The sequence below is a fragment of the Pseudoliparis swirei genome, chromosome 5 (assembly GCF_029220125.1).
Source record: "Pseudoliparis swirei isolate HS2019 ecotype Mariana Trench chromosome 5, NWPU_hadal_v1, whole genome shotgun sequence".
NCBI classification, from domain to species: domain Eukaryota; kingdom Metazoa; phylum Chordata; class Actinopteri; order Perciformes; family Liparidae; genus Pseudoliparis; species Pseudoliparis swirei.
The window spans coordinates 22,642,255-22,785,388 of NC_079392.1; the positions used below are offsets into that span (position 1 = coordinate 22,642,255).

Sequence of the window (143,134 nt, forward strand, 5' to 3'; positions counted from 1 at the left end):
TAAATCCTGAGCAATGCCTTGAACTTGCATGCAGCCATTTGAAGGAAATAGGTTCAATACCATAAAAGGTTGGGGAAAAAGCCACTTTCTTTGTGTATTTTAGAGACTGGCTTTCCCTAAAAGTGACCAATGCTGCCCTCAGCTGTATATTCTTTACTATTACAACTAACTCTGAGCTTTGGCTGCTCCATTGCTGAAACAGGACAAATAAAGGATTCGATGAGTAAGAGTGATATCATTCTGTGTAAGAAGCAGAAGGTAAATGGAAAGGTGACTCATGTATTGATTCAAGTCAAGCAGTGTGTCCTGTTGTGTGGAGTTGGCATCATTTACCAGACAGACCGCATTGAAGAGCTGATTACGTCATTATCAAACAAAGAAACAAAAGGGAGAAATAATTGGTTTTAATCTTGACATTTTCATACTTTCTCGAAATGAGAGGGCACAGTTTCTGTAAAATATTAACATACAAATATTGAGATATCGGCAGACGATGAACCCACTAATAATCTGCAAACAACACTGCATTTAAAAACACAATGGTCAACACAATTTGTTGCTTGAAAGAATAAATGTTGTCAATAATTGTACGATGAAAACAAATGTTTGAAATCTTAACATATGAGACACATAGAACATTTGTATTTCTAAAACTCATAAAAGACCAATTATTGATCAGTATTACCAATTAATTATGCTACTTTAATCGTGAACATGTAGTGTCGACCTTGAAAACAGTCAGTCAAAAATAATCTAAGTCCATTTAATATTATGTCCTTGGTGCTTTCAGTCGTACATCATGGTCTTCCTCAGTGGGATGGACAAATGGGAGAGGATGTGGCCCCGCATCGACGTGTAGCGTGGACCTCAAGCTTCGTATTTATCTGTTTACTAACGACAGATATGTACATTTTACACAATTGGACCATACTACCAATACGATATGACATTAAATACATTAAATAAAGTACGAATGGCCACTATAAACACAAGCAGACGTCCAATCTCTGAAGAGAACCGTACACGTAAACGTGAGACGGAACCGTATATTTTTGCGGACACTTGGTTCCGCGTGACGAGGCGACGGACATATTTGGCAGTGACGCACAAAGCTCTCGCGTTTCCGGCCAGCTCAGCGCGTCGGTCCCTGCGGTGTTGTCAGTTTACAGCCCGTCAGACGCTACCTGTAACTTTCGTTGGGCCGCGGAGAAACACACCGAGGGAGATGGTGCTGCTGACGATGATCGCTCGGCTGGCTGACGGCCTGCCGTTAGCCGCCTCAATGCAGGAGGACGAGCAGGTTAAATGATCAGCTTTGTGTGTGGTTGTTGTTGCTAGCTGTGTGTTCGCTGTTGTCGGTGCAGGCTGTTCACGCCTCTAGGTTGACACGTTAGCTTAACGTGGCTGCCGGAGGCCCGTGTGTACCGACACAGCCTTTTAATGTACGTCGAGTGACTCACTCGGAGCAGGTCAGGTTTGAACTCTGACCTTTTTATTCCGATGCAGCTTCTAGGCATTTGAACGTCGCATAACTTCACCTGTAAGTTCTGTGAGGCTTAAAACAGCTCAATTTAGGTCTTAAAAATGTGCTTTCCACAGTCAAACACGATATATGTGTTGTATCAAAAGCAAAAAGGTTTGCCAAAACATGCCTTTTATCAGTTTTGATTGAACAATTATCGTAACACCTGATTTATAGGCACAGGTGAGCATCTTTTCCAGTAGAATGTTTCATATTGCAGGTCAATGGGTATATTTAAGGTTTTAGCTGATCATATACATTTCTGCATGTATGTATGTTGGACCGATAAGAAACCAGAAATAGTTCAAATTATGTTTGAAATAAAGCAAAAACAGTGTTGCTTTTACAGGCTTTGTCCACCAGATGGCGCTGGCATGTTTCTTTTATATCTCAAATGATCTGCTCAGTAGATGCTTACCATTTAACACCAAATTTAAGGAAATTCTTATCAGAATTATAATTTTTTACTTTTTCAAGAATACCGGCTGCAATGCTGTTAAATGTTATAATGTCTCAGTTACCAAGTGGTTCAGATGCAACGTCCAATGTTCGATTGCATCGTGAACCAACAGAAAATAATTCCCGCCTCATAACTCCAAATAGACACAAACATAAACGTAACACATGAGAAATGTTAAAAATGGACCCACATTGTGACATGTTAAGTTGTTGCATTATGTTTGCGCATGACCTACCAGGAGTCTAACGTATTTCCCTTCCACTCTCTTGTTTGCTCTCATAAAGGGAAGTGAAAAGGTTTGTTGTGTCTCTGCTCTGTGCGTCAACATCATACGTGTGTATCTGTGATGCGACAGTGTTGCTGTAAATAATCCGGTCATTTGCTAGAGTCAACCACACCCAGGAAATTGAATACCATCCACATACTGGCCATACATTACCTCAAACAGCTGGGTGTGGCTTTTCGTTCTTTAAAAAAACACACCAGACATTGCCTCTTCAGTCTCAGTTGAGGCGTCACTCGGCTGAGTCTGTCTGCAGTGTTTATTTTAAACACACTTTACAGGGCAAGAAATGCACTCCAATAGAAATAGTGTGAAATCTGGACTGTGGGCCGATTGCTATTTTAGTACAGTTAAAAATCACACTCATATTTATGTCTTTTCTGGTGCTACTGTAGTGACGTTTTCTTGTCAGCGCCGCCTGCAAACAACGCATACAACAGTATATTTCTTGCCCCGAGTAAACGCCATATTTCTTGTGAGAGTTGTGAGTGAGTCGATTTGTTACTGATCATATCTTTTTTTCACCCCCCCCCCCCCATCGGTTCAGTTGGGTCGGGACCTCCAGCAGTATCAGAGTCAAGCGAAGCAGCTCTTCAGGAAACTTAATGATCAGAGTCCCACACGCTGCACTTTAGAGGCTGGCTCCATGTCATTTCAGTGAGTATGAAGAAGCGCGTGAATCCAGTGAAACGCATGATAACACAGTGGCATAGAAGACAAATGCATATAGAATATTTCTGTAATTTATTTCACATTTTGATGTTCTCCTTGCAGCTATTTCATCGAGAAGGGCGTGTGCTATCTCGTGCTGTGCGAAGCCAGCTTTGCCAAGAAGCTGGCCTTCGCTTACCTCGAAGACCTGCAGGCGGAGTTTCACGAGCAGCACGGAAAGAAGGTGCCCACCGTGTCCCGGCCCTACTCCTTCATTGAGTTTGGTAAGAGAGAGCCGGGAGCTTCCGAAGCGCCGCTTCTCCGGGCCGAAAAAGTCCAAATGCATTACCGGGCATTACTAAGTTGCAGTTGTGATGACACATTCCGTGAGGCGGGTGTAGACAAGAATCTGCCTTTTTTTTCTCCCCATATACCCTCCTCTCTTCAATCCCGTGCTCCCATTACATTACATTACATTACATGTCATTTAGCAGACGCTTTTATCCAAAGCGACTTCCAATAAGTGCATTTCAACCTAGAGTATAAACCAAGAACAACAAGAACACAGGAAGCAACACTTCCTTAACTCAGTCGAACCACAAAAGCACCACAATAAGTGCCATCCCAGTGCCACTGAAATGCAAATCTGTGTTTTAATCCAGATATAGTCGGAAAAGGTGTGTTTTCAGTCCCGATTGCATACATTTAGCATTTCGTCACTTCTCATTGTGTCCCTCCTCAGACACCTACATCCAAAAGACCAAGAAGTCGTACATTGACAGCCGAGCGAGGAGGAATCTGGGCAGCATCAACACGGAGCTGCAGGACGTCCAGAGGATCATGGTGGCGAACATCGAGGAGGTGCTGCAGCGAGGAGAGGCCCTCTCTGGTGAGTCCACGCCGACGCAGCGTGTCCTCCTCCCGCCGAAGGATAAACGCCGAGGAGCGGCCCTCCTCATATTCACGCCGTGGAGCTCATCTGTGTGTGTCTCTCTCTCTCGCCTCCCTTTTTTACCCTCTCCTCGTGTGTTTGGATCCTCCTCCTCCTCCTCCTCCTCCGCCTCCCTTCTCTGCAGCGCTGGACTCCAAGGCCAGCAACTTGTCCAGCCTGTCGAAGAAGTACCGGAGCGACGCCAAGTATCTGAACACCCGCTCCACCTATGCCAAGCTGGCGGCCGGTGGTGTGTTTTTCATCATGCTCATTGTCTATGTACGCTTCTGGTGGCTCTGAGAGAGAGAACGAGTGAGAGAAAGAGAGATAGAGAGATAAAAGAGGTGTTGAAGTTTATAATGAGCTGCACAGAGTCTGCAGACGCGCAACAACAACAAAACAGGACGCCTGCTCTTAATAAGACTTTGCAGACATAACACGGCCCATTTTTGTTCTCACCTGTCCCATGGATGTGTGATCCGAATATAAATGATTACATAATGTTATTATTCACAGTTATTCCGCAGTGCACTAGTAGTTGCCCTGGACACAAGTGGGAATCAGTGAATGTGCCTGTGTGGGTCGATTGCTCTGTTTTTGTAGGCGATTAGTTTTTCCAAGTGTGGAAAGAGAATGAAAAAGAAAAGTTCCCGAAGCTCTACTGTACCGTCACGGGACCGATTTCATCTTGCATACCGTCGAATGATAACAAACAAAAACGATTCATCCTGAGCACATCACATGGGTATCTGCTTTCATTCATATTCTAACCACAGTAGCGCTGGCTTGACAGTAAGGACCGCAGCTACATCGCTACATTTGGGGGAAACACGACATGTTTTTTTAGTTGAATCGGCTTGAATAATTTAGGTACGCTGAGTACTTAAAAACATAAACAATTGTATGCAAGTCTTGTAAAATGCAAATTCACCTCCATCAAATATAGCCAATGTTGTCCACCCATAAGGGACTGTCCAGAAACTATTAGGGAGTCAGAAAAAGGGGGAGAAGGATGTATATATTTTTTCTTCTTATTGCCTGAAAGAGGATTGTCCGACTCTTTTTTTTGGGGGGGGGGGAGAGAGCAGGGAGGCTCATTTGAAGGTGCTACATTTGAAATTCAGAGCTTTAATATTGCAGCGAAGAATGATGTAATGGCGCCCAGAGCGGGGAACGAAGTCGCACTCCCTCTTTCTGTGTTTCGTCATCCGAGCTTCTCTGTTCTTTGTTTACGTTGCCAGTCTGGCCCCCGTGTGTGTGTCCATGTGTGTGTGTGTGTGTGTGTGTGTGTGTCCCACTGGCTAGCTAGTAGCCACTGCTCTACCCTCCAGTTAGCAATGCCACCCTCTGGTTCCCCCCCCCCCCTCAGGTAAACAGTCGGCTCTTTCGGCACCGTCGCCGTCGCCATGTTGCCAATTCCTCGATCACAGCTGGGCTCTGAATTTTTAATTGAGCACCTTTTTTAAAAATGTTTGATTCCAGCCCTCAAATCAAATGGTAGCGTACATTGTCGTCGTGTTGGCAGCGGGTTGGAGAGGCGCCCTTTCTCATAGAACAGCAGTCGTCCCTTCTCACAGCAGCTGTTTTGACACGAAGATACTCGACTGAATTAATTGTCAGGGTCAACCCGAATGGAACGACAAGCCCATGATTAATGTTATTCATTAGCCCTGTGTTTACCCTGCTATGTATGACACGTCAACATGGCTGCTGTGATAAATGCCTGTCCTGTCGACTTTATTTTATATGTTTCCCATCACACTCGACTAGCTCATGGGATAAATGATGAGAATCAGAATATGGAAATGTGTGTGTACAATTAATACTGATTACATCTTGTTACCTCCTTCACTCTCGCCTTCATCACAACAAAACATAATGTGCCATATCAAATTGGCCAATATTATTATGACAATTATATAAGTTTAGCCTTCTAATTTGTATGTCTTTATCAAAATAGAGGGTGGCTGGAATATTAATAGGGGAGTGCCCAGAGAAAATCTGAATGATGCTGGTAGAAGCCTTGTTTCTTCAACACCCCCCTTTCTAGATGACCTTCGTACAGTCCCTAACCCGACCTCAGCAGAGTGTTTCCATACTCCTTTTACCCTCTTGCTCCGTGACCGTATGGACCAGCAGCTTTCTGTAACCAGGCATACACACATATAAGATGTCTGGTGTGGGGTCCTTTTGTTTATTCTTTAATTTTGTACAAAGTGTCAACGTGAAGACTCGATTTAAAAGTGAATTCAGGCCGTGAGACACAGGCGCCCTCGGCTGGAAGGGACGCCTTCTCCTTTTCCGTCTACTATCTATGAATAAAATCATTTGCACAAAATGCGTTTCCTGTCTGGTCAGATGTTCTTCATCTGGGAATGTAAATAGAGGTGTTTGTGTTATATAGTTAGGAGATTCTCACTTTTGGCGGAGCCATCAATGCAGAATACACATACAAGACTGCAAAAGTATACACCGGTTTGGATTATTATCCGGATCCCAGGTTATTGAAATGCAAAAAAGTGGGTTTTCTAGGAGGAGCTCAGCACAGGAGTTAAAATGGGACATACAACCTCAGATTTAACCTTTTTTAAGGGGTTTTCCTATAATATACAGTAAGCCAAACACATCTCTCTTTTAGAAAAAATGGGGGGAAATATCAATCAAAAAACCCACGTCTTCTGAGAAGGATTCTCAGAGACTCTCCAGGTATTTTTTCAGAAATATTTTCACTTCACCCGTATGCTATTTCATGGTGTTTGCCACCAGAAACACGGTCTGGTGATACCTCTCTTGACCAGCAGGGAGAGGCCTTTCCTCACTGTCGCACTGATGCAGTTGAAGAAAGAAAGAAAGAAAAGAAAAAAAAGCTCAAAAATCTCCCTGACTTGCAACTTCTGCTTCTGACTGGCCTTCTGCGAGCTGAGCTCCAAATCATAGGTTTTCAAAAGGATGGGAAAATATAGGCTTCAGCTTCTGGGATGGAGGAGAGAAAAAAAAAATGAAAAGCAGACTGTTGCAGATGCACGGTTCTGAAACAGTAAAAAGAAAGAAATACTAGCATTGTAAAAAGCTGACAGAGCAGCCGGCCGACTCTTCAACTTGAGGTAGAACCGGAAATGTCAGAGGAGAAATGAGAAGCAGCAGCGGGTAGCGTGCCAAAAAACAAACCACAGGGCACAGGCTGACCTTTTCACCTCAAGGGAAGTAAGTATTTTTGAGTTTGGCCTCAGTTGCGATCGCTACCTTTCTTTATCATCTAGGAAAACACATTTTTGCAAACCTTATTTTTCATTGACTGCCTCTGTTGGAGATGACTACTTTTTTGTTATAGTGTCTCTGAATACTTCAGCGTGGTCACATGTTCAGCCGTCTCTCTCCTGTCAGTTTCAGTCATACCCTGTATGTGTCACCACTTTCACAGACATTCTCTCCAGACCCTTCTGTTCTATTTATTATAACATGTTGAACAAAATCACTATTTTTAATTTTTTTTAGACAATTTTGGAGAAAAAAAACATTTTCAAGATACGCTGAATTAGAAATCGACAAGTCATAAACAAAAAGGTTTAAAAATATGGATTTCTTGCTATCAGCAAAGTCCCACGTGTTTGAACTTGATAACAGTGGTTTCTTCCTCTGCCACTCATTTTGTATTTGTTAAGGGCATTAAAGTTTCTTCAAATAGCAACATTTTAATTTGTGTCACGGCAGAAACAAGGAAGTACAAATGAACTTGAGTAACAGAGTCAAATCTATGTGTGTGTGTGTGTGTGTGTGTGTGTGTGTGTGTGTGTGTGTGTGTGTGTGTGTGTGTGTGTAAATGTCACAGTGATTAAAGAGAGGACAACATACCTTTCTCTCGCTCCGGCCCTTTCTCCCCTTCCTCTGCAGGTTACCATAGCAGCAGCAGAGTGTGTGACAGTCATGTGAAAAACGAAGCTGATTGGATTAAAATACTTTGTGTGAACAAGGGTCAGGAATACGCCGCACATACTAAACACACACAGTCTGATTTAAACACACGCGCACACACACTCATAATTATAATAAAGCATTCTATTTGTAAGTACTAAGTCACAAACCAAGACAGGTAGAAAGGTTGCAGGGCCTTCTTAACATGTAGCCACACAGACGCTTATTACCCCGTCTTGATTAGATTTCCTGTCAAAAGCGCAGACTCAACCACAAGACCATTCATTCACCTACATTCGAGGTCTTGTGTAACTTTAGTGAAACGGCGCACAAGAGCGATGTGACCTTGGCCGTGACCTTCAGCCACTTCGCCTCTGCTTCACTGGATTAGTCAAGCATGCACATTCAGACAGTTTCAGTCATGTTTCCCGCAACTTCACGTCGAGCTTTCACAACTCGTTCTGCCACTGATTGATCGTGAGGGTTGCCCATACCCACCGAACGCCTGACCTCCGTACGAGGAGGCCACACCTCGTTACCTATTTGTAAAGGGTCCGTCCCACTCTGACAACTTCATCTACTCCCCTGAGACTGACTAGAACTTGATCTCTGACAGGATGGGAGAAAAAAAACGAAGAAAAAAAACACCCTCACACAATTTAATTAGCATGCTAAATCACTGGGTTAAAAACAGGTCGCAGCCTATTTGGATCAGTAAAGCACTGACACAATACTGGGTTAGTTTGACCCAGTTTTACACCTATAAACAGATTGTACATACATGTGCAACACAACAAGCACACGTTTGACCTTAAAACTGTGACGAATGAATCGTCACCGCAAAACTGCAAATAATACACATATTAAGAACAATCAGCAACACATAGGGACATATATACAGGACTGTCTCAGAAAATTAGAATATTGTGATGAAGTTCTTTATTTTCTGTAATGCAATTCAAAAAACAAAAATGTCATGCATTCTGGATTCATTACAAATCAACTGAAATATTGCACGCCTTTTATTCTGATTTATTGCTGATTATGGCTTACAGCTTAAGAAAACTCAAATATCCTATCTCTAAATATTAGAATATCATGAAAAAGTATACTAGTAGGGTATTAAACAAATCACTTGAATTGTCTAATTAACTCGAAACACCTGCAAGGGTTTCCTGAGCCTTGACAAACACTCAGCTGTTATAAATCTTTTTTTTTACTTGGTCTGAGGAAATATTAAAATTTTATGAGATAGGATTTTAGAGTTTTCTTAAGCTGTAAGCCATAATCAGCAATATTAAAAGAATAAAAGGCTTGCAATATTTCAGTTGATTTGTAATGAATCCAGAATGCATGACATTTTTGTTTTTTTAATTGCATTACAGAAAATAAAGAACTTTATCACAATATTCTAATTTTCTGAGACAGTCCTGTAAGTCTAAAAAGCGCCGCAGTAGATTCTAATGCTTCACAACCTATAGTTTAGTTGAATGAACTAAGAGTCTACAGTCTACATTGCTCAGGCCCAGCGGTGCTTTTAGCTACACGCCAACATTAGCACGGTAACTATCTTAGTTTAGCGTGTTAGCATGCTAACATGTGCTAATAAGCTCCAAACACCAAGCTCAGGCAGATGGGAATGTCCTTAGTTTTACGGGTTTTTGGTCAAACTTAAGTATCGGGCAAACAGAAATGTTGACCTGATAATGGCCTCGGGTGAAAGGGTAAGGGGATCCGACTTTTTACAATTCAACCTCAGAGGACTGTGGATGTCTGTGCGACATCTCACAACAATATCTTCGTGAAAAATGTCACAGGATCCCCAAATTATGATGAATCCTCTGGGCACCATCATGTCCTTACACACCTTCACAGCAATACATAATGACATCATTAAATATGTTAGTCTGGATCAAATTGGTGGACCAAGTGAGTGGACAACATTTGATTTTCCCAGAATCACTAAGACCCACCAGTGAGTGCTATAATTAACCAAATTGTGTAACTTTCATCAGAGAGGGACTTCATTAAAGAGGTCTTTGATGATCATTTCCTGTAAATTCACCATGGACAGTTCAAATGAAACACAATCAAAACTCTTTTTTTAAAGAACGGGACTTTCTCTCAACCTCTTAATTTCATATCAAATTGTTGTTCAGTCATTCAAGTAGAAATGATGTATAAAAGGGAAGAAAAATGGGAATTCAGTCTGAATATCAGGCTGGTAGTTTCCCTCGGTACATTTGTAGTGTGGTGGAAAGGTAGATGTGGACCACAACAAGGAAGCCGTGTCCATCTATCATCTGTAATGCTATGATAATAACACAACATTTAAAAAAACGTGTTCCATCCCATATCAAACCTGCTTCCCACCTCATCCCAGCTGCTTCCCCATCACTTCCCTTTCATCCTCTTCCCTCAAACTCCCGTCCGGTCCAATCGGACCACAGGGAAGCTGCGGAGACAGCAGCTGTATGGCAAGTGGAGAGGATCATAAAAGTGCAGAAGGCCGAAAGAGGAAGTCGAGGGACCCGGTGAGTTATTGCCCCCCAAACGCACACACTGGGTCCTGGGAACCGGGAACTTCTCACAGGGGGGGTTCAGTGTGGAGTGTTTTCCACGGGCATGGACCGGCTATGTACTCCGTGTGTCCGTTATCACCTCATCACAGAGCAGTGATGACGCCCCCCCCCCCCCACACACACACATACACACACACCTTACCGTCATAATACTGCATGAGTCTATCTAAAAAAAAGAGCAAACCCTTAACTCTGTAATAAAAAGGATGTAATAAAAGACCCTTTTTTCCCACCTCTACATAGATACCCGCAACTCATATTGAGTAATTTCCCTTTATCAACAACAGAATAAAGAGTGGGAAGAAAGAAATGAGAGTGAAAGTGAGAGAAATGTACGTCACACTGGGAGAGACATATCACCTGGTTGAACACACACCTCTGAAATGTTGAATTATTTTGCCACTCAAGTTCTGTAAAGGACCCCGATTAACATTCTTTACAAACTTTCTCTCATTTCCCAGCGATTCCAATTCATCTCCCAAATTTCTCCAAATAGCAACCTTGGTTTATTAATAGTGTCATGTCTGACACACGCACACACACACACACAATGCGGAGTTGCGGCTGTGAGAAAGTGTGAGGGCTCGAGTGTGAATTCCAGCCATGCCTGTCTTTTAGCAGCTTGTGAATTTATGATGCAATTAACCCTGGAAGATATGCCGAGCACACTCACTTTACACTCTCGAGAACTTTCAGCGTGTGAGTTAAACACACAAAACGTGGAGGAGATGTGATGAATTGAGCGTGGACGTGTGCTGGAAAAAAAGCTCAACCCGGTAAAAGATGTGTCACGCTTCCCATTGTCTACGTTTGATTTGATTTGAATCTGGATTTCTATCATTTTTTAATTTTTTGGTGTATATTTGGGAAAGCCCAAACCAATCATTTGTGCACTTCAACCCACACGCTGTGTTCTAACCCGGGTTATCTTTCAGCCGGACTCCTCCTCTCGATCCGGCTGTTCTCCTCCTGTCAGCGCAGTGAGCATCATGGGCTGCGGCAGATTAGTTTGACCTGCTGCACCCCCTGGGCCTCGGGGAGCGGGGGGGGGGGGGGGGGGGCACGGGGCCCAAATGTGCGCGTCAGTATATTTGTGTGTTTATGTTTAGGCGCATGCACAAGTGTGCATACATTGGTGCGTCTCCTGATGTATTTATGTTGAGACGACCTCGGGTGGGAGTTGGCGGGACTGAATTGGCCCCCACATGAGACCTTTCTCAAAACTAATATCACCAGTAGTGGATTACATGTCAGAGGTCAGGTCCTCCACTATATCAACCTTCACTAAGATCGTTGTTATTCTCCTCATATGTTGTTGTTTTTTCATCATAAGGTCATTAAAAAATAAGTTACTTGGGCTCCAGGCGGCACCACACTGAAGAGATAACTCAAAATGTGATTCTTATCGGCCTTTTGTTTTAAACATTTTTTGTGAGTCGAGAGAAGTGTTATCGATCCTTTCAGTTGCTTGTTTACATGTTTAGATTATTCACAATATTTACACTTTTGTCTTAATTTTAGCTTCAGATGTGCTCCCTGAGGCAGACAGTGGAACTCCTGAAGCACAGCTCTAGATCACCGAGCAATGTTTGCTTTCCTCAAATGAGAGTCGTGCATGCATCAGTGCATTGTGTGTGTTTGTTGTGCATGTGTGTTTTTGTGTATACAAAATCAGTTTTCTAATCATTGCATCAGTGTTCCCAAAAGGCATTAAAAAACATCATGTTGCCTCCAGGTTCTAGCTCGGCGACTTGCTCCAGTTTATCCTGGGGGTTGTTTGTGAGGGAGTTGGGAAGCGTGGCGCTGTATGTATGTGTGTATGTGTGTGTGTGTGTGTGTGGGTGTACAGTATAAACCTTGCAGAATCCAGATGACACTGCCGGGGCCCTTATTTTCCCACAGCGCAATATAAATAGCCTGCTAGTGTGGGGTGACGGTGGGCAGGCAGGGGCGCTCGAGGGAGGAGCCCATCCACACACAACCACACATTCCGGTTCCACCTGGCCCTATAGGTCACTTACAGGATGTGTACACACACACACACACACACATACACACCCACCCACCCTCCTCCACCTCCTCCTCAAACCTTTCCTCTATGACCTGTTTCGAACAAATGAAAGCGCACGTAGTGAGGAATCAAAAACTTTCAAGAGCCCTGGAGCGGGAACAAGTGTGCTTCTCACACACCGGATTGATTTACGGAAACGGGAGTGCACTCTCCCAGGTGGTCTGGTTCCGGGACGACAGACAACGCGTAGTCTCTTCTTCTTGGTTCAGGCTTCAGACGAAATGAATTGTGGACCCTGTGGGAAACAATGTAGGAAATCATGACCTCTGCGGTGACTTTTGGCAGAGGAAGCTTGGTCATGGGAGGAATCGGCAGCGGCTGGAGCAAGCCCATCTTAACTGTTTAACGTCTGACTCCACTTGCCAAAAAGGCTCGATCACCCGGTAGTGGAAGGATGGTCTTGGGCTCTACCGCAAGTGTTTCGATCGAGAAAAGAGACACAGCATGGGTCGGTTTGATTCTCCCGGGCCGAAAGGCAGCTTTTACAGCTAACATTCCTTGTTTCCGTCATAATTTTCGCGCTCTGCCCGTTGTCAACTTCGACAGGTACAGTACTCCTCAATTCCCCTCATGGGCATCCACACCGACCAATAAACTGGCTGGGGATCTGAATGGGGTGAGAGGGCTGAGGAGCTGAATCTAATCTATCTCTGAGAAAGTTGATCCGATCCGGGGGTCCACTTAGGTCCAAGGGAGGAACCTTTTCCTGGAGTCTGGTGGGGCCACTGGATACTGCACTGACTTCGCAGGTCCAAGTTTCTGCAAAACTTAAGGACATATGGTTAACATGAGATTTAGTCGGGAGGGAAATCAAGACCCGTCTTTCTTTCACAAAGAATCCCCGCCCGGGCTGGAGACGGATGAAGGAATTGATCCCTGTTGCGAAAGTTTACACCTGCCCTACAATCCCTCCCCCATTCCCCTTAACTTTCCCAGTCTAGTCTATATGAGGATTGTGGATCTTCTTCCAGAAACCCCAATCCGTATGGGCTCAGTGCAATGGTAACTGTAAACACAAGCGCCGCCTAAGGCACTGGCACTAACAGGATGATGATAGACAGTTTTTTTTTTTTTTTGTTTGTTGACTAGGCCCCAGTCTATAAGGCTTTCCAGCCCTTGAAGCGAGTTGATGACCCGCTGGCGCAGGTAGACAGCAAACCTCCCAGACGCGCGCTGCCCAGAGAAAGCCCATGCTCAGATAAAAAGCTGCTGGGTTGTGTTGAAAATGCATCACACTGTACCCAGAAAGGCTCTGCACAAAGAGTCTCCGGAAAAATCTCCCGAGAGCCGAGCAGGGAGGGAGGAAACAGCCTGACTTGGGTGCTCAGCTGGAGTATTGAGGCAAATTTTTCAGCTGTGGATGACGACACCGAGGAGCAGTCTCTGTTGAGAAAATTATTCATAATTCTTCTGAACCCCGCCTGGCGTCTCTCAGCTCTTTGTATTTCCTGGCTGACTGTCCAGTCTTTTCTGATGAAAAAAATCACGCCCTGTACCGACAGACGAGCGGCGTTCTGGAAGGGCTGGGTCGGTCGGGTCTGTCTGTTGTGTTACGATCTCAGACACTCAGGAACTTAGACACACGCAGGACCCCAACCCGGGGAGCAAATGAAAGCGCCACGAGAGAATCAAAAAAAACTTTTTAAGAGCCCAACATAACCCGACCTGATCATCAAAGACCAGACTGACCTGTTTCCTCACCTCTGTGCAAACTCCCCCTTCTCTCCTCATAGGGGGGGGGGGACCCCTTGGCTGAGGTCTCTACCCGCATCGTGACATCGGGCCCTCGCGCCCTCGCTGACTCTCCACCTTTGACCACGATGGAACGCCATGACGCACACACACACACGCAACCATCTTGATTTCTCACACGAACAACCCCTGGTTTCCTTAACCCTTGTGTTGCCTTCGGGTCATTTTGACCCGATTCAATATTTAACCCTCCTGTCGCCTTCGGGTCAATTTGACCCCATTCAATGTTTAATGTCGGTGTTCTTTCGGGAGTCAACAAACAAACATAAAGTACCTCACACTTAAACTTGGAAAACAATATTAATTCTAATAATTTTCTGGAGATTTTAATAGCTGGGGTCATATTGACCTCAAGGGTAAAATATGTTAGTAAATATAAAGGTAACAGGAGGGTTAAACATTGAATCGGGTCATATTGACCCGAAGGCGACAGGAGGGTGAAACATTGAATCGAGTCAAATTGACCCGAAGGCAACACAAGGGTTAAAGAAGCTGACGTGTGCAAATCGCTTCTTTATAGTGTAACACACACGAAATGTGCAAAAGCTACAGCACATCAACAACCGATGACATTGTCTGCAGCGGGCTGCTGTTGGCTAAGCCACGGGGAGGCGTACAAAGTGATTCATCAGCTCGACAATAAATCAAATGATTACACAGCCTCCGCTGAACGCTAATGTCTGTATTACACAGTAGTTACAGTATAAAATGATTCACGCTATTTTGCAGCAAATTCTGAAAAAAAAAGAAGAAAAAAAAGCCTCGCACAGATATGTTGACTTCCCACATATAAGTAAATGATTCCACTGATTTACTGCCGATCTGTGTGCTTTTATAAAGTGTGCACATTATCGACCCCGGTGTTGACATTTGACTCATATAACCTCAAGTTCACACAAGAACAAAATTATTTGCCGTGATTCAATATTTGGCAACCCTTTAAATCAGCTCTGCATCTCTCTGTCAATTACACACCATGTGGCTTCTCGTCTTGATTACTCGGCTCCAGTGGCCGAGCCCTTCCCCGTCGATGTGTCAAGGAGATCTGGAACTCAGCTGAAGCGATATGCTATATCATATAAGTATTTGTTATCGCGGCCGCCGCCACCGCCGCCTTTTTGCCCCAGCTGACTTCATTTAAAACCTTTTAGCCCATTGCACATGTCACACAAATGTAAAAGCTGTGTATGGTTTATTTTGGACGGCATGTCGGGTGAGAAAAGAGGTGATAATCAACCCTAAATATACCCCCTTTAGCTTCCTGTCCCCCGGATCTGCTTACCCAGTAAAGACGATATTAGACAGCCGATGCTTCCGTCTGAAGGGGGCACAAGGGGAAATAAAAACTTCACACCCAATGCTCCATGCACGTTCATGAATGCTCACATCAGCAAAGCCAGTGCAGAAAGAAAGGCATGCTGGTCCACACTTGGGACCACCTCGTAAACCTGATCTCAGTGCCGCATTAAAGGTTTGCAAAATGCTATGGTGCGGAAAGCTTGATATTTAGTATTAAATGTCTCTGGAGTGCATAGAAGCATCCAGAAGACCGGCCTCGGTTATGTGCGACTGCAAATTAGTTTGCGCAGCTGGGAAAAGTGAATCGGTTCCCTGCCACTACTAATTATAGAAAGGCATCATGTATACACTTGGTACTGCCGCTCCCGCCTGCCAGCTCAGAACGTAAAGGCCGGGTCACTTCTCCTTGAATTACAGGCCCTGATTTGGTTTCCCATGGCTATCAAGTTGGGGGAAGATGGCGTGTTTATGGTTAAGGAGAGTGCACAAGCACACACACACTCCCTCGTGTAATCAGTCATTGCTATCTGCCCTTTACATCCATGCTGTGAACGCTATGTTCTGCACTATAAATCTAGAGGCGGACAGCTGGACTGACTGACGAGCTCAGAATCGGTGTGAGGAGCTCCAACGTTGATGAAAGCGGCTTTCGAAAAACCAGCGGGGCAGAAGCCGACGGCTCAGATCCGTGGCCTCAACCTAAAATACCAAGAAACAGAAAAATGGATAACAAAATTTGCTAAAGTTCTGATCACACACTTATTGATTCCTGGCAGTGTTTACTGCAAACACTTTTTTTTTTTTGTGGTTCGTAAATGTTTTAAGTACAAACAAAACTGTAACTATGTTATCTGCTTTTATTACCTGAGCATCTTGAAAAGATTGAAGTTGTTAATGTATTTATTACAAAGATGGTTCAAAGGGATTTAGAGCATCAGTGAGACGGAGCCTTCCCAACACTTTGTTTATATTTTCCTCCTTGAAACCGTGTCGACGCCTTTCATCAGCCCGATGAAAAGTAGGAACTAATCAGCGTTTTCTGCTCACGAGGCTCATCCGCACCCGTCCTCACCCCATCTTCCCCAAAAGGCCCACATCTGGAGTGACATCATTTGGAAAAACAGTGCTGCAGACATAAAAAGTCGTCCTCTGATGTGATTTATATCACATCATCAGAGGGCTCACATGACAAACTGTTATTTCCCCCGTGAAATAAGAGGAGTATCCAAGTGTATTAAAAAAACACGACACAAATCAAAATTTAAGAAGACGCCTTTTGTGGCAGATTTAAATGTTTTAACAATAAGCAAACACGAGACGTGGCTCATCCACAGAAAACACAGCATCTGACCAAAATGCCTGAACAACGTTTGTTGCGGTGCCAGCACATGACACCCAACCACGCACGGAGAGAAGAAGCATGACATTGGCCGAAGCAACCAAAGCATTGTCAGTCCGGACCCCCGAGGAGATCAATTTGCTCCCCTCCGGTTGCAGGCCTTTCAGCAGGGTTGAGTGGGGGACGGAGGGCCGGTCGCAGCAGCAGGAGGCTCTGCAATGTTTCTCTAGCGAGGTGTAAAGACAAACAAATCACTGGGATGAGACGTGGCCTTGTTATTGTGATGAGCCAGTGATTTACACCTGGATCATTCAGGCTGATAAGGGATAATTAGTTTGGGATTACTTCGGTCACTAACACTTTAGAAAGCCAGTGTGAGTGTATGTCTGCGCACGGGGGAGGGAGCTGAGAGGCCAGTGTTGGCTTTCACCAAAGTCGACCTCGCTCTGTAGAAAATAAGACAGTGACGTGATTAAAAATTGTTTTACTTCTGGTGAGCGACAAGGACAATGTTTCATTGTGAAGGCTACCGACCACCTCGGCATTAAAACTTAGCCTTATTGCTGACAACTGTATTGATTAATTAGATGATTATTTTGACTGCTTATCAAGAAAATAATTAATACAAAATAATAATTGTCATGTACAATATAACATCATTCAATCAATTAACAGTGATATATATGTATATATATATATATATATTTTTAAACAGCTTATTTTCATATTTGACAGTGATATATATGCATATATATATATATATATATATATATTTAAACAGCTTATTTTCATATTTGAGAGGCTGGAACCGAAGAATGTTGTCTTTTTTGGGTGATTTAAATGATCATTCCATTAGTTAAATTGTTGCTATTTCCCTTCAACTAATCAACTAATCAACGAATTGACGAATCAGTCCGGCTAAAAAAGAATTACAAAATGATTGAAAAAGCATTCAGTTCATTTTATGTAGCCCAATATCACACATTACGAGGTAGCCTCAGAGGGCTTTACAATCTGCCAACATGATGTTATGGCAATGTTTATATTTTGGGAAAAAATTATCTATAGATTATTCTTGTATTGTCTATTTGTATCTTATGAAACTTGCATTACACTTCCTTAAGATATATATATTTTTTATTCGAGTATGAGTATTAAAGACCACCCCCCTCAACCAAAATAGACATCTACCTGACCCTAACTACTCCAGAACTTGACCTATCTCTGAACCTGGGGAAGTGGTGACTAACCTGCAACCTGCTCAACACCAGAGAGAGGCGAGATGTATCTCTGATGTCATGGTGTACGGTAACAACATCACGTTAGGTGCATCCTCAACCACATCAAATGGAGTGAATTCAAGAGGACTGGAAGACATTGTTTACCAATCTTTTGGTGTCTACTTTTTCAAAAGTAATGTCATAGTCCGGATTCTCATGTTCAGTTTTTAAGTGAGAACGCTGCAGAAAATGAACCACACGGACTGGCATTAACAGTTGTGATAACGAACAAAAAGAAGTGAAGTGTGGGTGTCCGAAGCATATAGGGAGGGGGAAAACGTGCAGTTCATGGGAGGAGAAAAGAAGAAGAAGAAAAAAAACAACATTGAACGGGTTAAATTTGAGTCATACCAGGCTCAGAGAAGTAGAAAAATGAGAAGAAAAAAATAAATTCCTCCGCCGCGCGGCGACACAGAGAAAGCACACTTCAACTTCTGCTGTGTTTTTAATGTTGTGTTCGTGATAACATGAAAGATTATATAGAGTAAATACGAATTTGCTACAGTGGTGATAAACACTCTTATTTAGATACAAGCGTGTACGTTTGAACAACTTTTTAAACCTGTTGATAGATCCCTTCTGACTTGAGCGGAAGGATATGTGTTTAGGGTTCTTCACTCTCAGTGACTTTAGTGACTGGTGAGCGCAGAGAGGTGGAGGACTGTTTTTTTTTGGTGCCGTGTGTGACTACTACAAGTTAAATTGTGTATTTGTAACGTTTTTTTGTACGTAACGGCTCGTAGTAAAATACACGTACAACAAAAATATCGTAATGTTGTAATGTTTTGGCGCTGCAGGTAGTTTTTTTCTCCCTTTTTTTTCCGTCTTCTCTTTTTAATTGCGCGAGCGTTTCCACCGAGACTCGTTTCCAACTAACCGTCCCGGGGAGACGGCTCAACTTCGGGCTGGCGACCCTATGTGGATTTTACTGAAAACATGGAGCAGATTCCCGGTTTCTCTTCGGGCAAATCACTAGTCTTCGTCTTCTGCTTCATTCGCATCTCTCTGGGTAAGTTGTTGAATATTGAAAAAAAACTAAAAAAGGCTGCGCTGTTTCTAATAATTCAGAACTTGTCATGATCACGTTATTGTCACATCTCAGACACACACACACACACACACACACACACACACACACACTGCTTCCCCACTTTACGTCTGACAAAGGTGAGATGAGTTAGAACAAACAAAAGTTTATTTATTTATTTATTTTTTAACCATACGCCGGCTAACGTGACATTACTTTGACGTTACTTTGACGTTACTCACGCTACGACGTTACGTCCCTCAACAGACGTTGAGGCTCGCATTTCGTAACGTTTATCCCCAGTACTTGTTTTCTCTCTCCATCGCGTGTGTATCTACTATTACATTATTAATATCGTTCACCTAGTTTATGAGGGTGTAATTGATGCGGCACATGTCCACACGCCGACCCGTGTCGCACTCAAAAGGGGTTCCGGTCTGGGTGATGCTCTGACTCACTGCTACTGAGTGCTCGGTCTGAGCCGAGTCCACCGCTGCCCAGATGTTGAGCAGAGAGAAATAATTCAAAATGGACACGTAAACCGTGTTTAGACTGCCCCTCTGAATTAAGAGAGCTGCTGGGGATGAAGGAGAGGACACGAGCTCAAACGCTCCAGTGTGGGCGATACGTTGGAGTCAGTCACGAGGCCAGAAGGTGTCTCCAAATTGGGAAATAATTGTGATATGTATGAAAAAAAATAGATGGAATTGGAAACTATATTAATCACTCAAATCAGGTGTTTATTCGTCATAGAATCGCCAGCAATGTATGCATGCATTTAGCATAGCATATATAGAGTTAACTGGCTTTCTGGGTCTTTAATTAAGGACTAATTAGTTTCCATTCTAGGAGGCCAACAGCTCCTAAAGTGCTCAGGTCTCTGTGGATGAGGAATAACTCCGATGAATGAAAAGTTCTTTTGCATTGAGATTGCAAAAAAATGGGTAAAATCTAGCAAAGCAACGCAGTGGCTCACACCGTGCATGTTTTTTCTTCATATCTCCTGAGTGTAATGCATTTGAGCCTGATATTATTGTAAAGCTGTGCTTCTAATGCAAAGGTGCATAAACATTGAACGATTTTTCGGATTAAGATTAGATAATGTATGCTTATTTTCCTGGGGATTAGTACTTTAGTGAATGCAACATTGACAACTTCATTTGGAGTGTGCCTTACTAATTTGATCACAACTTTATGTTCCTCATCATTCCGAATAATATACAGTGACGTTTTTTTTCTTCTACCAATGTGAATTTCTGTGTTTGCTCTGAGAAATGTGCAATAAGACCTGTAACCCTTTTAAGCCTTTAAGTATGGGTGCCAAGGCAGTAAAACTGACTTCATGCCTTTTTAGCTCAGAGTTGATACACGCAGCCTCGCTTTTCTTTCTCCCATTTTTTTCATGGACTATAGGTGACTAGAGAAGTTACACAAAAGAAGAAAAGACAATGTGAAAGGGCTGCAGGCAGTGCAAGGAGACGCAGTGGAATGTTGTTGGTGTTTGACATTCCTCCCCTCTCTGTTCAACCTCTCTCTCACACACACACACACACACACACACACACACACACACCATGTGCACCGTGATTTTCTTCCCCTCTTCCTTCCCCTCTCCATCTTCATGTATCCTTTGTGCCACTTGGTTTACGCTCGCCGGCGCAAGGTGCCTGCTCCAGAAAACGACGTCATCGCGGCGTTCGCTTTGAGCGCGAAGGCTAACCGAGCATTTTATCAAATGTAATTTGATAAAATGCTTTTTTTTCAGCCAAACAAAAGAGATTTCACCATTTCAATCTTTGTCTCACGACAATACTTTTAATTCGACACTTCTTTCTACACAGGGATTACACAGAGGCGATAGAGCATGTCCATTAATATGAGATATGAGTTCATGCTTATTTACAATTCCTCCTTGTTTAGTTTATGGCATTTTGCCAGTAACATGAAGTGACTCCTCACAGTTTATTCTGTTTGTACAGCCTCTGGCATCTTGTCGAATACGACCACATACAGCACATGAGCATCAGCATGAACATGAGCGTCTTTTGGCGTGCTCCTAGCAGGATGGCGTGCAATAAGGTGTCGTTTACCGTAATGACATGAGGGCGGTTTGAGGTTTACCGATACGGCAAAAATCGCCCGTCGGCTGCAGTGTGCAGCTTCTAATTTTAACCGGTCATTGTTTTTTTTCTTTCACCGTTTCTTGTTTTCAATATTACAGTACAAATTATTCGCCAACAAAACAATGTAAGCACCTCTGTGTCAATATTTATAAAATACTATCAGGAGTTGGCGGTCTGTTGCTCACAGTTGTGACAAATACAACTGCACTTCCTCTTAGTTTTTTCAAAATAAAAGCCGGCCAATTGTTTACCGATTTGAAAGATTTAAATGTGGAGCAGCGGGTTGGCGTTATCCTAACCTGATAGTCTCGGCACATTAGACTGGAACTTAGAAGAGTTGCAAACTTCTGAATATAAATATATATAAATATATATATTTTAGTTTCTTTCTTTCTGACACACCTCAAGCAAATCCATTTAATGCAGATTTGAAAAGGATCAATATGAACTCACTCCTGAGGCTTTATTTATACTCGCGCAGATGGTTCGTTGCATTGTTCTCCGAAATGCCAGAGGGCGTACAAACAAATTGAACTGTGAAGAATCAAAAAGACAATGAAAGTAACCCGGAGTAACCTGCAAAAAAACACATAAATCAACCTCCACAATGGCGAAGGAGGCTTCACTACGGCAAGTACAAACTCAGCTTTAGCAGAGCCACAATTGTGCGGACGACACAACATCATCCCCTGCTGCTCGGCATCAGCGAAAGCATGTTGTTCCTGTGCCAGTGGACATCGAGCCTTTATCGTCCGAAGCGGATGAAAGTGTCAAAGTTACTCAGCTGTGGCTGGAAAAGGTGATTTGTGACACATTCCTAAACTACCAGTCGCAGCATACCAGAGGGTCCATTGGCATTTGCCATTGAGTTCCAGTGGTTTGCTAATCGAGCTGGACACATTGCTAAAGTCTTCCTCTTCAAAAAGACTAAATGCATATTTGCTGTTCAATCATAATTTAAGGCCTGTAAAGGCAAATATAGACCCTACGCGGTGATGCAGGAAAACAGTGAATAATACTGCGGTGCACAGTGTTGTTGTTGTTGATTCTACAGGGGTTCGTACGGTCATGGAAAACCTGGAAAAGTCATGGAATTTTAAAATGGTCATTTCCAGGCCTGGAAAAGTCATGGAAAAAACTTAAATAATAAAAGTTAAAATCACGTGTTCATTTACGCCGAGTTTGAAATAATTAATATATATTTTTAAATAAAGACGCTCAAAATATAAGCCGGCGATAGCTCCCGATACGCAGCATTTTCTACAGTTTTCATGTTTATACCGAGATTTCAGTTTGGTTATGGAAATTTGGTTTAAAGTCATGGAAAAGTCCTGGAAATCCATCGGTCAACATGTGTAAGAACCCTGATTCTATATCTGATCTTGAGGAAGTGCAGTCACCACCTTTTGTGGCACACGACATGGCGCTGCCCCGATGGCGTGGGCATGCGCATCGTTGCATATATTTGCCCAGTGCAAACAGTTGACATGAGTGTGTGTATCTATTTGAGTGTGCGTATCGACATGAAGTGACAAAGGCCCGCGATTGTGCCGCCCGTGGTTTACTCGCATCCCGCCCGAGCCGGAGCCCGGTGTGAAATGTGATTCATCTGCGCCGCGTCGCGTGCTACGAACACAAAGATATTTATTGAGCCGCCCGTACTGCCGCGTTATTTACGGACCACCAGCACCTCCCTCCGCCTCGTGGCTGTTTTATCGATGTGTCTCGAGACGTCTCCTCCGTGACGCTCTCCCGTCGGCGTCTCACCTCTCGCCCGTCAGCTCGCCGTCGTCTCGGTGCGATAGTCGGGGTTCGTACGGTCATGGAAAACCTGGAAAAGTCATGGAATTCTAAAATGGTCATTTCCAGGCCTGGAGAAGTCATGGAAAAAAACTTAAATCATAAAAGTTTTGGAAAAGTCATGGAAATGTGTTAAAATCACGTGTTCATTCACGCCGAGTTTGAAATAATTCATATATTTTTTAAAGAAAGACGCTCAAAACATAAGCCGGCGATAGCTCTCGATACGCAACATTTTCTACAGCTTTCATGTTTATACCGAGATTTCAGTTTGGTCATGGAAATTTGGTTTAAAGTCATGGAAAAGTCATGAAAATCCACTGGTCGAAATGTGTAAGAACCCTGGACAGTGATCTCCCCTCTCTGTTGGTCGTGTAATAAAAGAGCCAGGCCTCCGCATGGGCTCCGAACCCAGTATTTGTTTGTCGTCGTGGGAGTAAGTAGTAAATAACGAGTCAGTGGAGGAATGTCTGTGGTGCCGTGCCACAGATGCACGGGTGCGTCTGCCGCAATTCTATGCAGCCGACACGGCGTAGAGTCGACTTAAAGTTAAACACCGACTGTGATTAAGGCCTCGAAGTTGAAATGCACAGCAGACAACGGTGGAAGTCACGGTCCCGCGTCGGTTCGCCTGCTTGACCAGTTTGCCCGCGGCGACTTTGATCCTCCCACGTTAAATAAATACCAGTCGAAATGCCAACGGAGCTCGGCGGATGAACCTGCCGGCGCCGTTGCCGTCGGAGGCGCCGTTTGACTGTGAAGGTCGAGGGGATTACGGAGCGCCGCGTCCGCGCTGTTGAACAGGTTAGCAAATTAACAGGGAATTACCGCGGACCCGCATTCCTTGGCCGTCACAACGCCGTAATCCCGGAGACGGGCGGGCGGGGTGCACGGAGTAATGAATCGAGCGTCGCCCGTCAGGTGGGAGATGGGAATATAGGTATTAGTTCGGTCCTACGTAAGAACCAGTTCCAATACGTGGCATTTAATAAGTCACATTTAGACTGTTTTGTAAGTTAAAGTTGATTTAAGGGGGAAGGGGGGGGGGGGCAGTGAGTTTGACAGTAAAGATTGTCAAGACATAAAACATTGGCTCTGGCCAGGAAACCCGTTGATAAACCAGTTTTCTTTAAATCTCTGCTCTGATTAACTCTGGAGAGGTTTTACATGTTGCCCAGAAGTCAGAGGAAAGAAACACGAGGGGAGAGAGAGTTGGTTAAACAACCACGTATCTCTATAGATGAGAACATTGTTCCTCATATATCAGATGTCGTTTTTCACCATTCACATTATATGATACTGGTGGTTAAATTCTGATGAATTCTAACATGTTACTGGAATCTGTCGCAGCCTGAGATCTGATACAAACGTTTGACTTCATGGGAAGAGAGACAGTTTGACTTTGGACTGTGTGCTTCTGAATCCAACAACGGGATGGAACTGAACATGTCTGCACAGCAGCCCTGAGCTTTTTCATTTGAATATTTTTTTTTTTTTTGACTGAGCAAGGGAAAGTCCCTCCATTGGCCCTGTTTCTGTCTGTCTGTATCTTACACACACACACACACACACACACACGCACACACAGCACTTTTACATGAAATCCCCCCAACTCTTCCCAGTGATTACAACAGCAGGACGACCTTCTCTTCTCATTTGGGAGGTTGGGAGGGTAATTACTGGGGCTGTCCCACTGGAGATTTTTGTCCTCTTAATTTCACTTTCATCAACTGAGACTACTGGCAGCTTCTTCATTTTTAAAAAAATCTCCTAAACTAGCACGTGGTTAGCTTTTGAATGTCTTCTTTCTAAAATGAGAATAGCTACTTAAAGGTCAGTCAACCCAGAGTTTTCACTGACTTCTGGGGCTAACCCGCTTCACTTTAATCAGCAGGAGGCAAGCAAGACACGTGAGGCTTTGGTCCTGAGGAGTTGTTGTTTACACCCCAACAAAGAGCACAAACACTTCCACACTCGAAGCTATGACGTGACTGCTAACTTCATAATCACGCGTTTGCTCTCTCTCTCTCTCTCTCTCTCTCTCTCTCTTTCGTGACCGCACACTAGCAAACCTTACGCTCACGCGTTTTCCTTCAGGGTTTTCCTTCAGGAGGGTTTAACCCAAATCATGATCATTTTCTAAACCCAACCGAGCAGCTCGTTGCCTCAACCTCGGGAGATTTCTGGCAGAAGCCCTGAAGTCAACTTTCCCGCATGTGCACGCTACACACTCGACCTACACACTTAGAGTTATTCCTCAAGGGAGTTTGCTACTAAGACATTTAAAGTATAAAAAAACATCCTGTGCCTCGGCCCGGCGGCGTGTCATTCGTGACCTTTCTTTTGCCCGCTGGTTTACCCAGATCGCAGCGGGTTGCATCGAACAAAGGATCGGGAATGGAGCCGATTTAATGCAGATACTGTTGCGTTTAAAAATGTCTTGATTTGCCCGGATAAAGATCCAGGAGATTAACTGGAGACCGTCTTTGTCATAATAATAATAATAATAATAATATATAGCACCTTTAAAAACAATGTTTACAAAGTGCTCCACGGATAGTCAAAGCAAAACAATATTACATTTAAAAGTATATATTAAAATAAAAAATAAAATGGAAAATAAAAAATAAATAAATTAAAAACCAAATAAATTTAAAAAAACAGACAACTAAATTAGGGGAACCAAAGTTCTGCATAAAAAGACTAGATCACTTAAAAGCTGTTCTATAAAAATGGGTTTTAAGAAGTGATTTAAAAGAAGTCACTGATTCTGCAATCACTGTAATCACACACCGACGCTGTGTCTGTCGGCACTGAACTCTTTCTGACGCTATTCTACCTGCTTCTTCTAAACTGAAGCAGGCGGAGAATAAAGCCTTAAAAAAACAAACGTCTGGGTCGTCTGCCGTTTGTGTGGGCCCGGTGACGCTCCCCTCGGGGTCGTAGTGTTTAGCTTGAGCATCATCTCCCTCCCTCCGTGCTGAGCTCGGGGTATTTTATTGCGAGTTGCCACGACGACGACTGCTCGGCCCGCTGGATATCGAGGCTCGTGCAGCAATTCCAGGAAACGGGGTTACTTCCTCACTCAGCGCGAACAACTTCCTGCCCTCCGCCGCGTGGATGTGTGCCAGGGCTCAGGAACACCCATTCGTGTGTAGTCTTTGTCCGTAGGTCGGTAATTACTTCCCCGTCTCAATCCTCAGCTATTAGCTCTAAAGCCCATCTATTTCTCTCCGCCCCTCTCCCCTCCTCTATCCACCGCAGTCTTTTTTCTTCTTCTCATGACACGGCTTGACCCCTCCAGGGAGCTCGCTGTGGTGTCGGTGACAAAGCAGTGGCGAGTGCTGAGCGAGGAACCAGCGCAATGCCAGCTGAACACAACAACCTGACTCTCTCTCTCTCTTTCTCTCTTCTTTAAAAAAAAAAAACCTTGGCCCTTATGGGCTGTGATCTCTGCCTTCTCTTTATTTAGACTTTATTCACACGAACGTCTCGGCCGTTTTCAGTTTTAAATGACGAGTAAAAAAAAAAGAGGAGAATGGTTTACACGCATTTTTAAATTAGAATTCATGCATCCAAAAGTTGTTGTGGTTTGCTTGCAGTTCACTACAGTTTATAACACCCGCAGGCATTTTGCAATGGGGACAGCTCAATAAATAAATAAAGCTCGTGATAGAAAGTAAAAAAGTTCAATGAAGAGGAAAAAGCAATGATTATGAACAAGAGTTGTTTAAATAATTATAAAACAACACCTAAAAAAGAGTTTACAGCCTTGCTCACGGCTCTGTGAGGCTCCGTGAGGCTCCGTGAGGCTGGACTCATGATAGTTAAAGTTGATGGATCCAACTTTTGTCACCGACCGCAAACGTCTGTTCCAAATTTCACAGCTGACAAGATGTTGAAATAGAAAGGCCGCATGTCAACCTGCCTGTGGCGCTGGAGGAAGTGACAGCGTAACACCAAATTCATCAAAGTAGGAAACGTGGTCTGAGTCGCCTCAGTTGGAAGAGGCCGTCTGCTTGTAAACCGTGTTGACGTCGATGCGAGACGGCGGCGACGCCCACAACGACGGGTCGCCTTTTCTTCACAGTCGATGAACTCTGTAAAACCTGAAAGTGTCGGCTGAAAAGTTGAACCCCGGGTTAAAGTTACGCCGGGTAAACGTTGGTTGACTGCTTTACAAAGCCAAGTTTTACAATGTCCCAACACCTGTGGTAACTTCTACGACTCGTAGCTTTGGCACGAGAGTGCAAAGACAGGCGAGCCGCTGTTGTCACGTTTTCATTTAGTTTGCTGCAAGGCGTATCGGGGCTTTCCTGCTTCACACCTAAAGACACGTTGACACCACGCCACTTTCAAGGTCATCAGATTGTCCTGGAATACGGAGTCTTCAAGTCCTCGTGGTTTCCTCACTGCATGACTCACCAACCACTCACCAATCGCCCCAGGGGGGGGGGGGTCATACACTAGAGAATCACCGGGGGAGTCAAACACTAGAAGATCTTTTGGCACGAGTCCACGATGAAGGGCCTTCAAACTACTTTTTGTCGCGAGAACATGAAGACGATGGTGTAGATTGTTTCCCGTGTCATCTGTCATGTTTATTCATGCAAACACCCAACGCCCTCGGCACAAAGACAAACATTTCGGGCCATGTTGCAACTGCAACCGGTGGAGCAATGGATCATGAAACTCTAATATCTATTTTTGTTGTTGTGAATCTCTCTTCATCACAAGATTACATGTACATCACGTTGACGTCATAAATGACCTTCGCACAAGACTAATCTTCCCTGAACAGAGCCTGAACGCATCATAATGTAACCAACCAGAACCGTCGCTCTCCTCGTGTCAATCTTAACCCTTGGTTGGTTGTTCACTCTTTATCAGAGATCGCCGACTAGAAAAGCATCAACGCCGATTTCCCGATCGCATATTTGACTGAATATCGGCGGATGACATCCGCTAACTGCAATACATACAGTAAAGTCATGTGTAGCGTGATATAATCACGTGTTCATTTACGCCGAGTTTGAAATAATTAATATATTTTTTAAAGAAAGACGCTCGAAATAATACGCAACATTTTCTACAGTTTTCACGTTTATACCGAGATTTCAGTTTGGTCATGGACATTTGGCTTAAAGTCATGGAAAAGTCCTGGAAATCCATTGGTCAAAATGTGTAAGAACCCTGTATAAAGTTTGAGAAAAGCACTTTGACATCTGTGTGTGTGTGTGTGTGAAGACTCTCATTTTTTCACACTGCGCTCGATGGCATCTTTACAGAAACGCACACGGCTCTCCTCCCAGTCCCACCGGACCGCAGACGTCGTAAATCTCTTGCTTTTGTTCTGCTTTTGTTCTCCACTTAACTCGCCCCCTCCCCAATCACCTTGACACGCACATAAACTAGAACGGGCACTCGGTAGAGCGCATACCTTCGCATATCACACGATTGGGCATTGAATTATGAACATGTTGGCATTAGTTGCATGCCAATTGGATACAAATTGACCGTGCTATGGTAAAAAGAAGATGTTTACCTGTTCATGACCTTTGACCTTGACCTTTGACCCGATCGATCCCAAAATCTAATCAAATGGTCCCCGGATAATAACCAATCATCCCACCAAATTTCATGCGATTCGGTGTAATACTTTTTGACTTATGCGAGTAACACGCATACAAATAAATAAATAAATACACAGCGATCAAAACATAACCTTCCGCATTTTCAATGCGAAGGTAACAAACAGCACCGGCGGGAAGATGAGGCGGTCGTGAGCGACACTTGATCAGGAATGGTCCAAACAACAGCGTGTTTTTTCTCAGCTCACACCATCTGCCTGGAGGTTCACTGTTGACTTTGTCGATTGGGCCTTATCAAGCCTCTCATTCCTGGGAAATTTTCTTGTCCGTGGTTTGTTGATAGTGAAGTGTGAGAACAGCCAGGTAGAGAGGATACAACGCCGATGATGTGAGTCTGGACCGCTGCTCAGTGATTGGGAATGCGTGGGAATCATTGTGCTTGTTTTACTTTGGGAGAGAGAGTGACGGATCGCTTACACCTCTTCCAGAGTTTCAGTCGGAGAATACGTGACCTGTGTGGGGTAATTGGTGTGTGTGTGTGTGTGTGAGTGTGTGTTCTAATCGCCCAACAGCAGACAGAGTGTCCCAAATCTGGAAATATCATTTTGTCTGGCATGACGACAGCGTGCACGGGAAGCTTGTCAAACCGGTCTGGGGGAAGACAGAATCTTTTTCCGGTCTGCGCTGTCTTGCTTCTCTTATTTCTCTCCCTCCTGCCTCATGCGTCGGCCTTCTCAGCACATCCCCCTCCTCCCCCTCCTCCCCCTCAGCATCACTCCTACGTATTTTTTTGTGTGCAGATTCTTTTGCCGTCGTCGATCCGTTGCTAGCGGGCTGGTGTGTGTCCCCCCCCCAGATTTACAGCAATTATATAATGAATGTCCTTTTTTTTGGGTGATTTATTTGGTTTTACATTTTTTAATTTTCCATTTAATTTTTAATTTGAATATATACTTTAAAATGTAATATTGGTTTCTTGCTATTCTACTTGTTTTGCTTTGACTCTCTGTGGAGCACTTTGTAAAACATTGTTTTTAAAGGTGCTATAAAAATAAAGTTATTATTATTATTATTCATGCAAATACAGAGTTAACACGAATTTGAATAGGATTTTTCACAAGTGAAAAGTTTCACTGCGCCACAAATTTTCATATCGGATTTTCTGCTGCCTGCATTTTTGATATTATGCGCGCATGATTTCTCTGTGTTGACTCGTAGCGAGTGTGCGTACTTTCTGCTCTCGACAGAAATAGCCCCGTGTTTTCTGCGGTATCTCGTACTGCAGCGGGAGCTTGATATCAACTCGTGCTTCGTGACACGGGGTGACTGTGCAGTTGTGCGCATAGAGGCACGAGCCTGTGTGCGTGCTTGTTGGAATTATGAATTTCACAGTGGTTTATGTTCGGTATCCCCGTGTCTAATGCACTATGTCTGTCGGCCTGACTCCGAGGCAACGTCCCGCCCTCGCTCTCTCACCGGCTCTCACCGTGTCACTGAAAACACCACAAAATCATGTCAAGTCGGGTTAATAATAGCCGGCGTCTTCGCAAAAGCTCCTCGACTTGAGTGACACCGTGATTAATCCAGACGCAGGAAGTAACACCATCAGTGCACTTCCTGCAACGCAATGACTGCTTTCTGAATATTGTCGCCGTTTCGTTGAAATCAGCTGACTTACCCTCGGCGTTGCACGCAGAACCCTGTACGTGACGCATCGACACGTGAGGCCGCGACTGAAACAAAAGTGTTAATATATGCCAACACTTTTACATTCCGTGCTAAAGATTTACAGCGGTTCTAATTAATCGGACTAAAGGTGCGTTCACACCAAAAGCGAAGCGATTTTTCGCGTCGCCCAAAACGCGTGAGTTTACTCGCTCGACCATTCGCCGTGTTCTCGCCGGTCGGGACGCTCCGTGAGGGGCGGGGCTTAACTCCTTGTCTCGTCTCCGTAAAGACCGTTATCATTTCCTTCATCCACCACGGAATAACTAACCAGTAGTTCTGCTTTATACTTGTGGTGGACGTCCCACACACCGACGCCCTCGTGTTTGGGTTCATGACATCACCCGTAGGCTCACTCAGCTCGGTCCCTTTCACCGATGAAGTCACTGTTACGCCTGAAAGACTTCCGCTTCCAGCGCTACGAGAGCGGAACACGAGAGCCGATTGGCCCGAGTGTTGTGACGCGCCAAAGTTGAAATATTTCAACTCGGGCGAAATTGCGCCGCTGTAAACGCGTCGCCCCAACGCTCGCTCGGGAAAATATCGCGTCTATCGCAGCCACACGCGTCTGTACGTTGACTTTTCATGGGATTCGGTCGCGCGAAAAAATAGTTTCGCTTTTGGTGTGAACGTAAGTCACACAATTAACGAACACTGGCTCCTTATATTTTTGGACCGAGAACATCACACTCCATGTCGGGCCGGCATGGTGTGCCTGAAGACTACCGAGCCATGTGGTTCCGGCGGGCCACACAATAGCGGATGTGTTCGGCAATAAGTGTTTAACTGGCGTGGAGATAGTTGGGCTTTGTTGTCGTCATTGAGGCAAATCTCTGTGTGCCTGCCCATCTGGCCGCCGTGTGACGGCAGGCTGATTTCAGGCTGGTTTATCTCCGTACGAAGGAGGGGAAGGAGGACACAGCCCCGTGTGGTGCAGCATTTCAATACCTTGAACAGGGTTCGTACATACATGGAAAACCTGGAACGGTCATGGAATTTTAAAATGGTCATTTCCAGCCCTGGAAAAGTCATGGAAAAACCTCAAATCATAAAAGTTTTGGAAAAGTCATGGAAATTTGTTAGAATCACGTGTTCATTTACGCCGAGTTTGAAATAATTAATATGTTTTTTAAAGAAAGAAGCTCAAAATAATACGCAACATTTTCTACAGTTTTCATGTTTATACCGAGATTTCAGTTTGGTCATGGAAATTTGGTTTAAAGTCATGGAAAAGTCATGGAAAAGTCATGGAAATCCATTGGTCAAAATGTGTAAGAACCCTGTATAAAGTTTGAGAAAAGCACAGAGTTTGAAATAATTAATATATTTTTTAAAGAAAGACGCTCAAAATGTAAGCCGGCGTACGCTCTCAATACGCAACATTTTCTAAATTGTTCATGTTTGGTCATGGAAATTTGGTTTAAAGTCCTGGAAATCCATTGGTCAGAATGTGTAAGAACCCTGCTTGAAATAACAACACAAAACCTGTATTCATGAATGGTTTAATGCAAAAACGTACGCCTATTTCATTTGTGTTTAGTAGATGAAACGCCCCTCTGATTGTCCGCTCTCTAACTCTCGTCTCTTGTCTCTCGCAGCTCTGCAATGTGTGGACGATAAGGCGCCTTGTGTGAACAATGCTACGTGTCTGACCTTCAGCCACGGCACCGAGTACTGCAGGTAAGATGGACACGCCGGGTCTGTGCCCCGACACGCCGGCTTCTCAGCTGACTTGGCGCTGCCGTCAACACTGGAACAGATAATGTGAACACGGCATTAGAAACACCTCATGTGGGGATTGGATGTGAAAGCCAGTTCATAAATAGGGATACAATTTTAAAAAAAAATCAACCACAGGACCACACAGGCACGGAAGTGGGAATAAAAGGCTGCTCTGTGCAGCAGTACTGGGAACAACACCAATACACACACATTTCCACCTTCACTATGTTATTTTGGGGATTTCGGGGGATTTTGCTACTTTAGAATTGATAGCTCGAGGCGTCGCCAACACATTTCACTGCCCATCGACTTTTGACATTTCTATTACGTGAGAAAGTAGGATATTCAGTCACAATAGATGAGAGGGAGAGAGAAAAACACTCTGAAACTTGATCAGCAAACGTTGGGACCACACATGTTCGTGTTGTTGCGGAAACTTGAAATAACCTGCAAGTGAGATCCGATCATTAAGGGGGAAAAAATTACTGTTGTGTAAAGGAGAGCAGTGGCCCGTTTGATCTATGACTTCCACTTTCTGACAGCTCGGCCTCGTTTTGTAATTAAGACTCTGCTATCTTTACAAATGCGTTGCCACTCCCGAGCCAAATTCTCAACGAAAACACACCGACGCCGGTTCATGAACCCGCTCGCATTTCATCAAATGCGATGTGAATCGCACCGTGTGTCTGTTCCCAGCGCTTTTGGAATTTCAACACTCTACTTCCGTAAAAAGGAAAGCAACATTCCTTAATCGGTGTTCGACATTCCCCCGCCTTAATTGAAGGTCAGATCGACGCTGTGCTGCGGGTGCAAATTGCAAACAATTTCACCGATGATCATTTTCACATTATCCTTATCATTTGCAATGAAACACATATTTAAGTCAGTGGTGGACGCCGTATAAGAGCGGCAGAGAGCGGTGGCCTTGAGGCACCCACATGCACAAACGTGCACTGAAAACACGCCCGTTCAATGACAACACACAGAGGACGAGTGACTTCACTCTCTGCTCAGGTAGACGTACGACACTAATTATTAACAGAGAAAATAGTTTGCTGCCATATGATTGCTCTGAATGTGGTAGGCATGCAGTACCAGTGGAGCACGTTATTATGCCAATGTTTTCTGGCTGAGCTCTATGAAACTATTGTACATTCAAATACTTTGCATCTTACGGTTTGACCGCATTCCTCTCAGGTCATGTAATTTCTATTTCCTTTGTTTGTATTTCATTGCAGTTGTAAATATTGATTTGACATTTAATCTTTTTCATTTTTTTAAAATTAGTTTATTTTTAGTTCTAGGGAACGAGTCATTTATCATTTTGAACAAGTCGGATATCTGCGGTATTTATTTTTTATTTTTTTGTAATTAGATGATGATATTGATAACTAGAACGGGCACTCGGTAGAGCGCATACCTTCGCATATCATAGAATTATGAACATTTTGGCATTAGTTGCATGCCAATTGGATACAAATTGACCGCGCTATGGTAAAAAGAAGATTTTGACCTTTTCATGACCTTCACCTTTGACCCGATCGATCCCAAAATCTAATCAAATGGTCCCCGGATAATAACCAATCATCCCACCAAATCTCATGCGATTCGGTTAAATACTTTTTGAGTTATGCGAGTAACACGCATACAAATAAATAAATAAATACACGGCGATCAAAACATAACCTTCCGCATTTTCAATGCGAAGGTAATAAAACCCGCAGAGGGGCCTTTTGTCCTAAAGAGACACAGAGAGGAGTCTCTCAGTTTCAATCAGCTGACGGGGCGCAGGCTTCCTGTTAGACTGATTAAGTCAGTCCATTTCTTTTCTGTTCACAAGTACACATGAACTACACACACCCACATCTGCACACACTTGCCTCTGTCTGGCCTGTCTGCACCGTGCTGCTGATGAAAAGACTCATTGTGCAAAAATCTAATTATGTATTTATTAGTCTCCTCAGCGTATTAAAGACAGCCGGTTGTAAGTCAACAGTTACTTTGGCCCTTTTTTGGCTTCGACCAGCCGGACTAATTATGTCACATGGGTCACACCTGGGGTCACACTGGGAGCAACTGCATAAATCAAAAAGTTGGTGTGTTTCCACCGAGGCATTCAATTAACCAGCCGGGTTTTAACGCTGGGAGCGGAAAGGAAGAGCGGCATCATAACATCAACTTTTCTCACTTTATGTGGCAACAGGAAAATCATGTTCCTTCATTAATACAGTTAAATTCAATTCAGTTTATTTGTATAGCTCAATTTCACGAATTACAAATTTGTCTCGGAGTGCTTTACAATCTGTACACATAGACATCCCTGACCTTTGACCTCACATCGGACCAGGAAAAACTCCCAAATAACCCTTCAGGTGGAAAAAAGGGAAGAAACCTTCAGGAGAGCAACAGAGGAGGATCCCTCTCCAGGATGGACAGATGCAATAGATGTAATGTGTACAGAAGGACAGATTTAGAGTTTAAATACATTCAATGAATATGACAGAGTGTATGAATAGTTCATTTGTTTGTCAGTTGTTGTTGTTGTTGTGGAACAGATGGGGCCCCTTCTTTTGATTGGCAGCAGGATGAGCTTCTGTCCTGATTCTGCAGAGTTCCCATACATGCTGGAAAATCTGGAAAACATAGAACTCCTCTCGTCATATTCACAGGTCTGTTTTACATCTTTTAGAGAAGGACAAAGAGACCGTAGGGAAGATCCTCCCTTTCAAGACAACGACATCGACGTATGGGAAATTGTATGGAATGAAGCCCAGGTGTCTCAGTTTGGACGCGAAGAAAGTTGTGAGAGAGTAAAGTGGGAGAGGTCGGCGAGCCGACGAGCAGGGCAGGGTGCAGAGAAGCCGTCGAACCGGTGGCGCTGCAAGCCATCGGCCTTGGGTGTGAGAAACAGGTGTGAGAAACAGGTGTGAGAAACAGGTGTGTGTCATCGCGAGTGTGTCTCTGTGTGGATGCACAACACAAGTCTGATTGCTCGGCATTTGTAAGCAACGTGCTTCAGGAACAGTGGTCTTGTTTGTTGGCCAAGGATGCCTCACACTAATGCTGCATTCACACGCAATCCTGTTAGTGGCGGACGAGAGCGGGGAAACAGCGAAAGAATTTGGCCGAGGTCGGCAGGGAATACGGGTAACGGTAAACGGCTTTGACGTCCACAGTTGAGGTTATTTAACGTCTTGTTGGCCTCCACGTTATTTCCAAATGGATGTTAAGTAGCTCCCTCGCACCGAAAAAAAGTTGTTACATTTTCCAGAATATTAAGACGGGGTTCGTACGGTCATGGAAAACCTGGAAAAGTCATGGAATTTTAAAATGGTCATTTCCAGGCCTGGAAAAGTCCTGGGAAAAAACGTAAATCATAAAAGTTTGGGAAAAGTCATGGAAATTTGTTATCATCACATGTTCATTTATGCGGAGTTTAAAATAATTAATATGTTTTTTAAAGAAAGACGCTCACAATATAAGCCGGCGTCCGCTCTCAATACGCAAAATGTTCTAAATTGTTCATGTTTATACCGAGATTTCAGTTTGGTCACGGAAATTTGGTTTAAAGTTCATGGAAAAGTCATGGAAAAGTCATGGAAATCCATTGGTCAAAATGTGTAAGAACCCTGAGAGATCGATGCATTTCATAGCACCGTGTATTACGAATAATCTCATAAAATAGTAGAGGCAAAATAATCTTATTAAACATATTTTATTCCATCACCATCGCAAGGAATCGCATGGAAAACTCCTGGAATTTTAAAATGGTTATTTCCAGCATTGGAAAAGTGCTGGAGGAAAAAAAATCCCCAAAGTAAAAAAAAAGTCATGGAAATTTGTTATATTCATATGTGCATTCAAGCTGAGTTTTAAATAATGAATATGCTTTTAAAAGAATGACGCTAAAAAAAAAAGCCGGCATTCGCTCTCAACCTCGCGAATCTTTGCGCGCTGCAAGTGAACGCACCTTAACTGAAAAGACATCAATGTTTATTCTTTTAATCCAACCAGTGTCTCTAATTAATTTGTGTCATTTAAGGTCATACTGTCTGCTTTGTAATTCTCACTGTTAGTTTAAATACTACATTTTCTGACTTTTTCAAGATCGAAAAACATTTTTGGTCCTGGAAATTTGGTTTTAAAGTCGTGGAAATCCATTGGTCAACGTGTGTATATGAACCCTGTTTTTAGTTGTCTGATTTAATTGTGAATGCAGCTCAACATGGAGTCCGACTCCCTGACTTAGTACCTGAGCAGTCCGAGTACGAGCGAGGCCACACGAGTTGCGTTGTCGAAACCCTTTTTCCCTCCAGAACAAGATCCCTTTGTCTGCTGTTGGGCCGTGGTGCAAACTGATTAACTCTCCCTCCCTCTCGAAGCCCCTTTTTTCTCTCTCTTTCTCTCTTGCAGTTCGTCATGCCTTTTATATTTATTAAAAAAAGATTTTTTTTTTTTTTCAAGAGAGTGACTGTGTTGTGTAGACCTGCTGCCTGTTTGATCTGACAGGTAGAATTTGCCTGCGGGGCAGACAGAGGAAGAGAAAGGGTCAAAAGAAAAGAGGATGTGTCTTTTCAGGTAATCTGAGGAGGAATACCTCGGAGCACAACTACTTACTAATGATGAGAGAGCAGCGAGTGGGGGGTGAGGGGGGCGGGGGCAGAGAGAGGAGTGTAATTTCCCTCTTGCTACGCCTCCTTCATCAAACTGTCACTCATCCATCCGTGCGTCCGTCCCTCCCTTTCCTTCAGGGATTTAGATGCCTGTGGACACAACTTCTACAAGGCTTCTTAATCCTTCCCCTCAAATCCTCTATTATTGTTTCAGCTCTCCACCCTCTTGCCTTTATTACAGCCATCCCTGCTTTATCTCAGTCTGTGTCACCCCGATATCTCACAGAAAGCTTTAGTCTCAAGTCTTCTGGTGGTAAAAGAGTCCACACACACAAACACACACACACACACACTTCGGTTGTAAGTGGGTCAGGCATATGATCCGAACTAAAGTCAACAAAAGCTGGAGCAGCAGACTGGAACCCACGGCAGTGATTTCCCGCTCTTACTTTCTGAAGACTTATCTCCTTCCCACAGTCCTGGTCACTGCACTGTAGATTTGGTTCAGGCAGGAACCACGATGATCAGAGTTTCTTTGTGCATATGTGTTTGTATGTGCCGTGTCTGTGTGTGTGTGTGTGTGTGTGTGTCTCGGAGGCACCTTGAGCCCAGGACAAGTTCGCCTGACGGCACGGAGAGGTCTGAAGTTCAGTTAAAGGGGTAGTTTGGATCGGAGTTGGGTTGTGTGAGGTAAAGCAATGTCCTGCAGCAGAACATATTTGATCCCCTCCCCCTTCCCCAGGTAGAATGACTGTTCTTGTCATTGGAGTCGTGTGTCTTTGAAGAGAACATAGATGGATATGATGGCGTCAGATTCCCATCAGATAGGGCTGCCTGGCGAGGCACAGCAATGAAGGTATCCTCAACGCGGCGTCCACATACGCCGATCTTGCTTTTTTTCAGGTGGCTGGAATGCATTTTGCTGCTGTCCTGAAGACCATTTTAATTTCAATTTGATCAAACAATTTGTGAAAAATGACAGCTGCTCGTGTTCGACCAACCCCGACCAAAAAAGAAACAGACAAAGGGTTCTGTACAGCATCCAAACATGCCAGATGGACACCGGGCCGCTTGGCGATTTGGAGGTTCAAACCGGCTCGCAGAAAGAGGAAGCCTTACGAGCCGGTGGGGAATGTAGCAACCAGACCATGAACCCACAGACAGCGAGGTGACAAGTGGCTCTCTGTCATACATTGGCGATGACACCGCGGGGTCAAAAGCGCCTGGGCCTTTTGTCATAAGGTCGCTCCTTCTCTTGACACGCAGCGTGAGGGAAAGGCTCTGAACCGGTGGGAGTTTGAGTGCATCGTCGCAAACAAAGAGAGAGCCAGTCGAGGAGAGCAACTTTAACTTTTAGTTGTCGAACGATCAAGAGACAAACGTCAGCGAGAGACATGAAAGAGGGAGGGGAAAACAAATCCTTCATTCGCCGAGCGGTCACGTGACGGCGGGGCGTTTGAAGCAGAGTCTCTTGTGCGGCCCGCAGCGGCGCGGACACACAGTGAACACTTTGTCGGACGCTTTACAGGCCGACGGAGCTATTATTGGAGAATCCGCATTGCGCGACCGCAGAGACGGGATAATGACAGAACGCCAGGGAGAGAGAGGAACGGGTTCCCCTCGGACGAGTCCTTTTGATCGCGGGCGGAGATTTGACCACACGTCCCTCGTTTGGACTCCACCCTGCTCCGCACGCCTTCATTCTGTCCACACTGATGCTTTTCAGTCTGGCTGCCCGGCTCCTTTTCTCGCTGTATGTCTCGCTCTCTCGTTACTTTTCTGGCTTTTACTTGCACCTCTTCACTTTATCCACCTTTTTTTTTCTCTCTCTCTCTCTCTCTTTCTTTCCCTCTCTCTATTCCTCTCTCTCTCTCTCTCTCTCTCTCTCTCTTTCTTTCCCTCTCTCTCTCTTCCTCTCTCTCTCTTTCTTTCCCTCTCTCTCTTCCTCTCTTTCTTTCCCTCTCTCTCTCTTCTCTCTCTCTCTCTTTCCCTCTCTCTCTCTTCCCCTCTCTCTCTCTCTCTTTCTTTCCCTCTCTCTTCCTCTCTCTCTCTCTCTTCCTCTCTCCCTCTTCCTCTCTTCCTCTCTCTCTTCCTCTCTCTCTTTCTTTCCCTCTCTCCCTCAATCTCTTTCTCTCTCTCTTTCTCTCTCTCTCTCTCTCTCTTTCTCTCTCTCTCTCTTCCTCTATCTCTCTCTCTTCCTCTCTCTCTTTCTTTCCCTCTCTCTTCCTCTCTCTCTCTCTTTCTTTCCCCCTCTCTCTCTCTCTTCCTCCACAACGTTGACATCTCTCTCACACAACCCCTGCCCGCCTCCTGATGTTATGCCTCTCGAAAATGAGAATGTTGCTAAATTGCGGGGAAAAAACACACAAAAACCACGAAAAAGCGACATTACTACTAATGATTTTTCAAGTAGTACATTCATAGTTTCCATCCCCCCCCTAAAAAAAGAAACCCGTAATGTAACCTTTACAGCTGCATTTAAGTGGTTTTATTTATTTACCCAACGGGCCGCTGGCTGATGCACGAGCCTAAACGTCACGCCGCCTATCGAGTGCTGGAGATCTGTGATGGAACAAATAACGTGTGAGTCACGGGTGCTGGGGTGGAGGCGGCGGTTTTAGATAAAATAGACAGAGGGTGAGATTGGAAAGTAGCTATTGATCTCTTCCTCTCTCTCTCTTACTTTCTTTTGCAAGTGTTGTAATTTCAATACTTGAGGCTCCCGTCTTTTCTAGTGTACAGTAGCAGCGGCGGCGGTTGACTGGAATGCCTGCGAGGAAAATGGTGTCAGAGCATTCTTCGCCGAGTCGACGGAGAACAGATAAGGTCCCGTGCTGGTGCTCCTCCCCCTTTTTGAGATAGGGTATATTCCGATTTCCATCCCCTAACTAAACTAAACCTAACCCCGAATACAAACGCCTCCAGACTTCTGGGCCTGGCAGAGTGGCAGCGTCTGAATGGAGACAGATCTTTATGAATTAACGACTCATGGGCTTTTTTTGCTTCTTCTATTCTTCAAGATAATCCACCAGGCATCTCAGAGCTATAATTTCAACAACAGAGCCGCGCATTGAGGCAACAGCAAAAGCCGGCAGTAACGTGTTCTGCACTTGACTTGAGATGTTCGTTCACGCACACACAGGACGGCCGTACAGTGAATGGACCACCTATGCTCTCGCCAAGCCGGGGAATGATCCGGGGATTGAAATGTGAGCTGGTTCATGCTCTCCCACAACTCTCGCACTGTTTCTCTGTGATGGCCGCAGGGGGAGAGCATGATGAAGTTATTAAGCGTTACTGAGACTAGAATGGTTTGCTGGAGGAGGAGGAGGAGGAGGTGGGGGGATTGTAGTTGAGGAGAGGAAGGTGGAGAGATTTAGCACAAAAGAAAATGGGGAATTAGAGATTGGGAGGAGAATGAGAGTGCGTGGAGCTTGAGACGTTAGGAATTAGAAAATGAAAGACGTGGGAGACGTTTCATGAGTGAGTGAGATTCAAACAACCCCCTTTCTGCTCATTGAAACCCCCACGGCCAGCCAGCCAGGACAGGCAGGGGTCAGCATGAGGTAGAGGAGGAGAGGAGGCGGTAGAGAGAAGGGGTGCAGAGAGAGAGAGAGAGAGAGAGAAAGGGAGAAAGGGAGGGGTGTGTGTGAGATGGGGGCGCTAATGTGAACCAGCTGTAGAAACCTGACACCTCCAGAGTGGGTTAGAAATGAGAGGTGGAGGAGTGAGTAAGGGAGGGAAAGAAGGGCCGCAGGAAATTGCACGGAGTAAGTGAAGGATGGGGGGGGTGGAGGAGGGAAAAAAAGTCCTCACGGAGCAAAACAAAGAGTCCCATAGATGACTTTGGCCCGCAGAGCAACCCTCTCGCCGCTCCCATTTTCACGAAGACGACAGAGCGCGACGACTCGAGCGTATGAAAAATGCGTCTGAAGAATCGCACTTGAAAGCCCCGCGCTGCGTTCAGGGACAGGCCAGCACGCGTGTGTGTGTCAGTGCGTCGGGGGGGTAATCTCTTCCGCAGCGAGACGCCACTCCCCCGACAACAACGTGAATCATGCGCGGCCTTGTCCGTCCGCCTCGGGCTCCGGCGATGCGGCCCGGAGGCGGATAATGAACTCTCTATCTGGGAGTGAAACCTGAAGGACGGGGCGGTATCGTTTCCCGACGCCGTGGCATTCGGGTTCCGTCAACACCGGTTGGATAGCGGCGATTTGAATTTAATAGAGTTTACTGTGCATCTTTTTCCCGTCGGCGCTTTGGAATTTTCTCCAAAAAAATCTCCAAGCTGCAATTAAGTTCTCGTCATGCAAGACCACGCTATCGAAATAACTTTTTTGATTTAAATCTTTCTAGCTCACATTCCTATCTTAGAACTTCTATTTCATGCAGCACTATTTGAACTCTCTCTCTCTCTCTCTCTCCCTCTCCCTCCCTCTCTCTCTCTCTGAAGTGGATATACCTGACTTTAAAAATACCTCTCTTATTCCTCCCCCCCTTTTTCATTTTCTCAAACGGTGAAAATGTGTGAAATGTTCCCAGGGCGACGTAAACCTCGTATTAACCTGGACACGGTGATCTCGGCGTGACGACCTGCTAAAGTGATGGATGAGGCCGCGTCATTCCTCCTTGAGGGGGCGGAGAGGTTGTCCCGGAGAAGAAAGCAGTCCTAATTCCCACGACGGCCGTCTTGTTGTGATATCATGACCAAGCTGTGTTTGTGTTCGGAGTGGGGAGGGACGTCTTTGTGTTTGTGTATTTATGTGCGCGCGTGTGCGTGCGTGTGTGTGTGTGTAGGGGGTTGCACTGCAGACGTACTGATACAGCGACGGAGACGGGAAGGAGGGAGGGTGGCCGTGTCTAATCTGACACCGTTGAAGTGAAGAGGCATGAAGTCCGTCTTTTCTTTGAAGATCCTATACGTCATTAATCTGCCAATAATCTGTGTTTCTTTTTATCCGTGGAGACATTTTCCATGGGAACAGACAAAAAACAACAACGCGTTTGTCGGACGCAAGGCGACAACGTATCAAAAGGACGTGTCACTCACGTACACAATGTGTTTTAATAATGCATTTTTAATCATTTTTGGACACCGATGGAGGTTTATGGAATAAGATATATCAGGCTTTGGCTACAGCGGTTTTTAGTAGAATCGACAATGGACAATATTGCCAGACCTAAACTTAAACTTGAAAATAGTAACGTTTTTTCAGTCGTATCTACGTTCAACAAAAAATAAAACGATAGACACCGTGAACATACACTACCGTTCAAAAGTTTGGGGTCATCCAGACAATTTCGTGTCTTCCATGAAAACTCGCTTTTATTTATCAAATGAATTGAAAATTGAATAGAAAATGTAGTCAAGACATTGACAAGTTTAGAAATAATGATTTCTATTTGAAGTATTAATTTTGTTCTTCAAACTTCAAGCTCAAAGGAAGGCCAGTTGTATAGCTTATATCACCAGCATAACTGTTTTCAGCTGTGCTAACATAATTGCACGGGTTTTCTAATCAGATATTAGTCTTCTAAGGCGATTAGCAAACACAATGTACCATTAGAACACTGGAGTGATAGTTGATGGAAATGGGCCTCTATACACCTCTGGAGATATTTCATTAGAAACCAGACGTTTCCACCTAGAATAGTCATTTACCACATTAACAATGTATAGTGTGTATTTTTGATTAATGTTATCTTTATTGAAAAAACAGTGCTTTTCTTTGAAAAATAAAGACATTTCTATGTGACCCCAAACTTTTGAACGGTAGTGTATATCGCTCAATATTATGGTGTTGATTCCATTTTCTTTGGGGTTGGTTTGAGTGCGCGCCAATTTATTCAGTACACCGTCGCCTGGTGTGTGTTAGTGCGGGAATATTGGCGTCAGACGTTTTTCATATTTGGGGAGACGCTGATGACTCACGCAACATACCGAGCAGAAGTCTCACGGATGAGATTGATCTGTGGGACTTTCTGCCTGGCAGTCATCACTTTCCCACGCGCTCGTCGCCAAATATCTTCAAGCTGTTTCTTGTAGTGGAGTGGCCAATAACAGATAACAATGAATGAAGCGTATGACTGGATTTGAAATAATTCCCACCTGTAAACAGGGTTCCTACGGTCATGGAAAACCTGGAAAAGTCATGGAATTTGTAAAATGGTTATTTCCAGAGCTGGAAAAGTCCTGGAAAAAACTTAAATCATAAACGTTTGGGAAAAGTCATGGAAATTGTTATAATCACGTGTTCATTTACGCCGAGTTTGAAATCATTAATACGTTTTTTAAAGAAAGATGCTCAAAATATAAGCCGGCGTACGCTCTCAATACGCAACATTTTCAAAAAATTTTCATGTTTATACCGAGATTTCAGTTTGGTCATGGAAATTTGGTTAAAAGTCTTGGAAATCCATTGGTCAAAATGTGTAAGAACCCTGTGTAAAGTTCTGTCTCGATGTTTCAAACGACTATCATACCGATCTCTAATACTTCCCTTTACGGAAACATACATATCCATTTGAAATGGTTACGAAAGACGGCGTGTGTGCATGCGTCTGCGTGTGTGTGTGAGAGAGAGAGAGAGTTACTCTGGGGTGTATCTCTACCGCTCTGTTACCCGAGCCCCTCTAGGGAGGCGGGCTTAGAGGCCTGGGTAAGAGGCGGCAGGTCGCTCCGTCGCCCACAGTCCCTCGACAGCATGTCAGCCATGTGCCTCGCAATGCGACACGGCGGCTGATCTGAATAGCTCACGCAGGAAACGACCCGACTGGAAACACGTTTTGCTCTGAAACACCCACGAACGAACGGTGGCGCCCACACACAGAGGAGAAGCGGAAGTGCGAGGGACTGAGGGAAAAACTGAGGAATGGAAAGTGACGAAGCGATCTCTGTTTTTGACGAGATCTCCTATTGGACGTTGCGCAATATTGTAATATCCTCCCCACTGCTCGACATGTGGCTGAATCATTTTGAAGATAAAAAAGAGAAATCGAAAGAAAGGGGGTGGTGAATAAAACATTTGCAGACCAAATGTGGTCATAACTCCGCGGAGTTGCCTTTTCTTTTTGTCATACACCATACAGCTTGTTCAAATGTCAAGAAAAGGGATTTACCTTCGACTGTGGACAGAGTTCTGTAGACATTACTTATATATTGCCATGAATAGTGTTCATCTTCTACATTGCCCCAAAAGAATTGCTGGTGCTTTCCACTAATTACCTTCGCATTGAAAATGCGGAAGGTTATGTTTTGATCGCCGTGTATTTATTTATTTATATGTATGCGTGTTACTCGCATAACTCAAAAAGTATTAAACCGAATCGCATGAAATTCTGCGGGATGATTGGTTATTATCCGGGGACCATTTGATTAGATTTTGGGATCGATCGGGTCAAAGGTCAAGGTCAAGGTCATGAAAAGGTAAAAATCTTCTTTTTACCATAGCACGGTCAATTGTTATCCAATTGGCATGCAACTAATGCCAACATGTTCATAATTCAATGCCCAATCTTGTGATATGCGAAGGTATGCGCTCTACCGAGTGCCCGTTCTAGTTGTTTTTAGTTTGCTGCCAGGCTTGACTCAACGACTTCCATATAACTCCACCTCACATCCTTCTACTTTTGGACTTCTTCTTTTCGGTCACTCACCCCAGCTCAACCCTTTCACTGAGCTCAGCTTCCCCCTTTCATGCTCCGGGGTTTACGGGGCAACGGCTCGGGGTTCAGAATATCTACTATCAGCAACCATAAGGTTGGTGGTTCACATTCTAACAGCGTGTCAGAATGTCCTCCAGCAAGACGCAATGCTCCAGCTCACGGCCACGTGTGTGTGTGTCTGTATGTGTGTGTGTGTACCTTGATATCTCTTTTAAATGCAGTCCATTAACCATTTAATAGAAATGGAAAACAATGCACAACCACACATTTTGCGTACGCTCCTCCTTCGGGGTGCCGGTCCCCACAGACTGTTGTTCAGATCACAGGGCGGCGGTGGCAGGACGCGGCATCAGACACACGGTGTTTACCTGCGCTGGCTCATTTCATCCTTTGATCTGTGTGTGCTGCAGGACTCGATTAGAGACGCTACGCTCTGGTCTCAATGCTGCCGTCTGATGTGGTGCAGTGTGTGCACCTGACTGAAACTCACTCTTTTGTTTTGTTTGTCTACACACACACACACACTCAAACAGATAGGTCTTTTTTTGTTGAATTCATCTTTCAACTGCATTGTCTGTATTGAGGGGTGATTAGATGTATATCCTTGTGTGTGCCTTTGCGTGTTGCATGATTTATCTGTGTGTTTGTGTGTGTGTGTGTGTCCAGGTGTGCACCGGGCTTTCTGGGTGAGTACTGCCACCACAAGGACCCGTGTCACCCCGGCTTCTGCCTGAATGGAGGGAACTGCTCCGTGTCCATGTTGGCCGGCGTGCCCGTGCCCGGCAGCGCCGCCTGCAACTGCCCTCTCGGCTACACCGGACAGCACTGCCAAAGTCCGCAGAACTCCACGTGTTACCCCAGCAACCCCTGTGCCAACAAGGGCGCCTGCACCCTGCTGTCCCTCGACAAATACAAGTGCGAGTGTGCCAGAGGATGGACCGGTGAGATACTGTTCCATCACCTCTCAGGAGTTTACTTCTCGATAAGTTAAAGCAAAACTCTTCACGCCATCTTCTCTTGAATTACTGCACTTACTGATGGTACGCACGATTCTCTGTCAGTATGCGACTCTTAATTAATGAATGCGTTCAGAATCTTACTTGTGCTGCAAGCGGGGTAGTACATTTACATATTTTTTAGGGGGCGTTGTTAACCGTCGTTAAAAAAGCATACATCTATTTATTTAGGCATACAGTATATGAGCAATTGTCATTAAAATGGCAATAATAAGACTATTAGGCAGTCGTCGACATATTCAAAATATTTTCTTAGTTCTTTTGAACAAAAAACAAACAGAAAACATAAATTAGACAATCATATTACATTTTCTTCGTATTTTTAAACACATAATAACAATTATAACTTATTTCTTTGTTTCTTTATAATAAATAAATGATATTTATTGATTTTTTGTGTGTACCTACCTAGTACAGGCAACACAGATAAGACACACATAACAAAGATCAAAACGCTATTAAATTATAGAAATGATGGGAGCATTTTTTGCATCAGTTTGGCCCTTTGCCCTCGTGTGTTTCCGACGCTGGCTGCTCGTACCATTGGATAAATACAACATGTGATATCAAGTGTTTTTAGATAACCTCAACAATATATCCATCATTGCATATGGCTGTGTCTATTCTCTAGTCTAAGCCATCATTTTCCAGAGGTGGAGGACACATTGACGAACGGCACACAGGACAGCGAAAGCACTAATGCTCTGCTCTTCACCTTCCTCTTCATTTCCAGGACCGCAGTGTGAGCACGAGGACAGCTGTCTCTCTAGTCCCTGTGCCAACGCTGGAATGTGCAGCTCTCCGTCCGGCAGCAGCTACACATGTTCCTGTCCTCCCGGCTACACAGGTCCCCGCTGCCTCAACGACACAAACGAATGCGCCGTCACACCCTCCGTATGCCAGAATGAAGGTCATTGCGTCAACACCCCTGGCTCCTACAAGTGAGAATCTAGTTTATAACAACCACATGTGAAATGTGCAAAGATGTCCTGCTCCAAATAGGACTGAATGAAATGTACTCTGTCGTTGCTCCAGGTGTATCTGTGACCCGGGGTTCACGGGCAGACACTGTGAGAGCTTGTACATCCCTTGCTCACCCTCGCCATGCCTGAATGGGGGCACCTGCCACCAGAACTCTGAAATCAGCTACTCTTGCCACTGCCTTCCAGGTATGTAGGGGGATTCAGATGCTGAAACACACTTTTTTTTTTTTTACTCCTTTTTTGTAGCTGAATGTGAACAAGAAAAAAACTAAATAAATACCATGTTAAAAAGTAAAAACCACCACACAACAAAAGAGATATGAGATAACTGTGTCGCCTAGTGAGAGAGAGGGGGTATAAGATACTACAATTCAATTAAAGAAAACTAGTGACACAGCCACTGGTATTTATCTCTCAGCTTCTGTATTGTTACACTCTGTTGTTTGAGGTGCAAACAGTCTGATCCGGTTTGCTGTGTTGCGTTGGACACACTGCACCGTCAGTCTGCAACATTTAGCGAGTAACCACAAACACGCATACAGCCGATGTTTATACAAGTCATAATACGAATGTACACTGGAGAATATCACACGACAATGTGGGTGTTTGAGCGCACGTCTTCCCCCAATCCTTTGGCGCCAGGTTTCAACGGGACTAACTGCGAGAGCAACATCGATGACTGCCCCGGCCACCAGTGTGCCAACGGAGGAACCTGCATGGACGGAGTCAACACCTACAACTGCCAGTGTCCGCCAGAGTGGACCGGTAAGGGATTTGTGTGTTTTGACTGTTTGTTTACCTGCTCGCGGTGATGCCACGTCAGTCAAAATCGACGGCACGTTGTTTTTCTCCTATACCTGTTAATTCTCTAGATATTCTAGCCATATTGTTTTGAAGTATCTTTTCTACTTTTAAGTAAAACATCGTCTTTGTGTCTGCTTAGCAGTCAGGTGGAGTAGATGTGGGTTCTGAGAACATTTCTAACACAGTGGATCCTTGTATGTTTCGATATCATACTTCCTACCCGTCTTCTGCATTTTTCTCTTCTTCGTGCTCCAGAGCCCCATACGTCCCACAAGGCGTGTCTGTGCTAACAGAGTTGTGTTGCGTACGCCGGCTTTCCGTTTACAAAGCAAACATGCATACATCGGCTTCCTTGGGCCTGTCTGAGTTTATGTAGTGCTAATCCAACCTGACAAAGCAAAGCCGGGATGTTTAAAAATGGCCACAGTGGATAAGTAGTATTCTCGTACTGCAAAAAAGGAGCGGGAAGCATCTAAAATATCAATATTTTCTTAAAATGGGTGAATATTTATACCCCACAGGAAAAACTAAGAGGTCACACCTTGAGTGTTGACTTAGACATTTAACTGAATATGTGTACATTTCCCCCTCTTCTCGTCCACCCCGCCTGCCTCTCCACAGGTCAACACTGCACTGAAGATGTGGACGAGTGTCGTCTGCAGCCCAACACCTGCCAGAACGGAGGCACCTGCAGCAACCTGTTTGGCAGCTACGTGTGCGTGTGCGTGAACGGCTGGAGTGGACCCGACTGCTCCGAAAACATCGACGACTGCGCCACGGCCGCGTGCACCGCGGGCTCCACGTGCATCGACCGCGTCGCGTCTTTCGTCTGCCTCTGTCCCTACGGAAAGACAGGTAGGCCACAAGTGCAACGTGTGTTTTTATTTCATTTAAATTGACTTTCTGCTAGATTTGCTCGGCCGACGTGGCATCGTCCTGGCCTGATTGATGTCCTGCAAATCAACATTTATGACAAAACAAACCTGCTGTGACTCTGTCGTAGTTCCTGACTTCCCTTTTTAGATATGGTTTACAACTGGAAAAAAGAGAGAACAATAAAAACAGTTATTTAATACATAGAGTAATAAATCGGTTTTAGTCTTTCCAATGAAACTGTATATTTTGCAACTTTTTCTCCTCGGCTTTTGATTATTTACTGTGGATAGAGTATTGCATTGCAGTGGAACAACTTCTGTGGAACAAGTCCAACCAGAATAGATGTTTTCCTAAGCAGATAAGATGAGCAGATAGATTTCATTATATTTTCAAAAGCTGTTTCTTTGCACTGAATGTGATCCATTTAAAACCGTCAAACACATAAATTCTACCACAGAATACATTTTTTTAATTCCCAGGAGACGCCAATAAAAGTAAGGAAAGAAAGTAGAGAATAACACATTGGTGAATTCATGCAAACCAAACTATGAACCCAATGCGGCTGCATTTTGTTCCCAGAGTTCACTGCACTAATATCAGCGAGACTGCATCAGTTGATCGGTTGGGCATTTAACTCTGGATTAACTCTCGACCACGTCTAGTTTACTCACTCCCTGTCAACGCAATGTTCTTCTCAGGCCTGCTCTGCCACAGAGATGACGCCTGCATCAGTAACCCCTGCAGGGAGGGCTCTCAGTGTGACACCAACCCCATCAACGGCATGTTCAACTGCAACTGTGCACCTGGATACGTGGGCAGCACCTGCAACATCGACAGAGACGAATGCAGCATTGGTGAGAGAGAGAGAAACGCTCTAACCACACGTAACGCGTATCCCCCCCCCACACGTCTGTTTTGCTTTTTTAAACACGCCGATGTCCTCTTCGTCGTTCAGGTACCAACCCGTGCGAGCACGGGGGTCAATGTGTGAACACCGATGGCTCCTTCACGTGTCACTGTGTGAGGGGTTACGCCGGGCCGCGCTGCGAACAAGACGTCAACGAGTGTGCGTCCAACCCCTGCCAAAACGAAGGCACGTGTCTGGATCGCATCGGGGACTACACCTGCATCTGCATGCCCGGTACGTTTCTTTTTCTTGAGAAATGTCATATTATCTTACATTTTCGCCAGTTTTGTCAAGAGTGCAGCGTTCCATGTTCTGGATTGCAGTTTGTTATTCAAAGCGAGAGAGAGCTCTCAAAGAGAACATTACCTCCACCAATCATCTGAAAGGCGAGAAATAATTCATGAGAAAATAATTATAAAATGTGGAAAAATAGGCAATCTTTTTTTTTATTTCCTGTATTTGGATCCATACAACATTGTCATTTATCCCTTTGGCCCATGTCGTAACTTTTTTTAATCTCATTCATATCTGTTAGCATTTCCTGCAAACAAATAGATACTGATAATACTGAGCAGAAACTTCCGTGGTGGAGTTGTTAACAGATGATAAAAGGAAACCATAAAGTCCATTGCGAAATCCTAAAAACGTGTTCTCGTCATGCATGCAGGATTTGAGGGGACTCATTGTGAGATTGAGATAAACGAGTGCACCAGCTCGCCCTGTCTGAACCAGGGTAAATGTCTGGACCAGGTCAGCCGCTTCATCTGCGAATGCCCAGCAGGTTGGTACACGTGTCGCTATGTTCATGTGTCTTTCAGATTTCCACCCAGTCGAGAGTGAAAATGAATTAGCTTATGAAGTCTTTTAACGTCTGCGCCTGGTAACATGTTCATCGTGTTGTTTTGTTTTCAGGCTTCAGCGGAGAAATGTGCCAGATAGACATCGACGAGTGCTCCAGCACACCCTGTTTAAATGGGGCCAAGTGCATCGACCGACCCAACGGATATGATTGTGAATGTGCTGAAGGTAAACGGGAATAACCCCACGTTTACCCCGTACTCCAATGCGGAGGCCTACTGTGCTCTAAAAATAGGAAACGGTAGACTGCATCACTTTAAACCCCAAATCCTATAATATATTCTATCCCAGATAATAATAGTCACTTGATCCATGACGCAATAGTTTTTTGTCACGTTCCTAAGAGAAAATGTCCTCCCGCAGGTTTCAACGGTCTGCTTTGCGAGGACAACATCAACGACTGCGTCCCGGAGCCGTGCCACCACGGCGTGTGCAAAGACGGCATCGCCACCTTCTCCTGCGAGTGCCAGCCGGGCTACACGGGCTCCATCTGCAACATCCAGGTCCAGGAGTGCCACAGCAACCCGTGTCAGAACCGAGGACGCTGCATCGACCTGGTCAACGCCTACCAGTGTAACTGCCCACCAGGAACCACAGGTAGCTCCAGAACTCATTGCCTGTATCGTGAGAAACCGGGTCATTTGATGCAGTCGTACAACTGCGATCCGATGTTTGTGTGCAGCTCGACTCTTTCTCGTCAGCCTCTCACCTGACAGCCCACTAGCCTCTTTTTGCATCGTCCACGACACCAACGAGTGCGAGAGGAGTTTCAGACACTTTCTCCTCAAACATACTGCCGCTGGGTTTTGAACGCGTCTCTTTGTGACATCTGGTTGCCGTAGTGACCATACAGACCGAACCGTAAACACAGAACATTGTACGAGTTCTCGATCACCCGGCACTTTAGACTGAAGGATCAATGAACTCCGAATCTTATTCGAAAGAGTCTGAGCCAGATCACATTATTGTGCTCCTGAGAGCGTGAATTGAATGTAAAGACCCCCATCCCCCCACGTCTGGAGCTTCCTGTGTAACTTTCGATGTATAAACTGCAGAGCACTTGTGTGTGTGTGTGTATAGCAGTCACAAGTCCGGGCTGAGGGGTGCTACTACCCACGTTGCTCTGTGGATTAGTAGGTTCAGTTCAGAAAGTTGTACCACCCTGAGACCTGGTACTGGAGTCTGCACTGTCCTCACTCCACCAAAACCGCCGTCGGGTCTCGTTTTCTGGTTTCATGCCTTCGCTTCCCCTCTTTTGAACGTGCCTTTTTCCTCTCCCGGTCTCGTTTTCTCTTCGTCACTTTCGAACCTTCTGTTACTCATCCTTTTCCTCTCTCTTGTTCTCTCTCACTTTCCCCTCATGTTATTCGTGATAGATTCATAACTATGTCATACTGAGTTTGAGCCCCCAGCGTTTTGTTAACGTTTTACGGCGTCTTACTCCCCCTGGTGGTAAACGAGTCAACTGTCACATTTTGCAACAGCCACTTGATCTGTTTTCAAGTTTTCAAGTTTTCAAGTTTTTATTGTCACATCCCCTTTTATACAAGTATAATCGGTTCGTGAAATTCTTTTTAAAAAAACACCACACAGCAGCAGTAGAAAAAAAAAAAGAAAAAAAAAGAATAAACATATATATACAAAAAAAAAAAAAAAACAAAAAAATATATATATATAAACAATAATATACATATACATCATATATATATATATATATAAAACAATGTAATAAAATATACACTTTTTTTGAGACTATATATATATATCTGCTTCTCCTCTTCTGCAACTCCTCAGCAAACACACAGTCAAATAAAATGATAGAAGCACATAACCTGGCGATTGTTGCCCTTTCTGAATGTATATTTCTTCTACTCAGGGGTGAACTGTGAGATCAATGAAGATGACTGTGCGAGCAACCCCTGTGAGTACGGAGAGTGCCACGATGGCATCAACGAGTACAAGTGTGTGTGCGCCCTGGGATATACAGGTATGTTTTGCTGGCAAACCGCAATACCCAAAGTCAATGTGATAACAGTATAACATGTTTCCAGATAACAACAACGATAGACATGTCGCACTGCAGGCTGATATTTGTTTGCTGTGACTGAAATCGACAGGATAATCAAGAATGAATTTCCTCTGAATTGCTCCCCAATAGGACTTAAATGTGACGTGGAGGTCAACGAGTGTCACTCAAACCCATGTATGAGTGGGGGGACCTGCATGGACAAGGTCAACGGGTTCCTCTGCCTGTGCCCGCCCAGCACCCACGGCCCCCTGTGCCTCTCTGGGACCGACCACTGTGCTCTTCAGCCCTGTGAACACGGAGAATGTATTGAACAGCAATACGGGTACGTCCACCTGATACTGCGACTTAGATACACACACACATAGAGACATACAACACACACACACACACACACAAAACTTGGCACAGGCTGTCCAGACAGGACGCGCTGACACAGCAATAGCTCTGGCCCCAAAACCAGCTGCTGTTGTTAATATTACTGTGTGGCTAATTTTAAACCGCTGCTGGCCTTTCTTTTGTGTTAAAGGTATCGTTGTGAGTGTGAAGCCGGCTGGGTGGGACAACAGTGTGACCAGGAAAGGGACGAGTGCCAGCCCAGTCCGTGCCAACATGGTGGCACCTGCGTGGACCGACATAATGGCCACACCTGCCTGTGTCAACCTGGATTCAGAGGTAATGATGCCAACCATTCTATTTTTAGCACTTCTTTTTTAAAATAATAACTGGCAATCAATAAAACAAGCAGCACTGATTAAAAAAAATACTTGTGAATGCCCCCTCCTCTCCCATTAGGTGTGAACTGTGAGAAGAACGTGGATGAATGTGCATCCGGGCCCTGTCTGAACCACGGCATCTGTATAGATGGAGTCAACAGTTATTCCTGCCAATGTAGTCCTCCATTCACAGGTTAGTGATGCCACGCCTCCACCATATCCACATCCACGTATTAGCATGCTACAGCCAATTAATACTTGCCATGTCAAATTAGGTAAACACTGCGAGGTGGAACAGGTTCCCTGCGCTTCTCACCCGTGTGAGAGGGGAGTGTGTCGCCCGTCTTCGGACTACACCTCCTACGCCTGTCGATGTCCCGCTGGGTGGCAAGGTACGAGTCTATCTCGAGATATATCCGTCTGATTGGGTTTGTATGGATGTGAGTCGAGATAGAGGGGGAACTGTGAGACCGTGTGTGTCTGAGGGCAACATCCCATCCAATATACGGTAAAACTGCTAGATTGATCCTGTGCTAACATGTTGTTTTTTCACACTTGTGTAGGCACACGCTGCAGTGAGGATGTTGACGAATGCAGAAAGAACCCTTGCAAAAACACTGGTCGCTGCATCAACAGCCCGGGCAGCTACACGTGTAAATGTCAACCCGGATACAGCGGCCACAACTGCCAGACGGACATAGACGACTGCTCACCGAGTGAGTTTCACTTTCAACACTTTAGCACCTCGCCTCTTCATTTGTTGACTATAGCGACTTTAAAATAGTCTGTGGAAAAAAAGTGCCCCGAGATAATTGAGTTCAGCCAGCCTGCTGGTGCATTATTCCTTCAGTAAATCCAGTTTGTGTTCATTGAACGCCTCTTTCCCCGCTCTCTCTTCTCCCCTCCGCAGACCCGTGCCTGAACGGAGGCTCTTGCGTGGACGAGGTCGGGAGCTTCTCCTGTGACTGCCGCCCGGGTTTCGAAGGGGAGCGCTGCGAGACCGAGGTAGACGAGTGCGCCAGCCAGCCCTGCAGGAACGGCGCCATCTGCCGGGACTACGTCAACAGCTTTGTGTGCGAGTGCCGACCGGGCTTCGATGGAATCTTGTGCGAACGCAACATCCTCGAATGCACCGAGAGGTGAGTCGTTCGTTTTGAAGCCAGATCCGTACGTTTGTTCTGCAATGAATTCCTCCTGGATTATTTCTACTGCATCTCCTGCAATGATCTAAACGGCCTGACATGAGGGTGAATCATCCATTTGGGGCTTGCACATTGTGCATCTCATTACAGTCTGGAGTCACCACGTTGTTGTCCTCCTCCCTTCCAGCTCCTGTCTGAACAACGGGACTTGCATTGACGACATCAACGCCTTCTCTTGCCGTTGCCGTCCCGGTTTTTACGGGACGTTCTGCGAGTACGAGCAGAACGAGTGCGACTCTCAGCCCTGTAAGAATGGAGGCACCTGCACCGATGGCCTGGGCGCCTACCGCTGCACCTGCCCCGTGGGATACAATGGACATAACTGCCAGGTATAGTGTGTGTGTCCAGTGTGGGTCTGCAGGAAATGTACCTGAGATGGGTCCTACAGGAAGCACTCGTAGCTTTTTATTTGTATTGTGGCAGCTGTCTCCAATCTGGCCTCGGCTGCTGACTGATTGGCAATCCGGTCCCAGTTCCGGTCCCAGTTCCCCGTTCTCCGTCCCGGGATCCGATCGGTTCCCAGAGCCCCTCCTCCCGATATCCCGGTCCCCCAGAGCCCCCTCCTCCCGATAACGGCGCAAGACCTGTTACAGTATTTATTTAATTTAATAATAATATATCTATTATTTAATATTTAACATTCATACCAACCTTTTTTTAGGACTGAAAGCTATTTTAACTCTTTTGAAATAATCTATCCAATTAACGAATTTGCTCAGTTCACCTGTAGGCCACATATCAATGATTACGTTTGTTGATTTCTGAGAACTTGTATTGATGTTTCACCAAGTGATCACAGGAAAACAGAGACTCCTTAAACGTACATATATTCAAACAGTTCATAAAGTTTTTTATGATTTCTCTGTTAATCTCAACAATGAATCAAACAATATCACATCCGTCGCATTTTGGCACGAATATGTTTATCCACGACTCTTCCAGTCTGGAGCTCTTGAGGAGCTTTCTTTGCGCCTCGTTGCTATGAATCAGAATATTAGATAAGAAAGTTGGTGAAGTCAGATGCACCAAACTGAAAGTCTTTATCTCAAGAAGGCGGCTGGATGTGGAGTCGTTCCCTCTGTCTGTGTAACATTTACAACTGCATCTCACTCTCCTTTTGTGTTCTGCAGAACTTCGTGAACCTCTGCAGCCAGGTGCGCTGCCACAACGGCGGCTCCTGCTCCCAGACATCAACCTCCTGGACCTGCCACTGTCAAATGGGCTGGACGGGTCTGTACTGTGACGTCCCCAACATGTCCTGCCAGGACTTTGCCGCCAGGAAGGGTGAGGCCCTTCAACACATTAGTTAGTTCACAAGAGAAAACAAACTTCAAAATCTTCTTCACAGCCGCCGGACGAGGAACATTTAGTTTCCTCGGACAAAATGTTCATCCTCCGCGTCCGTCTTCACGTTATTTACTCACGTGTCGTGCCTCCTTTGCCGAATGACTGTAGGTCTGGAGGTTGAAAATGTGTGCAAGAACGCCGGGCGGTGCGTCAACGTGGGCAAATCCCACCGGTGCCAGTGTCAGCCGGGATACACGGGCAGCTACTGTGAAGAGATGGTGGACGAGTGCCAGTCGAACCCTTGTCGCAACGGAGCCACATGCAAGGACTACCAGGGCACGTACGAGTGCATAGTGAGTACTTTCTCCGCTGTTTGTGTGCGTTTTAAAGCTTTTATGTTACCGCTGAACTCGCAGCTCCCAAAGCACACCCAGCGAGCTCACCTGCGTCTCTTGCTCCAGTGTAAACCGGGCTACCAGGGGGTGAACTGCGAGTATGATGTCGACGAATGCCACTCTAGGCCCTGCCTCCATGGCGGAACCTGTATCAACCTCATCAACCGCTTCACGTGCGCCTGCCCGCCGGGAGCGCATGGTAAGTCTGCATATAACATATTCTCCACACACAGGTTGATATCCACAGGGCAGATGCTGTGCCTTATTTGATGCCGTGAGTGACGCGCGTCCGCTCGCCGCTCCGCAGGGCTCCAGTGCGAGTTGAACGAGGACGACTGCGCCCCCAAGCTCGGCTCCTTCGAACCCCGCTGTCTGAACGGAGGGCAGTGTGCGGACGGCGTGGGCCGCTACTCGTGCTCCTGCCCTCCGGGATTCGTCGGGGAACACTGCGAGGGGGATCTCAACGAATGCCTGTCCGGGCCCTGCCACGCCACCGGCAGCCTCGACTGCGTGCAGCTGGTCAACGACTACCAGTGCCGCTGTCGCCTTGGATACACGGGTATGTTCGCAACGGCGCTCCTCGGGACGGAACGGCACCCACCACACTGAGTCGGCTCGGAAAAAGATGGCACGGCATCCGGGGAAAGTATTTCAGTGGTTCGTTTCTTTCCCAGGTCGTCACTGTGAGTCCATGGTGGATCTGTGTCTGTCCAAGCCGTGCCACCAGGGCGGAGTCTGCTCCATGAACATGAGCTCAGTCCATGGCTACACCTGCTCCTGTGCTCCTGTAAGTGTCTTCAACGCCTCCTTCTCTGCTCTCATAAGATGGACGTGGTTTCTATTAGATGTCCTTCCTTTGTGCTTGATTTCTGAATAACAGCATTTCTCTTGATTTCTCTTTGTGCACTCGAATTTATTCATCATCAGTGAATTGCTCTACTTTTTCTCTCTTTAAAAAAAATTAAGGACTTGATTGACGGTGCTGTGTTTTGGGAATCTTTCAAATAACTATTGAAAGAGACGATAATATATGCACCATCTTGCATTTTGTTTTGCGTTTGGATTTCGGTGCACATGCCGCAAAGTTCATAATGTGAACCGGATGCTCGGGAGTGTGTCTCAGAAGAAGCAGCACATTAACTGGCAGTGGGTGCAAAAAAAATCCACTTAGTTTGCAGAACTATCAGAGATTGTGTTACAATTGCAATATCTCAGCACAAAAAAAGACCCAATCAATACCAGTTCCCTCATTTTCTTGATGTATTCTCATTTGTCTTTTGGCAACCGCATATCCATCCAGACTCGACCATCAAACAGTGAACGTCAGCTTAAGTTAATAAGGAACACAGCTTTCTGTGAACTATGTTAAATAATTACTTCTTTTTACAAAAAAAGTGAAACAATCCCAGAACAATTCAACAGAATACACAATTAGTGGATTTTTTTATGCTTAATTTACCTTAAATCTTAGAGGGTATTGGATGTATTTCATTAACCTGTCTGCTTATAGTAAGGATAAATTGTTCATAAAATATACTTTTAGATTATGAAAGTGGACAGGTGGCTGACGGTTACTACCGAGGTGTTTTCTTTTTCTCTCTTACCAAAACATCAATCTCTTCACACTAAATTCTTATTTTTCTCTCCACTAACTTCTTGCTCCCTCTCCTTTTTCTCATTCTTGCTTCAGAGGGCCACACCATGGCTCAGGTATAGTAGACAAGCAGTGGAACATAGATGTTTGTGGTTTATTTCTTTAAACGTCAGCCGTGACGTTTTCTTGGCCCATTACAAACATGTAGCCACGCCTTACATTTAAACAAACTGTATTACCATTAAACAAGATGCTATGTTTTCCAGGGCTTCACTGGGTTCAACTGTGGCGAAATAGAGGGCTACAGTTGTGCAAAGCTACGTTGCCAGCACGGCGGTCGCTGCGTGGAGTCACCCGGCCACCTGTACTGCCAGTGCCAGTCGGGCTTCAGCGGACCGCACTGTGAGAACGAACAGAGGTGTCCGTGGAACTGCCAGAATGGAGGCACCTGCATCAAAGACCCGTCCAACCCGTACCAGTACAGCTGCCGCTGCACCGTGCACTTCTCGGGGCCGTACTGCGAGAACAAACTCACCGTGTCGCGCACTCCAGTGTGCCCCTATCCGCAGTGTGAGCAGCACTCCGGGGATAACGTGTGTGACAACCAGTGCAACAACCACGAATGTCATTGGGATGGAGGCGACTGCTCGCTCAACTGGCATCAGCCCTGGGTCAACTGCACCGCCAGTGTTCCCTGCTGGGATCTCTTTAATAACGGACGTTGCGATAAGGAGTGTGACAACCTTGGGTGCCTCTTTGACAGCTTCGATTGCCAGGAGACCCCTTCCTCCTGCAAGTACGTGACCGTTCTCTTTTTACCTTCGCATTGAAAATGCGGAAGGTTATGTTTTGATCGCCGTGTATTTATTTATTTGTATGCGTGTTATTCGCATAACAAAAAAAGTTTTAAACCGAATCGCATGAAATTTGGTGGGATGATTGGTAATTATCCGGGGGCCATTTGATTAGATTTTGGGATCAATCGGGTCAAAGGTCAAGGTCATGGAAAGGTCAACATCTTTTTTTTTCCATAGCGCGGTCAATTTTTATCTAATTGGCATGCAACTAATGCCAAAATGTTCATAATTCAATGCCCAATCTTGTGATATGCGAAGGTATGCCCTCTACCGAGTGCCCATTCTCGTTTTATTTTGTTTCCATTGCTGTTGCAGTTGCCTATAACTTCCACGTTGAAGCCAAATCACTCAACACCCCCCCCCCCTCTCTTCATACGGTGTGTTTCCAGGTATGACAGGTACTGCGCGGACCACTTTGGGAATGACATCTGTGACCAGAGCTGCCACACGGAGGCTTGCGGCTGGGACGGCCTGGACTGCTCCACCGACACGCCGCCTAAGGTGATCGAGGGCATGCTGGTCGTCGTGGTCCGGCTGCAGCCCAAGGAGCTGCTCGGGGATCTGAGGGGCTTCTTGCGCTCCCTGGGAGCCGTGCTGCACACCAGCCTGCAAGTGAAGCTGGATAAGAATAAGAAGCCAATGGTTTACCCGTACTACGGGGAGGAGCAGGGGCTGCACATACAGAGGAGCAGAAGCAGGCGGGAGCTGGAGAGGGAGGTTATTGGGTAAGAACAGTCAATTGCATAAGTTCTCTTCCTTTAAATACTTCAGGAGCTTCAAATGAACAAACTGCATGTCATTGACGGTCTTTGAATTTTCTCACGTGTGCGCAGATCTGTGGTGCACCTGGAACTCGATAACCGCGAATGTTCCCAGAGCTCGGTCGACTGTTTCTCCAACACTAACGAGGCCGCGTCCTTCCTCGCAGCGGCGCACATCAAGGCCGATCTTCCTTACCCTCTGGTGTCTGTTTACAGTAAGTGGGCCTGGCATTCAACAGTTTATGGTTTGTTCTCAGGTTAAAAAATAAAAACGACCGCTATTACACTTCTTTTTGTATCCACCAGGTAAGCCGTCGATAGACTCGCCAGTTTCAACGCCTCTGATGTACCTGGTTGGAGTGGCGGTGGTTATCATCCTGCTGATCCTCGTGCTGGGGATGCTGGCAGCCAAGAGGAAGCACAAACATGGCGCCCTGTGGCTGCCCGACGGCTTCTTGGCCAATAAGAACGACAAAAGGAGAGAGCCTGTCGGACAGGACGACTTTGACATGAAGTGAGTGGAGACACAGACCAAAAAGCTTTCGTTAAAGTCTATTTAAAACAAGATATGTGATATGATGACACTACTGTGTGGGAATTCACACCAGCGTGAAATTTAGATCTTAGGGAGATGCAAGCAAAGTGAATAAGTATTACTGCTAACAAACGATTGCGTACGATACTTTACGTTAAGCTGAGAGCTCACATGCATCAGCAGAAGACTGGTTGTACTGTCCAGCTCCCAGTGATCAATACTGCTGTTTGACTGAGTGTTAAACAGAGCGTGGCTGGAACATAGCGTACATGCTGTGGCCTGGAAAAAATATGAGCAGAATGAAATGGAAAATGTTGCTCTCGCTTCATATATTGTATATTTTTCTCTTTTTTTTTTTCATCTCAGGAATTTCAAGACCCAGGATGGAGCCATGATGGATGGAGTTCAGAGTCAGAGGTGGCTGGACGACGAGGTCTCACTCAAGAAACCAAGAGTAAGTGAATTGAGAGAGAGAAAAAACAGTGGCTCAAAAAGAAAGCTGATGGATTGGAGTAGTTTAAATTGAATTAAATCGAGGACCGTGAGGAAAGTTTTTTTTTTTTAAGAGTGTTTTTTCAGGTTTTGTTGCTTTTCATAGACTGAAGACAAACCCCTGCTGCCCATTGCTATGGATGGAGGTGTTGACCGAAGGGAGTGGACCCTGCAGCATCGCAAGGCTGCTGACATCTCGCTCACTCCCCCGCAGGCCGACCTGGATGCCGACTGTCTGGATGTTAACGTCAAGGGACCTGGTGAGAAAGAGAGAAAAAAGACTTAGAAACTCATCTAAATCCGATCAACCTCAAAAACATCTTAACATAATTATCTTCTCTTTTTCTTTGTTCCTCAGATGGCTTCACCCCACTGATGCTGGCATCGCTGCGTAATGGCGGAGGCCCGGACTGCAGCCTGCACGGAGGAGAGGAAGAGGAGGAGAGCGGCGGAGATGAGCCGGGGCCGAGTGTCATTTCAGACCTGATCGCTCAGGGCGCTTCTCTGATGGCTCAGACCGACCGCACGGGAGAAACGGCGCTCCACCTGGCCGCCCGCTACGCCCGGGCCGACGCCGCGAAGAGACTGCTGGATGCTGGCGCCGATCCCAACGCCCACGACAACATGGGCAGGACTCCTCTGCACGCCGCCGTGGCGGCTGACGCTCAGGGAGTCTTCCAGGTGAGGAACCGGTTTCATCAGAATTCGGCTCGAAACTTTGACTTTGATATTGGCCAAAACAATGTTGTCATTCCACACTTAGTAACTGCAATCATAAAACAAAAAGGCACAGGTCATTACATTCCATCTTCTTTCATGTACTTTTTCATCACATCTCACTTTGCCCGTATCTTTTGTCTTCTCAGATACTGATCCGTAATCGTGCAACAGAACTGGACTCCCGGTTGAATGACGGCACCACTCCGCTGGTGCTGGCAGCCCGGCTAGCTGTGGAGGGCATGGTGGAGGAGCTGATCCACTGCCATGCTGACATCAACGCTGTCGACGACCACGGTGAGCACACTTTGCATGTATTTGCTCCTCGTGGGGGACGTCTTATTTGTTGTACTGTATGGATTACAGCACATCATGCACACAGTTATTTGGGTTCCCTTTTGACACTGCAGTGCAAGTATGAGGACTCCTGCTCGTGGGTAAGCAGGACAAGCTCACGTGCTCATGGTAGTAAATCCACTGCTATGCTCGCTTCAGCCCTTTTAAAATCAGTTGAAGAATTGAAGAGCAGCGGAACTATTGTAAAAGAAGAAAACAGCTCGTAGTTATTACCTTCACATTGAAAATGCGGAAAGGTTATGTTTTGATCGCCGTGTATTTATTTATTTATTTATTTGTATGTGTGTTATTCACAAAACTCAAAAAGTATTAAACCGAATCGCATGAAATTTGGTGGGATGATTGGTTATTATCCGGGGACCATTTGATTAGATTTTGGGATCAATCGGGTCAAAGGTCAAGGTCAAGGTCATGGAAAGGTCAACATCTATTTTTTACCATAGCACGATACATTTTTGTCCAATTGGCATGCAACTAATGCCAAAATGTTCATAATTCAATGCCCAATCTTGTGATATGCGAAGGTATGCGCTCTACCGAGTGCCCATTCTCGTTTCATTATGTTTAACACGGATGTGCTTCTTTGTCTTTCCTCACCGTCCCAACATTTTAGGCAAATCTGCTCTTCACTGGGCAGCCGCGGTAAATAACGTGGAGGCAACACTCGTGCTTTTGAAGAACGGAGCCAACCGGGACATGCAAGACAACAAGGTTGGTTCTTTGTTTTCATCGATGATTCTTTCGCTTCGTTCGTGTGCTGGTGAAAATGACGTTTTGAAAGTCAAAAATCCCTTACATGCACTTTTTAAAAGTCATGAAGTGTCAAGTTGACTAAAACACATCTATGATTCACCGATATAAAATGTTCCCAACAGAGATAAGTGTTTAAGTTCAAACCCGCTGCTTGCTGTGTTTCCTTCAGGAGGAGACTCCTCTGTTCCTCGCAGCCAGAGAAGGCAGCTTCGAGGCGGCTCAGGTTCTCCTCGACCACTACTCCAACCGCGACATCACCGATCACCTGGATCGGCTGCCGCGCGACAGCGCCCAAGAGCGCATGCACCACGACATCGTGCGCCTGCTGGACCAGTACAACTTGGTCCACAGTCCGCACAGCGGCCCGAACCACATGGGCGGAGGAGGGAACATGTGCGGGGCCAACGGAGCGGGCTTCATCGGCATGCGCCCGGGGCCGCAGGGCAAGAAGAGCAGGAGGGGTGGAGGCGGGGCGAAGGTGGGAGGCGTCGGAGGCGGAGCTAAAGAGCTAAAAGACATGAAGGCCAAGAGAAGAAAGAAGCCCGCTGGAGGAGAGGGGCCGGGTGCGGCTGCTGGAGGAGGAGGTGGAGGAAGCGGAGGCACGGCGGGCGGGAACGCGAACGGCGCCAAGGCAGCAGCGGGACTTCCGGAGAGCTCCGTCACCATGTCACCCGTCGACTCCCTGGAATCGCCGCACTCGTACACGGGCGACGTGTCCGCCGCCGTCTCCGGCGCCGTCTCCGCCGCCGCGAGCTCCCCTCCCCTGCTGAGCAGCCCGACCTCCAGGCCGATGCTGCCGCCCGTCAGCCACATGCTGGGGCAGCAGCAGGGCTGGCCGGGCATGACCAAGCACGGCTACGGCGGCCACATGTTCGGCCTCGTGTCGCACCAGATGGGCGGGTCTCACCCGGGCATGGGCCAGCGCCACGGCCAGGGCCCGATGCTGACGCCCATGAACGTCACCATGAGCCGGGAGCAGCTGCCGCCCATCGTCACGTTCCAGATGATGGGCCCGGGGGGAAGCCAGGCCATGCTGAAGCAGCCTCAGCCGGGGCAGGTACAGGTCACCCAGGGCCAGAGCCAGAATCAGGGTCACTCCCAGCAGGGGCCGGGCCGCCTCCGATGCTCCCAGGGCATGATGTACCAGATGCCCGAGCAGATGAGCATGGCGCACGGGCTCTCCCACGCCCTGCAGCACCCCCACACCGTCAGCCACGGGGGGATTGAGGGCCAGCCTCGGCCGCTGCCCTCCTACCCGCCCATGCAGAGCCCTGTGGATAAGTACCCCACCCCACCCTCCCAGCACAGTTACACCACCACCGGCTCAGAGGGCACCACCCCGGGCCACTCCGCCCACCCGCCCAGCGAGCACCCGTATCTCACCCCCTCGCCCGAGTCCCCAGACCCTTGGTCGTCCTCTTCGCCGCACTCCAACTCGGACTGGTCTGACGTCACCACCAGCCCCACCCCTCTGGGGAACCCCCACCACGCACTGCCGTCTTCGCACCGCACGCACATCCCGGAGCAGGTGCAGCTGCAGCCGCAGTCGCAGCAGACGCAGCAGGCCTCTCAGCAGCCGCAGCTCGGTAACATGCAGGTGTTTGCGTAGGCCGGCCTGAGGGGCGGAGCATAAACAGACTGACTTTGGGGATCCGTGTGGTTGCATAACACGTGAACTCATACAATGCTTTTTCTCGTGTCTCGTTTATTCTCTTTCTGTTCTCCATTATAATAATCGGTCACTTCCCCTTTCATGTTTTATCCCCTCTTTGCACTTACCAAAAACTGTTTGCATAGTTTCTAAAAAAGAATTTAAAAAACGTCAAAAGAATCCAAAAAGAATGCCGTCGGCTGTCCATCGCGAGCGGAAAATCAGTTTCCACGGCGACCTCCGCTCTCTGGCGCCCAAGTCGAGACTTTTTTTCTTCTTTTTGGCATTTTTGGCACCCGAACACAAACTGTTTTCTTGAAGGATCAACGAGGAAGTGCCAACCAGACGGCGGCCGGCTGGTGTTGCATCAGAAAAAGAAAAAGAAAAACTGTTCCGATGAACACCGAGGCGAGGCGGAGGGCCTTCTGCACTGATATGATCTGTTTCGGAGGACGGTGTCACTCCTCTCCGCTCATTGTTAGTAGTTTAATGTGATGACTAACTCGACTTGTTTGTGAATACGATGGGTCACATTCAATGGATTCTTTAATTCATCAAAACTACCTAGTTGTTGCCTTATTGTTTGTATTCATCCATTGTTTTTTAATGTGCTAAAGGGGGAATTTTTTGTAAATGCTGTTGCATGACTAGAAAGACAAACATCAAGTAAATGACAGATTGTACAGAAATAACACACACACACACACACACACACACACACATACATGCGTGTTGTAACTAAAAGCCTCTACACTTGTGCTAACAACTTAAATGTATTTACTGCATTGATTACAGTTGCTAGATATTAGTGTTTCCCATCAAATGTCTGAACACACAGGCGGGTCAATGAATGCAGTTTGTACGTGTGTGTGTGTGTGTGTGCTGAAGGCAGTTACACCGTGTCTCGCCACACACGTCACGTGTTGTTGAGGGATTAATTAAGCTTGACAAACTTTATGCAAAAACATACATTAGTTGTAGTATGTTGTCGGATAAAATGTAAATAGACTTACAGCACATTCTGCTTGTTATTACTGAGCTCGATTTGGCAAAGACACGTCGACTTTTTTATTATTTTTTACATGACTTCTGTTCGCACTTGTTGAATGATTCTGAATGTTACAGAGGTGCATGTTTTATGACTTTTAAACGGCCTCCTAGCGAAATGTTTTCTCTTCCAAAATCATTTAACCAGTTTTGCCTTTTTTGCTTAACTACAATCAGTGTATCTGCACCTTTTTTTTAAATTTTTTTTTATTGTAATGATTCATAAACCAAGTCTGGAGGCGAGTACCGGTTTGATAAAGTATTTTTTTCATTTTTCCTTCTTAAAGTTGATGTTGATCATAGCTTTGTGTGACTGCTCCGTAAACACAGACAATCGTTCACGGTTTTATTTTTGAAACTTCGAAGAAAAAAAAATGTCTCTTCCGACCGCTTTTTGTTCTGTTTTTTGTTCTGCCAAAAATTGTACATCATGTTCATAAATGTATCAGTCGTCGCCCCTGTTGCGTCCTAAAGATGGACACATGACACACATCCGATACCAAGAAATGTTTTGGTTTGATTTACTACTGCAACTATCTGTGTGAACAAACCAAATGATTCAGCGGGGCGTCTTTTCTTCTCGTTCCTAACGATGTAGTTTACCAAACACACGCGTACTGTTGAAGTGTCAGTTGGCCTTTTTCTTTGGAACTGAGCATGTCAGTTCCCATTCATATGCAAGACTATGTGTCTATTTTTTGTATATAAAATGTTTTTTGTATTGTTCTTGTATCTGTTAACCAAATAGCCTATAATAAACATGCTATATGAAGTAGTTGTCACCATGTTTGTAAACGGTAGATGAACTAAAACTGATGAATAAAAATGTTCTCAAAAAAACCCAAATGATCAACCAAATGTGCTTCTTGAAATAAAGCCCAGATCTTCGTAGACTTTTGCTTTTGTCTTTTGTTTAATTAAGTATACTGTGTATTCTCATTTTTTACAATGGTTCAGACGCCTAGCTGGTGTTTTAAATAGATTTATGTTTTCACATTGAACATTTGAATATGACACAGATGGAATAAAAATGGATGGAAATATGTTTCTGTACTTTTTGAAAGATTCACTTCATTACATCAATTTATTTTGAATGTGTATCTTCAGGGTAGAAAATACAGGTTTGATGGGTAATCTGCTAATTTGATGGATACCAAGTTGTGTTTTGCAAAATAAATAACCAGCACTCATAATAATACTGTTTTGCCTACAAGAGCCTTGGATTCAATATTTTCTATCCTATAAATCTGCATTTTTCTGATATTTAAAATCACAGGTGTTTGGTCCAGCCACGACCCCTCAACATACCTAATATCATGGACAGTGCTTTACAGTAAGATATTGATAACCCTAAATACATTACTACAGTACAGAAATAATGTTGCAGACAAATGTCTCGCTTGGCTTTATACACCATGACAAATGTACATATTTCAGCATCATAAAATTACTACTGTTAATGTTTCACTAATTGCTACTGGATGTTAAATTAACCATTTATATTCAAATATACTAATCATTCATGACGCTTCGTTATTCCACAGTTAGTTAAATAAATATATAAGTTAAGATAAATATAAGCACTGCAGGTATGTTGCCCGTCCAGCAGGGGGCGCTGTGTCGCACGGGACTCTTTAAACAAAGACGAAGAAGAAACCTGTACACGGAAGTCATTCAGGATGTTATATGCTTGAGATTTGTTTTCTTTCTTTAGACTTTCTTGGTGTAAATAACTCGTTTCTTCGGCTGTTCGGTCGGCCTAAAGTGCCGTTAGCGATGGGTCAGTCGGCGTGGAAACCCCGTAAAGATAACGTGTCGTGAACCGCAGACGGTGGATATCCAGTCCGGGTCAATGGACGCCAGCGCAGGGCGTGAAGTGCTGCTGTTTTGACAGCTGGGTTGAGCCTCCAGTACCTGGTCCGAGCTGCTGACAACACACACGAACTTTAAACACTAAAGTTTATTTGTGATTTTGATTCAGAGACAAATCTCCACGTCCGTGAAGTAGTTTATAAAGAGCTATTGACGGGAAAGCAGAAAGGTGAGAGACGCTTCTCTTGCCACTAATCTGTGAGTAAAAACCTCTTTCTATCTCCAAAAGTATTTATTTCCCACTTCTCACTTTTATTTCCTTACATTATTTACATTTCTGACCACCGCCTTTTTTTGTATTTCTATTTGTGTTGTTATTTGACCGTTTCGGTGTCCAGCCTCACACCGACCAGGGGCCATGGCCTCTTCCCGGCTGAAGTACCTCTCCCTGGGCGTGCTGGTGTTCCAGACCACCTCCCTGGTGCTCACCATGCGGTACTCCCGCACCCTGCAGGCCGAGGGCCCGCGCTACCTGGCCTCCTCGGCTGTGGTGGTGGCCGAGGTGATCAAGATCATCACCTGTGTGCTGCTCGTCTTCAAGGAGCACAGTGAGTGCACCTGAACGCATCATTGATGCATATCACCAGAACCACCGCCGCTTCAGGAACCGGCTTGTGTGTGTCCTTTTTGGAAGTTACCCTTAAAATGTCTTAATAGTTTTTGATTGTCAATCAACTTATTTATCAATTGGCTTCACATTTTATTTACACTACACACATACACACATTTCATTTGCACTACACACATACACACACTTTGCATTTTGCACACTGTCTATATTTGGTGTTTTTATATATAGTTTAATTTGTCATTTGTATTGTGTATGCATATATGTTGTATATATACATATATATTTTATTTTATATTTTGCTTTGTATGCTTCTATAACTTTCATCCCTGTTTTTTATATTTATTTTTTAAATTTTTTATTCTTGTGTATTTGGTTTATTGGTGCTGCTACTGCTACGAAAATGTTCCCCTTGGGGATTAATAAAGTATATATCTATCTATCTATTTTCAGCACAAACTATGACACGATTTTTGTATCTGTATCATAAAAACATGTTAAATATAAAAACATGAAAACTGCCAAGAAAAATACAAGCTTAAAGGTGACTGTGGGTCAGCGGTTATCAGGTCCGTCTTTCAATCAGGGGTCTAGCGGTTCAATCCCCGCCCTAGCCCATGTGTCCTTGAGCAAGACACTTAACCCTGAATTGCTCCCTGCAGCTGCGTCTACGCTTTGGATAAAAGCGTCTGCTAAATGACATGTAATGTAGTATTTATATTCCTCTCGCGGTCTAACTAACTCCCTGATCGTCGTCGTGCTTCAGGTTACAGCATGCGAGCTCTGAACAGCGTTCTGCGTCAGGAAATCATGCACAAACCCATCGAAACGCTGAAGCTGGCGATTCCCTCCGGCATCTACACGCTGCAGAACAACCTGCTCTACGTCGCCTTGTCCAACCTGGACGCTGCCACCTACCAGGTACGGCCGAGGGCTGCGCGGGGTCGAAGTGAGTTTGAAACCGCGCGCGGGACCGAATGCGTCGTCGTAAACGTCCCCGGCCCGCGCACTATTTAAGGTTCCGATCACTTTGTCTCCCATCAGGTGACGTACCAGCTGAAGATCTTGACCACGGCGTTGTTCTCGGTGTCCATGCTGGGCCGCCGGCTGGGCGTCTACCAGTGGCTGTCGCTGCTGATTCTCATGGGCGGAGTGGCTCTCGTGCAGGTCCAGTACAGCCTCTTGTCGGTTCACTGCTGAATGGGAATCACATTAGTTCCTCCATCGTCGAGAACTGGGCCGCAGAACATCCTCTCTGCGGTTCTTCTTGATAGAAAAATAATTGTAAGCACATGAAGGCACATGAGCGTTTTATTAAATAGAGGCTTTTATTCCTCTAATAATCGGGTTACATTTTTTGGTATGAAGAAGGGCCTTTTTTGTTCAGAGTAATGATTCAGCCTGGGGTTAGCCAGTGGTCTTTATTGATGATGGGAGACGGTATGAGGTCTCTGGGCCCTCCTTTTGTCCTGAACTTTTGTTTTATGGCCTTTTCCCTTTTAACTGAATAAAAGTAAACTGTTTAATCACAAGCTATCGTCATCAAAACTAACTGCTAAACAAGTCTGCAGCATGGCTTCCCAAAGGAAAAAAAGATTTCGTAAGCTATACAACTTAAAAAAACCTCCCTTTTTATAAAAAAAAAAGAAAAAGCTGCAGCTACACGTTCAATGTGTGTCTTTGTTCTTCAGTCACATCCAAGTTTGGCAAACCGTCTCTTGTTCCAGCCTCTCGCATGTGAGGAACGCTGTTAACTATCAATGTTTACTTAAGATCTTTGTGTTTTTCACTGTTTGTGGAACAAGGCAATCATCAGACAAAAGAACTGCACACTGGATTTAAGAGTCAATACAGACTCAAGTTGGCCAAAGCAGAGTTGAACATCGTCGACTGATTCTCCCACGTGGTGTTCTCAGTCTTATTCTTCCACGGTTGCTTTTTTTTTATGCGTGTACGTACTGCAAAACATTAGAAACATCCATCTCATTAGTGCCTTCTTTTAAAATCTAAAAAGGAAGGGAACGGGGGGGGGGTTCTCTAAGTGTCACTTTGTCAAATTGAGCGTTCGCTGTGCTTCGTGTTGGACGTGTGCCTATTGGTTGTTTTAATTAACTCTGATCTCAATTTTTTTTTCGCGTTCAGGAAAATTAATCTCAGTGGGAGTCCTGTGGTCGTAGAAATATTCGATAAATAAAAAGGAAAAATAACGATGCCCCGACGGGAACATTGAATAAATATTGGCCCCCAGTGGTTACGAGGGGAGAGCTGATGAATGATGGAAGTGTCAGTTGTGTCATCGCCTCCTCCTCCTCCTTGGCAAAACAAAGAAAGTGACAGTCAGTTGGTATCACGCCGGATGTGATCTTCATCCTCACACAGAAGCACAATGATGATGGAGGAGGAGGAGGAGGAGGATGAGATACACCTTCCTAAATCTACAGAATCAGAAGGGCGGAACCATTTACTCCCGAACTGTGTGGCGATGTAACAGCGGCTCATCCGCGACACCTCCCGACGGCTCGAATAACAGATCGGCGCATATCGCAAATGATTTATTAACACGGAAAAAGACAGACTGCTCGGAAATAAATGGCCTGCTTTGATTTAATGCAACTTTTTTCGAGGTTTACGCCGTTAGTTCTCACTCGGCGGGGTTTCGTTACGGCGACTGGAGGAAGTGGAGAGGCGGCGGGCGGACTGCGAGTTTGTTCCAAAACAATTCTCTCTTGCGGGCTTATCCAAAGAAAAAGTGAGATTGTAACTTTAAAGAGGGAAGAAGAAAAATGTGTGCATGTGCATCGTGGCCCCTTTTTCTTGCTTATTGCAGCACATCACGCAGGAAGTCACAGCCTGCAGCACTTTTACAACGACGATGCTTTTCGCTACCCAGCATCTTGACCTCCAGAGACTGAGAGTGTGACGGTCGCCCATTACAGAGCGCTCACGCCGTACTGAGCACATACTTGTGGTTCAATTAGCATATTCATTCATAGGATGATAAAGGCATTTGGACAGTTGGTGCGTATAAGTTCTGTTCTGCATCGAAACTGTGTGTGTTCATCCATCGTGCCGTTTCCTTCTCGTTTTAACCGTGTCGCGACAACGTAACAACGTTTCTATTTGGCCAAGCTCCTGTTCCCAAGGTTAAACATGAACTTCCAAGGTCAAGAATGTATTGCAATCCAGGTGTTTTCCCTCTCTCTCTCGTGTCCGCAGTGGCCCTCTGAGCCGACGGCGGCCCCAGAGAAGGACGCCCCCTCTGCGGGCTCCCAGTTCGTCGGCGTGGCGGCGGTGCTGGTGGCGTGCTTCTCCAGCGGCTTCGCCGGCGTCTACTTTGAGAAGATCCTCAAGGAGAGCAAACAGAGCGTCTGGGTCCGCAACATCCAGCTCGGTCGGTATTCATCCATTTAAAAAAAATATGAAATGAAAAGTTTGTGACATTTAATTAATGCATGTCTGTCAACCAGATGTTGAAAACCAATTGAGTTTGCAGTTTCCTTTCTCTCTCTCCCTCTCTCTCCTGCACCCAGAGCCAGCTGGGCTTTTTACCTCCGGATGGGTTTTCTGTTAAGATGAATGTTCCCGTCTAGTTTATTTTTACCCCGGAGCGCGTGAGGCGTGTGTTAAGTCTCCTGCGATTACTGCCGTGAGCTCGGTGCCTTTGCACTCGCATTAAGTGTCGGAGCCTCGATCTGCAGCGGAGAAGAAGAAGAAAAAATGCCGTGTGTGTTTTTCGTTTGTGTGCAGGGCTGCGGCAAATTACGAAAGCATCCGTTTGATATTTCCGGAAAAATGCCTATTCTGCTTTCTTGCCGAGAGTTAGATTAATATTTGACTCGCAGTGAATCTGGAGCGAGGAGAGGGTTAACGCCAGCTTTGTTTACTCCAGCGGTCGGACTGGAAACGGGGAAACGGCGGGGCTCGCTGTGACCTCATTTAATTAGATTCACGCGTGTGTGTGTGTGTGTGTGTGTGTGTGATAAAAGGTTGCACACTTACAGTATATGATCGTTCTAAGTAATCATTGGACATTATTTTTAACAGCTCACAGCTAATATTTATATATATATATATAATATTGCATTTAATAGTACAATAGTGCTGCTGACATGTACATTCTGTTCTCAATAGGAATCATTGTAAATAATATTAATATACAAGTTATCATGTAACACCGTGGTGTTTTGTGAGATCTTATTATGCTCAACGTGCTAAACTAAAGTTATGTCTTAACTTGTGGCACTCTTAGTTGTGTTTCTCTTGTAAACTGAAGTTTGTTTTTATTTTGATGAGATTTGTGTGCGTGTGTGTGTGTGTGTGTGTGTGTTTCCAGGGCTGTTCGGCCTGGTGTTTGGCCTCTTTGGGATGGTGGCCTACGACGGAGAGAGGGTGAAGGAATCGGGAATGTTCCAGGGATACAACACGGTCACCTGTTCCGTTGTAGCACTGCAGGTAACGCTCACATCAAGCCGTTTGTGTGTGTGTGTGTGGTGCAGGAACTACCTGCAGTTTTCAGTCCTCCAAAAGTCTTTCCGAATAACTTTGCAACAATGCAAGACACACTCACAAAACTGGACAAGTTAGAAGATGGGTGGGGTCTGAGCAAGTAAGGAGGTAGGAAATGAGGAAGGGGGCCACTTTAAGCCCCTGCCCCGATTTGGCATGATAAGAAGGCCTCTAGTGTAATATGTTTTTACCACCTAACTGTCAAATATATCATCAAGCCTCTGGGCCAGCAGACTCTATTATTTCACTCCCTCTCGGCCCGCGCGGGTCATGCCTCTGACCATCTGTGTCCGTGTGTTTGTTGTTTCTCCAGGCGCTGGGCGGTCTGGTCATAGCAGCGGTCATCAAGTATGCAGACAACATCCTCAAGGGCTTTGCGACATCGCTCTCCATCATCCTGTCAACTCTTATATCGTACTTCTGGCTGCAGGACTTCGACCCCACTGGGTAGAGGAAACAGTTACTTACTCTCTCTCTGTCTCTCTCTCTTTCTGTTTTCTCAAAGTCACAATTTGTCGAGCTGCCTGACGGTGTTGTCCGGTGTCGTCCACAGCGTGTTCTTCCTGGGGGCCGTTCTGGTCATCGCGGCCACTTTCCTCTACGGCTACGAGGGCCGGCCATCCCCCAACCCCAGCAGGGCGTAGGACCCTCGGGGGGCCCAGACTACAGCAGCAGCAGGAGGTCCTGTTGAAGCGGGGGGGGAAAAGACTCGGTGGGGGAGTTGAAAGGAGGACGGAGAGCTGGAGGAAAAGAAGGGGAAAGGTCTTTGACATATGTAAGAGGAGGTGAGCAGGAAGAGAGGAAAAGGACTAATGAACCAAAAGCAATGCTGCATGTGATTGGTCCCACACACCAAAAGTGCCTCAGCTGAGATGGATACCCAATGAGGAAAGACATCGGGTGAAACCGGATTGTATGTTTGTTTTTTTATTTGTTTTTGTTCAATAATAATGTCTGGAGAGCAATTCTCATCAGGACCGACTGATTGTGCTCGTGAGGATTCGTTTGACTGCCACTCGCTGTCACTGCCGCGTCAGCCACTACGATAAAGGGTGAGAGGGGCAGTTACTTGAGATGGAGTGCGATTGACTCGCCCACCTCAGAGGTGCAGTGTTTAAGACTCTTGATAGTCTTTTTCTCTTCTTTTTTTTTTGTCCCACTTTGAGCTCTCGGAGCACATTTTAGGCCATTTTCCCCCAAAGATGAGCCTTCACCGCCATTGTTTGCTCTAAGGACACGCGGTCACACGTGTGCACCGTTGCCCATAGACTTGCATTGGAAAAGCGATGACTGAGGGAAATCTAATTCCTACTATAAACAATTGAATAGCTTCTTTTTTTTAAATTTGTAGGTGCTAACATTCACTAATGACTGAATCCAGAGTTATTTTTTCTTCTGTTTATGTGAATGAGGTTATGAATGAGGCTGGGAGGCGGGGTTAAAGTTATATGGAGTAATTAAAACGTTCCTTTGCTCAATGCGCCGCTCTCCGTAGGAACGAACGAGGCCCCGCCTCCAACGCCGTGGCCACTTCTCCGTGTGGCTCTAACAGTCGAATGGTTTCAGATGCCCGGCAGGCAAAACTCACCTTTACACCACGGGCGATGTATTCACCAGAACTAGTATTGTTTCCTTTAATATCAGCTCCCATTTGACATTTTATTCAGTTATTTTTTTGGGAAACAGCTTTTGTTGCCAAGCAACACTGAGTCATTGGGACTTCCCTGATTCAATGCAGTGACCGACCGGTCCGACCGGGTGACGTTTAACGTTTAACAGAAATCTGGGTGTTACAGGAATGAAAGTGAGTATGTGGTGAACATTTTGTACGACTTGAAAGTACGTTAACCTGGGGTGTAAATAATCACCACCATTTAAATTGTAATCTGAAAAATCTAAATGAATCGTCTATTTAATTAATTAATTAATTAATTGGGCTTTCACAATTCAAAGCCCCTGATTGTAAACATCCAGTTTTTTTTCTTCATTTTTTCTTTCCTTTTTGGATGAAGCGGGTATAATTAATAACTTGATTATTATGATTATCAATATGTGAATATTTTATAAAAGAAAAATGTTTCCTAGAAGATTTTTGTTATTGCGTTGATTTCATTGAGTATACCCCACCACCAGACCTCTACTCTAAAATGTGCACTATTATATATATTTCATATTTCTATATATATATAATTTATAAATATATTAAATATTTATATATATTTAATATATATATATATTTAATTTATTAAATATAATAATATTCCGTTGTGCATATATATATTTAATATAATATTTTGATATATATATCTCATTTAACCACCTTCGCAGTCATTCATTTAAACCCAATTGTCTCAACGGCATTGTCTTTTTCTGGGTACATCTTTGCACAATAACAAGTTTACCGCGTGTGTTTTATTCCTTGGCAGGTTGCCTTTCGAACGGCAAACTCCATGAAATGAATAAATTCAGACTTTTGGTTCATTTGGGCTTCTTTTTTTTTTTTTATGAGTTTTAAAAACACTGCATGCAAAAAGCCAGAGACATTCTGAGAGAACGGACTGTAACAGTTGTCCTTCACATTATAACACTGTAAAACACGATGTGTACCGCTCTCCCTCCAGTCCTCAGGCACATCTGTTACTGTAAAAGACACTTGAGGCCTTTGACCTCGTGGTCAAGTATAAACCTGTTTTCGTCAAGATTTTAATTTGAATTGGGGGTAACACGTGGAAGAAAAGAAAAAAGGGTTCCGCTTTCTTCCCCCCCCCCCAGTAAAGATCCCCTACTTTGATTCTCCGGTTAAAAGTGCTGCTCTAGATGTTTCCCTTGATTGTCATCGTGGGCCTCACAAACGCCTCCTGCCATGGCTACAGTAGGCGTGTATCCAGTGTCCGTGCCTCTTATGTGGAGGTGTGTATCAGGGAGATGCTCCGAGGGTCGTTCCAGATGAGGTGTGTGTGTGTGTGTTTGAAGGCTCATTCGGTTTGCACCAGGAGTCATGAGCAGCAGCATGGGTAAGATACCGTGGTTACGGCCTCCGCCAAGTGATGTGTGTATGAACAGAAATACAAACGCACGACCCTGTCTGGCGAAACAATACGCAACATATCGGCACAATATTCCATAGTCGTGAGTCTTCATAAAAACACATTTTACAAAAAGAAAATTCATAATGGCACATGAGACTGTCTGTGAACCAAACCACAAAAGGCCCGCTTGCTTCTTCTCTCCGTACCTCGCCATAAAGAAAGCTTCAGTTTTATGTTTTCAGATATTTGTCACTGAGTTATTGCCTCCCACCCGACACAATGGAGGTGAATGCTTTGACAAATACCTTTTTAAAAGTCTTTACAACACGTCTCTCCAGAACCAGCCTTCACACTTCAAACTGTTTCCATAAAAAACTTTCATAACCTCGACATGTACGCTCTTCGTCGTGATGAGCGTCATCACACAGCGGCAGACCTCGTGTCTTGTTGCAGTTTATTGAACTCTGTGATCACAGGAGAACATCCATTCACCTCCATTGATTGGTTGGAAGGCTCAAATCTCACTGACCAATATTTCCAAAATAGGACAGATAAAATCCCCCCCCAAATACTTTTTTTCCCTTCTTCTGTAACTTGGGTAAACCTATTCTTTAAGTCTTCGTGTAAAATCATCTTTCACCACAATATCTGCTCTTAAACGACAAATACCGCCTGGACAAGGACGCCTCATAGCTCCGCTTGTCCTCTTAAACCGTGGAAAGCCGACTCACCGCATTACTTGTAAAAAAACAACAAAGTAACCTCACCAACACAGCCAACACGCACTGCAGCCATGGGTGAACTGGCCTTTTGTGATTTGACAAAACAACAAAAATCCCTTCATTCCAGATTCTTCTCAATGCACGGACCGTGCGCACGTCATGAAATCCGAAAGCCGCGATTTGTACATTTTTACGTGACGTGTAAAAAAAGAAGCAAAGTATAGCTCTGAGGATGCCTGTATATGTTGGCGAGCTCTCCGTTTTTGAAATCATCTTGAAAAATATCTCGCCACGTAACGTAATCATAAATGAGGCCCCATTGTGTGTGTGTGTGTGTGTGTTTGAGGCAGTCTGTTGTGACAAAAGCAGCAAGCTGGACCCAACCCCGGGTCTCCGCTGTAAAAAACACACAACCACACTCGTCTCTAAAAGCACGTCATCCAGTAACACTGCGGTTGCTTTTGTCGTTCTCTTTCCCCGCAGCAGTGAGTGTCGTATGACACGCGCACGACGGCCTCTCCTCGGTTACACTCGTACGCAGCACTTTGTCATCGTTAAAGGCCGAGGAACCCGTTTTCAAAGAAGGGCCTGTGGTAGGGGCTCGATCGGGGCGTTCTGGGCCCCCGAGTGGCTACAGCACAGGTTTGCGTTACATTCCAGCTCTACCGGCGGATTTTTATTTTATTTTCCGAAGCTTGCTTTGCTCAGTCTGCGAGTGAAGGCCCGGAGAAAAACCCCGATGGCGAGACCGACGCGCTCTTCTGGATCGTCAAAGGCAGCGGTGGGGAATTAATAAGGCAGTTGTCCCCTCGAGTCTCAGCCTACTTATAGAGCTCAACTGTCTTGTCTTCAAAACGATGAGATTTAACAGTCGGCCAATCGGATGCTCTCGGCGCTCTACTTGGATGGGATGACGACCAGCGGAGGGCCTCTCCTCGGCCTCCACATCAGCACCTGGGCGTCGTTGGCGTTGGGCCTCCCCATGGCGTTGGGAGGGATGGGATCCATGCGGCTCAGCACCCTCGGCTGGTCCTGGTGCACCCGGCCCACTAGTCGGGCCCTGGAGCCCAGAGGCAGGGACGGATCCACCGTGACGTCGACCCTCATCCGCCACTTGATGGTGTGGAGCAGGATCTTTTCCCTGGACGTGGTGTTGAGCGCCACCAGCCAGGTGGTGAAGCTCTGGTCCCTTTTGATGTTGGTCAGTAAGGGCGTGTTGGATTCGCTGACCGGCACGGCCCAGGTGACGCTGGGGTAGAAATTGTCATTCATGCTCACGACGAAGCGCGACGGCTTGGAGGTGGGGCCGACGATGGTGACGGTCTCGGTGGTGTTTCCGTACCACGGGTAGCTCACGCCGTCCGAGTCGCTGATGGCCCTCACCAGCCCTTCTCGGAGCTGAGGCAGCTCCCAACTTGACCTGGAAGGAGACAGACACCGTCACTGAGTTCCTGACCGCGTACTTGCCCTCAAGTATGCATTCAACTGGGACATACTACTGCGTCATTACACCGCACCATGAACACTCTGGCTCATATACGCTACCGTTCAAAAGTTTGGGATCACTTAGAAATGACTTTATTTTTCAAAGAAAAGCACTGTTTTTTCAATAAAGATAACATTAACACTATACATTGTTAATGTGGTAAATGACTATTCTAGGTGGAAACGTCTGGTTTCTAATGAAATATCTCCATAGGTGTATAGAGGCCCATTTCCATCTACTATCACTCCAGTGTTCTAATGGTACATTGTGTTTGCTAATCGCCTTAGAAGACTAATATCTGATTAGAAAACCCGTGCCATTATGTTAGCACAGCTGAAAACAGTTATGCTGGTGATATAAGCGATAGAACTGGCCTTCCTTTGAGCTTGAAGTTTGTAGAACAAAATTAATACTTCAAATATTAATCATTATTTCTAACCTTGTCAATGTCTTGACTATATTTTATATTCATTTGATGAATAAAAGTGTGATTTTTCATGGAAGACACGAAATTGTCTGGGTGATCCCAAACTTTTGAACGGTAGTGTATATCTGCAGAATAGCGAGACAAGCACGCTGGCTTGCAGACTATAGAAGATCTGAGCAGAGGCAGTCGGACATCCTGGTATTTTTTGGTATACTGCATTTGACATATACTATATATTAGTGACCTTTCAATTGATTGATCCTACTAACAATTACTGTCTGTTTAGCTAAAGTGTGATATAGCACTGCAGCAAGGTGAGTATTTTTGATGACTGGAAGTCTTAGTTTTGGTTTTATTCATTCTGTGATCTAAAAATATTATCTTTTTTTATATTTTATATTGTCTGTCACTGTTTAATTTTGTATTTTCTGGAACTGTATGTAATGTGGTACTGATGCTGTCTTGGCCAGGACAATCTTGTAAAGGAGATTTTTAATCTCAATGAGGCTTTTCCTGGTTAAATAAATACTGGAGGATATTTAACTGCTGTTGAGTTTATTTTCCCATTGAAGCTGCGGGTATTCTCATATCCTCAAAAGGTTGGACGTACATATAAAGGCATCATAGGAGGCATTTTGTGAGCTTCTCATCTGATATTTGATTCTGAAGAAGATCTCTTTCACTAGAATTTAAATAGTTGATTAGTCAACTATTTTTCTCGTGTTCATTTTATTATTTATCAAACAGTCAGAGCCTTTAAAGTGTGTGGTTTTCTCGCCTTTGTCTGTGAATCTCACTGTCGACTTGCACTTCTTTCGACTTGCCAAATTTGAACATTTTATTTGTTCACATCTTTTTTCAGCCTCAAAGATCGACAGAAAAAATGTATTAATTGATACACAAAAAGATCGTCAGCCTTTTTTCACAGCATGAAAAACAATCATAAATGAGCTTTCAGTTCATTTGAACCCCATGTCGCCTCCACTTTTCACAATGTGTGAGGTGTAGAAGGGATCGCTGGCATCCACTCACGTGTCTGAGGTGTGACAAGTTGTGATTATTCTTTCTTTTTATTACAAGGAAAACAACAGAAGTAACAAGATCATTTCAGAAAGGCTTTAAGATTCTTTTCCAGACACCAGCTGGCGATGAGACTATACAACAGCCGCCTGTAAATGATATCTAGTGGTTCAGTATGTCAGTGGATTACCATCATCTCTTCGTGGTGGAAAACACTTTTTTTGTCATCTGGTGTCCCCACCTACATCTATATTTCATATCCAATCCTAAAACCACCCTAAACCCCAATCTCTCACACCGAAAGCCACCCACTCCTTAAACCCAGCGGGATTAAACACCCCCTCACATATGCTCTCCAGATAACGCACGTGTGTGTTCGTGTATGTCTGTGTGTGTGTGTAGGTGTGTGTGTGTGTGTGTGTGTGTGTGTGTGTGTCGTCGGGGTGTGGGGGAGGACACGTCTCCGTGGGCACAATTTGAATGTGAGAGCATCCTCTGTTGCTGAGCTCCTCTTAATAGCAGCCTTTTTTTTCTATTTGGGTGCCGGAGTCACAGGCACGGAATCTGTCGGTGGGCGTTTTAAATGAAGGAGGCTGAGGAGCAGTTAACCTGCTGCGTGCGCAAATGGCTCCTCTCTGCAACTCTGTGTGATGAGCACGAACACGCGTTATCACGCGGAGTGTGCGGGGGGGGGGGGGGGGAAGCTGCACACGCGCGCGCGCGCAAAGAACACAAGTCACGAGAAGAGCGTCTAGGGGACCCAGAGGCGCGTGTAGGTGTGTGTGTGTGTGTGTGTGTGTGTGTGTGTGTGTGTGTGTGTGGCTGAACTCACATGCCGACGTCTCCGTAGGTGTTGTAAAACTCCATCTGGGTGCACGCCTGGATCCAGCCCACCACCCATGTCTCGTTGCGGGGCAGTGGGGGCATCACAATGCGCGCCGAGGCTTTGAAGTAGGGCGTCTTGTACCGCAGCACTATGGGCGAGTTCTCCTCGATGACGGTGGGGCAGTGGTCGATGGTGGCCGACAGGTCGTACACCACGATGTTCTCCCGTTTGATGCGCGACTTGTTACAGGCGATGCTCTGGATGCAGCCCATGGCTGTGCAGGTAAAGGTGACGGTCAGGAGCAGCCAGGTGAGCCTGCCCGGCCGGGGGAACCGCACTGCTGACTGGGACTCGACCAGGATCAACACTATGAGGCCGTGCATCAGATGACACTGTAAGGCAACGGTGGGTGCTATACCACTCTGTATAGGCCCAGATGAGAATCACAATAAGGCTCCAGTGAGCTCACACGAGGGGGGGTGAGGCAGCTGGGTCCAGTGAGACCATGGACTCCAGGTTCAATCCCCCTGGACCCGCCTTGCTGATACTTGGGCACGTCCACCGGCTCCAGGGTCGCTATATATGCTCCGTGTGGTATCCCCCCCGGGCTCCCGACCTCTCTGGAGGCTGCGAGCCCCAAGAGAAACACCCTGCGGGGATTAATAGTGCGTCGCATGGATGTTTGACACGTGAATTGTTGGTTCCTCTCCACTCAAACAGTGCACATCACCGTGCGTCTCCGTGGGCCCTCTCCTCACGGATCCGACCCGCCGAGCTACTGCTTGAAACCCCTGTCCGTAACCTTTGATCCTCTTCTTCCTTCCCCGAGCTGTCATGTCACAACAGGCGTCGGGGGACCGGGGGACACCAGGGCGCCGGCAGGGGAACCCGGTGGTCGGGCGGCGAGGCTTGTTGATGCGGCACTGTGCATGAGATGCTGCTGCTGCTGCCTATAACCTGAGCGGCGGCGTTACCTTCCGTCATGCCTGTCGGTGAAACGAGCAAAACATGCGAGTCCGAGCATCTGTGACCGGGAATAGCAGCTTTTCCTCCGGCGGGGGGAGACACGACACAGGCGGGTCGCTCCCGATCAAAACGAAGGAGAACAAGAGCGACACAAGAGCCAACTGTCAACACATGTCGGAGACCGACGACCAAACGGCATCGTGCCTGTAAACAGGATTATATCAACAGTGCCTGCAGGGCACCGTATCCGCCGCGCGGCATCCTCATGTGATGAAGGCAGCCCGGCTGTGTGTCGCTGTCCAGCCTGCGTGGTGCTGAAGATGCTGAATGGACCAATGAGCGGCGGAGGGAGGCTGAAGGCGTAGGAGTGCCGGCGTCTGCACATGCAGGAGTAACCTCGCGACCTCCTTCCTCCAAACTGGAATAACGTTAAAAAAGGAAAGCAAATCGGCCGGCCCATCTAACCCCACCTCTACCACCCCCCCCATGCATGGATGGTCTGTAATTATGCGTGATGGGGCTGGAAGATACACAAAAAAAGAGCAACAGGTAGTCTTTGATGGATGGAGGAAGGATTTGTGTGAATATTTTTGTCTAAATGTTGTGCTTATAAAACACCCCTTGATGTCTTATTGTTAATTTTATTTTATTTTTTTACAATATAGAGTAGACTGTAATTAAATATAAAAGCATACGCTTGTTCTCATTGTGTAGACTACAGAAACATGTGATTGGTTACCGCCAGTCAGTCGGCGTTTCAAAATAAAACCGTCACAGTTTTGCCGAATTAAAGCTTAAAGAAAAGGTATATTAGTAGCTGTCCCAGTGCATGCATATATGCACAAATAAAATGTTCAGGAGCTTCATGCTTGCAAATCATACATGAGCTTTGAACCTTTGATCATATTGAAGTATTGTGTAGATTTTTAAAATTAAAATCCTATACTCTTTACTTACATTGTGAATATAGTTTCTCTTATGACTTATATTCAGTTTTTTTTACTTACAAGCTGCGTTGGTTTTAATGTATGAAAACGGTCCAGCTGCAGGAAGGTTCAGCGTCACTTCACAGAGGAAAGTGTAAATACAAACAACTGAAACAAGGAACTAAATCCAACAGTGACAATCTAATTTGAACAAAGAGTAACAGTGTTCTCAACTATATATATGTCTTAAACAAGATAGTTGTATATATTGTCGATATAGCGGCTCCATTACAGAACTCTGAAAGTATGTTGTCGTTCAAGAACTTTTATTTTGAAAACTAAGCGATCTACGCTATGCAGTGTCGTCATTTCCGGGTGCCATGGCAGACAGGGTGCTGATTCACACATAAAAGTGAGACGACGTCCCGTATTTATTAAATATTAACATGTTACTGTGATACACCGTGCACTTTTAGCGACAGTATTTCCTGGCAGGTTGCCATGGTGAGTATCTGCCATTTTATTCTTCTGTTAAATATCTGAGAGGCTCGAAACTAAGACTTCCACATGTGCTAAGCTAATCAAAGCTAAGTGGAGGCTAACGCACTTTTCACTTTATTGAAGCTAAAGCGGATGAGCTCCGTGTGACACGCCTTCACTTTATTTCCTCGTTACAAGCACACATTACAACCAGTCATATCTAGTATATTAATATTATTTTAAGTTATATAAATAATCTTACAAATTTGTCAAAATAAATCGCAGATTATGAGAGCACTAACTGGAAAAACGTCTTTGCAAAGGCCCAAATAAGTTCATAATAATGTGAATAATTTTAAATAAAGATTTAACTAAGTGATATATAGTTTAACTATATTCGTCACACATGTTTCTGTTAGATTTAACTGGAGATAATAATAATAATAATAATAATAATAATAATATCTTAGATTGAATAATATTCTGTGAATCAGAGGTGGGACCAGTTTATTGCTTTAGGCTACATCTCAAGTCTTTGCACTCAAATCCCAAGTCCTAAACAATGAGCTCTTCACTGAAGGTAATGCATATTTAAAAACAGATTAATAATACATTACATTTTGATGTATACTATCGGACTAGTTAGAAGTGAATGGATGTGGGGGAATTGAGTGTCGACTTGCTGGATAGAAATAGAGTTAACGTTAAGCGCTTCGGGAATTACATTGATTAGTGGAACACTTTTTAAGTTACTTAACTTTTACCATTTATTTTAATTTTAAAGAGCTCAAGGAGACATGAAATCACATTTGTTGTCAGACCACGTCGAGTTGCAAGTCTATTGATTTTTGTCAAGTCTAAAGTTGTCAATTGTGATTTAAGTCTGTGTCGGGACTCAAGTCATGTGACTGAACGCCTCTGCTGTTAATTCTCTCTGCATGTTATGTGTTAACTTTCCCTTTGTTTCCTCCCTGTAGGTCCCCACAGACTTTAAAGCTCTGATCCTGAGGTTTTATCACCTTCAGTCTGAGCGGGTGGACACGTATCGGCTCTTTGAAGAGTAAGTTTGTATCTCGTATGACCCGCCTCACTGACCGTTGTTATGGCTCTGCGTAGGTCTCCAGGGATCACGCTCCTTGATTTCGGGCACGTAAACATATAAATCTGAAATTGTGCGCCTCATCCATCTCTGCTTGTGTGTGTTTGTTTTTTTATGGGTGCTGTTTACTGCCTTCCAGAGGACACGAGGCCTACTTGAGGACAGGGCCCCATTATGACTTTGACCACTACAGGCAGCTGGTCCATGAGATAACGCAGGCCTTCTGCGGCATCTCCACGGAAATGCTGGAGATCAAAGGGAAGCTGCACCACGACTTCGACAGGCCGGCGCTTTCTGAGCACATTGACAAGCTGCAGAGCAAAGAGAAGCAGAAACTAGAACTGGTATGTAAAAACAAGGACTTTTATGTCGAATACAGAAAACAGGCACTGCACAAGAGTAACAAATGTATCTCGATACAGGCTAATAAAAAAAATACACACGCATCTTTTATTGGAGATGGTTTTGAGGCAATTAACAGATTTATATTTAAACATATCAATAATCAAGAGACACAATTATTAAAGAGGCTTCATAAACAAGAATGATTTTCTCAATTTGCTTGTTGGCTAATTTGTTTAATTGTGTTATTACATATCAGTGTGGCTGTATAAATTACCAGATATTCTTTGATAAGAATATCTCTGTTGCAAACATCCAGTTAACCTGCCAGAAGAAATGATCTATCAACCTTTAATAAATATTTACAGACAATGGGAGTAGAAGTGAGGCTGGGTCTTCAGGTTCTATTATATAGGGATTATTGTTTTTTTTACATGGCTATATGTATTTATAAAGACCCACTTGTTGTGACTGACGTGGGTCTTCATAAGGTTCATTGCCATCAGCTATTGACAATTAGAATTTTTTTTAACTTACATTTTTTTGACACCATGCATTGAGCCACAATAAGATGTCCTAATAACTAATAATCACATCATGTAAATTCACACTTTTTTTGTTTAATCTGTGATGCAATCCCACTGTCTCGCCACCAGGGGGCAGACTTCTTGTGCAAAACGTTTCATCAGCTCCCTCTCGCTCCTAGTACTGGTTTCACCACTGTCATGTTGAGGATTCAGGGATTCTCATCACGTTGGCAGCTCAAGTCCCAAAATGTTGACGGCACGTGGTGAACCGTGAAAGCACGACGAGGCTTCTGGTTTTTGGGGTTTCTGTTTCAAGTCCGTGGCGTGAGAGTCCGTCTGCGACAGTTTGAGATCGGTGTTGAAATAGCACGCTTCAAAGCTTCCCACATTCAGTCCACATCTCGACCATCTGGTGTTCAGAGGTTGTGTGAAGGTGTACCCTCCTTCCCCTTCCCGTGACATCGACTCCACCGCCTTTCTGCCAGCGATGTCATCACGCTGCCATCATCTCAGAGTTCGCCCTCCGTCCTCCACCGATGAAACCTTTTGCATAAATCGTATCTGATGTGTCTCCTCAACAGACGGTCAAGCTGCAGCTGGCCAGGCAGCGGGCCCAGGATCACCCAGAGGACGAGGGCTGTCAAGAACAGATTCAGGAGATCAAGCACGAGTAAGAGCAGCGATGACCAACCTTTTCTCGTTTCACTGCCCTCGCTCCCCGCTGACCCGGCCACTCGCTCACCATCAAGCCGCTGTCAGCTCCGGGAGGACTTCCTACTCCCCCCCCCCCCCCCCGTATGCTTTTAACGGACTATCCATCAGTTGTAAAAGAAACTGTCAAAAGATGCTCAGACATGTTTGTAACCGGACCCCCGCTGTGTGTTCCAGGATCATCAAGAACAAAGAGGCCCTGAGTGAAATCATGCAGGACGTCAAGTACGACTCTGAGGAGTTGGATTGACAGGCGGCTCCCGGGAGGCGGAGCCACAGACCGGCTCTGCTGCAACTCCCACCGTTGACTCGTCGGCTGCGCTCATCGATCCCTCTCTGGCTCCGCCCTGCTCGCTGCAGCAGTCTCACTCCACCCAGGGGACTGGTCGCACTCTGGCTCTGTGTGTTTCTATTTGTAGTCACGTGTTTTTGTAAATGCTTACCTCAGCAAAAAAAAAGAATCAAAGAAGAAAGAAATGTAAATACTCTGAAGATGTTCACTTGTTCCTGGTGGTTCAAAGCCACTACCTTTTGTTTACTTGATGATTTGTGGGGGGGTTTTTAAATAAAAAAGAGAAGTTTTACCTTTTTTACTGTTTTTATACATGTATTCATACAGAGTATTTCTCAGAGGCACTTTTTGATGCAGGAAAAGAATATAACTTAAACAAAAAAACATAGATGCAGTTGTAAAAATATAAACAGTATGAAAAATGTCTTAAAAATGTTTTACTAAGACACGGGACAGTGTCTGCATGTTACAGAATGAACAAAAACTTGCTACAATATATCAATGTAACTATATAAATGGCTTGAACACGCAACCTTTCAGATTCCTCGGCACCTGATGCCTGATTACTTTCTGTAGGAGACATTTTTGTGGAACTCTTTTTATGCATCAACTGGTGACTCGGAGCCAAACAGCTCTTTAGTGATTTCACAGATATTTTTCTCTGACCTTCAACGGAAACGATCAACAGAAAGTAAATTGCCAGTTATAAAAGTCATTTCCGAGGAGCAAAATGTCAAATATTCACCGTTTTAGTGAAATTGAACCTCTTTGTAATTTGGCCTTTAGAAACTGATTTGAATATTTAAGATTTATCAGCTAATTATCGAAGGAAATGATCGTTAACGGCAGCTCTACTCCTGAAGTCGTATCCAACAGGAAAATCTGGAGAGTCAAACTATCCTGAAGGCCACACCGATTATAAGAGAGTAAACATCACAGATTCAGATTCACAAAAATACTCCACCTGAAAAGTAGAGTTATGGTTGTTTTGAACATTTTGTTCCTCATTTTTTTATACTAGTGGACAGTAATGCTTTAGTATCTCATGACATACATGGATCATATATCAGTTTATTATCTTGCATGAAATTAGCGGTCTAAACTGTGGTGCAAACTTTATTTTTCTACAATAAAAGTGCAGTTACTGAGGGCCTGAGGGGGGGGGGTGTTGGGGGGGGTGTTGGACCTCTCACACAGCTGGGACCCTCTGTCAGTGTCTCGATGCTGTGCGCGGATTAAACACCGCCTAGAGGGCGCTGCTATAAATTATCGTCTTGTAGAATCTGAAAAAGACAAAAAGCAGATGGTTCATACCGGGATAATTCAACAGGAAAAAAAAAAAAAAAAAGCAAGTCATTTACAACCGTCACGATAATCGCTCTCTGCCCGGCTGCCACATTTCTCTCTTTTTTTCCTCTCTCCTCTTCTCTCATCGCATCATCTCTTTCTCATTCTCGGCGTATCGCTGCCAGCCCCCCTGCTACTACCTTTCTCTCAAGGTAATCGATGGGAACCAGTCACTGTGCGTGAAAAGAGACATTATTCAGGTGACGGGGGGGGGTAAAGCTCGAGACCGCCGAGCTAATTGAGTCAGGTGGAGCGACGGCGTCTGTGAGTTCAAGGACCGTGCGGCAGAGGATGCGGCTGAAGCGCCTGAACTCCTCGCGAAGACACGCCCCCGAGGCTCCGCTCGTTTCTCTTTGTTGTGGCCCTCCGCTTGAGATCAAGCCTCCATTGTTAAAAAATATGTTACAAAAGAATCGTGGTGCCGCCACGTCAACAAAAAAACCAACTCACATTTCTACCTGATCATAAAGTATTCGGGCTGAAACTTCCCAGAGCCAGAACCGGTCCTCTTTGTGATGGTGAAAACGCTGACCACGCGAGGAGCCGCAAATTCAGTTCAGTACTTCAATGCAGCAGTGGCTATTTGTGTGTGTGTGTGTGTGTGTGTGTGTGTGAGCTCAGCATAGATAATGAAAAGAAAGAGAGGGGGGGAGATTCTGCTTACCTACCTGGTTGCGCGTTCGGTGCGATTTCTGCAGCCACACCCGCCACTGGTCGTACAGTTTGATGGACATGCCGCTGCAGCCGGACGCGTGCTTGCGGACCCAGCCGAAGAACTGCTTGAGCTCCCGTCGCAGGGTGGAGTTCTGCTCGCCGGGCTTGGGATCGCAGGAGCCGCTCTGCAGCCTCTCTGGGCGACGAAGAAGAAGAAGAGAGGAAGAGGTAGTGAGGAGGGAGGATGGGAGGACATCGTCAAGGTTACAGTGAGGACGTAAGTGCAGATTATGCACCAGCTGCCTCGCGTGTCAGCAGGAATGTGCGACGGGGATTTGGTTCTTCTTGGTCCACGTTTACAAGGCAAAAAAGTCGATTTAAAAAAATCTCAAATGTCGAGTGTGCTTCCAGGCTGGATCGCCGTGACATTCTGCAGACACATACACGTCTCTCGGTGTATACGCGAGTATAACCTCTAAGGACACAAATGAATGAGGGACAAAAGTTTAAAAGCTCCTTTAAACTCGTTCTTTTCATCAAACTGCGTAAATGAACATATGAATATAACACATTTTCATGACTTTTCCAAAATTGTTTGGAAAAAAAAAAAAAAATTTAGGACTTTTCCAGGCCTGGGAATAACCATTTTTCTTTCCATGACCGTATAAACCATGTCGGGGAGTCCTGACAAGGGCTACTGTGAGAACGTGGGGTGTACGGGGGCAGAAAAAGATCATGGATAACAAATGAAAAGTTCAAAGGTCATTTAGTAGGAGAAAAAAGACACTTTTCTAAGATCCGTCTCAAAGCCTAAGATAACGCTCTCTGGCATAGTATAAAAAATAAATCTCATAAATCTCGTTGACCGGTTTGAAAAGCAGCCGCGCGGTGAACATTCATCATGATTCATGTCGCTTAATTTCACATGACGACAATAGTTTCTCCGTGTAACGCCTCAAAGCGTGGCGGCTCATCCACCATACTTCTATTTCAGGGAAGGAAAGGCTACTGAAAGTCGGAGGTCTGCTACGATCAATTCTTTGTGGCAAACAACAGAGCCCGATAACGACTTCCTCCCTTTTGGGAGTAAATACCACACGACCGATGTAACTCATTATACTCTCCTCCTACCCCCCCCCCCCCCCCAAACCTGCTTCCACTCAGGCTTTATAGGCCCTGTGTGTGCCGCGGACAGACAAGCAGCTTTTTAACTTGATCAATCTTTGAACCAGACGACAAAAATCTATCCGAATCCCCCTGACACCCCATCCCTCCCCCCTCCCCCCACTTCCCTCTAATCCTCTGCTGGGAGATTTCTATCACGGTATCTAGCCTATTGATGTCTGCTTCCTCCTGAGTCGCATGCGGTTCGGATCTGCGTATTCAGGATGTTGAAACAGGGGTAAGGACATTGTTTGTTTTTCCTGGCTTTAATTGGCAATGAAAGGTTGATTATCAGAAAAAAAGGAACGAACGGTCAAGATTTATGGGCATCGCGGACGTTCGGGAAGCATTTAAAAGCCATTTAAAGACGGCTGTTGGATTTTTGTTGTTGTCGAGTGTCTCGAGAACACAGATATCTGTTTGGTTCATTCAATCTTTTGTGTAAAAGAAAAAAGAAGAACGAATTCTCTGCCGTGTAGTCACCGTTGCTGGGGGTGGAGGCGGCGGCCGGGTGGCTCCAGTCGCTCCAGATGCCGGGCTTCCTGGAGCCGTAGATGCCCACCGGGTTGCACCTCACCTGGACGAAATAGACGGTACCGGGCCGGAGGCCTGCGAGCCGACATGAGGTCTGGTTACCGACATCATCCACCACCTGTGAAAGAGAGGATGGAATAAAAACAGTAGTAGACGAGTAGAAATCTTTCTTAATTCCAACAATCCAGATATCTCCATCTTAAAAAAAAAAAAGTAACAGTGTTTTTTCTTCTTCTTAACGTGGTTGAAAAGGATATTTTGTAGTTTCTTTCTTTTTTTATTTTTTATAGCTTGACCTCATTCGAATGCTGAATCCATAACTCAGAGAATACCTCCGCAGCGGAGAGACGATATACTGTAGAAGAAGCCGTTGACAACAAAAATCAAAGACGCCATTTGAAAGAATATCAGTTTCTTGAAGCTCCGCGACTGCACATCTGGATGAAAGCCGGTGAACCGGCGAAAGAATCGAGCGGCAGTCTAACAGAAGTGTTATTCGCTTTGTGATGAAAGCCACATGCAGGAGCCGAGAAGATGCAGCGGGAGCAACGTTTACGTGTTTGTGTGTGCGGACCACCTTCCAGTCAGTGCTGTCCTCCAGCCGGTAGCGGATCTGGTATTTGGCCTGAAACAGGATGTCCTTGAGCTCGGGGGGGCTGGCCCAGCGGACCGTCAGCTGGTCCTCGAGGTCGCCGACGCGACTCACCTGCACGTCGGCAGGAGGGTCCGTGGTCACTGCGCGGATGAGGAGACGTGTTACAGGTGTGGAGGCAGCAGGTGTATAGTAATCAGGGCAAGGAGACGAGATACGAGAGGTTTGGATGACCTTTAGAGGGATGAAACCCGCAGTGGATGATGTACCACAACACTGAGGGCACATCATAGCTCATCATTCTTTATGATTATCTTCCTGGCTCAAATACAAGTTTAACACCGTCTCAGTTCCTGTCTAATCAAAAGTTTTTTTTCCACATTTCCTTCAATTATTACCTTCGCATTGAAAATGCCGGAAGGTTATGTTTTGATCGCCGTGTATTTATTTATTTATTTGTATGCGTGTTATTCGCAAAACTCAAAAAGTATTGAACCGAATCGCATGACATTTGGTGGGATGATTGTTTATTATCCGGGGACCAGTTGATTCGATTTTGGGATCGATCGGGTCAAAGGTCAAGGTTAAAGGTCATGAACAGGTCAAATCTTCTTGAATCACATGGAATTTGGTGGGATGATTGGTTATTATCCGGGGACCATTTGATTAGATTTTGGGATCAATCGGGTCAAAGGTCAAGGTCATGGAAAGGTCAACATCTTTTTTTTTACCATAGCACGATACATTGTTGTCCAATTGGCATGCAACTAATGCCAACATGTTCATAATTCAATGCCCAATCTTGTGATATGCGAAGGTATGCGCTCTACCGAGTGCCCGTTCTAGTATTCCTCTTGTCTTGATTCTGGTTTTTCCCTCTTATATTATTTACTTCTTCTCTCTAACTGACTGAAAACCAATAAATTCAATCTGTAAATCTATCGTGAAAACGATGACAAACACTTTTCAGGGGTCAAACTGGTATTTTGTATTTTGAGGTAAACTCTTCACTTTTATACAATTGAGTATTATTCAATTAACACAAATGTGTCAATCGGTGCCCTCCTGGAGGTTTCTTCCCTTTTTTCACTGCACAATTTGTTTTCCTGTTTTTTAGGGAGTTGTTCCTGATCCGATGTGAGGTCCTGGGACAGAGACGTCTGTGTGTGTACAGAGTGTAAAGCCCTCTGAGGCACATTTGTAATGTGTGATTCTGGGCTATACAAAATAAACTGATCTGAATTGAAAGTCATCGATCGCTTATTGTTTTTAACTCAACGCAGACTGACACCATGTTCAAACCACGGCCTGAGATGGGAGCTGGACCAAAACACATGGGCCTAGCAGACTGGCTCTATGTACGTGGAATGTCACCACTATGGCGGAGAGGGACCTGGAGCTGGTGTGGGAACCAAACTCCTGGAGAGGGGGGCTGGACTCGAGGCTTTCCCAGAGTTGCCCGGGGTCAGAGGGGGCCAGGTGGACGTGGAGGATGCTCACGGGGTCGCCAGGATGTGGGAACATGTCCTCCATGGAGGAGGAAGAGTTTGAAGACCCATTCACATCCCTGGCAGAGATCACTGAGGCAGTCAGAATGCAGCATGGGGTGAAATTCCCCCTGAGGGGTCACGTGGAGGTCGGGGACAGTGCAGTGGCAGATCAAGGTGGTGGTTCCGGTAAAGTTCATTTCAAGGAGGCTCGGGACAACCGCCGAACCCCAGAACCAGAGGGAGCCATGTGGAACCAGGAGGACCTGATGATCTGAGGTTGCAGCTACTTAAAGTTTTGGGGCGTCAGTAGAAAAACTAGATATGAAAGAAGTAGTATTTGTGTAACTTGGCCTTTTGTTCAGATAAATGTTGCAAACCCGACTTTCTCACACAAACTGCAAAGCTGTGTTGAACGAATCAGAATCTGAGACGAATGGAAACGCGTTGCAACAACAAATGCAAGCACACACGCATCGACCGAACACTTGCCAGCTGCGAGCAAAATAAACACAAATACATGCCATCTGTTAACAGAATTATGTCAACAAGGGAATAAATAACAAACGAAAATGTTCCACGTCGGAAGGCAACGGAGCGGAGAAGAGTAGTGTGTGTTGGTCCCTCGGCCAAACATTTTACCCACAGCAGTAAAAGGTTGCAAACAAATGGAGGGCTTTGAAGGAGAGAACACACACAGGGAGAGATGAAGAGGATGGAGAGATAAAGAGGAACTTATTAAATCACTTGTAAAAAGTGTTTCCCGCTTGTGACCTCGTGCCTCAGATATCTTTTCACTGCTGGTGTGTGCGTGTGCACGACGCGGTTCTTCAGCTTTATTTGTTCTTCAGAATTCAGCTCGAGGGAGAGGGGGAAAACCGAGCCAGAACAAATATACTTCCAGCTTATTGTTTCTCTTATTGGGGCAGAGCGATGCATCATACCTCGGTGTGCAGTGAGGATGAATGGTCAGAGAGGACGTCCAGCTGGAGGCCTCGACGCCACCGAAACCGCGGAGGGATCGTACGTGACCTAAATGATCAGCCTTTTCCCAGAGAGGCATCGGATGTGCGGTTAACTTTTTACAACGCCGCAGTTCCTTTAGAGAGAAGCAGCCTTACGGAGGCGGGTTGGAGAGAGCGGAACATAAAAAGAAATCCCCCCCCCCCCCCCGCCTCCTCTCTCCTCTAACGAAGTGTGTTAGCCATATGCAGGAGACCTGCAGACCAAAAAGAAAGGGAACAGGAGAAGAAAGGACAAGAAAGAAAGAAAAACAGAGGGAGGAAAGGACCGGGAAAAGAAAAGGAGGGAAAAAAACCGCTCGCTCACCCACCGACATCGAGGATGTCCAGGGTGGTGATGTCCGAGGTGGCGGCGCCCAGTTTATTGACCGCCTCCACCCAGATCTCATACGGGGTGAAGAGGGCGAGGTTGCGGGGGATGTAGCAGGAGTAGCGCTGCTTCCCCGCGCTGTACAGCACACACTCCTTCTCTTGCCCGTACCACCTGGACACAAACACAACGGGCAAAATAAACTCCTGTATTTACTCCGTTTTTAGCGGCGTGGCGTCGGGACACGGCGAGCACCTGTGGGGAGCTCACCTCAGTTTGTACTTGAGGGTGTATTTGGTCCGGACGTGGGTCTCGCCCCGACCCCCCGGGCTCCACTTGCAGCTCAAGTCCTTGGTGTTGTGGGACAGACATGTTAAATTGACCGGCTTTTCTGGAGGCCCTGGAGAAGGGAGGTGGGGTGTGTGGGGGGGGGGGGGATAACAATTGAGAAACATAGTTACGATAAGCCAACATGACACGTTTAGAAAAAAAGCTATCTTGAATTCTGAAATTTACGTTCACGTGAAGCAGAAACGCTCAGATTATAATCCGGTGTGCTTTTATGTACAACTAAAAATAGAACAGGTAAACATCAAACTCCAAATAGATAAACAGATCAACGGAAACCATCTTTTTAGATTTCTGAATTTGAAAGATTTTCCAACATGTGTTGTTCATCCACAGAGCTTCACAACATATTATTCCCTTGTGTATGAACTACATAATAAAAGTGCCTGTGCTCAAAAAGAGGAAGCTGACTTTATGACACCGAGCTCATGAATATGTCCTCGTGGCTCCGCCAGCCTCCGGAGCCTCCGGAGCCCCGAGGGCATCTCGATGAGACATTTCCGCGCGGGTCCACTTACTGCCCACGTAGAGACACGAGCCGGCCAGGACGTGTCCGTCCGCGGCGTGACACACCAGGTTGTCTCCGGACTGCTGCCGGGAGCCGCTGAGGTTGTGCAGCGTGACGCTCAGGGCGCCGGGGCTCACCACGCTGTAGGCGCTGCTGGGCAGACTCATCCCGTTCAGGGTCCAGTACAAGGTGCCGGCGTGGAGGCCCAGCTCGGGGCTCAGCGTGCACGTGGCTGTCAGGCTGGAGCCGATGCGCAGGACGGGATCCTGAGGGGAGATGACTGCTACTTCTGGGTGGTGGAAACGGGCACGGACAGTACCTTACAGCGGCCTCGCTCTTTCTCTTTTAACGCGCCTCTCTTCACGTCACGCTTTCATTTAATGATATAAGCACAACATGTCCATCACTTACAATCGCCTGACTAAATCTGCCTAAAATGAAGAGATATTCATTTGACAAAAATACAGACCTAGGAAAAATTGCAAATCCCCACATTTAAAAGAACCTGCAAATATGTGTTATTTTTTATTTTTTTGATGAGTGGAAAAAAATAATCAATTAGAATTTAAATTAATTTAATTCTCTTTCAATAGACTATATGTTAAATCAACTCATTAGATTAAAGCTAATTTGACTAATTATTTTATTAATTTTAAATATTGTCTTTTAGAGGCTTGTGCTACTACATCCACTTATTTTTTTTACATTTTTTTAACATGATTTAATTCTGCTCTGTACCGACTACTTAGCATGCAACAGATGTAAATTAATTTATATATTTCTTGAGGCAAAACATTTTTTTTTAATACAAAGGTCACCAAAGCCTCAAGATGCAGTCAACTCGCTCCTGTTGCTCTTTTAACCCGGTGTCGACCTTTAATTCTTCATAAATTTGACACTCCTTAATGAGATGCATGAGGTCCTGTGCAGCTTTATTTGTTTTCACACTCTAATCTGTACAAATCTCGTTGCGGCCATAATAAAAACTTTGTGTGTTGTGTGAGGAGTGCGGCAGCACTGCACCACAACAGAGCCGCCGCTCAGCACATATTTATGACCCGGTAATGAAGACGATTTATGGAGCCTCAGTGGGATCAAGTCGGAAAAGGTCACCCCGGTTGTGTCGGTGAAATCCTTGAACGCTTTTCCATTCCGCGACCCCTCTAACACTTCAGTTTCCTTTGTGATTGATGCCCATGAGAAATGTTACCACTGGGCTCCTTCTTCTCACAGCGATGAGGGGAAGAGTTTTATTCGCCCTGCTCCAGGTGGGCGGTGGACACGCTTTCCAACACGTGTGCCACTGCAGCAGCGAACTTTAAGACTAACGTATGAGAGCCGTGTCGACGTGCGAGGGACCGACCTTCAGGCCTCCCGTGATATTCGATGTAAAATCAATGTGAAATCCAAAATGAGTAACAATAAAAATTGATGGTGTTTCATGTTTTTTTTCTTCTTTAAAGCAATTTTCTCAGTCTTAAATATTCAAATAACTTGCAATATAATATGATCTCTCCTGTGTTTGAACGGTTAAACACCGTTTATTCGCATTTCAAATCACCACCGTGTCTGTTTTATGGGGCGACCGCGTCCTTCAGAGGATGGATGCACGTCGAAGTGTCCTTGGTCAACACACTTGTGTGAGTGTGTGTGTTAGTTAGAGTTCCCCGTGGGAATGATGACATGTTTGTGTGTGTGTGTGTGTGTGTGAAAGTGCATCGAGTGGTCTGAAGAGCCAAACAAGTCCAGTCCATTCGGTCTTGCTGTGTCTGAACCACCACATACAACCACATATAACCATTACTCTCATGAGGGGTCACTACATCTGGATTCATTTGAGTGGACAGTGATACCATTATGCTATATTTGTTTTATAATTTGTCCACCAGAAAGCAGACACGTTTATTTGTTATCGTGAAATGCCCCTCTCAGTACGACTGGTCAGAACTAGAAAGCCTTATCGTCGTTGTTGTTGATGTTAAATGGGGATATTGGCAGGTATAGTTACCATATTTGTGTATCTCTCTTTTCTTAAATCAATAGAGATCTTGATTCAAACATCCACTATGTCAGACTGTAATTTATATCTAATCTTTACAATAATTTGATCAAGTATCTGGATTCGACAGGTCATATTTGTTCAACATGTGATATTATTGTTTGGTTATTTTAATCATAAATACCTCCTCTATGTTGTGCACCGACAGATATGCTAGAGAGAGGGGTCATTTATGTCGCTTTTTCTCTCATTCAGGCTTCCTTTCCTTTTTTTTCTCACATCACCCTGTCTCCTATGCTGCTCAGTGTCAGCCCAGCCCTGTGATTGGTCCCACCTGTGTGTTGTGTTACCATGTGCTTAAATTCCTCACAGTGTTGTTCGTCTGTCTAGTCTTCTGGTCTGGTGCCATGGTCAGGTTATGTTGTTTGTTTGATCCTTTTTTGATCCCCTCACTCGTTTCGCTTCTGTTTTGTTCACTGCAGAACCGAAAAATAAAGATAACTACTTTACTTCTTATCTGTCTTCGTGTCGCATTCTAAGTCCTACTGTCTCGAGATCGTACAGAAACAGACAGAACAGACAGGACCCACCAACCCAAGAGCGAACCACGCCGCTTCACGCGCGATTTACGTGGCGATCATTTTTGAACAAAGAAAAGTCAAAAAAAAAAGAGCAGAGGAGAGGACAAGAGGCCCAGGGGTTCAGAAAGAGGAAGAATTACAGAGCAACAACAACAATGCACAAAAATGAAATTTTTCACTCATCAGCACACCATCTCTCCTCCGTCATCCCAGCTGAGAATTTGAATTTGGCTGATCATGACAGGTCAGCACGACATCTAGTCTCTTCTCCTCTCCCGACTCTCGGCTCTTCCGAGGAGAGATTCGGAGACGATTTTGTAGAGATTGCAGTTCAGTGTGTGTCTGGTATTTTAACACAGCAGCAGTTTTTTTGGCTTTTATTGTGTCTCATAAGTTTTTGAGCTGCATTGTGTCTCATTTAACGGCTGCTGAAGCAGAGGCTGGATGAGAGAGAATGGCCCATGGCTACGGACTATGAGCTGGCGATTCACTTTTAGACATCGCCGGAGGCCAGCCACCACCAGCCTCGCCATGCAGGCCAGCAGACTGTTGCAACAAATACGTCAGCTCAAAGTCAGGCAGATGATGCCAGCGCGTTTCAGCGTGCAGCAGCAGCGGACAGGAGCTCTTGGACCGGATCTCTGGACTTGGAACTCGATCGGACTTCGGGCCCCGACGATCTGGATCTGGAATCCTCCTCGCCCCTGGAGTCTGATCGATAGGGACGCGCTGAAAACCGTCTTCGAAAAGAGGAACGAGATGTTTTCCGAGATTCTGTTAGAAGCCAGCCAGATTCCTTCCGGATTTCGGGTCGCTGAATCGCGATTTTGACCCTCGGACTTCGGACCATCTGGGACTACCACTTCCTCTTGCTCCCAGATGAGGCCGAAGAACCCATGGAGCTTGGAGGAACCACTGCTTCTAGGTTGCAGCACGGCCCAGCGTTGGTCGGCCAAGCTTCATGCCCAGTCACAAAATGCCGGGACATCAAAGGAGGCAGTGCTGAGCAAGTTTCCTTGGGCTGTCTCCTCGTAGACATTACTCAGACAATCATCCAGGTAGACAGTTGTATTACCAACCAGTCATCAGACCATTGATTAGAGAGGGTGTGTTAGAAGACTGGGGGGCTAACAAGTTTCCTAGCTAAAAAGCTAAAATAAAAACTAAAAAATGATGTTAGTGCTGTTGCCTTAAGTTAGTGCTTGTTGTTCTTTACAGCCTGTTTGTTATTCACAGTTACTTACTTTATTGAGCCACCATACAGATTGCATAAAATATTATTTTTAATGAGCTTGCATTTTTCATATTTTTTTTCGATTCACTATTGATTGATTTTGGTTTCCTTGAGTTAACTCAACTATCCTCCACATTTAATCAGGAAACAGAAAGTTAAGGATGGACCAGGAGGGTAAACTGCAGGCTGTGCATTCACAACTGACTCTAGTAGATCTATAGATCACTATCCTGATCTCCTGTATACACCTTATCTTCCTGTTGCTACCTGTTAAAGCGATTTAAAGTTTAAAAAATCCGTTTAACCTCCTCCCTCTGATTTCTTTACCGGGATTTTGAGAATTGACAGCCCCCCTTTACCGGGAGACTTTACCCCATTTCGAGACCTGAGAGAGCGAGATCTGAGAACAGCAATGCTCTTCTTCATCACGCCTTCCTCCGTCCTTCATCTTTCAGTCCATCCTCGTCCAGGAGAGTTGGATTAGAAAGACGGAAGCTGAGACGCCAGTGACCTAAATGACATAGACTACAGACCATTAATGACAAAAAGAAGATGTTCAAGCTATGACTCATGTCATCACTCATTTGCTTCGCTTTTTCAGAATTTAAAGCGGCCACCATTTTAACAAATGGATCTAAATGACTATCACTTAAAATGAATGACACTGGAAGACTGGAGATTCATGAACTCGGATCAATACTATGAGTTTTTTACTTTTGGTAAATTTCTTTGGCTTTGCAATTCAAGCTTTTATGTTTGAGGTTTTTGTGAATTCTTGTTTAATTCAGTGATTGGATGATGATTGTTTTTCTAGATGAAGATCATAAAAACTCGCTAAATGTTCATGTCCCCAGTACCAACCACCTGAGAAACTATGTCATAGAGGTCAACTAGTCCTCAACAGAAGAGGCCACACAATTGAGGTCAGAAGCATCCTCAGCATCCAAACCAGTCTCCCATCCAAATCAGTCCTATCCCAGTGGTGATCAGCAAAGTCACAGTGTTCAGACTCCAGGAAAAAAGGACTTCAGGAAAATGTTTGTTCTGACCTATAGATTTTTCCTTCAAATTTCAGTTTGCTGAATGCTCAGTTCTGTTGCTGTCTTCTGCATGTTCTGACTTCTCCCAGGGTTCCTTCAGATCTTGCTTTCAAACTTCTCAGATTCTCATCACATCAGCCCCATACTCACACCGCCAGGATCTCACCATTCAGTTTCCCCATATTGGATGCTGTGGTCTCATGCTTCTGCAGAAGACAACAAGATGCATCGAGTGTTCTGAAGATGCATCAAGAAGAACATGGTGCGCGGAGTTGACAAGCTGAGGAACGGAAGCTGCGGCGTAGCTGCAGGAATATGGGGACAGAAAGCAGCAATCTAATGGAGACACTGGCTGGAGGTGGGGATCACTTGAATGAAGAATGCATTTTAGAATGGAAACACTTTTCTTTAGTATATTCAAGGCCAGGTGTTTCGTCTTCCCCTCTTCTTTCCAAACCCACATTTTTTTCCACTTCTCTTTCTTCCCAAGGTCTTCAAACCAAAAAAATCATGGTTTGTCCACTTTCCTGGATCTTTACGATCCCGAACCACTCCCGAACCATGAAAGGGACTTAACTTGGTGATCCATGGAGTCGCTGTGTGTCCCAAGGGCCTGTCATTTTCTCAAAAAAAAGAATGAAGCTCAATAATCTGCGCAATCCCAAGGCTGTTTGTTCCCTGTCTCTTCACTCCTGGGCCATTGTGGCCCACCCAACATTCTCTGTACATACCATTAGGAAATGTGCAAGAAAGAACAATAATCAACAATGTTTCGCTTCAACAACGAAGATGTGCCCCCTGTAAAAAAATGTGGCCGGTGTAGTGGCTTGTCCGGTGTGTGGTCGATAGATTATCATCTCAAGTTAAGTGATGGACTCGCCTTCGCTGAGGATTATCTCTATGGTCCTTGGACACATTTCCCATTGACCAAGCTTCCTCATCCAAAGTCAAGACTTCAGTCTTGACATTCTAACAGTGATTGGATCCAGAATCACCAGCTCATCTCAGATTCCATGGTCCCAAAATCATTGAGAGCCCATTCATGATCATGTGATCAATCATGCCATCGCCTTCCGACCATTCGATGACAGTTTTGTCACACACATCATTTCACATTCAGCCGACAGTCGGAGCGTCTGAACCAAGAACTAGAGACTACGCTACGTTGTCTCGCCTCCCGAACCCACCCCCTGGAGTGACCACACCCATGGGTGGTCGAGCCCCAAACCCCTCTCCTTCCTACGGCAGGTCTCCATCTCCTCTCCATTCCATTGTGTTCCAGCCTCCACTTTTTTTAGCGAGAGGAAGAGAAGAGGGTTCCATGACATGCATGCATGAATCATGTGATCAGACGTTGTTTGGTGGCTGGTGTCAGTCTCTTCTCCGAAGTTCAGAAGGGAGGCTCGGATGGCTGTTGCTCGGGGGGCTCGAGGGGTCGCTTCCTCCAGTCCAGGCCAAAAAGGTTTGGTTCTACCAAACCACTTCATCTCATGTAACCTCAAAGAAACTGAGGGTCGTTTCCAGTGTCAGTTTCAGTGTCCAGAGTCATCAACCGCTGATCGCTTTGCACTCCCCCCAGGACCGAGAGAGTGCCGTTTCACGTGTGTGAGAGAGTGAGTGTGTTGTGTGAGAGCTCACTTCTCCAAGCCCAAGCCCCTCCCAGTTCTTTTGGGGGGGACGGTATACAACTGGTAGGTCCGCGTAGGGAGGGGGAGGAGGGGAATAGGGGAGGGCAAGCAATTCTGAGGCGTCCTGAGGCTCTAAGCTGGACTGGCTGCTGCTTATCTTATGACTTATCGACTCTTTTACAATCACATGTGCTTAAATTCCCTGTCTCCCAGTGTGTCTTTCTCAGTGTCTCTTCTGCCATGATCATCAGGTCGGTTATGTTGTGCTGCTCTTGATTTTGATCCTCTCACGTCAGCCGCTTTTTTGTTCACGAAAAATAAAGTACTTACAAATACTTTATCTCTGTCTCCCGGGTCGTGCAATTGGGTCCTACTTCCTAAGTGTCTGAGATCGTAACACTCTATCGATTTTCCAAAATTAAAGTTGTATTCAAAATGTTTTATTTGAATATTGCAACGTACAATTACTGGGATAGAGGATTTAATCCATTTTGCCCCCTCTTAATAAGCATAGGACTTTCTAGAAAAGTCCTATAAAATAATGCTATTCTTATTCTTATTAGTAGAAGTAGTATTATTATTATTAGTGTGGTGATTATAGCACCTGGGCAGGTGAAAGTTGATTTTAACGAAGCTGATTTGGTTGTTATCGGTTTGTTGGCCTCCAAACAGCGAGAAACTTTAAGTTAACACACGCACGCACACACACACACACACGAACGCACGCACGCACACGTACACGCCCGGTGTGCAGCGACTGAAACGCCGTAGCGACCGGTGGGTCGCGTCGGTCCGCCAGTGGACTAAAGTTCGGTACTCACGTCTGGAGGACGGCAGCACACGTGGAACCAGCAGGAGGAGGAGAACCGTGAAGGAAAACATGTCTCTCTCTCTGTCTCTCTCTGTCTCTCTCTCTGTCTCTCTCTCTGTCTCTCTCTCTCTCTCGGTGCTTCCCGAGCTTCCGGGACGCGGAGACGGGCAGACGCGCGGAGGAGGAGGCGACCGAGCGGCTTCACTCTCCAGCGGCTCTCCGGTGGAAGTCTGGAGACCCGAGCTGCAACTCTCAGGTTCACTGTTCGCTCCTCCTCCTGGTTCAGTAACTTACAAAGTCATTAGTGTGTCCCCTCCCTGAGACACGCGCACACGCACGCGCACACACGCACACACACATATATATATGCATTTACAACGTGTATCAACTTTAAATTCAGCATTACACGCTTTATGTAACTCCTCACTATATGTTATAATATGACCAGCTTCAGTTGAAGTTGTGACAAATAGAATAACATCTGCATGTGTTGTAGCCTAATTCATACTATTATATTTTTCTGGTTTTAATATAGTATACGACTAATATTAGCCGTGTGAAAATAAGGTTGTACTTTACTTGAGTACCCCTATTCATACTTGTACACTTACCCCATATGTTTTACATGATGCAGATTATCTATACACAAAACAAAAGGTGTCCAACAGTATATCAATTCAAATGTTATCTTCATTAACTGCAATAAAATGATGCTTATGTACTCTATATCAATACAACTTCTCAAATTATATATAATAATAACTCTCGAAGGGACAATTTTACACAATGAATACTTTTAACTGGATTTTCCCACCAATATCTTTCACTGATATTGAATTTTTTGAGTGTATGTTGCATGCTTTTACTTTAATATCTGAACACTATTTTAAGGTGCACGCTGTATATTCATGGGCTGTTTCATCAGTTTACTTTTTTATTCAAGCACAAGTTACGCAGTGCATCACACACACATCATCAGACAATGAAAAGATGACAAAATAAGTTTGATCAGTTGTTGATATGAGGGGTGTTACAGCATGAGGATCTTTACATTCAGCCGATAATTGTGACATTGATTATGTATGATCTGTCAATACTCCCACAAACCGTCCATCTGCCTGCTCTGCAGGACATCTGCCACCCGCAGCTTGGTCCTCTCCTCCCATCTGACACGTTTTATTTGATGAATGTCAACCCTGCCACATTGTGCACTGCAGTGACGGCAGCTCTGCAGGTTGTGCGCGCGCGTGTGTGTGTGTGGTGATGATTATGATGCGCGTGACGCCACGAGCAGGAGCGGATCAGCGGAGCAGCAGACAGGACCCGGGCTGAGGCAGCAGCAGCAGCATCCTCCTCCTCCTCATCCTCCTCCTCAGCAGCAGCAGCAGCAGCACAAAGGGAGCTCAGTGCTGCTTGAAGCTCGACTCCTCCGCTCCTCCTCTCCAGGGTTTTGAGATGCTCCGGCTCGGCGGCACGATGTGCGGCTTCTCGGCCCTGATCTCGGTGCTTTTTGCCGGACTCGCGATGGCGTCCACGGATCTGTTCGACAACCAACTGGGCGACATCAATTACTGCAAGAAGCAATGCCAGCTCACCATCAAAAACAAAAGCCCCGCTAAAGTAAGTCATTCCATGTGTGCCTCATAATAGCGGCTGCTGCTGCCTCTGCAGAAAGCGCAGTATGCAGCAACGGGCTTGAAGCCGCTGTCCGACATTGCAATGCCTGCACCGACGCGCATGGCGAACACAATTCTGTTCGACATCAGAAGAAGAATAAAGAAGAAAAAAACAGCATTCATATGCAAATATATAAAGTAAATGTGTTTTTATGTCCGTGCGTAATGACGCGCTCGCTCCGGTTATTCGCTGCATCCTCTCGGGATGCTACACGGCGCGCACAGCGAGGCCGAAAGATGGATGCAGCTCATTTTCTCCTGCACCTTCCAGACTCTCGTCCAAGAAGTGAACCGTCATCCGGGCCGCGCGTCTCGAGATGCTCTCGCATTACATCGCGACGATAATTGATTGTTCCTATACATCCCTAATTAAGAGGGGGCCATGACAGGAGAAAGGCTGTGTGGAGGAGCAGTGAGCCTATTGTGAGGCATGACAGAATGACCGCGTATTGACAGACACCACAGCATCTTTATGATGAAGACGAGGCCGGAGATGATGATGATGATGACTGTGAATCTCCTGCAGGAGTTTCTGTGGTTTGGAGAGCCTTTAGATTCCCAGTGTCTGATGTCCCCCCCCCTCCTCCCCCCTCCTCCCCCTCCTTCTCTGCTTCCTTCAGGTGTGGTTCAGGCATCCTGCAGGAGCACACCCGCAAAGCGGTCCACAGTCCTCTGCTTTGAAGGTTGCGTGCGTGTGATTCAAAAGGAGCCACTTGAGCATGTGCATGTTTATAGGGGCCAACAGACCCGCCGGGGTCGCCTCAACGTTTCATGGTTTGAGAATAAACACCCCTCTGAAAATACACAGGGACACGCAGTGAAGATGATGGCGAGCTCAAGGCTGGGGGGGGGGAAAAAAAAAAAAAAAAAAAACTTCATGGTCCTCGGTCAGGGAATCGCGTGGTTCCCGGAGAAGTCACCAGAGGGCGCTGTTTCCTTGCCTCGAACCGATAATGAATGCGTTATGACAAGTACAGAAATGTGCATCTTCCTTCCCCTCCTGTAAACTGTTTATGACAGCCTCTAATGACACAGCTGCACCGTGTCATCTGGAGACGTGCCATCACCCATCGGGCGCATCATATTTTCTAACAAGCGCATCGTGAGTTCATCCAAGAGTGCAGGAGACGTCTCTAATTGTCCCCCCCCCCTCCTCTCTCTTCTCCCCCTCTGTCCGGCCGGCACATAGGACTCCATAATGAACGCCTGTCACCGCGGCTGTCGCCTCTACTCCATCTGCCAGTTTGTCAATGGCAACGTCGGCTTCAATGCCAGCAGGGAGGAGTGTCAGGGAGGTGAGTCACGTCAGTCTGCGAGCAGGCCGAGGCCTCCATCCCATAATAGTGTCAACGCCTCACTTTTATCAGGGTGGCATCAGGCTTGACTTATTCATATACAACCCCTTCAAATTAAATGTACAGGTATTCAAAATCAAATACAATGTAATACAGTATTGAATTGAATTAATATGCTCCATTGGCACCGATATAATCCAACTATCTGCAGTCTCCATCTTTTGTCTGTTTGATGCTCTTCGGCCTCTGGAAATCAATGATGTGATTTGCCGTCGAGAACAGCGGACATTACCCCCCCCACACACACACACAGTTTTAATCACGGCCGACACGGAGTGAAACGCCCCAACAGAGATACATCTCCCTTGCATCTTCATCTTTCCACCTAAACAGCCTGGTGTACCTGTTTAGTTTTCTTCACATCTTCCACCCATCTCTCTCTCTCTCTCTCTCTCTCCCAGCCTGCCAGGAGGCATATGTTAAGCTGCTGGAGCAGGGGGCCTGCTGCACCGGCTGTGCCAGCCAGCCCTCTGAAACTGAGCTCATGAGGAGGAAGGTGAGAACAAAAAAAATGCTCATGCGGCGTTAAGAGCCAAAGTGTCTTCGGATGTTTGAATGTTCAAATCAATAGTGAGTGTGTGTGCACGTTCACAGCGTATACTGAAGCTCTCTCTCTCTCTCTCTCTCTTTTCGCAGCTCAGGGCCATGACTCTGCGCCCCAAGTCCCCCTCCGTGATGGAGGCCGTGTCCGGTTGGTGCAACGACATCGTCAGCTCCGCCCAGAGCTTCATCTCCTCCACCTGGACCTTCTACCTGCAGGCCGATGATGGCAAGGTCGTGGTTTTTCAGGTAAGAACCCCCCATACACACACACACACACACACCTTTGTCCATGCTAGGTTTATAGATAAATGGTTAAAGTTATATTACGCACAATGAGGATAATGATCCCTGTAAACGCACATGTTCTGCACTAAATGACATTTTATACAACGTGCTGGTGCTTTAACCTGAACCCAGACCGTAAAGGTTGACACATGTGCTAGACCTGTTTTTGTGTTTCTGGCAGCAACAGTTTGCTGATAGTTATTAGATTTTTAAAAAACGATGTGTTTGCGGTGAGCAGTGCTTCCTGTGGCTGAAGTAAAAAAAAGTAGAACACCTCCACCTCCATGGATCTAATCGCCATCCTCAGAGCACATAGGCCGACAAGTCACCTTTTAAAAGTGTGCCTGTTTTGTTCCACCCGACACATCGTCAGTGAAGAAATGCAAAGAGTGACACAGCACACCAGTTTACACTCTGAATGTGGGAATGTGTGTGTTTTAAAAATAGTCTTTGTCAACATGAATCAGAATTAAATTAAGTCAATAAATATGTTCAAATAAAACTGCAGAACGGCATATTTTCCCCTCATTATTCTAAATATCGGCTCTTTTAACAGAGTTGGACCTTTAAGTGCTTTGCTGCAGCAAAAAAAAAAGAAAAATTAATTCTAAAAAATCTCCATAAATAAACTATCCTCAGACACGATATTATCGCTCGCTGAGTCAAGACGGTGGGGGGGGTGGGGGGGGATCATAAGATGAATATCTACAAAGCTTTTTTCATGTGGTAGGAGTTTAACGGGAGGTTAAAAGCAAGCCAGTAAACCTTTATAGATTATTAGTCTGCTTCCTGTTAAGATAGTGAAATATATCCTCTGAGCTGTACGCGTCGGAGGACAGTTTGGGTCACGGCCAAAACAACTCACAGCCCATTTAGTGAATCCGTGGAGGTCGGGTGAGCGAGGTCACACAGCGGGGGGGGGCGGGGGGGGGGGGGGGGGACAAGGTGGCTGATTCCACAGAGCTGCAAAAAGAAAAAAATGTCAGCGCTCTAATTGTTTATGAATGTCCTCTCCAATCATGTCACTTCCCTCAGCAACATGCATATTAATTTAATAACCGGCATGGGCTCGGCACGGATATTGGACATAACACTAAAGAGCAACATTCAGGTTGTGACAGATACATATTCAGAAGTATAGTTTCTGAAATTAGGAAAAATATGAAGTGACTTGAGCTGACAGACCCCGCTGTTAATAAGGTTATATTCAGGCCTGTTTCTTGAGTAAGAAACTGTCAAAGTGGTCGATAGTTTGGCCAGTAATAATTTTTGTGTGTCTGAATTAAGAATCAAAAAAATGTAAATAAGAATTTGATTCATTTCATGTTTCCTTTCATCGGATCTTAATCCAGATACATTTTATATTATTGAAATGTGGAGGTTTTTGCAGCCGTGGCATAAATACGCTCTCTCTTGTTGAACTTGAACACATCGCTAAGGTGAATGCAGTCACCCACCTTTACATTAAAGCTATAATAAAAGTTGGTCAGTCTAACCAAAGGACTATCCAGCCATGTCCTCCATCTCTTTCTGTTTTTCCCCCCCTGTTTGTGACTGAGATGCATTTTTAGCTCCATAATGAAAGGGCTCAATGGGAAATCACCATATTCACCCACCGTAAACCATGGCAGATGAGCTGTGAGATATGCTGACATGTCACTATTAGGTATAAGAAGCTGTGTGCGCTCTGGGCTCTCCGGAAGGCGCCGCCTCATATGGACACGCAGCAGCAGCAGCAGCCATAGAAGATAAAATGGGCAACATTTCTTTCAGGCCGCGGTGATGGATGTTTTTGCTCTTTATGGAAGTGACACACGCAAACTGAAGCGGCGAGGGGAAGCCAAGGCAGGCTCCACGGGGACGTTAGAAGACTACCAGGCCTGTGTTTAGTGGGCAGCTGGCAAACCGCCACCGGGTTGACGGATTGACTTTCCGACTTGTTGAAACAACAGAAAAAATTCTCAGCTGAATCGAGAGACAGCGGAGGGGTTGAGGGGTTGAGGGGGGGGGGGGGGGGGGAGGCAACGTTATGAGAATGTCCATGTAGGAGCGAACTGTCTTTATACGTTTGTGCGAACCTCAAGTTGTGAGAATAACTTGTGGTGTGCATCGTAAAAACAAACATTAGTGGCGTTCTATGGGTGGAGTAAGTCACGGTGAGGTCACAGCTGGGGGTTGTCCCCCTAGGGAGGAACATAAAAAAAAACAGAAAACTGGTAATTTTGAGGAAATATCGGTGAAACACAGCCCTTTTTTTCCCTCTGTCATTTCCTTCTCACCACCCCTGAGTTATTTTGGACAAATCAGCTCCTGATAGGTCGACAGAGTCGGAGTGGTTGGGACCAAAGTGAGTCGATTAAAGACTTCCTTCCACTGAGCTGTGGTTCTGTCAGAGAGCTGGACGAACAGATTGAACTCAGCGTAAGGATCAAAGAGAGAAGAGCCGACGCCATTTCTTCTTGGAAATTGCATTAGTTATTCTGCCTGATTTAATGAAACAAAAAAAGAAAGAAAAGCTGAACAGGATGGAGAGATCCAGTGGAATAACAGTCTTTAAAGGAAGCGTGACTTTGACGTATGATGCTACATTGAGAAGGAAGCCAGTGTTCTTTGTCATCGACGCTTAATCATCCAGGAGCAAGAGACCTGAAGTGACTTCAGCGTGAACATTACAAATAGTATGTGAAGTCATGATTTATGGTTCTATGCTCTCGGGCTGTGTTGGATCTGTTGCCTCAATTTAGTTTCTATTGGAGACACACTTTATAAATTGTGTCACAGTAATCTTGTTTTTAAAAACATTTTGACACAAATGTTCAGAGATTTTTTCATAATGTAGTTTTTAATTAATTAAAGGAGTAAATAGTATTTTTTTCAGAAGTGGAGCATTAGTCAACCTTAGTAAAGGAAGATGTGTTCAGGTGCGGACAACAATGGAGGAAGAAGCTATATCAGGATTTTGAAACTTATTATTAGAATACATTTATTGTGTTTTTTTTTCATGAGATATCACCAGACTTGTCTTTTAATCCTTATCTTTAATGCTGAGGTGCAAAACCTTTTAACATGTGTTGTTGTTGTTTTCATTTCTATACACCTTTTGTTTACTATGATGGAAAGTGGTCTTAATTGAACACATGGGAGATGTAAGGTCTCCAAATTAAAGGGCACATCATAATAATAATATAATAATAATAATAATAATAATATTATAATAACTTTATTTATATAGCACCTTTAAAAACAAGGTTTGCAAAGTGCTCTACAGAGAGTCAAGGCAAGACAAATAGAATATTTATATAATACACAAATCAAATAAAATAAATAAATAAATACAAATAAATAAATACAAATACATAAAGATAAATACAAATAAATAAAAATAAATAAATACAAATAAATAAATAGAAATAAAAAACACACAATCTAAATTTGGGGAACCAAAGAACTGCATAAAAGGACGACATCACTTAGAAGCTGTTTTATAAAAATGGGTTCTAAGAAGTGATTTAAAAGAAGCTACTGATTGACATGTCATGATAAACCCATGGTTTCCAGTGTTCGTGTACAGTACATTCTGGTATCTGGAGTTCCTCCGAACCCATAAACTGTGAATCAAGACCACACATTCAGCTTTGTGCGTTGCTGCATTTGATTAAAAAATCCAATCAGCTCCGTCCCCCCCTTCCTACATCACATGCAGGCTGATTAGAATACACCGGCCCCCATCCGACTGATCTACACCCGCAGTTTAAAGAACCACCGCTGCAAAGACGCACCGTGTTTCAGGCGGAGGGCGGATACACAGATGTATTCAGAACAGGATGAGAAAAAAAGAGTGTTTTATGAACATGGAAGCATGTAAACATGTTGTAGAAGACCCAAAACACACGTATGAACCTGAACATGTGCGTGATGTGTCCTCCTTTAAAGGCCATCATTTTGACGCCATTTCAAGTTGCATTTACTCTAAATATTTCCCCAAGCTGTCAGATGACAGGCGTGAGGCCTGCTGTAGTTTACTGTACGGACGAGAACAGGGGTCAAAGGTCGAGGTACAGGAAGAACCGCTTTTTAATGGATGTGATCCAAGTCCCCCGATTGGTCGGGGCTTTCTTAATGTTTGGCTTTGAATGACGTCTACTTGTAAAGATAATATATGGATTGGAGGGAGTGTATATAACCTTAATGTACCGTTAGACGTAGATCCCAAATGTATTTTCCTTGTACAGATTTACTACAGGGTGTTTTTTTCCAATATATATAAGGAGAGTCAAAGTTATTTGACATTATACGTTTAGATTCGTCAAAGACAGATTATATCCAATCCCAGAGTACAACGTGAGAGAAGTGAGATTTAGTCTCATACATCCACCTCTCCTCCGCCTGAAACTCCCTCTCTCTCTCTCTCTCTCTCTCTCTCTCTCTCTCTCTCTACGCGTCTGAACTCTCAAACCCCTTCTTCCTTTCTCTTTTTTTTCTCCGTCTTTCTTTGACTCTTTCTGAAAGCCAGAGCACCTTTTCGCATTCCCTCTCTCATAATTCATGACAGATGCAGATCGGGCTCCGCTCATTCGGCTGGTTAGAGCTCCTCCGGCCTCGCGGCCAATGAGAAACAGGCCCCTGAAGTCTCCCCAAAAACCCTCCCCACTGCCGCTGCATCTGGTTTCAATGCATCCTGTCAGAAAACATTGCTCGCTCGGGGTAATAAAGCCCGCTTGTGAATTAACTGTTTCATCAGAAGGAACGTTGGTGTCTTGGGAAGAAAACTAACCGACTGCAAGATGTTGCTTCGTTGATCCGGACGAGTGATTGAAATCCTTCAGCAGAAAGCAGATCAATCATTTCATGTAACGAGGACGAATGAAACGATTTGAGCTGGTTTCACGTTGTATTGCACGATGTTTTCAAAGCCCATTGATCCACTTTGTGTCAGAATCGATAAATATCGGGGGGTTGACGCTACGGTGGGATGTACTGTACTCCTTTAAATACGTGTGTGTGTGTGTGTGTTGTTGCTGAGGCCAGCAATAGTGTTGCTCCAAACGGAGGGAGGGGTCAACAGTGGGGATCCCAAATCCTCTTTTAATGAGTTCTCCAGGGAGAACCAGGAACACTGAGGACATAATGAAACCCACAACAGAGCATTCAGTGACAGCAGGCCGTGTGTAGCAGATCTTATAAAAGACGTTTCTTTCACAGGCGACGTCCCAGTTCAAGGTTTTTTTTTACTGGTTTGGATGGGTGAGAACGATACTGTGAGAAACACTCCTGCAGATACAAAGGATGTTAGTTAAGTTATGCAACACGCTGAATGCTCATCGCACTATTAATCGTCTCGCTGGCGTCAGATTGAGTGGAGAAACAAGAAGTGCGCTTATAAACTGCAGCGCTCAGAAAAATCCCTTCAGCTGGTGTTGATAGCTTTCATCATGCATTCTTTTTTCCTTCTTTTTTTATGATGACTTGGCCACCTCACCATTATCTACGACGCTTCAAGACTTATTATGACTTATAGCCAATCCTGACCTCTGACCTTTCAGTGGAGCGGAGCAGACACAAACAGCATTTCGGGTTTCACGTTATTTGAAGTTCACCGAGTTCAATATTCCACTAATTTAAAGTAAACATAAAGTCAACTTGTCCAGGATTAATATATTTTATTATCTTCATGGAACATGAGATGACTTCCAGCTGGGTGTCGCAATAAACGATATATACTAGAATATAATACTAATCATCGACAATTTCTGAATCAAATGTGTTGTTTTTTTAAACAATAATGTGATGTTAAAGGAATAGTTTGCGAATTAAGGGTACATTTTAGCCTAGCTTAGCATAAATGCCTGAAACGAGAAGAAATGGCCACTCTGGTTGGATCCAATGTGTTCCTATGGTGTTTATCTTTTCTCCTCAGAGCCAACCAGACATGGAGTTCTCTCTGCCCGAGCTGCAGGCTCCCCGATCCAACGTGGCGGACAAACCCTGGCCTCAGGTCCACTCTCACACCCAGAGACCCCACGGTGAGAACACACACACACACACACACACACACACACACACACACACACACACACACACACACACACACACACACACACACACACACGTATCCATGTATAGCAGACATATTCACTCATCAGAGTCCAACTGAAATCCTTTTTACTTGTATTTGTGTGTGTGGCAGGTGTGAGGGGCCACGGCGAGCGGGGAGCATCCAAAGCAGGAGGCAAAGGGAAACACCCGGTCCAGCACGCCGACGACCCCACGGCCGAGCACGACTTCCTCGGCTGCATGTCGAGGTGAGCTGGGGCTTCGAGAGTTAAAGACTTCAAATGAGAGAACGAATGTGTTCCCCCCCCCCCACATAAAATATAATTTAGATCTCTGACAATCATTTCTCGAGCAAATCACGGGTTTCTTTGTCTGATTTCCACTTTATTGTCAGCATGGAATTAACTCGCAGTGACTTACATTTAGCTAATCCCTCACACACATCTGGTTGTCGTGTGAAGCAAGCTTTACAAATCACCCTTCACATTATAACGCATTACCGTGATCTATCTAAAATGGATAATCTGACTAAATGTTCCCCACACTGACATTAAGGAAACCAACAGCTGCATGTCTGGTCTGAAAAAATAAATAAAAAATGTGCAAATCCATTCAGGCCAGTAATATTTGTGGTGCACCTTTTATGTTAAGTTTCTTAATATTTCTTTTAGCCATCTTCAGTTTCATCCCATAACTCTGGTTCTGCAGACGTTCAGGCCTCCCGCGGTGGATCTTGGCGGCGTGTCTCTTCTTGTCCATCATGGTCATGTTGTGGCTCAGCTGTGCCAGCCTGGTCACGGCACCGGAGCAGCACATCAAGACGCAGGTACACACACACAGAGAGGCATCCACAACCAATGTACACGCACACACACACACACACACACACACACACACACACACGCACACGTGTGAGGGAAGGAACGCCTTCCTGGGCTTAAAGGGGACACGACATGAAAAATCACCTTTTCAGTACTTGTGTGCATTATGTTTTCTTATTTTGAGTGTTTAGAAACCCACACACTGTGTAATCATAACCCAGTCAGTTGTGTGTGTGTCATTGCTGGCTCATTATTTAGAATATACCGCCCTCCATCCGGGTATCTTGAGGACTACCTTTGCAAAGGTGAGAGCCCATCGGAGCACTGTGGTCTTTTTCAAGATGGGGCCTCAAAGAGACGTTATATACAGATAGAGTATTACATATTACTTACATTCGCTATGGTTTAGTACAGACAGCTAGGTCTGGGAACATGCAGAGTGAGCTCACTCTTGGGCGAATTATAGTTATTTTATTTTTTTAGAATGATTTCACTTGGCGTTTGTGTTGTTTGAAATGACTGACTTATTCTTGGAGCCCGGGTCCCATTGTTTAAATTGATGTGCAGCATTATAATATACACTACCGTTCAAAAGTTTGGGGTCACCCAGAAAATTTCGTGTTTTCCATGAAAACTCACACTTTTATTAATCAAATGAATAGAGATCGACAAGGTTAGAAATAATGATTTTTATTTGAAATATTAATTTTGTTCTTCAAACTTCTAGCTCAAAGGAAGGCCCGTTGTATAGCTTCTCTCACCAGCATAACTGTTTTCAGCTGTGCTAACATCATATCACAAGCGTTTTCTAACCCTCCGTTAGTCTTCTAAGGCGATGAGCAAACACAATGTACCATTAGAACACTGGAGATGGGCCTCTATACGCCTATGTAGATATTTCATTAAAAAACAGACGTTTCCACCTAGAATAGTCATTTACCACATTAACAGTGTATAGCGTTAATTTCTGATGAATGTAATGTTATTTTCATTGAAAAAAATAGTGCTTTTCTTTGAAAAATAAGGACATTTCGAAGTGACCCCAAACTTTCGAACGTTAGTGTATGCTCAAAATAATGTAATGTTGACCCCCTAATTATGCCTCTAAGTACAACTATGAACCAAATGAGCACATGTCCCCTTTAAGGTCCACTGATTGGTTCAAGGGTTCTCTGCTTTGCATCCTTGGCCCTCTGAGTGACTTTAAAAGTTGGACGCCTGCTCACTGTGTGTGTCTTTCCAGCTGAGTATCAACGGGGATAAAGAGTTTCTGGATAACGCCCACAAAGTCAACCCGTACCACCTGAGTCCTGTGATCGCCGTGGCCATGAAACAATCGGAGGAGAGCCAGGAGGCGGGGCCTCTGCCGGTGAAAGTTGACCTCGACAAAGCCTGTGTTTAGATCAAAAGGGGCCAGTGGCAGAGCGACAAAAACACATCGCTGGACTCAAACCGGTCACCAGAATGTTTTTAAGACATATTTCTAAGAGCATGGCACACCTGTCATTTCAAATTATTATACTGAAACATCAAGCTTGTTCTTGTTGGTCTGATGGCATTTAATTTACTTGTACAGTCCAGATTTCTTCAAGGCCATCCTCCGGTTATCCTTAATGATCGTTCGCTTATTGATAAATCCGTGCTCGTCGCCTCAGAGACGAGCAGAGAGGGTGGAGTACAGCCGAGGGCTTTCTTATCATTTCTCATGGCTCGCATGGACGAGGGAAGACCATTGTAGATTTAATTTGGCCTCGTTCTCACAGAGAGTTTGGACCAACTGATGGGTTGCTGGGAGTGAATTATTAAAAATTGAAAACCATGTTTTCCAGCCATCACGAAGAAAACTGAAATCTCAGGTGAGCTACACATCCTCACCAAGTTCAGAGAGACAACGGCAAACTCAAAACTAAATCTGTGTGTGTGTGTGTGTGTGTGTGTGTCTATGTGTGTGTGTGTACAACAGCACACGAACCCTCAACACTGGCAGGTTGAAAACTGGAAGGGGATTGGAGAATGAGCAACATAAACAACCTTATTTTGTACATGAGTCATCTGTTAAATAGTTTTATTGAAATGCCATGTACAGTTAATTCATCATACAAATGTAATTGATCTGTATGTTAACTACGCTCTAACACAGATTGGAAAGAGGCCCAGCGAGGGGCGATTGCACCTATTACTGTATTATTATTATTATTATGATCATATTATTGCTCTTATATCAAGAGTTCTTAGCTGTTACATGTGCCACGTGCTTTCTAATAGCTGCCTATGTTGTATGTCCTTGGAGCACACACTGAAGGAGAACCTCTGTCACAATGTGTAATGCAAAGCTTTTAACATAGACCGTTGTTATTGATCAGAGTTGCACGGTTTTAGAGACGCTCTTCAGTTTCCCTCTCAGCGCTTTTGATGTCCTGTAACGCTCTCACAATAAAAGACAATAAACCGCGCATGCAAGTGACGCTTCCATAGTTTAGCTTAACCGGCCGCCATGCCAGTATGGCAAGACTCTACTGTAGACTTGTGATTATTTTTGTGTTACTTATTTACTGTAAACATTGAATAGAACGCGTGATGGCGGATGACCTCGTGACTCTTGATTAAAAAGCCATTCAATAGATGTCTGGCTCAAACTGGAGGTACGTATCACGAGGAGGGCGATATGAAACTGTATTGTTTCCTTTATACTGGTCTGTTTATTTTCAATCAAATGATACTTACCACATGATGAAATAAAGTCTTTTCATTGTAAATACATGATGAGTTAAGTGTTTTCTTCTTCTTTTACATTCAAAATAAGAATGAATTTAAAAAAAAGATGACATTGTAAACTGGAGCCAGAGTGTGTGTTTTGTGAGAAATCTGTTCTGAGAAAGAGAATGACATAACATAAAAGCATAATGGACAGCTAAATTAATATTTCCAAAAGTATGTGGACACCAGAACATTACACATATACCATAGTGACATCGGCCCCCAGTGTTCAGGCTCTCAGGCATCACATGACTTAGAAAGGGATTGTTGGCGTTCAGATCTTTACAAAAATCACATTATTCATTTTAGGACTACTGATTTAATTTTTTTTGTTAATTTTGCAAAGTGATTTTTTTTCTCTTGTGTCTTTCTCCTCCGCTCTCTGACGATTAACTCTTGCATATGTAATACACGCTGCTGTCCACCAGATGGCAGCATAGCTTCAGTATTTCTTAAACTACCTCGTTTTGAGCACACCTGCATTTAAGTGATATATTTAATCATTTAAAATCAGATAACGTGTTTTTATTAGATGGTTAAAATATTTGAATTGTCAGATATATATATATATATATATATATATATATATATATAGAGAGAGAGGTTCTTTCTGACATACATGTAGATGACAGATGTTTGCTGTTCATGTTGTTGTCATGTGACATATCCTCACTTACAGGGCTACTTACACAAGAAGCTGAGGTCGGCATTATTGTAAAGAAAAATAATGGGTGACATTTACTCAACAAAATACATTAAGTTTGTGTCTGAATGGATGAGAAATGGTCACGGAGAACATGACAGATGAGAGACGCTGCTGCTGCAGCTTCAAGTGAAGGCCGCTGTCTGGAGCTGGGACAACTGCTGAGAGATTAAATGAAGCACCTGCCAGCCTTCACCTGCGGGAGACAAACACATCTGATGAAGTTCTTAAACTGAGGGAAATTTAATTGTTGGCACTAAGTTTGTCATTCAGAATCTCTCCGCCCCAAAGTGTCAACATTTGATCAACGATAAACTGAATTTACAAATGATCCTGAATGCCGAAAGTGTCTTCTTTTTTAAGACTTTATTTGTCCTCTTTTCACGATATATACAGAAATGAAAAACACATAATAACAAGAGCAAGAAAAAAAAAGTCTTCATATAAAGGGGTCATCCGCATTACAGTCTGATGCTGTGACTTAATCTCCTGCGCTACACGTTGTTCTCTCTGGACTCACCTGTAACAGATATAATGAAGTCCTCCAGATTAATTTGAATAAGCTTCTTCTAAAAAAAAAAAAATAAAAAAAATGCCATGGCATCAATAACAGATACAGTGAATACATAATCAAACACAAACCAGGGGCAACACAACAGAGCTCCCAGTGCATGTGTCTAATTAGCATACCGTGCTGGCTGGCTGTGTGAAAAGACAGACAGACGGAAGGAAATATCAAAAGATGCCTCCTTGTTGTCAGCTGTGACACACAATCAAAAGGAAAGAAGCTTCTCTGCAAGAGGGTGTTACGTGACGTCGGCCCTCTGATGTTTTGCCAGGGAAAGAAAGTGCAGCGTGGAAAGCGTGGCGATGTCGGTTCCCCAGAACGTACACCGTGGGTCTGTGAAGGCAGCGCCGCCACTCCCCATTCACACTGGAGTGCGTCTCCAGTGTGAATGCCAATTAGTAGAAGAAGCCTTTGATGGAAGTGAAAAGGAGTCAGAGGCTTTTGTGATCTCCGGGCAACCAGGATGGAGAACGACCGGCCTAATCAGCCTCCGACTCTCTTATCGGGTCCATTCCTCCGGCGGTTGTTTGGGCCGAAGGTGCAGAATTGATGTTTTTTTTGAAGTCCTTTTTTCAAGCAGAAAGTGCAGAGCTCCGATTTTCCTGCCATACATTCAGACACTTTAGGTAAAAGAGAGAAAAATGGACTACTGTAGTGCCACTTCAGTAACTTGACTGAGCTCGGCCTTCGCTCTTGTGCTCACTGAATGAGTTTGGCTGCAGCTGAGCTCCCATTGAGGATGAGCTGGAGAGAGAACGAGAGAGAAAGGTGTGTGTGTGTGTGTGTGTGGGGGGGGGTCTCTGTGTGTGACCAACCAATCTGGCTAAATATAGATCCCATATTAGTGTGTGTGTGTGTGTGTGTGTGTGTGTGGTAGTGGCGGAGGGAGGAAGAAAAAAGGAAAAAAAGATTACGAGTGGATTGGACTTCTCACACTGACGTGTTGACTCGTTAAATGCAAATCGGCTCCCGTTGTCGCACTTTTCTGTGTTGACGAAGGGAAGGAAACTGAGATGTCGTGGCCCCTGCAGCCTTTAGAGCTGGAGACACATCACTTGCACTTTAAACACACAGCGTGTGGACCACAAGCTAATCTGGGTTTAATTAATGTCACCGGATGGAAAGGCCTCCTCAGGTTCTTCTTGCAGCAGTGGCAGTGACCAACAGGGTTTACCCCTCATTCTATTTATCAATACTGCTGTCATGAGTCCAAATACTATGATGGAACAACCCCACTTACACTTAGACATATTTAATTAGCCCCTAAAATGTCTTTATTTTTACTCTTTTAACACTTTCAGGAAGACAAGTCTGACAAGAAGAATACTTATGTTGTGTGTGTTCGTGTGCTGAGGACGTGTCCACGGGGCAGAAGCAATAGGCCTCGGCTTGTTTTCCCCTCGTGAGTCTGTGAATGAGTCATCGGGCCCTCGTGTGGTCCTGAGAACATCGACCGCGCCGCAGAGGTTTGAGCTCTTTGCCAAGCGATGTTTGCCACTGCCATGGCGTCACAACTAAGATGCAGTCATGACTCTCTACAGGTGAGCAGCTGGGCTCAAAATGAAGGCCGAGTGTGGCCTGAGCACGGGCGTCGCAAGTGGGGGGGGGGGGGGGGGGGCAGCGGGAGAGAGGGCCACTTGTGATCCCATCGCAAGATGGTCTCCAGTCCTATTTAACTACACCTCTCTCTCTTTCCTTATAATCTCTCATTTTCCCTCTCTCGTCTTCACAAAGGGAAACAGTTGCGTGGCATCTTGAGTGTCCTATGCAGCAGCGGGACGCACAAACACAGGAGCTCAGCCAGCCACTTGGGGTGCTGCTCCACTTATCACCCACAGGGGGCGCTATGGATCCAGGTTTAGACGCTGGTGGCCCCCTTATTACAATTTAATGGTTTATGTGAGTGAAAAGGCAATGTTTCTCTCTCTCTCTCTCTCTCTCTCTCTCTCTCTCTCTCTCTCTCTCTCTCTCTCTCTCTCTCTCTCTCTCTCTCTCTACCCCCCTTACTCCCTCCCAGTAGAAAACTGTGTGCTGCTCTTATCTGGCCAGACCTGCTGCAGGAGCCAACCTGCAGTGCATTAAACAAGCCACACACACACACACACTCGCACGCACACACACACACACACACACATACACACACATATTTATCCATATACATATAAAAAGAGGCAAAAGCAGACAGGAGCAGCATGCATGGATTTGTGTGTCTGTTTGTGTGTACGTGTTAGTGTGTGTGTGTGTGTGTGTGTGTGTGTATGTATGTGTGTGTTTGCGTGTGTGTTACTGGCTGTGGAAATGAACAGAGTAATGAGAGAGGAGCGACAGTCAGAGACGGTTAAAGGGAGGAGAAGGAGAGTTCATCAGGGGGATTGATTGGGCAGTCTATTGTAGTGTATATTTGTGAATAATTCATCTCGAAGATTATACTCGGAGAAAACCATGAACATGTAATCTCGCTCTGTGTATCCTGTGCAAGAAAGTGGCCTAGAGATGAGAGTAATGGGATTGTGTAAAGGGGCATTAAAAAACTATTAATATTAAAGATGCCACAGTTAAAATAGATTCAACACTGGGATATATTGTGGTGCTACGGGTTGTTAACTGATTCCATAACTCGGTGCAAGTCGTGCAATTGAAATGTTGAATGCTGGGAGTTGTCTGGCAGCTTCTTCTGCACTCACGTGTTTCTTTGTGAGCGTGAAGAAAAAACACAGGTAGCTGTGCACGAAACTTTGAGTCATGCCAACTGTGTGTGTGACAAGTGTCGAGATGAACACGTGTGTCACATCTGAAAAGTTTGGTGTGTGTGTTTTCTTTTTCTTTTTTTACGGTGGAGGTAAAAAAATGCTCACACACATTCATACACGGGGAGGTGTTCACACACACACACACACACACACACACACACACACACACACACGCACGCACACGCACACGCTCAGAGAGATGAGGAGGACACATCCACCAGAGCGGACTTGGTTGGAGCACTACCTTTATTTCACCACGACATCTGTCATAAACCTCCGCTGCGCCTAAAACAAAGATCCGGTCGGATCTCTTAACAACATGTCAAATCAAAATTCCGAGCGCATTTATTTTTCTTCTGTCTTTCGTATGTGTGTGTGTGTGTGTGTGTGTGTGTGTGTGTGTGTGTGTGTGTGTGTGTAGCCGTAACAGCCATGCACGTACACATAGGGAGACAGACATGTACATACAGCACGGATGCTACCCGGACTATTAAACTCCAAGCTGCCCGACACGCCACTCTCTCCAAACTAGGCGCACAGGCATGAGCGGCCGGTTTCAAGCTGCCCTCTCTGTGAATTGATTCTACTATGAGCCGACACGAAGCGCCGCTCGCGGAGGCGGGGGTGGCCGACGCCGAGCAGCGTGCCCGAAACGGCTCAAAGCCTCCCTAAATGTCACACAAGTAGAATTATGCAGCTTCCCGCGTGATATGTGATCGTGTTTATGTCTCCGCGTGGCAAAAACGGCTCTTTTTGCGACGGGTTAGTGGTATCTCCCAAGTCGCGTCGCCCCTGCGCCGCGGAATGGAACGTTCCACAATTTATTCCAGGGAAAGACTGACAGTTTTTTGGGTCATGAAGCAGCTGTTCAAGTCAGCGGCCGTTCCCCCCTCCGCTGGAATAAGAAATTAGTCCATTTCAAAGTAAATAACTAAAGCCTCTGGCCGATAAGAAGGAATTATAGAATGGTGCGCAGGCTCGATTTGACGGAGAGCGAGACCCAAAAACAGTTAAAGCCACTAAATATGACCCCCCCCCCCATCCACCTCCATCAAATTATTAAACACATCGGTGCTAAGAGTTAGGCCAAGTTATTATCAACACAACGGAAGATAGGAGTCTATATATCGTAAGCAACTTACACCAATTATTGACACATTACATTAGCATCAGTCCAGTGTGGTGGCGAACGGCCTCCAAACGCACAAATAATGATGGGGAATTAATTGTTGGTGCTCGAGTGAAAACGTAGGCCCTTGAAGGTCACGCAGAACATCGACTGTGCTAGGTTTGATTCCTATTTGTTTGGACTGATTGCCAGTGTGACTCATAATTACTGCCACCGCAGACTTCATTTGTGTCAGTTATCACTCCACTTAGTTGGAGTTTGACAATAATTTGATGTATGGAGAGAGTGAATCACAGCGATCTTTTGTGTGTTCCTCAAGTCATTTTTTACCCGTGCTCCGACTCGATTAGACTTCTGTCATACATTTGTTGGGCAGAGGCTCCGTTTGCCTAAGTAACTTATCGTTTTGACCTTTCACAGCAGGTGCTATGTAATTAATTATTCTGGCTTTGAACAACTGCCATTGAACACTTTGAATGTATTAGCGAGAACATATTCCAGATTGTAAAGGGATCAATTAGTGTTGTCGGCCATTAGTTAAGTAACAATCAGGTATTGTGCCAACATATAATTACGTTTCATACAGCATAAGGCTGTATGAGATTAACACATTGTCCTGAGCTGGTTGTTTTCATTTCCTTTCTGTATGAAATGTAATTTAATACATCCTCATTTTTTTCCAGTTCAGTGGAACTAATGCTGAAAGTGGTTCATAAAGTTGACTGTGAGACATGTGAGATCATTAAGTATAACTTAATCTATGACATAGACCAAATAAAATTGATCAAATGATCAAATGTGAAGTCTGTAAAGACTGTGTGCTGCTAAAGGAACTGTGTGGTGGAGTATTGATAATAAAAAGATGAGTCACTCTTAATCTCTTGACTGAAAACACACATTTATTCTCATTAAGCTAAACTGCTCTCATATGTAACCAATGTTTACATCTTGACATTTATGGGCTAAATTACTTTATTAAATAGGAAGAAAAAAAATCAATTACGTTGGTGGAGAGGGATTTTGAATACGACTATATTCTTTGAAGCCGCGCTCGACATGAAGTCAAAATAACACCTACGCCATTAATAGCGATGACATTTATGTAATAAATGAACGGCTCTATAGTGTTCATGTGAGAAAACTTGTAGTCTGCATTTCTAAAACAAAACAAACGTTTCTTTTGTGGTAAGACTCAGAAATCAAAGCAAAGCATGGGATTTTATTTCGGAAATGATATAGCCATTTTTATTATCATGATTGGTTTGAAGCTATAAGACGCGTTGTGTTTTCTAGCGTGATGTAATCACACGAGCGACAGGTCCGGCTCGTTGTTTTGCTCTCCGGCTGATAAAACCAATCTGATCTCGTGGGATGGCGTATAGGCGGCATGACATTTTAGGGACATTATGCGTGTCACGATAACGCATTTTAGGCTTTTCATTTTAATGCCACGTTGTGTTTAGGCAACAAAACCCACGTGGTTAGGTTTAGGAAAAAAACATCAGAGCTAAGTTTTAAAATAAGTAAACTCAATTTGTAAAGACGTCCTTTGCACCGAGCGTATAGCATATACACACCGATGCGTTCCCATTGCCCTCGGTACGGGCCGCATGGTGTAAAGTGACATGCAAAAAGCCAGAATGGCGTTATTAAACGCTACTTAGTTACGTTCATATGCCATTTGGTGACAGCGGGATGCTAAAAAACATGGTAATGAATCAACATTTGCCAGCTGCACAACAAACTGCAACTTTCTTGGCAAAATTATGTTTTTAATTGACCAATGTCAAAGTAATTCAATGGCGTGATTCCAACAGGATGAAGACAAATGTGTCTTTCACAGTTGTCTCGCATTAATATTTCTTTCCGGAAAACAAGGACAAGTTCGGCACACAAGAAGTTGCGCAACGTCTGCCTCTCGACGCGGCGAAATACGAAAGGAGTCGTAGCCTGAGGTTGAATTTACACCAAACCCCCGTCAACTTTTCTCACTTATCCAGTTTTTAATTGAAACCATTTCATCATCTCTTTTTTTGTCTCGTCCACCTGATCCATTTGTCTCTCTATACCTCTACCACGCCATTCTCCATCTGTTGCCCCCCCCACCCCCCACCCCCCGTCGGCCCAGAGTCACCAGTCCTCCGCCAGCATGCGTTCCTCCTCTGGTCATAATGGAGATCATATGTTGAAGCCAGGCTCTGAAACCCAACACGGGACGTCCACATCAAATAAAACCCGCTGTCAGCAGCGGGGCCTGGCTCTGCCAAGGGGAGTGAAACCGTATCTGAGTCGGCCTCACCAACACGCCGTAAAATGGAAGCCCGAAAGACCGACAGACAGACAGACCACGCCTCTCCGGGAGACATTCCATTCTCCCTCCGCGAAAAACTACACTTTTTTGTTGTTGTTGGTGGAGGTGTGCTCAAACCCTCTCGAGGTTTTTTTTCTTCTTCCTGCAAAGACTTGCAGCTGCCAGTCATTCGGCTATAAGACGTCTGATGGGCACGAAAACAACGCGCGGAGATTCAACACGTGTCATCTTAAAAATGTGAACGCCGTCTCCGCTGTGGCGGCACGCGCTCAGCGTCATCGCATGGTCTCGTTTATTGCATGAATATATGGATCTTCTGTTGTCCCCCCCTCCTTTTCTAGCTCTCTAGTTTTGGAGCCAAAACATGGATACCTCAAACTTAGAGCATTGCTGGACTATCAAACTGCATTTCACTGTGAAATTTGGTCGTTGTGAACGATTTTTTCGACTTCATGGAGAATCTGCACTTGACCTGCAGAAAATAGGGCACGTCGCCCGCGGACAGGTTCACATCAAGTATCTCACATCCCGAGTGAGCCTCGGACCAATCGGAACGGTCACGATTATATAAAAATATATTTGATATAATAGCTGGAAAATGTACAGTAAACCCCCCCTGGCACAAGCGGACGCTCAAATGCAAGCCAGGTGCAGGTTGTTGCCATATTCGGGAAGACATACCCATGGAAAACTTTGACAAACTAAATACTGTTTGGAAGTAGCCTGATAAAATGTATCGACAAACAGTTCTCAGATGAAACCAGGATCCGAAGGGTTCAAGAATTCCCATGCTTGTTTCCCAAAAAGGTGTGCTGACAGTGAACTGGTGAATATCAAATATCTATCAATCTAAACCAGTGTACATTTATATGATTGTTATCTGTATCGGTGGTTTCCTGTGCGGTGTTCCACACGTGTAGCCCGTGGCCCACCGCCCGCCGTATAAGGGGGCATCACCATTTCTCAGCAGATACGACTGAGATTGAATTGCCCTTCCAGTCGCCGTGTCTGAGCAGCGCAGATAGAGATCCAGAGTAAGAGCTGGAAGATGGATGGAGCATCGGCGGTGATGGTACTGCTGCCGGGAGGGTGGTGGTGGTGGTGGGGGGGGGGGGAGGGATGGGATCGCCTGAGTGTCCTGTTGTTCGTCAAGTAGCCGAGAGATCAGATGCTATCGGGCCAGGAGGTGTCTGCTCGGCTCGGATCCGCCGCGCGGCTCGAGCGCCGCACACGGCAGTCAGTTTACGTAAAGGATAAACAGTGACCCGGGGGTTGTAATCCACTAGCGGGCCGAGTAGAAGCTGTGTGGATTACCGGAGGCTAACTGTAGCCTATCCACTTGTTTTACACCTCAAGAGGATCCTAATTGAGCTCAATCTCATTATTTATGGCTGGCCATGGAGACGGTAATCAGAGTGGCTGGTGTGTCTTTAAACAGATCAGTCAGGAGCTGCGCCTGCTAATGCGAGCATTTGCGCACACACACACACACACACACACACACACACACACGCGCACACACACACACAGGTTGAGTTTTCCAGGTTCCTGTCATGAGAAGATTTAGCAGAGGGAGGGGAAATATTCTGCGGTCATTAGAGGCTTCAGCACACTCATCATCACTGTGGCTGCACATGTGAGAGAGTGTGTGTGTGTGTGTGTGTGTGTGTGTGCGACTGAGCAATCAGATGAAGGCATTTATTTTTTTGTTGCTGCAGACAAAACATACCAGGAGAAATGAACATCGCTGTCACTTGTGAACGACTGATTTAATATTTCCATAAAACAACCGCTAACGAGATATTGTCCCCTCCTTTATTCCTGGCGATTTAATGAATCCAGCCGATGCAGATCCAGAATAATCATCGCGAGCGGCTACCTTGAGCAGCAATTTCCCGTGTTATTAATAATATCGGCGATATGGAGATAAGAAGTTTCATTGCGGGCTTATATGAAGAATTGTGAATGGCGACAGGGGGGCAAGAGCTGACCCTGCGTGGAGCCGGGGTCTGCAGCCTCACTGAGACAATGGCGAAGAGAAACTCCGAGAGCAGTTCACACACATGTCACGCTTTCTCCTGCCGCTAATAAAGAAAAAAGAAAAAAGCACAAGGCAAGACAATAAAAGCTGCAACGGTGGAGCGAAAGAAAGACAAATTTAAGAGAGCAGGAACGATGAGGAGGAGAAGAGGAGAGTGTGTTAATATGGCTCAGACAAAAGGGAGAGAAGAAACGATATCAGACAAAATGGCGGAGGAGAGATCTTGCAAAGATTTTGAGGCGGTTGGGATGAGGCGAGGTGGAGCAGAGTGAACGGGAGAGAAAGACAACGAGAAGACGAGAAAAGATGGTTCGGGAGTTTAGAAACCGCTCAACCATATGTGCATTTCTACGTCTGCAATATACATGCAAATGTGGGCATGCATGAGCGATAGGAAAGGAGCAGACATCTATTTATTTATTTTTTTAAAATCTTTTTCAGAGCCACATTACCCTGAACGATGCCAAGCTCCAGCCCGCCTCCACCCGGCAACACAACACAGAGCTGCAGACAACACTGGACATTTATCTCTTTAATTTAGAATCCCCCCCCACCCCCCCCAACCCCTCCACCCCACCCTCAATTTTCCATCTCTGCAAATCTCAATCTGCATTCATGGCTGCAGGTGAAGTAACGTCTTGTGTTCACAGAGTTATTCTGACAGACAATTACAATTGTTTTCTTCTTTCTAGCAACTCACTGAACGGTAGAAGAAGAGAAATATAAGATGATTTAGAGCCGGGGAGAGACAGTAAAACAAAGAGACGAAAAAGACATATCAATAAGTGCCTGTAGGAAGGGGGACCTGGCTTTGATTTTGGCAAACAGCTCGCACGGCTATACAAAGCGGCTCCGACGGAGACGTGGAGACACCCAGGGAGACATCAAGCCGCCGAAGAGGACGCTCTGTGTTGGGGAGAGGATCAGGCCGCCGGATGAAGGGAGAACCCGTCTGGAGGAGATGTTTTTATTGGGGACACATGAACACTAGGGAGGACATGTTACTGTCCGTTTCACATCAAAGAACTTAGCCAGCAACAGGACAAATATTATACGTCTCAGTGTGTGTCTGTGTGTGTGATCTTGTATTTCACTCCCTATGGGGACCAATGCGAAGTGAGGAAAAGCGAAAACATTTTGGCCGCTCTACACTTCTTCCAAATGGCTTTGGGTTTAGGATAAACACGACGCATAGATTAGGTTCTAAGGCCGTACAAGCGTGTGCACGTGTGTGCACTTTAGCACACGTGCACACCGGTACAGTGCCGGCACAGGGCACAGAAACCATTCGGTGATCACTGAGCCAATGTTTTGACACAACCTGATATATGGAGCGCATTAATCTTCCCACACAAACGTGTGGAGTGGTGTCTCTGTGTGGTTGTCTGCTACATTACTCTGGATATTTAGCTACAGCTACATTTGGCTCTCGGGAAGGCGATGCGGGGCCAGTCAGGCTCCCACTTTGGTCCAGAATGAAACATCTCAACACTTACTGGATGGATGGCCGTAATATTTTGGAGACGTGCATGGTTCCCCCCAGAAGATGAATCGACTCTCACGTCAGCGACCTCCAAACTTTGCCTGTAGTGCCATGGCGAGGTTGACGGATTCAATTATGTGTGAGACGTCTCAACGACCTTTGAATTGCACTGCCATGAAACCTGATACAGCCTCCAGTGAGTTTGGAGATCCCCTCACTTTTGATGTCGTACTCTCAACAGGTCAACAATTGGAATTTGTCAATACCATACCATAGATTCTGACAATTACTTGCAGATTATTGGAATTCTACTCGGTCTCAGCTGATGTATGTTGTAATAATGAACTGACAACATGACTAACTAAGCTGGAGAACATGGTAGAAGTTATGGGCAACATGTTGGCATTGCCATCGTACGCATGTTAGCATGCCGGTGTTCGCATTTAACTCAAAGTATTGCTTTGACTCAAGACAGCGACTATGACACAGACTATCGTGTGGTTATAGAGTCTTAAAGGTAAAAATCGAGGAAAAAATCTAGGAAAATAACGTTATACAAACTGCATGATGCTATCGGTAATAATGCTAAGAAAAAAGAATACATTGAAGTCTTTTATTTATTATTTTTTCGAACAGTTAAAGTTGTTATTTTGTGTTTATTTAGTTTTTCTAAATAAAACTCCATAAAGTGCCAACCCAATACACCCAATATATTTTTTACTGTACATTGTTGCCATAATGCCTTTTAATCATGTATTTATTTTAATGTCATAATGTTTTATTTGGTCAATTTTATCATCACACGCATGCACAAATAAATCTAGATTGTGGAGAAGCAGCATTTAGTTGGCATGGCAACATACAGCACAACCTGGACTGTGAGGGTGTACACACACACACACACTGTGAGAGTATATACACACACTGTGAGGGTGAATACACACACTGTGGCGGTGTGCGACAGAGCTTGTACAGTTTGTGGAAGGTCTGAGTGTTACACACGGGAGTGTGTGAGCGCGGCTCCATAAACACAGGGGTGTCAGAACAGGAGTTCAAGAGGGTGGAGAGGTGTGGAGGAAGGGGAGCCTCTGTAAATGTTTGTCTGAGAGTGGGGGCTGTAAAAGCATTAATGTATGTCACACTGTGCGTCTTAAGGCCGAAAGATGTGTGTGTGTGTGTGTGTGTGTTCTAAAATGGTGTTCTACTGATTGTAATGTCTTGTATTTTTAAATATGCGGTAATGTGCATGTACTGTTATCTGCATTTGTGTATACAAGTGTTACAGCCAGCAGAGAGATGTATTGTTTCTCTCTCTTTCTTCCCTCTCTCTCTCTCTCTCTCTCTCTCTCTATATATATATATATATATATATATATATATGTGTGTGTGTGTGTGTGTGTGTGTGCAGGACATTGTGAGAGGAGTAGCAGCCTCCTCTCTCCTCTCCTCTTTTCTCCTGCAGTAATCAGTAAGAGTGGAGGCCTGGCCTTCTCTACCTCTCCCTGCCTGTGGTTTGTTCACATACCGTCCCAGCCGAGCGGGTAGGAATGTGTGCGCGCGCGTGTGTGTGCGTCTGTGTGTGTGTCTGTGTCTGTGTGTGTGTGTGTGCGTGTGAGCGTTTCTACCCGTTCTCATGTGTCATACCGATTGCGTGCACAGTAATGCGTGCATCTTTGTGTGTGTGCACATCCGCATGTCTGTGTGTGCGTGTGTCTGCGCGCGCGCGTGTGTGTGTGTGTGAGAGAGAGAGATTTAGTGCGTTTGTGTGTAAGAATAGCGGGTGGGGGTTGAAGAGGCCCTGTGAGGGAGCAAACAGAAAAACCTGAAGGTAGTTAGTTGGCTTTTTCCCTGCAGGAAACGGCACATGAGACGCATGAATTCAAAGCAGCCTGTTGTGAAGTGTATCAGATGAAAATGATAAACATTTAATCAAACTGTACTGAAGGTAGCGGGCTGAATGTCCGCCCTGGGAAGGTTAATATCATAATTGGGGGAATAAATGAAAGGAATTACAGATCAGAATGTTCCGTGAGGGCGGAGAGCTTCCTGTGCGTTGTGTCGGTCGGTTGGATCAGAACCAATGCAGCCGGAGACGTGTTGTGCGTTGGGTTTCATTTGTTCTGGAGAAAGTGAAGCGGACCCACAAGCCCGCGAGCAGCGCTGTGCTGCAGTCAGATGCGGGCTGAAGGGGACAGAGGAAAGCATTCAAACACCACTGTTCATGCTTTTTCCCAGACAGTCTGCGAACTTGGTAAGCCTCTCCGCTGGTTCCCAGAAATTGCAACACACACACACACACACACACCTACACACACACACACACACACACACACACACACACAATCACACTGGAAACATGCACACATGAAACTGTCACTCTCTTTCCCTCTTTCTGTTATAAACACACACACACACACACACACACACACTGTCTCTCACATACTCTCCCTCTATCAAGTTCATTAATGAATTAATGCGGCTCCCGAACGAGGCACAGCGCGCGGCTCACGTTACACCGGCTCGGCACGATCCCTCAGCTGATATAATCACAATGTGATGAGAGGTTGTGATGACACGTGGAACAGGGAACATTTGGTGCCTCTCCAAAATATGTCACTGTTACGATAACCCACTTACCACAATGGTAGGATGACTTTGGAGGCGAGGCGGAAATGTCCGGCACGTCTGAGACGCATCTCTTCTATATTTGGTTCATTTTGGGGGGAGCAGAGGCACGGTCTGCTGAAAATAAAGTATCGCACCAAATACAACCTCGGTGAATGCTCATCTTTTGGTGCGTGGGTGGAGATGCCTACCTGTTACACTCCTAAACACGCCCCGCTGCCACAATGACTTTCACTCAGAAGACCACTGGTTGTGTCCCACGTGAAGCCAAAAGTATATTTAACCCTTGTGTTGCCTTCGGGTCATTTTGACCCGATTCAATATTTAACCCTCCTGTCGCCTTCGGGTCAATTTGACCCGATTCAATGTCGGTGTTCTTTTGGGAGTCAACAAACAAACATAAAGTACCTCACACTTAAACTTGGAAAACAATATTAATTCTAATAATTTTCTGGAGATTTTAATAGCTGGGGTCATATTGACCTCAAGGGTAAAATATGTTAGTAAATATAAAGGTAACAGGAGGGTTAAACATTGAATCGGGTCATATTGACCCGAAGGCGACAGGAGGGTGAAACATTGAATCGGGTCAAATTGACCCGAAGGCAACACAAGGGTTAAGAGAAGAGTAAAAAGTGTTTAGTTCTTAGAAACATAATGTTACACCTGTTGCACTGTTACGGGAAAGGGAAATACGACCCCTATACAACTATCCAACAACCAATTTTTTTTCCCAGCAAATCTTTGTCTTAATCCCAAGATTAAACCTACAGGAGACTTAACGCCTCGTGTTAACTTCACTAAGTCATCATCGATTTACAAAGTTACATTTCTGCTTCTTGTTCTACTGACACTGCAACCGTTATCTGACTGCTGATACAGACTTTTTGGCAAATTCATTACTTTAACATCTCACAGAATATTCAATATTTTATAAAATATTTTAATATTTTATATTATAAAATGTGTTTTTTCTGTTAATTTACAATCTATTCTCCGAGAAAATCCAAGTCTTTTTAATTAATTAATTGTATTACTTTTTGTCCCTATATGGCCCTAATCTCCAGTCGTCGGTGATGTATTGACTTCCTGTCAGGCGAACAGAAGCGGACATTGGTTGTGGACAGTTCTATTGTACCAACGATGAGTCAAAGAAGAAGTCCTTCAGCCTTCTGTGGATCTCTCCTGAGTCGGTTCCTCGTGTACATTCATACATACCAAGCACACGCAATCAACACACCTAATTAGTGTACCCTATAATTACCAACAAATATGCACGCTGTCTCTGTAATGGGATACATTCACAGTCGATTTCACAGGCTGTTATTAAATTGTCAGTGGACAAACTCCTGGGATCTTGAGAACATCACACAGTTGCATATTTTCCCGTCACATTCTTGTAGCTTTGGGAAAAGAGTTGTTCATGTAGTCCCTCCTGTTTAGGTTGGATTCAACGATTAGCATATTGAATGAGCATTAGTGTCACATTGTCTGTGGTTTAGTTCGGATGAGAAGATCACTGGCTCTCTTGAAACAATCCATACGCAACGGCGATGCAGCAGAAAAGCTTCTCGCCATCCGAGTGGGGCGGCAGCAGGTCGGACTGGGATCTATAATTCAGTGTGAAGCATGGCTGCAGTATCAAAACAAGAGCAGGCGAAAGAAAAGAAAAAGCAACATACAGAAAGAAGGCGAGCGCAGTGACAGGAGAGTCAAATCATTAAAATTATTTAGAATTAAGTTTATTTATATAGCCTGAAATCACAAATCACATGTTTTCCTCAGAGTGCAACATGTGACACCCTCGATGCTTAGCAGGCTGTCGGTCGTTTAATAGTCCTGTATCCTAAAAATTATGTTTCTATACAACGAAACTGCATTGTGAATTCATTGTCGTAGGTTTTATTTAGGGAGAGCGGGGTAATGTGGGACATCGGGTAATGTGAGACACCCCCTGTATCTAGGCAAAGGAACCCATTTGTGGTAATGTGAGAATTATGTTTTCAAGCCCCTCCCATTCCCCCCTTGCCATGAAAAAGAAGTGGGTGCTGGTGCTGTGTTAAGTATGTTTTTTCACAAAAATTAGTTTTTTGCATGTAAAAGTAAATTTTCCTGCTGTGAACTAAATCAACTTTTGTGACAAAACAAATTGATTTAGGTAGAAAACCATATATCATACATGTCGATGAACCTCTAACATATACAACCATGTGATTGATGCGAGCTGAAGATTAGCCTGAATGGCGAAGATATGTTGTTTTTTCTAAAATAGTGGCTGTGGGGTAAAGTGAGACAAATGTTATGGGGTAAAGTGAGACAGTTTACCCCAAGTTAAGTTTCGTCTTAAAGATATTTGAGTGTAATATTACATTAATTATGTTGTATTTGTAATATCATAAACATTGTAGAAAAGCCATCATGCCAAGAAACTACACCAGGAAGACAACATGGGGCCAAACACCCCTTGCAGAGATGGAGAGTGCAGCCGCTGAGGTCATGCAAGGACATGCACTTCCGTTCAAAAGTTTGGGGTCACTTAGAAATGTCTTTATTTTTCAAAGAAAAGCACTGTTATTTCAATAAAGATAACATTAATCAAAAATACACACTATACATTGTTAATGTGGTAAATGACTATTCTAGGTGGAAACGTCTGGTTTCTAATGAAATGTCTCTATAGGTGTATAGAGGCCCATTTCCATCAACTATCACTCCAGTGTTCTAATGGTACATTGTGTTTGCTAATCACCTTAGAAGACTAATGTCTGATTAGAAAACCCTTGTGACATTATGTTAGCACAGCTGAAAACAGTTATGCTGGTGATATAAGCTATACAACTGGCTTTCCTTACTACTTCAAATATTAATCATTATTTCTAACCTTGTCAATGTCTTGACTATATGTTCTATGAAATGTTCAATTCATTTATAAATACAAGTGAGTTTTCATGGAAGACACGAAATTGTCTGGATGACCCCAAACTTTTGAACGGTCGTGTAAATCCTTAAGAAAAGCTGGAAGGGATAGAAATATTGACAAGACAACCCTCGAAAGATTTATAAAGAGAAATAGAAAGGGGAAGTAAAATCAGTATCCTGGGGTGCAGTAGCTGAGGCAAAGAGAATATTTACAGATGAGATGGAGGAGGATCAAACACTTGAAACAACTAGCTGACCAGTTCCATGGCCTTGCTCCAGTTGATTGCCGTGAACTGGCATATGAGTTCTAATCTAACTGGTTCTATCTGTCATTTGATTGTTAATTAAAACATTTTGCATTATATTTTGTTGTATAGGATTTTGTTCGGAGTTACTTTCAAGTGTTTAAATAAATGTGCTTAATTGATCTTAATCTCCATGATTATATTACTAGTCCGATATTAGTTTTGGAATGTGTAGTTGTCAATCTAGCTGTCAGGATTGTAACTATTACAACATGTGTTGTTATGGTAGTTTTAAAATGGAAAAAGTAAGTGGATCACTTTACCCCCTTGACTTCTCAGGTCTGTCTCACTTTACCCCTAAGCTGGGGTAAAGTGAGACACAAGACCACTTTTTTTGAAACAATCATATTTTCACTGCCCTTTGTCCAAAAGACATTCTGATAACGTACATTGCTAGGTAACATCCTGAATTAATGGGAAATGTGTACGTTTTACTGATATATCATTTAAGCTCGCCTAGAGGGGAGCAAATGTAAAAAGTGTATCACATTACCCCGCTCTCCCTACTTTTGTAGTATCACAAATGCTGTGGATGGGGCAGAATAAACACGGCTTTTACCAAAAAAGACTTCAGTTTGTGTCCCATGTGAACAAAGCAGCCCTAAAACTAAAGCAAGTACACTAAAAAAAACGATTCAAGCCCTTCTTAGAGGTGACACATTTAAATATTGTTTGATACATTTAAATAAATCAATTACAAAAATAGATATTTATATTTAATGGGTGTAACACAAAATGTATGAATACTTTCATTTATTAGATTTATTTAGGTTAGATGGTGCGCATATCAACTCAAAATAAATGTGTTTCATTAAGGACTACCCTTTGCGCATGCACCAGCTGAAAATCAGTTGTTTACAAGGTGAAGACACTTTCAGGGCTGTACAGTGGTGTAGTGGCTAGTGCTGTCACTTCACAGCCAGAGGTCCGTGGGTTCAATTCCCGGTCCGGGCATTCCTTCTGTGTGGAGTTTGCATATTTTGTTAGTTACCTTCGCATTGAAAATGCCGGAAGGTTATGTTTTGATCGCCATGTATTTATTTATTTATTTATTTATTTATTTGTATGCGTGTTATTCGCAAAACTCAAAAAGTATTGAACCGAATCACATGAAATTTGGTGGGATGATTGTTTATTATCCGGGGACCAGTTGATTAGATTTTGGGATCGATCGGGTCAAAGGTCAAAGGTCATGAACAGGTCAAAATCTTTCGCAGAACTCAAAAGTATTGAACCGAATCGCATGAAATTTGGTGGGATGATTGTTTATTATCCGGGGACCAGTTGATTAGATTTTGGGATCGATCGGGTCAAAGGTCAAAGGTCATGAACAGGTCAAAATCTTTCGCAGAACTCAAAAGTATTGAACCAAATCGCATGAAATTTGGTGGGATGATTGTTTATTATCCGGGGACCAGTTGATTAGATTTTGGGATCGATCGGGTCAAAGGTCAAAGGTCATGAACAGGTCAAAATCTTTCGCAGAACTCAAAAGTATTGAACCAAATCGCATGAAATTTGGTGGGATGATTGTTTATTATCCGGGACCAGTTGATTAGATTTTGGGATCGATCGGGTCAAAGGTCAAAGGTCATCAACAGGTCAAAATCTTTCGCAGAACTCAAAAAGTATTGAACCGAATCGCATGAAATTTGGTGGGATGATTGTTTATTATCCGGGGACCAGTTGACTAGATTTTGGGATCGATCGGGTCAAAGGTAAAGGTCAAAGGTCATGAACAGGTCAAAATGTTCTTGAATCGCATGAAATTTGGTGGGATGATTGGTTATTATCCGGGGACCAGTTGATTAGATTTTGGGATCGATCGGGTCAAAGGTCAAAGGTCATCAACAGGTCAAAATCTTTCGCAGAACTCAAAAAGTATTGAACCGAATCGCATGAAATTTGGTGGGATGATTGTTTATTATCCGGGACCAGTTGATTAGATTTTGGGATCGATCGGGTCAAAGGTCAAAGGTCATGAACAGGTCAAAATCTTTCGCAGAACTCAAAAAGTATTGAACCAAATCGCATGAAATTTGGTGGGATGATTGTTTATTATCCGGGGACCAGTTGATTAGATTTTGGGATCGATCGGGTCAAAGGTCAAAGGTCATCAACAGGTCAAAATCTTTCGCAGAACTCAAAAAGTATTGAACCGAATCGCATGAAATTTGGTGGGATGATTGTTTATTATCCGGGGACCAGTTGACTAGATTTTGGGATCGATCGGGTCAAAGGTCAAGGTCAAAGGTCATGAACAGGTCAAAATGTTCTTGAATCGCATGAAATTTGGTGGGATGATTGGTTATTATCCGGGGACCAGTTGATTAGATTTTGGGATCGATCGGGTCAAAGGTCAAAGGTCATCAACAGGTCAAAATCTTTCGCAGAACTCAAAAAGTATTGAACCGAATCGCATGAAATTTGGTGGGATGATTGTTTATTATCCGGGGACCAGTTGACTAGATTTTGGGATCGATCGGGTCAAAGGTAAAGGTCAAAGGTCATGAACAGGTCAAAATGTTCTTGAATCGCATGAAATTTGGTGGGATGATTGGTTATTATCCGGGACCATTTGATTAGATTTTGGGATCAATCGGGTCAAAGGTCAAGGTCATGGAAAGGTCAAACTCTTTTTACCATAGCACGATACATTTTTGTCCAATTGGCATGCAACTAATGCCAAAATGTTCATAATTCAATGCCCAATCTTGTGATATGCGAAGGTATGCGCTCTACCGAGTGCCCATTCTAGTTAGTTTATATTTTGAGTTGGACAAACACAAATTAATTTAATTTAATGAAAATCGTTATTTTATTTTAGATGTATTTGATACAAATGAGTTGAACAAACTTAATTACATTTTATTGCACTGATGTGCTAAATTTGAGTTGGAGTTGCATATAATTATTGGATGGAAAACCTGCCAACAATTTAATTGAGTTCACCCAAAGAGTCATTTCTTTGAGTGTACTATCATATCGTATACAAAATAATAATAATAATTTCAAGGTAATTTAAAATGAAGTCATAGTAAACCTGACCGAGCATTTTGATTCAATTTAACAATCTTTACCACATGTTTCAAATCTTTAAAGACTACAACCTGAGATAATTATTACCCCCGTTAATTTAAACACGAATGGCAGTTTACGATGTATGTGAACTCACTCATACACACAGGAACGTAATCTCTATAATGCTATGACAAAACGTTATATATATATATATATATATATTGTAATTTTTTTATTTCGATCAGCAAAATATACAACCGCCAGGAATAAAAAAAAGAAGAAAGATACATGTGGCTGACCGAAAGGGTTACGGCTGAAGCTATCTAGTTTATAGGTACCCTAACCTATAATTGCTTGAAAACTTGTTCTGAAGAGCCTAAAATATAAAACAAAAACAAAACTAACAAAAACAAAACAACTCATCTTTTATTTTATCGGAATGAATGCAGGTAACCAGTAAGATTACTTTATATGTGATTAGCCACGCCTTGCCGGGTGATGACGCACTGCGGCAAAAGTAAGGGTTCAACTTTCTTTGCGGGAATATATTTTTTATTCAGTAGCCCCAGCTTAAGAAAATAAATGAATAAAAAGGCAGCTATGAGTGATGAATTGGAGACACTCTCTGGTTGACCTACCTGGTCTGTGGACGGCTTTTAAAGCCTTGATCCCGGCTTTCTGACCATTGCCATTTTGTTTTTTGTCCGTCGCTATCTTGGATTTTTGCAACCAGAAGTGACCCCGAGAGGGTGGAGCTCATAACAACTGAATGCTGAACATGACAACGGCTCTTTGGCCGTCGTTATCTCGCCGTGAACACGGACAACACTCAAACCCGACAACGCCGTGGCAACGACCTTTCAATCACAAGGTGCGCCACGCCCTGAAGCACACCCGACTTATCAATTTATCCTATATGGGACCCTCATTACCTTCGCATTGAAAATGCCGGAAGGTTATGTTTTGATCGCCGTGTATTTATTTATTTAATTGTATGCGTGTTATTCGTAAAACTCAAAAAGTATTGAACCGAATCGCATGAAATTTGGTGGGATGATTGTTTATTATCCGAGGACCAGTTGATTAGATTTTGGGATCGATCGGGTCAAAGGTCAAGGTCAAAGGTCATGAACAGGTCAAAATCTTTCGCAGAACTCAAAAAGTATTGAACCGAATCGCATGAAATTTGGTGGGATGATTGTTTATTATCCGGGGACCAGTTGTTTAGATTTTGGGATCGATCGGGTCAAAGGTCAAGGTCAAAGGTCATGAACGGGTCAAATCTTCTTGAATCACATGGAATTTGGTGGGATGATTGGTTATTATCCGGGGACCATTTGATTAGATTTTGGGATCAATCGGGTCAAAGGTCAAGGTCAAGGTCATGGAAAGGTCAAAATCTTTTTGTTACCATAGCACGATACATTTGTGTCCAATTGGCATGCAACTAATGCCAAAATGTTCATAATTCAATGCCCAATCTTGTGATATGCGAAGGTATGCGCTCTACCGAGTGCCCGTTCTAGTTTACAGAATGAACTCATCATTCACCAACTCAGAGACGTGGATTTCCATCTCATTCCCATCTGGACACATGTCCTCATCTTTCTATCGTTTGTAGTGCATTCACAGGTTAATGATTACGGGAGTTTTAGGTGCTGCCGGTGGCATCTGATTGAAGCTGTTGGAGACCATCCCTGACCTCCCTGCCTCCACCCTCACAGTGCGGAGCTGCATCTCTCCGTACGATATGCTCCCCCGTCTCTGCGTCTCTCTTTGAGCTCATCATAAGCCACCGCCCAGTCTAATTCCAGCCTGCATCTCAGAGCCTGGAGAAAAAAAGGAAAACACAGTCATAAACACACCAGATTAGGTCAGAGTTGGTTTCATAACCACTCCATGACCTCTTTACTTCCCCCCTCTTTTTCCTCCTCTGTTTCTCACTCATTTTCCCCTTCTCCGCTCTTTCCTTCCTTCTCATCTCTCTGCTCTCCACTTTTCTGCAGACCAATCTGTCCTCTCTCTGGCTTCAGTCTCTTTTCCAATCTTCCTTATCCCCCGCTCACTTTTTATGCGCTCTATCTTCACACTCTCCCACCCACTTTATAAGGTCCCCGCTGTACCTCTAAACTTCACAAGTCCCCGCGCTCCTTGTATTTCCCATTCCCTTTTTCCTTCTCTGTCTTTTCTTTTTCTTTTTTTCCTCACCGCGCTCCCACAGGATTCGTTTTTTCCATTTTCTGTGCTACGGCCATCTTAGTCACCGTCTCTCGGCAGCCTGGTGTCTCAACACGGCCGCAGGACCTTTCATAACTGCATTTATAGTCAAGTCAATATAGAGATGATTTCCGGCAACCGTAAAAAAGACACCTGACTTAATTTCTCTGATCATACAGGATACCATTCTTAGTCATCGAGGCCTTGGACTTGTAACACTGAGTCAGCGCTGAGGCGACACTTGAGTGCTGCAGGGATGACGGAACAGGAAGTTAGCGTCCTACTGGTTCCCTCGACAAAAAAACTATGGAATTTGACCGACTTTACATTGGAAACAAACCAGTCAAAGAACAAGGCAAGATAATCAGAAAATGAAGATGATATGATTTAAGTTGAGTAATTAAAAATATTTTTTTTTAAACTCATATATTTCGTAAATTGTTGTATTGTAGTTAAGCAGTAGTGTTTCATTGGCCATAAAACCTTACGTTTATGTGAATATTTTTGATTTATGGTACATTTCACTCTCAGTGAACATCACGCTGTATTGAAGAAGATTTTAAACTCGAGATTGAGACCATGAACTCATGTTTACAATGTTTACTGAGGGAATACATCAAGTGATGATCAGAAAATAAAGATGATATGATTTCATTCCTGCCTGTGCTGCCTCCATCAGCCACAACATGTGCTATGAAAGTTTAAAGGCGCGCTCCACCAAATCTAGTCGTATAATGATTTCTGTTGGTCTGAACGGCTCTTCGTCAAGTCTGAGAAAATAACCCTGATGACGTCATCGTGATTTCATCAGATGTTTCCTCAATGTGGCTTTCTTTATGGCAGGCTTCCATTTTAAAATGTGGGTCTGCATTGTTAAAAGGCAGGGAGGGTCGAACGAAGGACACGATCACGTTGCATTGTGGGAAATGTAGGATCTAGTGTTTTTTCAGATCATGATTCATACCAGGGACTCAAAGTCAGGATATGGTAGTGTTGGTTTATTATTCTAAAATTAGGATCTGACATTTACTTTTAAGAAAAGTGATTTAATAATGCAGCTTTAAATCAGTAGTAAATACGTATTCCCTCTTCATTCATTTCTTCACATCCTTAAGCATATTCGATGCTTTAACGTCTGGATCCAACCGAATCCAATCTATACTAAAAACATTTCATCAGTCCATCACGGAGCAATCTAACACACATTAATGAGACCAGCCAACATAACATAAATACTCCAAACTAAGACCAAAAACTACTCAAAATACATATGTAATTCCAGGCTCACATATTGCTTAGAATGAAGATAAGATAAGATATATACTTTTATTAATCCCCAAGGGGAAATTAGTTCTCTGCATTTAACCCATCCTTAGTTATTACTGTAAGGAGCAGTGGGCTGCAGTGATGCGCCCGGGAAGCAACTGGGGGTTCAGTGCCTTGCTCAAGGACACTTCGACTTGCAACTAATGGGGAGAGCGGGGATCGAACCGACAACCTTGGGGTTGCAGGACGACCCTCTTACCCCACTGAGCTACAGCCACCCCCGAACCAGACCAACTCTTATTCCCGCTTAGTTCCACTGTGAGGGAATGAGGGATGAAACCACAGGAATAAAACCACACAGTGCAGTCTAAGCTCGGATAAGACAGGTCAGCTAATCTCTATCTGGGCCAAAGGACAACCCTCTTTAAAGATCATTTCTTTTGTCTTTATTTAATCACAACATCTACACGTTGTATCTCTACAAGAACCAGATTAAAGATGACAAATATAGAGAAGAATGTACACATTATTGAGTGCATTTCATTATATAAAATCATGACCATATGTGGGTTATCCTGATCGAAACCATCTGCACACAAACATATTGCATCATACGTATTGACTCGATGGCATCGAGTTTACACTGAAACAAATGCATGCAATGGGGATTTCTCTTGGGGATGTATATTTTGTAAAGCACAAACTCTGCTTCATGGATGGATCTTGAATGATCTATTGGCCATAAACTTCATTGATCACAGCTTTTCAGACACACGTAACACTAAGAGCACGGCTGGCGGCACGTTGGAGGCCAAATATTCTGTAATCTGTTGTGGTAATTTAATTAGTCATGAAAGAATGTGATTAATCAAATCAATTAGATTGCACTATGAAACATAAATCATGTTTCCCCAGTCTCATTACGAACCTCGGGGTGGACACGTGAAAGAGCGTGTGAGTGTGTGCGCGACTCCATGTGGCAATGTGTCCAATTGTGGCAGCGAGAAAATGTGGGTCTGTCCTTTAGCAGCAACCATTTTATCTACAGAGGGTATCCGTCTGTGTGTGTGTGTGTGTGTGTGTGTGCGTCTGAGTGTGTGTTGACGTGTGCAGTTAGTGGACACTGGAGAGTAGCGAGAGAGGAAAAAGAGAGGGATAAGCATTTGCAGGCTGCAATTATGGGTAATTTTCCAACAGCAGCTAAATTAAAGCCCCCCAAAACAAAACAAAGAGGGCAAATGTACTCCCTGGACGAGTCTGTCACTGATACACACAACACAGAGAGAGAGAGAGAGAGAGAGAGAGAGGCTGTTATACATGCAACGCTTTAGGCAGCATCTATGACACACATATTGACAAGTGAAGTTTGTCATGTGTTGGGTCAGGTTGGGTCACACTGGGACTCGGGCAGCTGACTCATCTCTTTCCGTTGGCCCCCAATCAGGAGGAGCCTCACTTGGTTGCTATGGCATCACATGTATCCTCCTTGTTGTATGTTTTGCACATTCAGGTTAAACCTATCGTGTGCATCCAGCTTGGAAGGGGAGAATACCTTTATAAGGTGTGTGCTGCGGTGGTGTGTGTACTAGCCAGATAGTTTGGGTTTATTTCTCTAAACATTTCGTGGATTACATACAAACTGATTTTGCGGGATATCTACAAATTACATCATTTTATTCGCAGGTATAGCTCCGATGCCGGGATAAGAACCGCCTGCCTTATTTGAACCTTAACGAGAATCTCTTCCAAAACCTAGTCAAGTCGTTGTGTTGCCAAAACACAACAAAGTAGTTCCCATTCCAGACGTGTTTCAAAACTGCGACTATTCTGTGTCATTTATTTAAATCAATGTATCCGTGCGAGCATTAGTCTTTGAAGACAGTCGTGAAACGCGGTCAAATCTGAGTAAGCGATGCAAACAAGACACAAAGTCAATATTTGATCTTCCAGATGTAGATAAATTCGACCTCAAGTTCTCACAACCCAGCTCCTAGAACGAGGAGTAATGAGGAGTGAAGTTGGGTATGTGTGACTCATCCCGTTCTGAGAACCACCGGAGCTGAAATGATAAGCCGGTATGCATATCAATGAGAACTGAGCTACCATGACAACTCCCTGTGATCTGAGTGTTTCTCACAACATGTGTACCTTTCTGCTCATTCGGCTTTCACACTCTACGGACGCCGACTCGCATCGGGATTTTGAACACGAGCTCTGGATATGTTGCGGTGTGAAATGTTTGTATTCTTGCGGCGCTATTTTCCGTGCAACTAGACCCTTTAATGCACTCTGCGTCTCCCACGGCGAGGTGATAGCAGAGAGCAGCCAGGGTGCAGAATAGGGGTTAATTAACTAAACCTCACAGTGTCACTGCACTCCTCTCCTCTTATTTCCTTTTCTCTCCTCTCCTCTCCTCTCCCATCCCGCCCGGGGACACTTTTATAGTTGATGTCGTTTCCAATGACACCAGAACGACCGTCATTAAAAGCCAACCAGCATATAGCCCATAGCGCAGTAATCCCATCAAAAGGAAACAGGGTAGCAACGTCTGTCTAATCCCTCATCAGCCTAGCTCCTCCCCTCACATCCTAACCCCCGTCCTTCTCCACCAAACACCAGTGATTAGCTGAGCGCTAACGAGTCGCCAGAGGTAGCAATAGTTCATCTGCGACGTCTCGTGTTGAAGTTCTAAAGCGCTGCTGGAACAAGGGCATACATCAACGTCTTGTACTGGGTATCACATCCTCCCCAACCGTTCACAATAAGTACGACTGGCACAGATGGCCATTTCAATTGCAGAAATCACTTAAGTGATCAAAAAGGCATCCTCTAGGTCACAGGTGTCAAACACAAGGCCCGCGGGCCGAATGCGGCCCGACACGTCATTTTACGCGGCCCCTGGCGGCTTGAAAGACATATGATCACCTTTATATCCTGTGCTTTTATTTTGAAGGGTTCAAATTTAATGGATTTGTGTTATAATATTCGAGAAATGTTTTTGTGTACAATATTTCTACACTCGAATAAACAATATATAAATGCAAAGAGAGTTATCTAACGGTATGTTCGGGAGTAGTTACACCGGCCCTTTAAGAGGCGGCCATGATGCTGATGTGGCCCACGGTGAAGATGAGTTTGACGCCCCTGCTCTAGGTTGTGAATCCATCGTCAGCGTCATGGCGCCGCAGGATGGATTGCTTCATGGTGACCAGAGGATGAACCCTGGGGGCTTTGGTGATCCCCTGGCTTTTCCTCTAATGCCTTCCTCACGCCAAAATCTATATTTATCCAATACTTTGATTTGTGAGAAAACACCCGACCGGCCTCTGCTAAGCGGGGTAAACATTATAGATAGATAGATAGATATATACTTTATTAATCCCCAAGGGGAAATTCGTCGTGACAGTAGCAGCAACACACAAGAGTAAAAACAAAACACAAAATATAAGAAACAGGGATGAAAGATATAGAAGTATACAAGTAAAACTAAAGTAAAATACAAAACAAAATATATATGTAAATATACAACACACATGCATACACAACACACAACAACACTGACAAATCAAATACACAAAATATTAAATATAGACAGAGTGCAAAAAGCAAAGTGTGTGTATGAGTGCAGAGCAAATGAAATGAAATGTGTGTGTAACTGTGTAGTGCAAACAAATGAGATGTGTGAAGTGCAGATCAACATAGTGTAAGTATTCAGTTATTGTTGTAGTTATTGCACTATGATCTGGCAAGAGGTGATCTGTTATAGAGCCTCATAGCCGCCGGCAGGAATGTTCTCCCGTATCTGTCCTTGTGGCAGCGGAGCGTGAGGAGACGTCTGGAGAAAGTCCTCCTCTGTCCCTGTAGGAGGTGGTGGAGAGGGTGGTCCGGGTGGTCCGGGTTGTCCAATATGGACACAAGTTTCTTCAACGTCCTCCTCTCCACCACCTGTTCCAGGTGCTCCAGCTGGCAGCCGATGATGGAGCCAGCCTTCCTAACCAGTTTGTTGAGACGGCTGGTGTCACCGGCTCGATGCTGCTCCCCAGCAGACAATGGCAAAGTGCAGCACACTGGCCACAACCGACTGGTAGAATAACTCCAGCATCTTGCTGCACACGTTGAAGGATCGAAGCTTCCTCAGGAAAAAGAGTCGACTCCTCCCCTTCTTGTACACAGCGTTGATGTTGGCCTTCCAGTTCAGTCGGCTGTCGATGGAGACGCCCAGGTACTGGTACTCCTCCACCATGTCCACGTCCACTCCCAGGACACTCAGAGGTGTAGGAGCTGTCGCCTTCCTCCTGAAGTCCACCACCATCTCTCTGGTCTTGGCCACGCTCAGCCGCAGGTGGTTCTCATCGCCCACTTTACAAAGTCGCTCACCACTGCCCTGTACTCCTCCTCCCGTCCATCCCTAATACACCCGACCACTGCAGAGTCATCAGAGTACTTCTGCAGATGGCATGACTCCGTGTTGTACTGGAAGTCACTGGTGTACAGGGTGAAGAGGAAGGAGACAGAACAGTTCCTGTGGGGCTCATCATCACTGACCACCATTCCAGACAGCACACGGCCCATTCTGACAAACTGTGGTCTGCCTGTGAGGTAGTCAGTGATCCAGGAGATGGTGGACGCGTCGACACCGACCACCGCAGCTTCTCACTCAGCAGCAGTGGCTGGATGGTGTTAAATGCACTGGAGAAGTCAAAGAAAGTGACTCTCACAGAGACACCGGTTCCATCCAGGTGCGACTGAGCTCGTTGCAGCAGGTAGATGATGGCGTCGTCCACTCCCACATGAGGCTGGTAAGCAAATTGCAGAGGGTCCAGCGACAATTTCACCTGCGGCCGGAGGTGGGCCAAGACCAGCCTCTCCAGCACCTTCATCACATGGGAGGTGAGGGCGACCGGTCGGTAGTCATTGAGGCCAGATGGTGTTGACTTCTTTGGGACAGGGACCAGGCACGACGTCTTCCACAGCACCGGGACTTCCCCCAGCCTCAGGCTGAGGTTGAAGAGGCGCTGCAGGACACCAGACAGCTGGGTGGCGCAGGTCTTTAGGACCCTGGGGCTGATGCCATCAGGACCTTCAGCTCTGCGCTGGAGTAGTTTCTCCAGCTGTCTTCTCACCTGGTCAGTCATCACAGAGAGAGGTGGGGGGGGGAAGAGCCCATTGTTATTGAGGGCTCGGTGGATGTGCAGCTCAGCAGGGGGGACAGAGGGAGAGGTGTTTGGGAGGTGTGAGCTAACATGCTGATATTTCAGCTCAGAGAGCCAGGCGACAACCTCCAGTCCTGTTAAGTGAAGCTAATGTGGAAATGCCTCGAACTTGCATTCTTTATTATTACCACCAATTATATGAAAAGTCAAGATCGTATGGAAGTCTATGAGAAAATGTCCCTACTTCTCACGTATTTCCTCAGTAAACATTGTAAACCATTGAGTTTATGGGCTTAATTGCTAGTTTCAAGTCTTCTTTAATGCAGCATAATGTTCACGAAGTAAATGATGCTCCTACTTTGAGTGAAATAGATGATAAAGCAGCGTATGCTTCAGGGCGTGGCGGCCTAGTGATTGAGTTGTTTGTTTTGTCTTCTTCACATTTTATCTATTTCACAGTGTTTTTCAGTTTATTTAAGTGTATTGTTTACATGTTGGTCGCTTAAAAATGTCTTCTTCAGCGTTCGGTTTGGTAACCCACGAGACTCGCAACCCAACCACCGATCCACAACCATACGAGGCCAATGCCTAGAACCTCAACGTGGAAGTTTTTCTAACGTGTCGGTAATCTTCTGTTATCCTCCAGAGACGAGCGTAGACTACATCCGCTCCTCATTTACGGTTTATGTTTCAGCCTCACAGAGCTGAGAACTACACGGAAGACTCTCGAGTCTTGTTTGAATAGAAAACCCCATATTGATATCTGGCTATAAAGTTGATCCACAGTCTAGAACAGTCCCCGGTTAGATCTGTGCAGTTTGTTAGTAGAGAAGCAATAACAGGTTTGTTTGTACCTGCGAATGGTCTTGTTGTTAATTTGTAAAGACTGAGGAGTGTGATTGGTCAGGATTAGGGTGAGGATATCCGGGTCAGCCAATCAGAGGCATTGCAGGGCGGCTCATGCCGACTGCAGCAGGAAGTACCCCTGAGGTTATGAGTACACTGCCGTGGGTTTAAATATGTCCGTCTGTGGACCCATTTTCTCACTGCGATAACGTGTCAGATGCCGTCATAAAAACTTTACAGATGTGTAGTGGAGATGAAAATGAAGGCAGGTTTGGGAGATGGGTGTGGTCCGAGCAAGGAAGGAGGGCGGAACGAGGAATTGACCTCTCTGGTGATATATATATATACAGGACTGTCTCAGAAAATTAGAATATTGTGATGAAGTTCTTTATTTTCTGTAATGCAATTAAAAAAACAAAAATGTCATGCATTCTGGATTCATTACAAATCAACTGAAATATTGCAAGCCTTTTATTCTTTTAATATTGCTGATTATGGCTTACAGCTTAAGAAAACTCTAAAATCCTATCTCATAAAATTTTAATATTTCCTCAGACCAAGTAAAAAAAAAGATTTATAACAGCTGAGTGTTTGTCAAGGCTCAGGAAACCCTTGCAGGTGTTTCGAGTTAATTAGACAATTCAAGTGATTTGTTTAATACCCTACTAGTATACTTTTTCATGATATTCTAATATTTAGAGATAGGATATTTGAGTTTTCTCAAGCTGTAAGCCATAATCAGCAATATTAAAAGAATAAAAGGCTTGCAATATTTCAGTTGATTTGTAATGAATCCAGAATGCATGACATTTTTGTTTTTTTAATTGCATTGCAGAAAATAAAGAACTTCATCACAATATTCTAATTTTCTGAGACAGTCCTGTATATATTAGGGCTGTGAAACAATTAAAAATTTTAATCGGGTGAATCACAGGTTTTTGTGGATTAATCATGATTAATCACATATTACCGATATTCTCGGTATATTTTGTGAGAACATAGAGATTTATGACAAAAGACGGATATATACATTTATACACATCACCGAGGATCTGACATGGTCAAC

At 44.7% G+C, this 143,134-nt stretch overlaps 7 protein-coding genes across 12 annotated transcripts; 5 read left to right on the top strand and 2 right to left on the bottom strand.

The window, feature by feature from the left end:
- The first annotated feature begins 1,128 nt into the window (after positions 1–1,128).
- sec22bb (SEC22 homolog B, vesicle trafficking protein b) lies at positions 1,129–6,189 on the top strand. The gene is made up of 5 exons (XM_056414348.1): positions 1,129–1,300; positions 2,813–2,922; positions 3,040–3,200; positions 3,659–3,805; positions 3,993–6,189. Exons 1-5 carry the CDS (start codon positions 1,226–1,228, stop codon positions 4,145–4,147), a joined length of 648 nt encoding a protein of 215 aa, XP_056270323.1. The 5' UTR covers positions 1,129–1,225; the 3' UTR covers positions 4,148–6,189.
- A 12,562-nt stretch (positions 6,190–18,751) lies between these two features.
- notch2 (notch receptor 2) lies at positions 18,752–65,226 on the top strand. The gene is made up of 35 exons (XM_056414289.1): positions 18,752–19,091; positions 31,947–32,028; positions 45,015–45,289; positions 46,098–46,305; positions 46,400–46,533; positions 46,990–47,112; positions 47,773–48,006; positions 48,726–48,881; positions 48,983–49,168; positions 49,602–49,715; positions 49,847–49,960; positions 50,156–50,389; positions 51,669–51,779; positions 51,951–52,143; positions 52,348–52,493; positions 52,614–52,727; positions 52,810–52,926; positions 53,098–53,250; positions 53,445–53,673; positions 53,864–54,065; positions 54,867–55,020; positions 55,192–55,376; positions 55,485–55,617; positions 55,726–55,977; positions 56,093–56,205; positions 57,279–57,808; positions 58,259–58,594; positions 58,703–58,845; positions 58,937–59,144; positions 59,532–59,619; positions 59,764–59,917; positions 60,016–60,338; positions 60,524–60,671; positions 61,345–61,442; positions 61,654–65,226. The coding sequence occupies exons 1-35, from the start codon at positions 19,019–19,021 to the stop codon at positions 63,091–63,093; spliced, it is 7,503 nt and encodes a 2,500-aa protein (XP_056270264.1). The 5' UTR covers positions 18,752–19,018; the 3' UTR covers positions 63,094–65,226.
- Positions 65,227–65,857: 631 nt separating this feature from the next.
- Positions 65,858–73,609, top strand: slc35a3a (solute carrier family 35 member A3a). Of its 2 annotated transcripts, none has more exons than XM_056415147.1 (8): positions 65,858–66,252; positions 66,393–66,602; positions 67,389–67,543; positions 67,667–67,789; positions 69,839–70,013; positions 70,956–71,074; positions 71,442–71,575; positions 71,682–73,609. In XM_056415147.1, exons 2-8 carry the CDS (start codon positions 66,413–66,415, stop codon positions 71,770–71,772), a joined length of 987 nt encoding a protein of 328 aa, XP_056271122.1. In that variant the 5' UTR covers positions 65,858–66,252; positions 66,393–66,412; the 3' UTR covers positions 71,773–73,609. The 2 variants fall into 2 exon arrangements, with proteins under 2 accessions (XP_056271122.1, XP_056271123.1); XM_056415148.1 differs by having other exon boundaries at positions 65,858–66,223.
- Positions 73,610–75,743: 2,134 nt separating this feature from the next.
- fam78bb (family with sequence similarity 78 member Bb) lies at positions 75,744–78,925 on the bottom strand. Its single transcript, XM_056414770.1, has 2 exons — positions 78,645–78,925; positions 75,744–76,299 (listed from the first exon to the last, which is right to left on the bottom strand). Exons 1-2 carry the CDS (start codon positions 78,908–78,910, stop codon positions 75,777–75,779), a joined length of 789 nt encoding a protein of 262 aa, XP_056270745.1. The 5' UTR covers positions 78,911–78,925; the 3' UTR covers positions 75,744–75,776.
- Positions 78,926–80,908: 1,983 nt separating this feature from the next.
- On the top strand, positions 80,909–84,273 carry rex1bd (required for excision 1-B domain containing). 2 transcript variants are annotated; one of them, XM_056414771.1, is made up of 5 exons: positions 80,909–81,034; positions 81,988–82,070; positions 82,249–82,453; positions 83,560–83,648; positions 83,867–84,273. In XM_056414771.1, the coding sequence occupies exons 1-5, from the start codon at positions 81,032–81,034 to the stop codon at positions 83,937–83,939; spliced, it is 453 nt and encodes a 150-aa protein (XP_056270746.1). In that variant the 5' UTR covers positions 80,909–81,031; the 3' UTR covers positions 83,940–84,273. The 2 variants fall into 2 exon arrangements, with proteins under 2 accessions (XP_056270746.1, XP_056270747.1); XM_056414772.1 differs by having other exon boundaries at positions 82,303–82,453.
- crlf1b (cytokine receptor-like factor 1b) lies at positions 84,269–99,426 on the bottom strand. Of its 3 annotated transcripts, none has more exons than XM_056414766.1 (8): positions 99,251–99,426; positions 91,958–92,236; positions 91,362–91,491; positions 91,093–91,265; positions 88,258–88,415; positions 87,630–87,798; positions 85,997–86,178; positions 84,269–85,264 (listed from the first exon to the last, which is right to left on the bottom strand). In XM_056414766.1, exons 1-8 carry the CDS (start codon positions 99,309–99,311, stop codon positions 85,241–85,243), a joined length of 1,176 nt encoding a protein of 391 aa, XP_056270741.1. In that variant the 5' UTR covers positions 99,312–99,426; the 3' UTR covers positions 84,269–85,240. The 3 variants fall into 3 exon arrangements, with proteins under 3 accessions (XP_056270741.1, XP_056270742.1, XP_056270743.1); XM_056414767.1 differs by having other exon boundaries at positions 85,993–86,178; XM_056414768.1 differs by having other exon boundaries at positions 91,958–92,317; positions 99,251–99,309.
- Positions 99,427–100,588: 1,162 nt separating this feature from the next.
- Positions 100,589–112,734, top strand: tmem59l (transmembrane protein 59-like). Of its 2 annotated transcripts, XR_008831731.1 has the most exons (9): positions 100,589–100,860; positions 102,106–102,211; positions 102,673–102,767; positions 102,908–103,060; positions 109,017–109,122; positions 109,287–109,401; positions 109,862–109,979; positions 111,218–111,830; positions 111,938–112,734. XR_008831731.1 is itself a non-coding variant. In XM_056414769.1 (8 exons), exons 1-8 carry the CDS (start codon positions 100,696–100,698, stop codon positions 111,374–111,376), a joined length of 1,017 nt encoding a protein of 338 aa, XP_056270744.1. In that variant the 5' UTR covers positions 100,589–100,695; the 3' UTR covers positions 111,377–112,734. The 2 variants fall into 2 exon arrangements, 1 of the variants encoding a protein (XP_056270744.1); XM_056414769.1 differs by having other exon boundaries at positions 111,218–112,734.
- The last annotated feature ends 30,400 nt before the right edge of the window (positions 112,735–143,134 follow it).

Coding starts and splice junctions, on each gene's coding strand:
- sec22bb (XM_056414348.1), top strand. CDS start 1,226: ATGGTGCTGCTGACGATGATCGCTCGGCTGGCTGACGGCCTGCCGTTA. Junction 3,201..3,658: donor CTACTCCTTCATTGAGTTTG/GTAAGAGAGAGC, acceptor GTCCCTCCTCAG/ACACCTACATCCAAAAGACC. Junction 3,806..3,992: donor GCGAGGAGAGGCCCTCTCTG/GTGAGTCCACGC, acceptor CCTTCTCTGCAG/CGCTGGACTCCAAGGCCAGC.
- notch2 (XM_056414289.1), top strand. CDS start 19,019: ATGGAGCAGATTCCCGGTTTCTCTTCGGGCAAATCACTAGTCTTCGTC. Junction 46,306..46,399: donor AACACCCCTGGCTCCTACAA/GTGAGAATCTAG, acceptor TCGTTGCTCCAG/GTGTATCTGTGACCCGGGGT. Junction 49,961..50,155: donor TGATTGTGAATGTGCTGAAG/GTAAACGGGAAT, acceptor GTCCTCCCGCAG/GTTTCAACGGTCTGCTTTGC.
- slc35a3a (XM_056415147.1), top strand. CDS start 66,413: ATGGCCTCTTCCCGGCTGAAGTACCTCTCCCTGGGCGTGCTGGTGTTC. Junction 67,790..69,838: donor GCGGAGTGGCTCTCGTGCAG/GTCCAGTACAGC, acceptor TCGTGTCCGCAG/TGGCCCTCTGAGCCGACGGC. Junction 71,576..71,681: donor CAGGACTTCGACCCCACTGG/GTAGAGGAAACA, acceptor TGTCGTCCACAG/CGTGTTCTTCCTGGGGGCCG.
- fam78bb (XM_056414770.1), bottom strand. CDS start 78,910: ATGGGCTGCATCCAGAGCATCGCCTGTAACAAGTCGCGCATCAAACGG. Junction 76,300..78,644: donor ACCTACGGAGACGTCGGCAT/GTGAGTTCAGCC, acceptor GTCTCCTTCCAG/GTCAAGTTGGGAGCTGCCTC.
- rex1bd (XM_056414771.1), top strand. Junction 82,454..83,559: donor AGAAGCAGAAACTAGAACTG/GTATGTAAAAAC, acceptor TCTCCTCAACAG/ACGGTCAAGCTGCAGCTGGC. Junction 83,649..83,866: donor ATTCAGGAGATCAAGCACGA/GTAAGAGCAGCG, acceptor TGTGTGTTCCAG/GATCATCAAGAACAAAGAGG.
- crlf1b (XM_056414766.1), bottom strand. CDS start 99,311: ATGTTTTCCTTCACGGTTCTCCTCCTCCTGCTGGTTCCACGTGTGCTG. Junction 92,237..99,250: donor TGTGCTGCCGTCCTCCAGAC/GTGAGTACCGAA, acceptor TCCACCACCCAG/AAGTAGCAGTCATCTCCCCT. Junction 86,179..87,629: donor CGCCTCCACCCCCAGCAACG/GTGACTACACGG, acceptor TTCGTCGCCCAG/AGAGGCTGCAGAGCGGCTCC.
- tmem59l (XM_056414769.1), top strand. CDS start 100,696: ATGCTCCGGCTCGGCGGCACGATGTGCGGCTTCTCGGCCCTGATCTCG. Junction 109,402..109,861: donor TTCCTCGGCTGCATGTCGAG/GTGAGCTGGGGC, acceptor CTGGTTCTGCAG/ACGTTCAGGCCTCCCGCGGT. Junction 109,980..111,217: donor AGCAGCACATCAAGACGCAG/GTACACACACAC, acceptor GTGTCTTTCCAG/CTGAGTATCAACGGGGATAA.